The sequence below is a fragment of the Zingiber officinale genome, chromosome 7B (genome assembly GCF_018446385.1).
Source record: "Zingiber officinale cultivar Zhangliang chromosome 7B, Zo_v1.1, whole genome shotgun sequence".
Taxonomy (NCBI): domain Eukaryota; kingdom Viridiplantae; phylum Streptophyta; class Magnoliopsida; order Zingiberales; family Zingiberaceae; genus Zingiber; species Zingiber officinale.
Genome location: NC_055999.1, coordinates 29,868,842 through 29,996,298, shown reverse-complemented (window position 1 = coordinate 29,996,298; position 127,457 = coordinate 29,868,842). Strand labels below are relative to the sequence as shown.

At 36.3% G+C, this 127,457-nt stretch overlaps 2 protein-coding genes across 2 annotated transcripts; both read right to left on the bottom strand.

The window, feature by feature from the left end:
* Window positions 1–14,012: 14,012 nt before the first annotated feature.
* Window positions 14,013–17,572, bottom strand: LOC122004280. The gene is made up of 4 exons (XM_042559190.1): window positions 15,939–17,572; window positions 15,193–15,582; window positions 14,811–15,092; window positions 14,013–14,724 (listed from the first exon to the last, which is right to left on the bottom strand). Exons 1-4 carry the CDS (start codon window positions 17,570–17,572, stop codon window positions 14,013–14,015), a joined length of 3,018 nt encoding a protein of 1,005 aa, XP_042415124.1.
* Window positions 17,573–22,299: 4,727 nt separating this feature from the next.
* LOC122005628 (protein SABRE-like) lies at window positions 22,300–90,155 on the bottom strand. The gene is given in 24 exon segments (XM_042560739.1): window positions 22,300–22,960; window positions 24,028–24,400; window positions 24,735–24,902; window positions 25,002–25,352; window positions 25,552–25,737; window positions 25,834–25,935; window positions 30,867–30,939; window positions 46,779–46,918; window positions 48,717–48,941; window positions 49,320–49,566; window positions 53,085–53,203; window positions 53,325–53,678; window positions 60,259–60,359; window positions 60,675–61,917; window positions 61,920–62,312; window positions 63,582–65,696; window positions 67,050–67,301; window positions 72,795–72,872; window positions 72,955–73,128; window positions 78,473–78,686; window positions 79,095–79,351; window positions 83,554–83,823; window positions 87,555–87,666; window positions 89,723–90,155. Coding segments are annotated over 24 exon segments (7,722 nt in total). The 5' UTR covers window positions 89,794–90,155; the 3' UTR covers window positions 22,300–22,856.
* Window positions 90,156–127,457: the final 37,302 nt, after the last annotated feature.

Sequence of the window (127,457 nt, the reverse complement as noted above, 5' to 3'; positions counted from 1 at the left end):
CGCTGGCGACTATAAACCCTCCGGCCGGAAGAAGACAATAAAGAGGTCGACTCTTAAGTCGTTTGGCCGATCGTCCAATTAACCAAAAGTACTTCGTGAACATCTGGAGAAAATCTCGTTTACGAAACAAGATATATTCCTCCGAGCGGACTAGCTACGCAAAATACTTCGTAAAAACCCCTTTCGAGCACAAGAAAGGTGGGATAAGAGGCGAATAACGAGGAGAAGCAAAGGAACATGAACAACGGTAGTTGGCGAGCCGAGCGGACAACACTCATATTGATTAGCAAAGGAAAAAGAAAATGCAAATAAAAGGATAACATTCAAGAAATTAAAGCCAAGCGGCAGAATTACAAAAATAGATAAGTGTTTGGCCGAGCGACCGAGTTACATAAAAACTTCCTATTCAAGTAAATCATAAATGTCCTGGGGGATGGTGTTGAGAAGCGCCGCCTGGTCTTGGGCCGGGATGAGGACGGAGTCGGCAAGATAACCCTTGGACTTCAGATAAGTTGTGGTGGCAGTCATAGCGAGCTCGAAGGCAGTGTACATCCGTTCGCAGACTTTCTCCGAGAACACTTCCGAGCGGATGTAATTCAGCCTCAGGGCTGTGACTCGGCCAGGCTCAGCTTCTTGATACTCCTTGAAGGCCGCTTGGGAGGCTGCGAGGGACTCTTGCAGAGTTTTCAGCTCCTCCTTATGCTTATTTGCCTCCGCCGAGCGGGCCACCTTCTCGCCGGCCAGCTGGTCCATTAGCTCTTTAACTTTTTGCTCCAGACCCCGAGCTTCGACATTCTTCTTCTCCAGATCGGAGATAGCCGTCTTCTTCCTCTCGGTCGCCAGGCTTCTTTTGCGATCCAGTGATTTGTTCTGGCGATCAAGTTCGGTCAGAGTGTGAGCTTGGTCGGCCGTCTTCTTCCGTTCGGCCTCCAACAGATTTTGGGTCTTTTTAAGCTCCTTCTGCAACTCGGCATATGATGGGCCTTGGGAAGGAGCGCCGCTTGAACTCCGTAACCTCTTGAGCTCCTCGTCCACCATCGCCAGACGATTGGAGACTGCAATTTCCTCCACCCATCTCTGACAAAAGGAAGATTGTTAATAGCCGATCGGAAAGAATGCATAAAGGACAGAAAATAAACTTACCCCCGTGGCCTGCTGCATGTGGCTGTTGGCCAGATTGCTCAGGGGGATCATTGCGACGCGCGCCCGAGCGTCGGCCCACATCTCGGCTAAGGGCCCCTTCATTGTGATCATGTGCTCGGGCGCGGTGGGCCGATCGGCCTCGGGCATTAATTCCTCGGTGGGGAGATGCAAAGAGACCCGGATGGTACGGTGCCGACCGGGGGTCGTCTGGGTAGAGGCCGGGGAAGGATCGGAGGTCGGCGCAGACATCTGGGACAAAATTGCTGAACGTTGAACTCGGCGGGCAGCGGGCGGAAGGACGCTGACTGGAACGGCCTCGAGGGGGGTCCGCGGACGCGTCCAATTATGACGAGGTCCGATCGGACGAGATGGCCTCCACCGCTGGGGCTTTGCTGCGGGAATCAGCGGTGGTCCGCTCGGAAGGCTGGACCGCGGAAGTCGCCGATTGAAGTGGTGTCTCCACTCGACGCCTCTTTTGTCGAAGAGGGCGCTCGTCCTCCTGAGCCGAGCCTTCCTCCCGGACGGAAGGTTCTCGACTAGCAGTTGCACCAGCCGCCTGTTCCTGGAGGGAAGCCTGAGCGGCTGATTCCCCCGCGTTCGTGTCACTCTCCCCTTCATTAGAGCCGATCGGTTGAATGCCAAGCGTCTCCATCTCTTTGGCCGCCGCGGCCTCGAGAGTTGCCGCCTTCCTTTTCAAAATGCCTGCCATCACCGACTCCATGACAATGTTCGCTGCAAAGGAAAGAGGAGAAAATCAGTTAGCAATCAAGGCAAATGTACAAGTAAAATTCTTACCGAAGCCGCGCGGGAGGGGGGTTCTGATCGGACTCAGGCCGAATATGTACATCACCCCTTCAGGAAGGAACTTAGTGATGTCAAACTTCAGATCGGCTAACATGTTGGCGGCATATAGATAGTCCGATCGGGTCTTGAACCTTTTGAGCTCTGGTGAGATGGGTGGTCCGACCTGCCACTGGATCCGGAAGGGGGCCCGCTCAGGCATACGAAGGTAGAAGTAGAATTCTTTCCAATGCTTATTGGAAGAGGGCAGTTTATTGAAGAAAACTAAACCGGGCCGAGCCTAGAACATATATGTGCCCAGCTCGGACTGTTTAGGGTAATAAAAATAATAGCAAACCTCCGGTCAGAGGGGGATGTTGTGGATTTTGAACAAGACGACGACGCCGCATAAAAGGAGGAAAGTGTTGGGGACTAGGCTTCCGAGCGGAATGCCGAAAAAAGTGCAAACTTCAGCGATGAAGGGATGAATTGGAAATCGTAGACCAACTGTGAACTGGTCATGGAAAACACAAAAAGCTCCGCGCGGCGGTTTGTGTGGCCGAGCGGAGGGAGAAGGTAAGATAATTTCGAAGTTAGACGGGATGTCAAAAGTATCCATCAGAATATCGACATCGCGCCGATCGAAGCGCGACTCCATGGTAGTATACCATGGGCCGAGGGCTTGGTCTTGGGGCTGAGAGGAGCTAGCCGTTGTCCGAGCAGACGAAACCAAAAAAGACAAAAGGTAGAGGGTAAAAGGAAGAAGATGATAGATGAAACAGCGTGCAGAGGACGAAAACACGACAAGAAACACAAGGCTAACAAAGAAAGAAAGAAGAAGAACCTTACAGAGAAGAAGGAGGATCGACGAAGAACGCGGGATCGCCGAAAAAAGAGAACCGAAGCTGCCGGAGCACTGAAACGCCGAAGGAAGCTTCTGGGCACGCGAGAGCAGAAATGCGGTGAAGGCGGAGAAGGAGAAGGCTTTATAGGGTTGAGCCCGAGCGGCCTCCACCGTCAGATTCAGGTCGCGAGAATCGGAGCACGCATCGCGCCGTCCATTTCAAACCGCCTCGGTCTCATCACCCGCGGCGCCGCCGCCGTACAATGACGACAGCAATGCCACGTGGCATTCCACCACAGGATGACATTTAATAAGCGCCTTATCGAGGCACAGAGCGCGTGCTCGACCTTAATGATGGAGATTGGCGAAAACTTCGAAAAGATATCGAGGAATGTTGGCGTTGACTTGCGTTATAGCTACCCCCAGGGGGGCCGAGCGGAGGATAATTGCATATAGATGCCGCTCGGCGTGACTGATGGTCCAGTCAGTCGGACTAATCGCCTCCTTCGACTAGACTTGAAGGGGAGGCAAGTGATCCGGCGGTACGGACGCGGGACCCCCTTTGAGGGGAGTCAACGCCACGTGGAGGTCAAAGGTCAGACGACCGACCAGAAAGGGGGGACCGACCGGCCGAACGGAGTTTATGCGGAATCAGAGACAACCCGACGGGGAGTCGGGTCTCCGACGCTCATGGTGAATAGGGTCGCCGGGCCGAGCGGGTATCCTGCTCGGCCGAGGCGTAAAGCAGTAATGCTGTGAACAGTTTCATCCGAGCACACGACCTGAAATCTCCCTAGCGGATCAGTACCTACGTCCGGTCGGACGTGTTGGGACTGCCGAGCGGCCGGACGCTCGGCGCGGGAACAGAAGAGACAAAAGGACAAGGGAAACATAGAGAAACATCTTCTGACAACAGGCATGACCAACGATCAAGTCATACACTGAACCTTACGACAGAAGGTTCTGCCGTCCCATCAGAGAAGTACTCGGACTGTAGCAGTATGGTGTTAGGCAAGCTCCTCTGACAAGCCCATACTGAGGTATGGTGAGAGGACACGTATTCACCTCGGTATGTGTGCATAAGCTTCTTCACAGCTCTATATAAGGGCCCTCACACTTCGCCGGAGGTACGTAGTCTCTGATATTTGAAGCCACTTCCTAGTTTCCTCTTGCCTGACTTGAGCGTCGGAGGGTCGTCGCCGGGAACTCCTTCCCGACCCGACTTCCTTGCAGGTTCGTCGGAGACCCCTACGACCGGCCGGGGATCCACGTCATCAGTTCGGAGATCGCCACGTGCCCAGCGTCCGTTGATTCAACGTTCGGACAAGATCAACGTTCATTAAAAAAATGTTTGCTTGTTAGATCTAAAGCTAAACTTGAATATAACACAAGTTAAACCAAATCCTGAAATTCAAATTTAACTCATCTCATAAAATTATAGGATTCTCTAATTGAAAATATAGATCAGGTGAGATGAATAAAAAAAAAAGGGCAGCCCAGTGCACGAAACTCCCGCTATGCGGGGTCCCGGGGAAGGATCCATTGTATGCAGTCTTACTCTACTTTTTGCAAGAGGTTGTTTTCAGAATTTGAACTCATGACCTTTTGGCCATAAAGCAACAACTTTACCGTTACGCCAAGGTTCCCCTTCTATCAGGTGAGATGAATAACAATTAAAAATAAAATAAAATAAAATTATATTAAAATAAAATAAAATTATATTAAAATAAAATAAAATTATATTCTTAAAAAGTTAAATCAAAATTAAATTAAGTTAAAATTAAAATCAAAATAAATCAACTTAAACTAAGTTAAGTTAACACTTGAGCTAAACTTTTTTCTCCTACTCTTTGTAGGAATCTAAATGAATTTGGATAGTGGTTACATCCGACATATGATCGAGGATCAAACAATGTTCACAAAATTGACTTTCAAAAGACTAGGGACAGTTGCCTTTGAAAACAATGACAAACTTAACGTAATTGGAATAAGTAACATTAAACTAAAATCTAATTTTATTATTTATAAAGTACTACTTATTAAAAATTTCAAATTCAACTTACTCAGTGTTAGTTAATTGTGTGATTCAGAGTATAAGGTTAGATTTACAACCACTAAATATTTAATTAAACATATGAAAGATCCCATAATAAAATTAAAAGGATTTAGGAATAATAATATTTACACAATTAACCTAGCAAACTTCTCACTTAAGTGTCACTTAACACAAAAGAAGGAAATCTAGCTATGACATAAAAGACTATCCCACACTCACTTTAGAAATCTCACCAAACTAAATGACTTAGTTAGAGGACAACCAAAACTATCCAACTTAGACTCAATAATTTGAAATATTTGTCAATAAGAAAAACAAACAAAATTAACCCACAAGCCAACTAATCAAACTCAAACCAATTCAAGACTTGAATTATTACACTTAGATTTATTAGACTCACATGGAATTAAATCTATTAATAAAAATTTATATTATCTAGTAATAATTAATGATTACTCAAGATTCACTAGGGTAAAATTTTTAAAAAATAAAGATGAAATATTTAAATATTTAGTAATTTTTGTGAACAAATTGAAAGCAAAAAAGACATAAAAATCAAAAGAATTAGGAGTGATAACTATGGAAAATTTAAAAACCATGGGCTTACTAAATTCTGTATAGAAGATAGGTACCATCAAGAATTCTTGTGTTCTAATACACCTCAATAAAATGGAATAATCAATGCTTAATGAATATCAACTATCAAAATATTTCTAGGCAGAAGCTGTTAGTACAGCTTGCTATGTATAAAATAGAACAACAATAAATAAGAATCATAATAAAATCTCATTAAATCTACTATAATAAATTACCTAATATCAAATATTTTAAAGTATTTTGGGTGTTCAGTCTACATATTTAATACAAGAGAATGGTTAGAAAAATTTACATCAAAAGTTAAAAATAGAATTTTTGTAGGATATTCACTAAATAGTAGAGGATACCGAGTTTATAATAAAAATATCCTAAGAATTGAAGAAACAACAAACGTAAAATTTGATGAATCCAACTCTAAGGAAACTAACTTAAATCAAACTCAACCTCAACAAACTGACTTTGTTAAAGCTAGCACTGATCTAGGGGGAGCAAGTGAAAACCTAAATTAAATATATGAATACGAAGATGAACAAAATCAATCACAAGAAAATGAACAAACACAAACTGAATCTAGAACAATAAGAGTCAGCTCAGACCACCCAATTGAATAAATCATAGGTGATCCAGAACTAAGGTTCAAACTATATCATTATTTAGAAATCTAAGTCAAATATCTTTAAGTTCTAAGATTGAACTCAAAATAGTAGAAGAATCCCTGTTTGACCCAGACTGAATTATTGCCATGCAGGAAGAACTGACCTAATTTGAAAGACATGAAGTCTGGGACTTAGTTCCTTTACCCAAAAATAAAAAATTCATTGAAACAAAATGGATATTTAGGAATAAATTAAATGAAAAGGGGGAAATTGTTAGAAATAAAGCTAGACTGGTAGCCAAAGGGTTTAGTCAAGTAGAAGGACTTGACTATGATGAAACCTATGCTGCAGTGGCCAGATCTGAGTCTATTAGAATACTTCTAAGCTATGCAACTCATAAAGGGTTTAAGCTCTACCAAATGGACGTTAAGTCAACCTTCTTGAATGAATTAATAAAAGAAGAAGTATACATAGCACAACCACATGGATTTGAAAATCTAGAACACCCTGATTATGTATTCAAATTAAAAAGACTCTATATGGTCTAAAACAAGCACCTAGGGTTTGACATGAATGATTATCCACCCATCTGATTTCAAAAGGATTCAAACAAGGTCGAATTGACCCAACCCTATTTGTAAAAACCCTTAAATCCGATACTTTAATCGCCCAAGTTTACGTCGATTACATAATTTTTGGATCTATAAACTCAAATTTTCTACAAGAATTTATAAGCCTAATGGAACAAGAATTTGAAATGAGTCTAGTAGGTAAGTTAACCTTCTCATTAGGATTACAAATTAAACAAACTAATGAAGGTAATTATATCTATCAAGAAAAATATACAAAGGAATTACTTAGAAAATTTGGAATGGATACTTCTAAAGAAATAAAAATACCCATGACAATAAATAAAAATATACATAGTGATCCAAATAGAACACCTGTAGACTTTAAGAATTATTGAAGTGCCATAAGTAGTCTATTATACCTAATTGTAAGCTGACCTGATACACTATTTGTAGTTAATATGTGTACTAGATATCAAACATGTGCTACGGAATCCCATCTAAAAAATGTTAAAAGAATTTTTAGGTATCTAAAAGGTACAAAAAATATGGGAATGTGATACCCTAGAACAACTAATTTTGAACTTTCAGGATATTTTGACTCAAACTATGCTGACTGTAAGTTAGATAGAAAAAGTATAAATGGTGGATGCCAATTACTTGGACCATCATTTGTTAGCTAGTTTGGTAGAAAATAACATTGTGTTGTTTTATCTGCAACTAAGGTAGAATATATAATTATTGGTGAGTGTGTAGCCCAATTATTATGGATGATGCACACATTACAAGACTTTAACTTAGAATATAAAAATATAAAAATCTTTATTGATTACATAAGTTCAATCAATTTAACCAAAAATTCTCTATGATGCAAACATATAGAAATTAAACACAATTTTATAAGAGATCATGTAGCTAAAGGAAACATTAAACTTAACTATATTTAGTCAAAATCAAATTTGGCTGACATATTTACTAAACCATTATCAGAATTAGAATTTAGCTACTTAAGAGAAAAATTAGGAATGTGTATGATAGACTAGTAGTCTTATTATCAAATAAATTTTAAAGTGGTTTGCAAATTCTAGGAAAATTTATTACTTATGTTTTCTAAAAATTATCATTTTTCTAATTTTTCAAAACTTATTTTAGCCTTAATCTAGGACAAATCCCTAGAAAGTATGATCCTATAGTTCTAGGTAACGAGCATCTCACAAACAAACTAAGCTTACCTTGATTGTGTATTCAAAACCTTAGAATAGCGTAAGATGCATAGACTTTTTGTCTGGACTTCAGATGCTTTCATAAGTACATCAACATACGTCTAGGCGAAAAATATAGCAGTACATTGATCAAGTTAAGTAGTCATTTTTAGTAAATTTTTAACTGGACATTAATACTTAACTTGACTAACCAAGTGAACACTGCTATCTTTTGATAGTTAGTTAGTAACAAATGATTAAATAATTAAAGATATTTTTTATATGAATATTAATTTCCAAAGTAATATCAGGTTCAATGGGAGGATATTTGAAAACTACTTTCAAAAAGAGTTTTATTTTAAAATTTGTTTTTTTGTAAAGTGTTGGTTTAAAATTCTTTTGAAACCTTACTAAAACTTACTTTGCAATAGTTCAAAAATTACTTCTAAAATATTTCCAAACATGTTTTGTTTATTTTGCAAAATGCTTTCAATTTTTTTTTTTCAAAACTTACTTAGCAAACTACTCTTATACTTTTTCAAATGTTTGTTTTGAAAAATAAAATACAAGTGTTTAAAAATTGTATTGAAAAATTGCTTAAAAATACTTTGAAAATCACTTTAAATGATGTTTTCAAAGGCACTCTGAAAAGTTTTATAAAATTCTTGCAGAGGTTATCATTTCACTTTGAAAAATATCTTTGACAAACCTCTTTAAACTTTGTTTGATAACTATTTTTTTTTTTAAAATTATTTTACTTGGACAATTTTTTTTAAAAATACTTTACAAATATGTTGGAAAATTAATTTTCAAAACTTTTCAAAATTTGCCTTGAACAATGGAAACTCTAAAAATTACTTTGCGACAAGTTATTTTTGAAAAGCGTTTTAAAATCTATCTTGAAAAATAATTTATAAAATTCTTGTAAAATTCAGCTTTTCAAAATGGTTTGTTTTTCAAGTTTTAAAATTCTAAAAACCTTTTGTCAATTTTGAAATTTCCTTTCAAAATACTTTGGAAATTTTTCTTAACGCTCCCTACAAAAAGCTTGCAAGTTTTTATGCTTGCTTTGAAAAATTTATTACTTGCGCGTGTATTTACATAATCTGGTACACTTATCTGCACATTTTTTTATGAATACCAAAGGAGGAGGGTTAGAGTTTAAGTAAGAAAAACCAAAGAAAATATGAAAAACTTAACCTACAAATGATCAAGAGACTAAAACTTGTTTTATTTTAGTTTTCTCTTAAAATCATTATATATATATATATATATATATATATATATATATATATATATTACATATTTCTTTTCTAACTTTAACCTAGACTGCCATTACATCATAAAGGAAAAATTGTTGGTGCCATTGGCACTAATGGTCAAATATAAGTTTTCGTGAATGATAAGTGGATTAAAGTTAGATGTGTTTGTGATTTAACCTTGTTACTGAGTGTGCAGGGTTGACTAATTTGACAGCTCAAGAGGACCAGACACTAGGTAGGAAGTTTAGTCAGGATGTGTGATTCCCGATTAGTGAAATCCAAATGTGAGATTCTTTAAGGAGGCCAGGATGTTCAATTCCCGATTGGTTGAAGTCGGGATGTACAATTCTGGTAGGAGGTCGAGATGTTTGATTCCTGATAGGTGAAGTTTGGATGTGCGATTCTGACAGAAAGACCTGGGGGTCATATTGAATGTCAAGGAGATAACTTTACACTTGGTAAGTAGAGGTAAGTTACTGGAGGAGAGTGACTCAGTGAGGACACATCCCGGTTGAGGGGATAGTAGGCGTCGGTCCAATTTAGATCAATTTTAAAAACCTAAATTGAGACCTTGACTAGTTCTTAATCTTTGAAGGATAGAAACTAATTATAACTACTTATTTTTATTGTGCTAATTTTGTCTTGCAGGGTAGATATTTTTATATTGGACTAACATATTTTGTAGGGCAAAAGGAGTATAAAATACCTTAGGTGAACAACACCCGAGACACCTTGAGTACTATTCAAGGAAGACGTCTTCAGGAGCTTGAAAGGTGCCTTTAGTTGGATAACGCAGAAGACTTCGGTGACGATAAGGAGCTGAAGTTGTGGGAAAAACTTTTGGAGTTGAAGGTGCCTTCAGTGTTATGGAAGGCCCCTTCTATCCCCTATAAAAGAAGCATTCGAGAAAGGCTTTACATCACTTCAATTACAAGCTTCTATGCATCCGTTTGATGTTCCGACTACTTCAGCTTCGTGTTGCTACTCTGTTACGACACTACTGCGCCCGACTATAGCTAAGAAGCCGACCAACATCAAATCTCATCCAATCATCTTTAAGTGTTGGGTAACGAAAGTAAATTCCATACTTAATTTCTTTAGAAAAGGAAAGTGTAGCGTGTTACACTTGCCCTGGTTTTTATTGTACTCGATCCCCTCTTCTAACGGTTACGAAAGAGGTTATTAGTGAATTACCTATCGATAAGTTCGTGTAACTTGAGTCTTAGAGGACTCGCTGAAGGCTCTAAACCAAGTAAAATCGATCGAGTTTCTATTTTTCGTGTTTAATTTTTTGCTGCGCACTTTGTTTTCAAAACTAAAAATATAATAATTTAAAATCATGTAATTCACTCTCTCACGTGCATCTCGATCCAACAAGTGATATTAGAGTCACTACAACAAATATAGCTTTTTGCGGCGCGCAAATATGCTATCCATGGCGTGCATTGCGTCCTGTACAATGATAAGCTGTTGAAAGTCTAAAGATATCCACGGCGTGCAATACACGTTGCAATTGACATAATCGCGGCGTGCAATGTATGCCGTTGTTAGTGTCATCAATGGCGTACAATAAACGCTGCAATTGAAGAATTCGCGGCGGACAATGCATGCTGTTGTTAGGGTAATCAATGGCGTGCAATAAACGCTGCAATTTAATTATTCGCGGCGTGCAATTCATGCTGTCATTAGTGTTATCAATTTGCAATTGAAGTATTCACGGCATGCAATGCAAGCTGTTGTTAGGATTATCAACGACATGCAATGCACGCCGCAATAGATAGTATTCACGGCATGCAATGCATGCTGCCGTTAGAGTTATCAACAACATGCAATAATATACACAAAACGCAGAAACATAATGTGCAAAAAACATAAAATGTCGACACACAAAATGCAAAAACAAACACAACTTGCAGAAACATAAAATGCACCACACTTAACATAACATAGCAAGAGTTCACTTAGTAACATGATTTAGATCCAACAAAAATGTATGACTTTCAAATAAGTAGAATCTATCTCACTCACACAAAACTACAAGTTTAGATAGCCATGCTACTGTGCTTCCTAATGCATCGTCGAGATAAAACATTTCATCATTTGGTCGTATCAAGTCTACCTTCTCCACCAGAACTTTATCAACCCAAACCTTCCAACAAGATCCTCCAAGAGGAATGTGATGCACTTTTGCTTTTGGATCTATGGATGCAACTCGACCTTCTGCAACAACTCCCTCACCACACCAATGAAGTAACTTACATTTATGATTATCATGGACAACTTCACTATTCACATTCTTCAGCTTTGCCTGCATATAGTTAAACAATATAAAATTATTAATATGACATGATGCTTAAACAATGAACTTTTGGATTATAAGGCATACAATTTGAATATAATTACCTGAAATTGTTTTGCACCATTGATATCAATATCATTCCCAATACCGCTACTAATGCCACCACTAGCAACCTAATTTGACACACAAATTATGTCAAGTAATGTCATCATGTAATTAAATCCAATAATTTAACTATACATACTTAACTTATTTTATCTAATGATGGTTAATTTACTAACCTGTTCTTCATCATTTCGTTGCCTCATACTTTGGAGAAACATGGACCTCATTTCTTGCATTTCTTGTTGAAAGTTATTCATCATACTTTGAAGTTGCTTAATAGTTTCATTTTGTTGAATGCAAGCTCCAGTTTTTGATGGTGTAATTCCAAAGCCCAACCCACGCACTCTACCTCGAGCTTCCTTGCCAAATACAATGCTAATTGTGTCATCGGCAATGCTAGTTGTATTTAAAGATTCAGGTGGACATTCTTCTATTTTTCTCTATTAAATAGAACAAACAGATAATTTTTTAGTAAATAACAAAATTTTCTAACGTTTTACAAAATTCAAAGAGATAGTTTTATTACCATTTTCTCTCCAACAGCTTCACTACTAGGTTGCCCATTTTTTTTCTTGTGAGCCTCAATCCAAACTTTTGATCTTGTAATTGGTGTATCTGCAGGACTTTTTTTTCCTTAAGTATGGAACATATAGAATATATAAAAACTCATTAGAAAAGAAATTGAAAAGATGTATCATTGCTTAAATAAGAAAACTTTAAAACAAACTATCCATAAAGTTGTATAGATAAAATATTTACCATCATGTTGGCCAAACGGGCATAACCTCTCCGGCTCATTGTATGATTATGGTCTTGTTTTACCCTCATTTCTCTAAATTTGGCGCTCTTCTCCTGAGAATTAAAAGATAAGCAACAAGGAAAAATACAACCATGAGCAGTAACAATCTAAGAAAAAATTCATAGTAAGGATAACAATTCAAGATAAAATTGTGTAGGGCTGTAAGCTTGCTGAGTTGGTAGTTTTATATTGTTCAAGTTTATTTGCTAATACACCCGGACAAATATGCAAACTATAAACCATGCTTGCAGTAATGAATGGTGATTTGGTGGAAAACAACGTATAGATTAGATTGTCACACATATCATTCACATGTCTTATATATTCAAGTAAATGCACTGTGCACTAAAGATGGCCCTGCTCCCACTCACACCTTCCATGACAACTATAGTAAATTCCACTATGCTCACATTAATCTGCTCAAGTTAACAAGGTGGAAATGCAGTAATGAGACAGCATCCTTATATAGGCTTTAGATAAAAAGTGAATGGAAATGCACTCCAAAATTTGAGTCCTCACTAACGGATCAAAGAAACAATAATTTTTTAAAAACAAAAACTTACTGATGTGGTATGAGATAGCTTCTAAATGGGACAAAATCAACATTACTACAAATGGGAAAAAATCAAAATGGGGCTGATTTGGATTACAATACAGTAGTCAGGTATGAGATAGCTTCTAAATGGGGCAAAATCAAATTCATAACAGAATTACTACAAATGGAAGAGAGGTTAGAATATATAGTTAATCAACATTACTACAAATGATTAAAGTGAGTGAGCATATGATACTACTTACTGATTTTGGTCCATAACAGTGAATTAATACTTACTTGAAAGGAAAGTGACAGTGTCTTCTTTACAAAAATATCCCACTGATTTTGGTCCATAAATTCGGGCTTCAAAAGGCTAAGATCTCGTGAAGCTGCTTGGCCAGTATTAACTTCTCGTATAAGTATCTGCAGCCTGGACTTTCTATCACGCCACAACTTACCTAACTTTTGAAAAATTGTTTTCTTTTCCCACTCCTCAACATTAAAATGTAGCTGTAAAATATAAAGCATGAATATATGACTAAATTTTGTTATAGAATTGGAAAATAATAATTCAGTGATACATGACATTACCTGAAGACAACTCCACATTTTACTTTTCAAATCTTCATCTACGTCATTCCATCCATCCAATGTATATGGAACAAATTCTTTTACCATACAACCAAGAAAAGATGCATACTTCACCGAATTATCTCCAATTGGTTGTCCGAACTCATTACGCTCTAGCACTTTGGGATTTTGTTGGCCACTAGCCAACATCAACTTTGATGGACCTCGTCCCTTTTTCCCATCAATTTTACTGTCATCAACCGATTCTTTACCATGCAAAGGTTGTGAAGAATCAAAGGCAGTGTTAGAGTCCATTCTCGATAGTTGATTAACAATTTTTTCCTACAAAATAGCATAAAGAGATGTTGAAATGCATAAGTGTACTTATTAAAATAAACCAAGAATTAAAAAAGGATTACAATATATCACCTGAACTTCAACTATAGATTCTCTACTGCGTTTTTTGCCCATTTTTTTCATCATTTGAATGCTAAATAATGACCTGATAAAATATGTAATATGACGTGATGCACCACTGAAATATTGTAAACTAGAACAAAAATATATTGCAAAAGTAAATAAAGAGTAGTGGAGTTTGAAAAAAATATTTATTTGTTGAAATAAATAACTATAAATCTACATCTGAAAAGTTCAGTCATGGGATATCAATAACATCAATTCCCTCACACTCATTTCTGGAATATGGTTCTTTCTCAGTAATGTTAATCTCAAGTCTGGACACATCAAGAGGTTTTGATGATGTATATGCATCCTCTTCAAGCAAATCCATGTTATGAATACCTCGAGGTGGCGCTTTTAGCAACACATACCAATTTGATTCATCATTTTCCCAAGAATAGAAAACTTGCTTTGCTTGTGAGGCTAAAATGAAAGGATCATTTTCAAAAGTCCTTAGTCCTTGGTGTAAGTTGACAAGTGTAAAACCATCATCCATTTTGATACCAGTTCCAGGATTAGCCCAATCACACCTAAAAACAGGTACTTTGAAAAAATAATAGTCTAGTAACACAATATCTCGTATAACCCCATAGTACGATAGTCTTCCTACTGTATGTGAATCAGTAGAACTAGATTGCCAAATAGTATCAGCTTCAACTGAAACACCACTATCTTGTGTCGACCTTCCAACATCAATTGTGTGGAACCGATGTCCATTTATAATATAACCTGTATACGATATAACATGCTTTCTTGGACCATGTGCTAGCCATTGAATCCGATCTGAAGAGTTATCAAGAACATGTTTTGATAACCATTGAGCAAATGTTTCCATATGCCGTTTTTGTAACAGTGTTTCATTACTTGAGAAACGACGATCTGTTTGTTTAAGCTCCTCAATGTGCATCCTATTTAAAATCATTGAAAAATGATTGTTAAAATATATGAATCATGCAATACACCAAGAATATTAGGGTTGCAATTTAATACTCACTGTATGTAAGGATCAATTTCTGCAGTATTGAACAACACATATCGATGTGCTGCTTGTAACAAATGTTCTTCTAAAATAATTTCTTTTCCTTGAGAAATGGGGCGACCTTCCACTACTCCATTTTCCAAATCGTCATTCCGATTAGATCGGAGACCAATACAAGCAGCTTTTTTTATATAAGCACTACAAAATCGCATTCGTTCTTCTGCAAGGTAACACTCAGCTATGCAACCCTCTGGCCTTGCTCGGTTCTTCACATAGCCTTTAAGCATTTTCATAAATCTAAATAATGAAAAATCACATGAAATAAATGTTGATAGAAAAATCTAAGTTGTTGTATGATATTATTAAAGTAGTAAAAAGATAGATTATTATTTATTACCTTTCAAATGGATACATCCAGCGGAATTGAACTGGCCCACACAGGCGAGCCTCTCTTGCTAAATGAATTGTCAAATGAACAGAGATGGTAAAGAAAGCTGGTGGAAAGTACCTCTCCAACATGCATAAAGTTTCAGCAATATTCTCTTCGAGTTGTTCTAGACGGTTCCTATCTAACACTCTTTGACATAACTCATTGTAAAATGCACAAAGCAAAAATATAGCATTACGTGGACCTTTTGGTAAAAGACTTCTCAATGCTACTGAAAGCAATTGTTGCATAAGAACATGACAATCATGAGATTTCAACCCAATAAGCTTTCGTTCTTCTAAAGAAACACAGTTACCAATATTTGAGCTATAACCATCAGGCAACTTTATTTTCTTCAACCTAGAACAAAATACGTCCATTTCTTTTTTAGACAATGTGTAAGGTGCAGCCGGCAAGTGATACATGTTTTCTCCTTTTTCTTAAGGATGTAATTCTTTTCTAATATTTAAGTGCCTCAAATCTTTGCGAGCGTTAACACCATCTTTTGATTTTTTTCTTTAAGTTTAACATTGTACCTATGATATTCTCGCAAACATTCTTTTCAACATGCATAACATCTAAGTTATGACGTAGCAGGAGCCCCTACAAGTTTAACCATCAACACATTTCATATATTAGTTCAAGATTCAAAATAAATTGTGCATAAAATATAAAAAATTTATAAAATACAATTAATAGAGTGCAAAATAACTTACACTCCAGTATGGCAAATTGAAAAATATTGACTTCTTCTTCCACATTTGAACTGGTTTTTGAACTTTTTTTGAACCATCACGCTCCTTCCTCTTTTTCTTTGTATTATTGATATCTTTACCCAATTTTTTTTTACCCCGTCATTTTCAATGTCTTTCAATACATTAAGAATTTCTAATCCATTCAGAGGCCTAGGTTTTCCTTTTGTCTCTTTATTCCCATCAAACCACTTCTTCTTCTGACGGAATGGATGATTAGGAGCAAGAAATCTCCTATGCCCTAAATATGCAAACTTTCTACTATACTTAAGCCACATAGAAGATATGCCTTCACCACATATTGGGCAACCAAATTTCCCTTTTGTGGCACATCCAGCTAAGTTTCCATAAGATGGAAAATCATTGATTGTCCACATCAAAATAGCCTTCATATTGAACACTGACTTGCTAAATGCATCATACGTCTCCACACCAATGTCCCATAACTCCTTCAAATCCTCCACTAGGGGTTCCAAGTATACATCTATATCATTTCCTGGTTGCTTCGGGCCTGGAATCAATAATGTCAACATAAGATTTTCCTTCACCATGCACATCAACGGAGGAAGGTTGTAATTTACCAAAATAACTGGCCAACAACTATATCTAGAACTAAGATCACCAAAAGGGTTGAATCCATCTGTTGCAAGACCAAGCCGGAGATTTCTAGGATCTGATGCAAAAGCTGGCCACTTATGATTTATCGTATCCCAAGCTATTGAATCAACTGGATGACGCATCATATGATCATGACTTTTATGGTTGGAATGCCAAATCAAGTCTTCGGCCTTTTGTTCTAATTTAAACATCCTTTTCAATCTTGGTATCACAGGAAAATACCGTAGCACCTTTTCAGGAACTCCTTTACAAACTTTGGTGGTGACTTTGTCTACCTTCCATCTTGAAGAACCACACTTTGGACATGAGTCCAAATCTTTAAGCTCATTTCTAAATAGACAACAGTCATTTGGGCATGCATGAATCTTCTCATATCCTAAATCAAATGGTTTTAACAACTTTCTCATTGAGTAAACATCCTTTGGAAGTGTGTTTTTTTCTGGAAGCATGTCACCTAAGATCTTAAGGAGCTCATTGAAACTATTGTCTGTATGACCATTTGTAGACTTATAATTGTATAATGTAACGATTGCTGACAACTTCGTGTAAGTTGTACAACTAGGGAAAAGAGGAGTTTCTGCATCTACTAATAAATCAGCAAATTCATAATCTCTTGCCTCAGACATAGTGTGGTCAACCCTTTCATCAGAGGCAAAGACATCTTTATATAAGTTATATGCCTCTCTAGTTTCATCCTCCTCTTCCTGAATTCCTCTTGAACTACTTTGACCTTGAAAATTTGGAGTATAAGTTTCACCATGGAAGACCCAAATTGTGTAAGAAGGATTGAACCCGTTAATAATTAAGTGATCATACACTTGGTCAAATTTCATATACTTCTTATTTTTGCAATGTTTGCAAGGACATAAGATTACTTCACGTGTTTTGGCATAGTTCCTAGCTTGTGTAAGAAATTTTTGAACCCCTTCTTCATACTCGGGTACAAGCCTTGAAGGAAGATGGATCCATTCCTTATCCATTTTGAAAACAATGGTCCTTGATACTAATAAAATAATCTGAAAAAAAAATAAATAAAAGAAAATTATCCTATTTTTATAAATAATTTTAGTGTTACAATATTTAATCCATCAAATTTTAGGAAACGATGGACTTATAAAAAACAATGATATACAACAGAACAAAAAATTATATCTGAGTATTATCAGCTTACATATTTTGCTCAACTCAAAAATATAAATAAAAATATCAGCAACCTAGTAAATTCTACTGATGTCTTCGTTCTACATGTATGAAGTAAGGCGAACTAGAATTGACAATTCATGTTTAATAATCACAACCAAGCCTTATGAATATTAACTACTAGGCAATATGAGGGTATTACAATACCAATTCACGAATAGTAAGTAATATGCAACAAGTAGTATTTTTTTGTTGAATTATAGGTAGTCAGTAAATAGAAGTGAGGTAAAAAATTATAGTTTCCATGACTCCCTAGCACAAACCATCAAGTAACCAAAACCAAAACATCTCTAGAAGCAAAGAAACCTCAAACGCAGAGTTTCCGGAAGATTAGACTAAGATAACTAAATCAATAGGCTTTAACTGCATATAGAGATCAAAGGATTAGACTAAGATAACTAAATCAAAAAATGATGGTGAATATTAAAAATCCTAACAACATATCACTTCTTTGCATTCCTTTATCCTCCTCTGTAGGAGATTCCAAAAATGAATAAGAAACACAAACAAAAAATCAGAAATAGATCAATTTCAAGCCGCGTAGTGAATGAAAGAAGATTCATTGAATGAATTGACGGGGGCTGGAGGTTACGCGCTAACTCCTACACTACCATTACGCCCTTACTCTCTTAAAGGCTTCAGACGGCTCGGCTGGTCTACTTCCTGCTTGAAGTCAAGTGAAGATGTGGCATCAGAGTCCTCCTTCCTACCTATAGTGTGCGTGTGTGGGTCTATCTTCTACTAGTAGAAGCTTATTCAAGCTTGCTTGTAAGCCCTTCTAGAATAAGATTCATGTCCACATCTCTTCCTCCAAGATCCCCTAATGGAACACTGCCCTACTCTCGATGTACTGCTTATTCACCTTCTTGGGATCACAGCTTTTTTGACTTCTAAAAAAAACAAATATGATCTTTGGGTGGACACAGTGCCATTGGAAAAGTTGGTATCTTCATGGATTGAGGGGAGAAAACAGTAGCGATAGATCGAATAGTGGCAGAAACACAATTTGATAGATGAAGGTTCTGTGAGTTGCGTACCTGGAAGGAAGCAGAGGCTCGTCAACGACGGGGAGGAAGTAGGTGTTCGCTGAAGAGGGCTTCGACTGGACGAGCGAGTGGCTTAGCGAATAGGTTTGCGTGAGAGAGGTTCGCGTGATTTAGTGGAGGGCTTCGGCGGAGAGGGCTTCGCTGAAGAGGGCTCCGGCTAAGAGAGGATCGGAAGAGGGAGTTGTCGTGAGAAGCTTAGGGTTCGGCGGAGAAGCTTAGGGTTCGGCGGAGAAGCTTCGGTGGAGGGAGTTGTCGTGAGGAGAGGGCGCGAGTTAGGTTTTTGCGTGACAGAGGTTCGCGCGAGGGGTTTTTGGTGGAACTATGTTTGGCGGTTCGGGAGATTCGGGAGTGACCAAATTTTGGAAGAAAAATATTTGTGGAAGTATTATTTTTGTATAAAAAGTTTGCAAAAAATTAGGAAGGGGAGTTGTTAATTTCAATGGAAAGTGTTAAAAAAGTTTGAAGATTATTAACGGTGTATATTATATGCTATTAGAATTTTATAATATTTATTAGCAGCATGCAGTTTTACACGCTGTGATTTATATATGTATAATAATTATTAACAGTGCGCTACGTGCGCCGTTAATATTTGGTTTTAACATCGCACTTTGCACGCCGTAGAAAAGTTTATTAACAGCGTTCTATTTCTGCACGCCATCATTTATATAAATATTATATTATTGGCAGCGCACATAATTAGGTGCACCGTAAAAACTATTATTAATGGCGTGCTTTAACTGCACGCCGTTGATGAAGCGCCGCGGAAAGTCACTTTTGTTGTAGTGAGTGAGGTTTTGCTTTGAATTGGTGCAACCATCAATCAAGCAGGGGAACTATTTTATTTATTTTCTGATTTCAGTTTTTTATATTTTATTTGAATTGGTAAAGTTTACCTTTTTAGATAATTATTTATCATTCGATTTTAACTCGAAGTTAGTGTAACACCACTCAAGTTGTCGATATTTTTTTTTACCTCAAACTTTACTAATCTAAGGCCTAGTCTTGAAACATTTCTTCTCTTTTGTTCTTTTTTTTTACAAGATAATTCATATGAATATTGCAATTTATTACAATAATATTACAATTAAAATAATCTTTACTTCCCTCTAAACTTAATTCCTATTCTCCCCTTATGATCACAGCAAAAACTAGGGGTATATACCGAAAACAATTCCAAACTATTTCAATGGACGACCAAGTGCTGAGAATTTTTATCAGGAATTATTTTATGAATACCCAAATTTCTAAAAGTTGAAAACTAGTTTAGGAAAAACTAATTTGAAAATTATTGAAATTTTTTTTTGATGATCACACAGAGACATAAAGATTAGAGTAAAAATTTTGACTACAAATAAATATTTATTTTGACCCATACGAATTATTTAATTAGAAATAATAATTTTTGAAGTTTAAATACTTAAAAATAGAATCTAATATCTAAAAATCATGATAATTTTTATCAATATATAAAATTTAATGTTTATCTATAGAAAAATTAAAATTTTTATAAATGATGTCTTGATAAGTTTATATTATAAAAACATTATTTTTAGTAAATAATTCAAAATAAATCAAACAACGGTAAAAAAAAATATATAATTTTTTTAATAAAGAACATAATATTTCATCATAAAAAATGAAGACTTATAAAAATAGTTCAGTGAAATAATTTTTTATTTTTATAATATGATTTTCGTTAAAAAATTTATAAGAAATTATTTATAGTCAAAAATTTTTTGATTTTTTTTATTGATAGAAAATATTTTTTTTAAAAAAATAAAATCTAATTAATTTTTAACCGAAGGTATATGAAATAATTGATTTGATAAATTCTACTATAAGATAATTTAAACATGCAATTTTAAAAATTAAGGTAAATTAAAATTAAAATTAAAATTAAAGCATGTATAAAAATTTAAACTATGCATGATTTAAGAACCCAATATAAGTTTCTACTTATTGGATTGAATGTTAAAACACTTGAGAGAAAATTCTAACTAGTAATGGAAGACTGAATATTTGACACGTAAGAGAAAATCCTAATAGGCGTGGAGAATTAGATGTTAGACAATGACAAGATATAAGTCGTGAAAGACTAGATGTTAGAAAATGCAAGTCGTAAATGACTGAATGCTTGGTAGTGACAAGTTTAAACAAATTATCGAGGACTAAATATTTGACAATGGATGAAGTCTAGCAGTCCAAGAATTGGATACTAAGCAAGAGTGAAGTCCAAGAGGAATGAATTTTAGACGGTGGAAGTCTTTACAAGTCAAGATTGACTTAGGGCTTGACAAGTCAAAGTCTTAGTAGGTCGGAGTAGGTTGGATATTATGTAATGTGTGAAGCCCCAAAGACAAAAGGTCTCTAGGCATGGATGAAGTTTTTGTAGCATTACTAAGTTCTCACCTTGGTGTGACTGTTCGGTCAAGTGGTGAATTCAAAATCACGTAGTTATGGTTGGTAAAATTCATGGTTATATTAGCCAACTTGGATATAGAAATAGTCGACTAATAGAGGAGATAATTGATATCCTTAGAAAAGTCAACTGATGAATTTGAAAACCATAAAGTTAAGTTTTGGATGAATTCGAGTTTTGATCCGTTGATTGAGGTTGATATTAGTTGACTGATGGAGGAGTCAGCTCGACAATCGATTCAAGATTAAATGTAAACAAATAGAAGGTTTTGTAGCCGACTGAATCATTAAACCGTTGCATATTGGTCAATTGAAAATGATAATATCAACCAAAATAAGAATATGTTGATAATTGAAAATGATAATATCAATTAACTAGTGCCAAAATAAGATTATGTTGATGATTTGAGATGCAGATAAAGTTTCGACAATGGTCAGATTTTGGACATCTATAATGGAGCATTAGATTGTAAAGAAAATATCAATCGATTGATTGATAGAGTGGACAATCAACTAGACGATAACAAACAACTGACCAATTAGTGAGTTCAAATTGTGAATAGAACCCTATTCGATAGAATTGTTCTCAAATTTACTTGAAAGGATTTTTGAACTAATACTACTACATCTCAAAGCCTTTAGACAACAAACAAAAACAACCAAACTAGCAAGTTTTTACCGAGCCACATCTCTTTAGATAAAAGGGAACATTGGACACCTTACATATTTACTAGCGTTGTAGCTTTATGCAATCTATGACTGGGCTTATTATGATTGCGGATCCGTTTGTCATCTCAAGGCGTCATTTACCTACTTAAATCACTTAATTCCACATAAGATACCAATATCACAATTTCCATTTTTATCTAAATTACAGAATAAATAAGCCACCTTAAGCTCTAAGATTTCTCTACTGGTATGTATTCATTTCCTCGGCCTGAATCTTAATTTTGCAGTTTTCTGATGCAAAAACAATAGATATCGTGAATTTGACGCCAGATTGGAGGGAAATCACACTATTCCAATCCAATTTTGCAGTATAAACATAAGAATAAATATTTCCTTATAAATCATCAAGAATATATATATAAAAAAATTAGCGACTCCAGTTTCACAGTTTCATATCAGCAACACACCCACTCAACTCAACAGGCTCAACTGCATATCCGACCACCTTAATATTGTTTATTTGCCTTTTTTGGGGTACAATGTTCGAGGGGGGAAAACAATGAAGGCACAAGATATGCCGAGAAAATGTCTACAAATAAGGGGACCCGTTGATTCTACATAGCTTTCTATACAAGGATTGCCTGGAATTACAATTGGATATTAAAAGCACAGCAATGCATCTCAAAGATATATACAAGTTGAAGGCTGCCACATTTTGTCAAAGAAATTAGTGCCGTAAAGCTAATATCTCATCTCTGCTCAGCGCCACATTTTGATTCTGTACGAAAATTATCATTATTCATCATCTTCAATTGGCAGCCAAAGTTTATAACTCACAATCTTGATCATTTGACAATCATGGCAGTGATAGTGTTGTGGCTTTAGCGAACACCAGCAACAAGTAAAACAATGCATGCAGATGTTCACTCTACCCATGCAAGTCTTCATAGGAAGATTCTCCAGACGATTCACTTTGAAATGGTGTAGATTCTCTTGGGGTTGAAGGAACTGATTCACGTTGCAGCGTTAATCCTTCAGGAAAAAGAACAAATTTTTGAAGGATATTGAGATAAAGGAATTCTCAGTGTATTATATTGGACAAGTCCAGAGAAGGACAAAATTGTAACTATCACGCAAGCATGGAATATAAAACGTTGTATACTGATATCAGTCTAAGCCAAATATTGTAAAAAGCAAGAAAGCGAATCGTTAGATGGTGGATAAGGAGTACAATTCAGTATTAAATTCTGCATCATGAATCACTTAATAATGGGAACAGAAACATTTAGTAGGCCACTTGAGGTTCCACAAATTTTATCAGAAACATCTAGCATCTATGAATATTCACTAGGCGTTGGTAAACTGTCACCCAAGACTCGGGTATGAGTATCCAACACAAATGTGAATCCAAGTGTTTGGCACGGCTACTTTTAAATTTTTTTACACGTGATCAGAAAATATGAGTTGAACTAAGTATCAGTATCCTGAGTGTTGGTATCTGACATGTACATAGATGAAGAATCTGTATTAGAGTTTGCAAATGTGCATCTGAATAACAGTCGAACAATAATATTCCTAGATGAACAATATAAACTTTAGGTTGCATCATAAATAGGTGCAGTAAGAGGAAAATTGTAAAGGTGACAGTAGAGATATTGGAATTGTCAAAAAAGTATATTCCAAATTTCTAATCCTCCAGCAAAATTTAAAATCTAGGACTGGGGATAAAAGAACGCATCTCTCTCTCTCTAATTGGCAATTACATCATGTTGCATTAATACATCACAAGTGGAACATGTTAATCGTGCCAACAAAAAATCATAGGAAATAAATACAAAATTTCCAACAATTTCTATGATGAAAGATAATTTTTTCCCTCAAAATGAATTTATAAAATGTAAGATGCTATTACCTATTTTTAAAGAAGTTTTTTTTATTAAATGGGTCAAAGGTGGCCTATTTATTGTAGTGTAATATTAGTTTAATATTTCTCTCTTCTAACTGTTTTGTATCAAGTTGGTTGGCTGTATCATGTCAGACCCAATATTGCCAGCCCTACCTCTATGATAGCATGTGAACGTATTAAAGTATACAAGTACCTGAATTCTTCTGCCCTCTTGAGCGAAACTTTTTTGTATGCCGTCTTAGAAGCTTTTTAGTTGTGATCGTCAGTTGTCTGGCAAAGGGTGAGAACTCAGGATCACTTTCACTCCATTCACCATGATAATCATTTTCTGCATCACCTCTCATTCTAAGGACAAATGCTCTAGCTTTTCGTCTTTGGGAATTGAAAAGACCTTTGATGGAAGTGACAAACCCTTCATCAGCTGGCCGCTTCAACAAAGATGCAGGAAACTGATCTGATTTTCCAGTATGATCTCCATCACTGTCACTGAAATTAAGCTCAATATCAGGAACAGCATTGCCATGCACTTCTCGTTGGCTATGGGCCTTATCCTTAAATTTCTTACCCTGGAGAAAAGAAAATATTCCAACAAACATTGAATAAGGTGATATAAACTGTAATAAACAAACCAAAAAACTAATCCATCGTCAAAATAACAAATCATTTTACCAGTTTAACTAACTGAAGCTTATTAGTGACTAATATCTGGATCTTAAAAACCATTTAATGTCGAGTTTGCAATGTGAAAACCACTAATGCAGAAAAAGGAAGTCAATGATTTAGATAGTTCTGACCAAATATTCCAAAAAGATTTAAATTTTTTGTTGTTTTAATAGTTCTAATAAAGCATCTAAAAGTGATGCTATGCTGTGCACCAGTTATTGTAGTTAGAGAACTTGCCTGCATGCCAGTTACAGATTTTAAAACTCCCCAAATTATATGTTTCTTAACTCGTGAAAAGAGTCTCCTCCAAGTGCCAGTAAAATCAACACGGTGAAATGTGTCCATCAGCAGCCTCAAATCATTTACAGCAAATCGTGATCCTTCATATGTAACTTGTAACTCAACCTTTAATAAAAAGGTGAAAAAGAGATTAATGCAATCAACCATGACAAGAAACACCGTCAAATATTGTCTTATATCTCAAATGGAAGAAAATTAAAGAACCTGGCTTATCTTGATATTATGAAAGTCCATCATCTTTCGGGCTCTAGCTCTTTTCTCATCATGGGTTTTTCCAACCCTCTTTTCTTCATGAGGCAAACGGGCAGACTTAATAGCCTTACTGTCTTTTGGTCTATTTTTAGAAGCCTCGTTAGCTGTTTGCTGACTTTCTGGCACTGAGTTAATAGGACCACTCTTTGAAGAGCTATTCAGTGATTGAACTTGGAATTCAAGTTCATTAGCTCCAGATTCCAGTGTGTTTTCCTCCCAAGATTTATCAAATGAAGATGTTCGTTTAAGCTCTGGATTTGAACCACAGATCATATTTGCTTTCAAATTCTGCAACTTAGATACCTGCAAAAAGACCTCAATTTGAGAAATTAATATCTAAGCCTACTATTTTACAGTACATATACAAAGGTGAAGTTTCCAAAACCTCAACTGTGTCAATTGCTAATTGATTAGGCATACATACAATTCTAAGAGTTGATAACAAATGCGGGAGTACAATTCAGAGAAGATACACCTGGATAAAAAGTTCCAACAGAAATACCTGAGAAGTATCAGCATGAGAACCAGCAACAGAGGATCCAGTATTCCCTGATGTTAAAGTTGTTGCACTAAGTCTACCTGGTACCTCAGCTTCTCTTGTAGATTGACTAGTTGATGCTGCTTCAGGACCAGTAAAGTTTTTTCTTGGGCGCCTTGAACCAGCAGTGGTTGAAACTTTCCAAACTTCCTTTTTTCCCCATATTTTAAAAGAGAACAGTCACAAGTTATTTATGCTACTATCTTCCACGTCAAATAATGAATATTCTATTAACACAAAGCTAACCTGCCGTCTTTGTGAATCTTGTTCTTCTTCTGGGAAAAAGTAATCCCACATCATTCTGTACATTGTTTCTGTTAAATAAATCTTCAATGGATATATTTCCACCTAAAATTTGGAAATGTAAGGACAACCATATTCGATACTTGTGGTAAAGAAGAAAGTCAGCTTCTCATGTAAAGCAAGTAGAAACTAATCATAAAAGTGACCTGAACTATACAAAAAAAAAAAGAGAATATTCCCAGATCTATTTCACTATATAATGCTCCATTTTCAACAAAATTCAGAAGTTATGGTCAAAATGGACAGGAGAGAACAATGAATAAATAACAAAACTCATGACCAAAGGAACAAGGTGCTAGTCTAATTCTAGGATATACGTGTCCAAGGTGTACATACCATAGGAAGGTTTAGAGGTATAACTTGATTATCAAGACGATGGAGAAATAAAAGAGCGGTGGAAGAGGTATTTTCATCAACTTTTTAATGAAGGTTTAGGTGACCAACTTAACTTAAGTAATTTAAGTAGGTCAAATGAGCATAGAAATTTTAATTTTTATCGTAGAATTCAAGCTTCAGAAGTAAAACAAACTTTAAATGAGATGCACAATGGAAAAGCCGTCGGACCAGATGATATTCCGATAGAGGTATGGAAGTGCTTAGGAAAACAAGGTATTGAATGACTTACAAAATTATTTAACATGATATTGAAAACGAAAAAAATGCCTGATCAATGGAGGATAAGTACTCTAGTTCCCTTATATAAGAACAAGGAAGATGTACAAAATTGTGCAAACTAGTATTAGAGCTCTAGGTATTATGCCTTTGAGATTTTCCTTTTTTTGTCTTCATTGCCAAGTTTCTATTTGCTCCTTCTCGACTTTCATTGTCCATTTATTATTGGCCTTCATAGTTGGTATTTTTTCATATTCTTTAATGTTTCTAACATTGCAGAAAAACCAATCGCTCCCATTCCTTAACATTCTCTGGTATGTCTCTTTCTCATGGATTACATGCCTCAAGGACTCTAGGGTCATTGACTTAGGAACTACACTCTTGTTCTCAGCCTTATCTTCAAGGGTAATCTGACTCTATTAAGATAAGGCAGAAAATCTAGTCTTTCTTGACATATCCATCTTAGAGTCTTACTCATCTCAATTCACATCATCTTCACAAGAGCCATCCCTACGACCTGAAATGTCTCCATGAGAATCTGATCATGCACATGTCCAAAACTCAACTTCTACTCTTGAAAATGAGGTATGCACATATCCAATTTCCTCTCTCATTTCATCTAATTATGATTTACCTATTGCCTTAAGACAAGGGATAAGAGTGCACTAAATATCCAAGTTATTCATTGGCCAAATTAGTGTCCTTTCACATATTTTCATAGAAGGTTCATAGCAAATTTAAATGTCATCCCAATTCCCTATACCTTATCCAAGGCTTTATTTAATGAGAAGTGGAGAGAAGCTACGAGAATAGAGATGGAGACACTTAAGAAGAACAAAACGTGGAAAATTATAGAGTTGCCACAAAATAAAAGAGCAGTGGGATGTAAATGGGTGTTTCTTGTGAAATCCAGATCAAATGGGTCTATAGAAAGATACAAGGCAAGAAAGGTTACTAAGGGTTACACACAAACCCATGGAGTAGAGTATCAAGAAACATTTGCACCAGTGGCTAAAATGAATACAGTGAGGCTTCTATTATCCTTGGCCGCAAATTTCAATTGAGATTTACAATAGATGGTGACCTAAAGGAAGAGATATATATGGAGATTCCACCGGGCTTTGGAGGAGAGATCAAAGGGAGCAAAGTTTGCAAATTGAAAGAGGCATTATATGGACTCAAGAAACTTCAAGAGCTTGGTTAGGCAAGTTTACAAAGGTGATGCTCAATATCGGATATAAATAGAGTCAAGGTTATCATACATTATTCATCAAACACAGCTTCAGGAGGAGTTACTACTCTTCTAGTGTGTTGATGACATATTATTACCGGGAACAATGAGAAAGTAAAAGGAGGCCTTGGAAAACTATTTGGCAAAGGAATTTGAGACCAAAGACTTGGGGAGAACTTGAAATACTTCCTTGGGATAGAAGTTACTAGTCTCGGCAAGCTATCTTCATTTCCCAACAAAAGTATATGATTGATCTCTTAAAGGAAACTGATAAATTAGTGTGAAAACCTTCTTCAACTCTGATTAATCCCAATCACAAACTTGGAGAGGCGAATGATGATAGGATAGTAGACAAGGAAGGTTCCAGAAATTAGTTTGGAAGTTAATATATTTAACACACACTCGGTCGGAAGTGAGTGTGGTCAGTCAGTTTATGCATTAACCCTAAAGAAGTTCATCTATAAGCTGCAAAACGGATACTCCACTATCTGAAAGCTAATATAGAAAAAAAATATTCAAGAAAGGTGAGGAGTTTATTCTTGAAGCTTACATTGATGCAGATTATACAAGATCTCTGATTCATAGACATTCCACAAGAAGTTATTGCACGTTCCTAAGCGGTAATCTAGTCACATGGAGTTTAAAATGTGGTAGCTCAGTCAAGTGCAGAAGCAGAGTTCAAGGCTATGACTCAAGGTGTGTGTGAACTACCGCGGTTAAAGATCGCCCTTGAAGATCTTAAGATAAAGTGGATTCCAACAATAAATCGCCCATTGACATCACTCATAATCTAGGACAACATGACAAGACAAAGCACATTATGATCGATAAACACTTTAAAAAGAAATTGTACTCCCTATGTGCCTACAAAGGAGCAAATTGCAAATGTACTTACAAAAGGAATTAATGGACACAACTTCTCAACGATTATATCCAAGCTGGGAATGAATGATACATATTCATTAGCTTGAGGAGTGTTGGAAAGTTGACAACTATTTTAGGAATCCCTTGTTACGAGGAATCCTTTGATGGAAATCTCTTATCATGGAAATTCCTTGATATATGAAATCTCTTAATACGGGAACCAAATTTAAAAATAAAATATTTTAATTTATTCTTTACTAATTTTTTAGTTTTTATATATAATCAATGTACAATGTATATATATATCTACTCTTTATTATGTAATGAAAAAAAAAAGAGAATTTCATTTGACATTTCTTGACTTGGGGTTTCATTTTTTTTTCTTTTTTTTGTTATATAAGTCTCTGGTACCATATTCAAATTTTGACTTTTTTCTTCTTCCGATTAATTGCTATCATACTAGTTTACAATATAGCTAATTTAGTAATTTTCAATTATATTACCAATACATTTAATTAGAAAGAAGAAAGAGCTTCAATTGATTTGTTTCCCCTTTCTTTTTAACTATGAGTGTTGGTGTTGGTGCCAATGCCCCACAAAATTTAACCTAGAGTTTTTATGTATGACTAAGGTTAAAGTTAAGTTATTTGTGATCTAAAAAATTGTGTCATGTGTGCAGGTTACTTGACAAATGACACCTTTGGTTGGGAGCCAAGCAGTGACCAAGTCCTAGTGGAGTTAGGCAACTGAAGTCTTGATTAGGTGTTAGACATGAGCTAAGTCTTGGTTGGAACTAAGAAGATAGAAGTTCTAGCCGAAGGCTAGGTGAATTAAGTCCAAGTAGAGTCAGTTGGGAGCTGAATGATTACAGACAAAAGTCCTAGCTGGAGACTAGGTAAATCAAGTCCAAGTAGAGTCAGATGAGAGCTGAAGGCTTCGTAGACAAAAGTCTTAGCCGAAGGTTAGGTGAATCAAGTCCAGGTGCAGTTAGCTGGGAGTTGAAGGCTGGGGCAAAAAAAAGTCTAAGTGGAAGCAGCTGGAAGCTATGACTTGGCACCTCAATCTAGATGAGTTAGTGTGAGGCTGAACATCTAGACCCAAAGTACGAGTAACTTAACATTTTGTATCCTATTCATTGCATGTAAACACTCCAAGGAAGTAAAGTTCGACAGTTCTAGGCAACGGCCAGGGGCGACTGGCTCATGATAACTCTCGACGAATGAATTCAAAGGGTCCAGGAGACCGTATCGGGACAGGGTGACCATTTCCAAGCGACCGGGTGATGGCGTTATCAGCAATCCGAGCGAGTAGGGTTAAGATTAGGTTGACCCTTCTCTAGACAACTAGAGGGCTTATGAGCGATCGGAGAGCTTCGTTAACGTTATCTATAAAAGGTATAGCCACGTTAGCACTTTCCGAGCTGATCGAGTAGCCTAGGCGACCGAAGTACTATAAAGGGCTTCCAGGGAGATCTTGAAGAACACCAATTCACTATCAATCTCTTCATCTCTGCTCGTGCTCTAGTGTTCTTGTGCCTTCAGTGCTGTGAAGACAGCATGCTACCACTTGTGCTTCATTTCTGATCGGCAATACTAGAGTAACATTTTCATTTTTTTGTGTTGCCATATTGATTATATTTGTGTTTAATTTTTATATTCTTTTTCGATAAACTTTTTCCATCTTCAGAGGCTTTCTTTAAAAGGTAAATTAGAAATAAGAATTATATTTTATAATTGTCGTGTGTGTCTACACTTCTGATTGATTGATCAATTGCTTACATGCTTAACTGTTTATCTTGATTGAATCAGTCTTATTTCCACTGTGCTACTCTGTTGATTCAATTGTTTTTATTTACTATCTAATCATTAAAATTTGTAATATTATTCACCTCCCTCCTCCCTCTAGCGTCGAATTTGATCCTACAATGACAAATATTTCATTCTTACAATTGAAAATCTCTAAACATTTTATAATTTGTTGAGCTAGTAAATTCAAGAAAAACAAAAGTCAATTGTGATTCCATTGACTGTTGGGTCTAGTGGGTTTATATTACAAGCAAAGAAGCCATAAAGTAGCTAAGTGCCTAAGATAATTAACCTTGTGGAAACGAAGGTTAGGATGATAGGCAATATTAGTGTAGATGCTGATCAGCATACTTAGAAAACATGTCTCTGCGTAGTTATCTAATCAAACCAAGATGTGCAGCTTCGATGTCAAATAAAATATGGTATAACAATGGATACACTGAACACATTATGACAAGAGAAACCTGGAAAAGTTCAAGTGGTGCATTTCCATCCTTTGGAGCACCCTGCTTGGCATCCACACGAAGCATTACATTTCTGCATTGAAAATTTGGTTATTATCATTGGAAGCAAACATCAAAATATAAAAAGATAAAACAAACTTTTTATTTGCTTTTGATGATTTAATGACAATTATTTCATAAAAGAAAATACAGCTTAAAAAGTGGCAAACATCTGTAATATAGTAACTATAACAAAAACCACATACTAATGCAAAATGCAAATCTGAAAGACATGCTAGCAAGAATAGAATTTCTGGATAAATTAGTACTCTTTATTTTCACATCTAAGTCTAACAGAACACTAAGTTTGGGTTACAGTCTGAATTCCGGTCTATATCTGCTAGTTTATGTGGTCAAACATGAATCAATAATGAAGATGATCAGCTAGTGCTAGTATAGGCAGTATGAACCGTCCAATGAAGTATCAATAGGTGGGCCACCTGGTTTTTAGGCGATGACTTCTATTGTAGAATATATTATAAATATGGATAGTTTGATTAAATTTATTTGATTAAACATTATGAGCAGATTTTATTTGATTCCATAAATAAGTAGGGAAGAAGTGTATAAATAGCAATGATCCTCATGTACATAATTTAATCAAGAATTTAAGAAATACAATACTAGTTCTTCCTTTCTCTCTCCCTCAGCAAAAATTTTCATGGTATCAGAGCAGCAATCTGCCATTGAATCTATTATGTCACAAAGGCTATTTCCGGCACAATAAGCCACTGGCCATCTTTCTTCAAGTGCAGCAAATTCTCGGTGACCACAGTCTTATTCTCGCCCATTAACTACAACAAAAAACGAAAGTCATGTCAACCCCTAATTCTCTCATCGGAGTTGAAGGCTCGTATATCACTAGCCACAAACTCTACACTCTGAATTATCTTCGATGGTCGTAGTCCGTAAGGATGTATATCTCCAACATAGGGAGAGAGAATTTCCTCACCAGTAGCTCTGTCCCGCCCTCACCCATAGGCCCAAAATATAAAATCTAGAACGCTGAGAATCACATGGTGATGTCTTGGCTGATATATTCGATGACCAAAGAAGAGAAAAGTTTCTTCTCCGCCAATCTGCAAAGGATATATGGGAAGCTATGAAGGAAACGTACTCACATTCGGACAATACGTTGGATGTGAGATTCACGACCTTATACAAGGTGAGGTATCTGATACACAATATTTCAACACCCTTTCTCGCCATTGGCAACAAGTCAACATCTTTGATGTTCACCAATGGACCGGTAAAACTGACGCCGAACTCCATCAGAAAATCAATGAGAAGAGGAGGACCTTCAAGTTCTTGTATGGGTTAAACTCCTCACTGGAGAACATACGCTCAGCATTCTCAGCTTCAAACCACTGCCTAGCGTGCGTGAGGCGGTTGTTGAAGTCCGTCATGAGGAAAGCCGAAAAAAGATTATGCTGGAGCAACTACTGCTGTTGAAGCTTCTGCACTTGTGACTCATTGATTCCAGCCTGACTCAATGGTGACAGTCACGAGCCTCGACAAAATGGTGGAGACAGCCAACCGCGACATGGTTGTCCTTGGTGCGACCATTGTCACAAAGCTAAGCACACCAAAGATAAATGTTAGGTGATTCACGGGAAGCCACACAACTAGAAGCCCAAGTTGAAACGCCACCCGCGATCTCACATCACCCACAATCAGTCGTCGGAGCTCATGACAACCAACCCCTTCAGCGTTGAACAGATTGACTTACTGATGAAGATGTTGCGTGGCAGCGAGACATGGGAAGACTGAGAATCAAGTTGGGTTCTTTTCCTAGCACAGGCCCACTAAAAATCAAACCCAATTTGAAATTTCATCCCTTTGGCGAGAAAGTCCCACTACTGCCTCAGCTCATCTGGAGCCCACTGGCTATTAAACCCAAACCCATACCGAAGGTAGTTTCCCTAATACCTTAAATATAAACAGGTCTCTTAGATGAAGCAATATTGACTTAGGCGCATCGGATCACATGACGGGTGTATATCCCTCCATAATTATGTTTGATGTTGAAACAATTCCACTAGTCGTGTTGCAAATGGGCCTGTTGCAAAAATCATCGGCGTTGGTTTTGTAACGATAACACCAAATATATACTTGAAAACAATCCTTCACATTCCCACATTGAACTATAGTCTATTGTCCATAGGAAAGCTGACTTGATTGTTAAATTTTCTCCTCGAGATAAGAAAACAGGGAAGACAATTGGCAGTGTTGAATCATGCTCCAGACTCTACATTATTCATGAGACTTCACCTCATTGCGGAAATTAAACTAGCTACCACTCTACCTCTTCCAACAATAAATATGTCGAAATCATGTTATGGCACTACCGTCTTGGTCATCCAAACTTTATTTATGCTGTGAAAATGTTTCAAAACTTATTTCTTAATGAAAATGTTAGCTCTTTTCAATGTGAGTTATGTCAACTTGCTGCTCATGCCCAAGCTTAAGTTACAAACCATCTAAACTCTTTTCGCTCATTGACACTTGGGACCATCCCGTATTAAAACTCTTATGGGAAATTGTTGGTTAGTTTCATATCATACTCGCCTAACTTGGTTGTTTCTAATTAAGGATCAATCTGCAGTGAGTCACATATTTGAACAGTTCGATTCTATGATTCAAAATTAGTTTCAGACATCTATTCAGGTACACTCAAAATCGACAATGTCAAGGAATACTTTGCCTCGAATCTTGGCGCTTTTCTATCCTTAAGTGGCATCATTCACCTTAGTTCCTGCGTCGACACTCAAAAAATGGAATTGAAAGCATCTTCTCAAGATAGTTCGCTCACTCATGTTCTCTTCCAATGTACTAACAAAATTTTGGGATGATGCCGTCTCCATAGCCACCTATCATATTCTCCCTCTCGAATTCTCAATTTTCATAGTCTGGTTCAACTTCTCAAATCATACCTCCACACCAAGATAATCTCTCAAAACATTCATGCAAACGTATTTTGTTGTACATCATTCATCCACCATCCCATTCGTAGCAAACTTGATCCAAGATCCACCAAATACATTTTCCTTGGCTACTCACCATTCCAAAAAGTTACAAATGTTACTCACTTGTCACCAAGAAAACCTACAACACCATGGATGTTACTTTCTTTGAACAATAGTCATACTACTCCGGTTATGATATTCAAGAAGGGAATCTGAGTGAATATCATCATCCATCACACTATTCCGGAATCGACCATCATTCACTCTCTATCCAATCCCCTTATGTCACATCTCATTCCCTCGCATCAACTCCTCCCGCAGTGAAGCAATTTCGTGTATACACATGACAAAAGTCACATTCAACACCAATTCAAGAGTGAAAACCGGATCCAACTCCCATAGACATTCACTCAGATACGATACTCAATCATGAATCTACTTCACCCATGGATAATAACCTTGACACTCCAATTGCTTTGACAAAGGCAATTAGATCCTACACGATGCATCCCATCTCCAACTTTATTTCTTATGAAGAACTGTCCCCAAATTATCGGACGTGTGTCACCACCTTTTATAATATTTAGGTTCCAACCACCATTGATGAAGCTCTCAAACACCCTGGATAGAGAAAAAATGTTGATGAGGAAGTAAAAGTTCTACAAAAGAATGGTACATGATCTGTTTGTGAACTATCAAAGGGAAAAAAGCAATTGAATGCAAATGGATTTTTAAAGTCAAACACAAAGTTGATGGTACAATTGAAAGACTAAAAGGTACGTCTAATAGCCAAGGGATTCGCACAATCCTTTGGCATCAATTACCAAAAACCTTTGCTCCAGTGGCCAAGCTCAACACTATTAGAATCCTATTCTCTTTGGCTGCAAATAAGGACTGACATTTACACCAACTAGATGTCAAACGTCTTTTGAAATGGTGACTTGGAAGAAGTTCTCATGGAAATTGCTCCCAACCTTGGCACCCATAACAATGTATGTAAGCTTCACAAGTCATTATATGGTCTTAAGTAATCTCCCAAGGCATGGTTTCATAAGCTTGCTACATCTGTGACAAAGTATGGATATGCTCAATGTTAAGCAGATCATACCTTATTTGTGAAAATCTCTCGTGAAAGAAGATCAGCATTCTTATTATCTATATCAATGATATCATCATCACCGGTGATAATGAGAAAGAAATAGCAAATCTAAAAGCGCTTCTCACTCAAAAATTTGATATAAAAGATCTCAGGAATCCAAAATTATTCCTTGCCAGGGAAATGGCTTGATCTAACATGGAATATTTCTATCACAACAGAAATACACATTGGACCTACTAAAAGAAACAGACATGATTGGGTGAAAGCCTGATATTAGTTTCCCGTTAGTGTGGTACGTCAATTCATAAATAGTCCTCCAGAAGAACACATGAATGTTGTCTACAGAATCTTGAGATACCTCGAGTACCCCAGGCAAAGGGTTATTATTTCAAAAGAACAAAGATCAAGGTATACATGTGTACTCAGATGCAAACTGGGTTGGGATCTTCCAGAACGATTGACGTCGGGCAACTGTGCATATGTCTTGGGTAATTTAGTAACATGGAGAAGTAAAAAAGCAATCTGTGGTTGCAAGAAGCAGTGTTCAAGCGGAATTTAGAGCTCTTGCAATCAAAATTTGTGAAGGAATATGGATTGGTAGAATCCTAAAAGAACTCGGAATCATCACAGATAAAGCATTGCAAAGAATCTTGTTCACCATAGCTGAACGAGACACATAGAAATTGACAGACACTTCATTTCAGAAAACATGGCGAAAGGATCCGTGGATCTCTCATATATTCCTTCACCACATCAAATCACAAGCATACTTACAAAAGCTCTCCCAAGGATCAACTTCGAAGAACTGTGACAAGTTGGGCATGTACAATATGTACAACCCAACTTGAGGAGGAGTGTTATAGAATATATTGTAAATTTGGATAGTTTGATTTAGATTTATTTGATTATACATTATGGGCAGATTTTATTTGATTGAATTTCGTTCCATGAATAAGCAGAGAAGTGTATAAATAACAATAATCCTCATGTACATAATTTAATCAAGAATTTGAGAAATACAATACTAGTTCTTTCTCTCTTGACAAAATTCTTCAACTTCTAAGTTGTATGCATGTTCCAACAAAATATCAATAGGTTGACCACCCGATTTTAAGTAACTACTTTCGAACTTAATGTCGAACAGTACAGGCTTAATATAGTTTTGTGAATATGTGTTGCAAGTATAGGTGGTATGAACCGTCCAACGAAGTATCAATAGGTGGACCACCTGATTTTTAGGCGATAGCTTCTCAGTTGTATGCATGTTCTAACAAAATATCAATAGGTTGACCACCTGATTTTAGTTGACCACTTTGGAACTTAATATCAAACAGTACAGGCTTAATATAGTTTTGTAAATATGTATTGCATCAACTGGCGAAGGATACTTATTTAAAGCATTCCCACTTCTCATTCTCATACCTATCTTGCATACTCAAAAAATCCTTCTCTTTCAAGCTCTCATTATTTCATTATCATCCCACAGTTCCAAAACCTGATGTTGTTTAAACTACATGGCAACATGCTTGATGATTGGAGCAATACATCATGAGTCCATGAAAATGAGACCCCTATATATTATATTGCTAGAGGCATAATATGTCTCAAGCAGTGTATAAAGGTGCCACGAGATTCGACAGGCTCACTGGAAACTGAAAACTACCCAGCTATAATGAAACAAGCTAAGGGAGGACTTGTACGACCAATATGAAGGTTGCATAAATGATGTTGACAAGCTAGAAATGTCAAATAGTAGTCACCTTTTGGTGCTTCAAGAGGAGTGTTTAAGCACAGGCATGGATGGGTACAAGCTGAAATTGACATGACATTCCATCCAAGTATATGATTCCTGGTATGCATGTCTACAATAGCTTTCATGGCTATTCTTATACCAATACCCATCCTGATGAAATGTAAGGTAATTCAAATGGATTGCTTGTTTGCCACATAGTGATACAACTGCTTTAGATGCTTGGGACTGATTTCAAATTAGGCACATTGAACCTCCAAGTTATGAACTTATGATGGGCCTCAATTATTTTGGTATTTTTAATCACTCATTGTTCATATTAATATACTTGTAAAGAAACTACTATTAACTCGTAAATTATTTATGTAATTGATTTAGTACGAATATTTTGAACATGAAATTATAATTGATAGTGCCCGCATAGATAGCCTTGTGGTATGAATCAAATGGATGGGGCTACTTTAAAAAAATTTTATGCCACGTTTACTTCATTATCTGCTGTAGAGCAACTGAGAAAGGATCAAGATTGATGATGTCATGTTCTAGTTGATTTTGCTATTGTATCTCTCGTAAAAAACAAAGTATGTACAAAGTGATTATATACATAACAATCCTTATATTAGCTATGTTATCATAACCCATGAATATCCCATAATTTATGGAATCACATCCCATAATTTAAAGAATCGCTCCCATGATGTATGGAATAATGATCCCATAATTTATAAAATATTTTCAGACTATGTAGAGATATACATGGTTACAAAAATAATATTTCCCCACAACCCTATCAAAATTTGGTGAATAGGTGTTTATCATTTCCAGTTTGGATACAATACTTTGAAACACTGAGATCTAGTCAAAATCCATATGTTCCAGCTTGTTATTTCTTTCCTGTTTAAGCATTAGTCAGTTGCTTCATCAATTCTAGTCATTTGGTCAACAAAAACATTCTTATTGCTCACTTTTGCTTGAGCATCAGCTGATTGACCAATTGACTGATTCTTCATTCAATTAATCAACAATTTCCAATCAACTGTTCACGCCAACAAAACTTTATGTTTGTTGCCATTTTAGCATGAGTTGTTTGATCAATCGATTACGCCATCACTCAACCAGATATCCCATCAATCAATTGATGAAAACACAAACGTGGCAGAAACCAAAAACTTTGTATCAGTTGACTCATCCAAACCATCAGTTGATTGGTGCCCTGAATAGTGGCCTCCATTTAATTTCAACCATCAATCAACTATTGAGTTGATTGCCTAGTTGACTGATCTTCAGCCACTTCAAATCTTGCTTACAGACTTTCACGTTTCTAGCACTTCCTTGTGTGTCTAGTGTAGGTTGACCTCGATTCACCAAGGCTTTATCTTTGCCTAGTATCCCTACTAAGACTTCCCTTGCATAGAAACCCCATATATGTAGGACTTCATCCATTACCCAGTATCCAACCTATTAGAACTTCCATTTGTCCAGCCTCCAATGCCTAGAGTTCGCTCCTCTGGAACTTCATCCTTGCTTGAGATCCCGTTTGAACTTCATCTCTACCAAGCATCCAATTCTCTACGACTTGTTTGGACTTCCATCACCTGTTTAACAATACCTATCACGATTTCCTTCACTATCAAACATCCAATCCTCTATGTTAGAATATTGTAAACATAATAACTAAAGGTATTATTGTAATTATGTTGTATATCCTTTTCTATAGTCAATAACTCCGTGGTGTCTAATACACGATTTTCTCTTAACATGGTATCAGAGCCAAACCCTAATTTTTCCGCCACCGCCACAATTCCAACCGCCATTAGTCACGCTTGGACAGGAGAAAATCTCTCCCGATCCCTCTTCTCTCTCTCGCGTCGCCCGCTTCGGTTTCTCCGTGGTTGCCGTTGACGCTGACGTCGACCACCGCAACCAGGATCTGCTCCTCGGCCTCGAGAAAGCCGCTCCCTCTCGCATCGCCCGCAAGCACAAGCCGCTGCTTCTCCCTTGCGCGCCGCCTGCTTCTCCCTCTTGCGTCGCCCGCAAGCACAAACCGTCGCCTCCATTCCTTGCACGCTAGCAGAGGCATCTCTTTCCCGATCGTGAGCACAAGCCGCCACTGCTCTTCCTTCTGTGTGGAATATCCTTGCGCCGCAGCAACCCCTAAATTTTCTAGCGTCGATGCAGCAAACCCTAAATTTTTCAGCGCCACAGTAAACCTTAATTCTCCTGCAGTCCGACGACGGAGAGAAACTCCGTGCTTGTCTCCGAGGTGCTGCGACGTCGCCGAAGAGTCGGTCTACTGCCCTCTTTCACCGAGCTGATCAATGGCTACCTTTAGCACTCCAACGCCGGATATTTCGATCTTTACCAACCACATCACTGCACCACTCTCCTCCGAGCAGTTGGATGGTAAGAACTACTCCTCTTGGTCCTCTCTTATTGAGCTTTGGCTTGTTGGACAGGGTTATGAGACACATCTCTCTCAAACCAAAGAGGATGTCCAAGTCGTCGATCGTCCTCTGTGGAGAAAGGTTGACGCCCAGTTGTGTTGCATTATCTAAGCCACCATCCATCCATCTCTTAGGGATGCCTTCCGCACTCACAAAACCTGTAAAGATGTTTGGGCTCAACAACTCTTTACAAACAACTCTCGGCAACTATATCAAGTTTGTGAAGCTCTCACGACAATCATCAGTGCCCATCAAATTAAGGATTCAAAGCCAACTTATCTGGGTTCGATCTCTAACCTTCTTTGTGACTTTAATGAACTACTTCCACCTGCGGCCACTCCTGTTGCAGAGCTTGAAAATCGGAAGAAGTTTTTTATGTCTCTGGCTTTATATGGTCTGCCCTCAGATTATTCTCATGTTCGTAATCAGATCCTGGACAACTCCACAGAAGCTACCATAGATAGTACCTAGGTGGCTCTCCTCCATGTCCCTGCCAAAGTCTTGACATTGCCTCCTTCCGTTCCTAGTGACTCGTCAGCTTTGGTCTCTCGAAACAACAACAGACCTCCACCTCGTAAGGGTGGCAAAGGACGTCCTTGGTGTGATCATTGCTACTGAACAGGACACACAATTAATAAGTGGAGTCTACATGGTCGACCTCCTCGCGTTGCTCAGGTCGTTTAGAGTTCTATCGCTTCTTCAGCTTTCGCTGTGCAGCCGCCACTGGATCCGACCCCACAACCTTCCTATAATGACTTTCTGAAATGGTTTGAGGATCGTCAGGCTTCTGATTCCACTATTGTTGTCGCACAAGCTGTTAATTCCTTTGCTAGCATATCTTTCTCTTCAAGTCCTTGGGTTCTTGATTCTGGGACCACTGATCATGTCACTGGTAATAAATCTCTATTGTCTTCTCTCACTATTTCGGGTTATTTACCAATTATCACCATGGCCAATGGTTCCCAAATTGAGTCCAAGGGTATTGATATTGTTCATCCTTCTCCGTTTCTTTCTAATCATAATGTTTTTTTTTGTTCCCGGAGCTCCCTTTAATCTATTGTCAATAAATCAACTTACTCGGTCTCTTGATTGTGTTATTTATTTTACTAAAACGTCTATTTCCTTACAGGACCGGAGTACGGGGAGGATGATTAGCTTTGGATGTGTCTCATGGACTTTATCGGCTTCAACACCCCCTCTCTTGTTGGTTCAGCAGTGACATGCCCACTTCTAATTCATGCTCAGTTGGGACATCCAGGTATTAATAAGCTGAAACAATTACATCCTAGCCTTTCTCACTTAGAGTCTTTGTCTTGTGAGTCGTGCAGTTAGGTAAACATGTTTGTAGTTCTTTTTCTCCTCACACTGTGAGTCGGGCTACGCCCTCCTTTGCTTTGGTTCATTCTGATGTTTGAGGTCCGAGTCGTGTTTCTTCTATATTGTGATCACGATATTTTGTTACTTTTATAGACGATTTTTTCCGTTGTACATGGTTATATCTGATGAAAGAACGTTTAGAATTATTTTCTATTTTTCAATCTTTTTTTCATGAAATCAAAACTCAATTTGGTATTTCTCTTCGAACTTTGCAAAGTGATAATGCACGCGAGTATCTTTCTACTCAGTTTTGTTCCTTCTTGGCATCTCATGATGTACTGCATCGCACGTCTTGCCCTCATACCTCTCAACAGAATGAGGTTACAGAACGCAAGAATCGTCATCTCCTTGAGACTACTCGGACTTTTCTTCTCCATTCTCATGTTCCTCATCAATTTTGGGGTGATGCCATACTTATTGTGTGTTATCTCATTAATTGTATGCCTTCCTCCATTATCTAGGGTAAAATATCTCATCATATCCTCTACCCTCATCATCCTCTTCATCCTTTACCACCTTGGGTCTTTGGTTCTATATGTTTTGCTCATAATCTTGATCCTAGCATTGATAAACTCTCTCCCCGATCTCATAAGTGCGTTTTCCTTGGGTACCCACGATCTCAGAAAGGGTACAAGTGTTATTCCCCTGCTCTTCGTCTGTACATCTCTGCTGATATCATATTTTTTGATTCAGTTTCATTTTTTGGGCCTCCCGCTTCCCAGTCCGAGGTTTCTCCCTCTCCACCTGCACCAGTGACTATCTTTTGTCCTCCGGAGGCGCCACTATCATCCCCAACCTCGTCTCCTCCTTTACAGGTTTATCAACGTCGTCCTCATCCTGCTTTGCCGCCGATCGACCCTGACACTGCCGTGGACACATCTTTGGAGCCAAGTCCTTCGCCGTTTTCTCCGATCCCATCTCCTGACTCTGATATTCCTATTGCACTTCGAAAGGGTATGCGTTCCACTCGTAATCCTTCTCCTCACTAAGCTTTCTTTGAATTATCATCGTCTTTCTCTTTCCTCTTATTCTTGTCTTTCTTCCTTGTCGTCTGTTTCTCTTCCTAAGACTGCAGGTAATGTCTTTGCCCATCCAGGATAGAATCAGGCTATGCTTGATGAAATTTATGCTTTACAAAGTAGTGGGACTTGGAACCTCGTTCCTCTACCACCTAGGAAGTCAGCTGTTGGTTGTCGATGGGTGTATACGGTGAAGGTTGGTCCAGACGGTATGGTTGATAGACTTAAGGCGCGTCTCGTCGCTAAAGGCTATAGTCAGATCTTCAGATTGGATTATGAGAATACTTTTTCTCCTGTTACCAAGATGTCTTTTGTATGTCTATTCCTGTCAATTGTTGCGATTCGTCATTGGCCTCTTTATCAGTTGGACATCAAAAATGCATTCTTACATGGTGATCTGCTCGAGGAAGTCTACATGGAGCAACCTTCGTGTTTTGTTGCTCAGAGGGAGTCTTCTGGTCTTATATGTCGCATGCGAAAATCTTTATATGGCCTCAAGCAATCACCCAGAGCATGGTTCGGTAGATTTAGTACTGTAATTCAACAGTTTGGCATGACTCAGAGCAAGACTGACCATTCTGTCTTTTATCGCCACTTATCCACTTATCTACTGGTTGCATCTACGTAATGGTTTATGTTGATGATATTGCCATCACAGGTAGTGATCATCTTGGGATTTCACAGGTGAAACATCTTTTTAAACATTTCCAGACAAAGGACTTCGGCAAAGTCAAATATTTCTTGGGGATAGAAGTAGCACAGTCTAAACAGGGGATCGTCATATCCCAAAGGAAGTATGCAATGTATATTTTGGAAGAAACAAGAATGTTAAACTCAAAGACAGTCGATAACCCTATAGATCCTAATGTCAAGCTCCTGCCAAATCAGGGGGAGTCTCTTCCAGATCCTGAACGGTACAGGCGATTAATGGGAAACTAAGCTACCTTACTGTTACTCGTCCGGATATCTCATTTACGGTAAGTGTAGTAAGTCAATTTCTCAACTCTCCATGCAAAGAACATTGGGATGTTGTGACTCGCATTATTCGATATATCAGAGGCGCACCAGGAAAGGGTCTTTTGTATGCAGACAAAGGGCATACTCGAGTCATAGGGTACTCTGATGCAGATTGGGAAGAATTTCCCACTGATAGAAGATCCACTTCTGGGTTTTGTATATTTGTCGGAGGTAATCTTGTTTCTTGGAAAAGCAAAAAGCAGAATATTGTGGGAAGATTCAGTACAGAGGCATTGAGCAATAGTCATAACTAGTCAAGAGCTTATATGGCTAAAACGATTGCTTCAGGAACTTAGGTTTGGGGAGGTTACACAAATGTCACTTATATGTGACAACCAGGCTGCTGTGCATATTGCCTCAAACCTAATTTTTCATGAGGACAAAGCATATTGAAGTTGACTGTCACTTTGTTAGAGAGAAAGTCATATCAAGAGAAATATCTACTAGTTTTGTTAACTCACATGATCAACTAGCAGATATATTCACTAAGTCACTGAGTGGTTCCTGAATTGACTACATATGTAACAAGCTGGGTACATATGATCTATATTCTCCAACTTGAGGGGGAGTGTTAGAATATTGTAAACATAATAACTAGGGGTATTATTGTAATTATGTTGTATATCCTTCTCTATATAAGTTAATAACTCCGTGGTGTCTAATACACGATTTTCTCTTAACACTCTACAACCTGCCTAACATCTTATCCTCTTTGACCCATTAGGACTTCCTTCACTTGTCAAATGTCTAGTCTAACTTGACCCATTTGGACTTCGTGAATGTATCCGATCGACTTGACACATCATCTCCAACCATCAAACATGTTGCACAAATATAATGCTCTAACAATGAAACCTCAATTCATACCATAGTCAACTTTGACCAATAGTCGATTACACCAACAAAAGTTAACTTTGACTTGTTGCCATCGAAATTTCTCCCATAGTCATTGACAATTGTTTGCTAACACACCAAGACTAGGTTTCAATGTGGAACAATGTGTCTTGAATTTAGCTGAGACGACATTGAAATGTGCTGCAGAATAGAGAATCTTAATTTCTTAAAAGATATGCATGGTCCACTTGTTAATCTTAGTAGTATTTATCCAATGAATTTTGTTCATATATCATAACACGATAGGATTGCCAAATGCAACAATCAACATCTGGTTTGTTGCTTGTGCCATGATGTTCCCTATCAGATGCTTCAAACATGATTGGGACAATGTTCTTATCGCTTATTTGATTTCTCATTAATGAAGCTCCATTGTCCACTCTAGATGAGCACTCTTTCTTTTACTTTGCCATATCTCATTAGATTTTCATTGAGGATATTTTGTTCTCTGATATCAACTCAATAGGTTAAGCACTCCTTGGGGTGTTGAACTCAAAAGAGAGATCTTCATCATGACCTTCCACATCCAAATGTCTATGATACCACCTTCTTTTACTGTGCGACATATGGCCTTCAGATCAACAGACTAAAGTCTTGTATCTATTTGGCTAGGGTTGATAACACAACACTATGCAGTTGTTTTCCATTACGGGCTTTCGGGAGGGTTCCATGTTCAGGTATCTCGGGATTCCTTTGGCTGCAGAGTGGCTATGGATTTCTGATTACAGCTCACCGCTAGATTCACTAGTCCGACGGATCAATGTTTGGCCTCATAAAACACTATCTTATGCGGGCAAGGTGCAACTCATTACCTATATACTCAAGGGAGTGGAGTGTTTTTGGTTATCTATTTTACCACTTCCTATGGGTATTATTGATCGTATTTACAACATATACAGATCTTTCATGTGGACATCTAAATATCCACCAGTCTCTTGGGCAGATGTGTGTAGACCCAAGGATGAAGGCGGTTTGGGGTTTCAAGACTTACGTGCTTAGAACTTAGCTCTCTTGGCTAAAGTGTGATGGCAGATACATGCCAAGGAGGATGCGCTTTGAATAAAGTGGGTTCATCCCATTTACCTAAGGCACACGGATGTATGGTCTTGGGAGGTCATCCACACAATCCCTACTGATTAAGCAGTTGCTTCAGATACGGGACCTTGTCCTATTGGCAGCTGGGACATCGAGGGCTAGCAGATCGGTTTACTCGAGATGATGGAGTGGCTTGAGCTTATGATTTCTTTAGGCACCCTAGCACTAAGAAACCATGGGTCCGGACAATGTGAAAGCCATATTCAGTAGAGCCATGCAATTACATTTTGGATGTTGGCGCAGTGACATCTCCCCACTAGAGATAGATAAGAGTACTTGGAGGATCGGTAGTGCATCTTCTACCATCAGGTGCTAAGAGTCCCAAGAGCATCTTTTCTTTGGGTGTCCCCCTATTGCGGAGCTTTGGAGGAGGATTAAAGAATGACTTCATATGCAATAGGAGATGTCCACGTACAGACGGATGATGCGTCTTTAGGAAATACTATCAAGGGAGTAGGGTGTCAACAAAGGCCTATCACCTGGCCTTGTTTTCAATGATTTATTATGTTTGGCGAGCGAGGAAGTTTATTTAGAGAAGGGCAATTAGATATTCAGATCTCAGAAGTGTGCAAACTCATGTGTACCAATCTTTGGGAGTATACTCTGATTTGACATTACGTCAGACATAAGTAACTCGCAGGGACTAGTGGTTTGGTTGGGGTGAGTGTCATTAGATATATGAGATGGTTGATGTTGGTGATTGGGCTTGTCTAATCAAGTTTGTACCTCTTTTCTCTTTGGATTCAATATATTTTTATTTATCCCAAAAAAAAATATAACATTCCGTGTGGGAATAGGTATGCAGTTATATTCTCTTCCTTTTTTTTTCATCTTCTTTCTTCTTTCCCATCCAATTCTCTCCACCCTCACCAAACTATGAAACACGAAAACATTCAAGTCAAAGTTGAGATATTTGGCATGGCTCAAGATTTTGAACCTTAATCTGACTATCTCCTACCAAATACAATTGATTTTTATCACTATTACTGTCCTATTTTTTATCTTAAACATTTACGAGTCAACTAACCATTGATGGTTGTTTTTGGGATCCTCAACAAGTGATTTCCTTCTTCCATTTCATCACTTCACCTATGATGCCAATGCTGCCACAAGAAGTCCACTAGAGAGATTATCTCCTAAGATGTCATCTCATTTACTGATTTTTAGTTTACATCAAGATCATGCCTTAATTTTTATAAAGTCTTTCCTAGTTTATATAACAAGCTGAAAATAGTTAATATCTCTCACGTAGCTTAAATGGGAATTTTAAGAATCATTAGTTATGTGTAGTGGTCTCATAATGGGTGTTTTAACTTAATTAGGATTTAAAGATTTAGAGCAAGTTTCCTACAAAGGGAAGGATAATAACTGCCCAAACATAATTTTTTTTTCCAACTGCACTTTACCTTTGATTGGCCAGAAATCTCCTTTTTCACATAGAATAGTCAACATACCCAATAAAATCTACTTTCCCTCTTCTTGCAACAGTTATCAACATTATCAACCATTACGGCCCTAGCAGACTACTTTAATGTCCTTTTGCTACAGTACTCAATCAGGACAGAATTCGTCAATAGGTATTCATGTTCATATGATCTCACCATGTATATATGCTTCGTTGTTATCAGACTAGCAATTTATGAAAAAAAAAAAACAGCAGTGCTATTGGGATGGGATGATGCGTGCATTTTTTTCATTATCTCAACGATGCTCTGGGCGAGGGATTGTTTTCAAAAAAGAAAAATACACCTAGATAATTTGTCATATTCATATGCTGGTGGGAAGAAAACAAGAAATAGAGTATTGAAGCTCGTTCAATAGAAACAATATAGTACTATGAGGAATGAACTACAACTCAAATAGCTTGTGAGAGAATGTGACTATGTTTGCTCTCGGATGAGCACGAATTATCATGTACAGTGACAATCAAGATAATGTATTGATTCATGAACAAATATAGAAAATTGAAGCTAAGTATCAACTCATTAGAGGTGTTGCTACAATGACTAAGATCACTCCTCAACCATGAAAAAAAAACTTGCTAATTTCATTACACCACCATAGCATCTCTTATAGGTCAAATAAAACTATTCCCTTCACTTTTAACTCTAACTGAAATATCATGAGCTAAGTACAATCTATGTAATAAATAATGAAATGATATAAGATACTTTCAACCAGCATAACATAAGTGAAGCAACTAAATACTTACTTTCCCCATTCAGGAGGAGCATTCCATGCTGACAATAGCATGTTTGACTTTGCATTAGGTAGGCAATTTCTAACAACAAAGGACTTAGTAGTAAATTGAGCAACACCAATGTCCTTGTAATCCCGATCAAAATCATACATCTGATGTAACATAAAAGGAAATGGGATGTTACGATATGATAACAAAAAGTCATTGGGATATTACTATAAGGCAATAAAAGATCACCATGTTTAACTATATAACAAGTAATGCCAAATTCTATTGTTCAAAATAAGACAATAGAAAAATAAAAACAAAATCTGAACATGATTGGAAACTACACAGAACCAAACAACATTGACAATCTTAATACAAAGATGTAAACAAACTTTTAACGAAAATTGCTTGAACAATGGTTTTTCATATTACTGGGGCATCACAATGAGAAATTCATTTGAAACACATAGCAACAAGCGCTTTAGTTTGAAGATTCCACTTCACTCAAGTTACTCCTCATCAATAGATTGATTATGTGCAGTCGTCTCATAAAGAAATTAAGGATCTTTAAGTTAGATAAGGAACAGCATTAAACATCAAAGAGAAAAATGATAGGGTAGAGTTGGAATAACTTGCCATAGAAAATCACATGGTGACACACACACTCCAGCCGCTTAAGTTCAAAAAATAATAATAATAATAACAATAACTCCCATCAAGCATCAAGGCTAACATGATTTACATACCTAATTCAAGCACCTGAGTAATTAATATCTCAGAAAAAGAGTTTGCAACATTTGCATAACCAGAGCATGCCATACCCATTTTATTAATATTGGAAATCTCTAAAGCTACGGAAGTCTGCAAATACTTTTCAACCATGTTTCTTTTTCACAATTATCTCTATCACTACAGTCAGAAGGACAACTGCTCCTAACGTAATGCAGTATCAAATATGAAAACTACTTATAATACTTATCTTCCTAAAGAGAAGACAATGAACACAAACGCTGAGATTCTTTCTTCTTTGGATTGCATCGATGTTATCAAAGAGAACAGTGTAATTGATTGTAGCTAAAGAGAACTAGCAGCCTCTGATGATTTAAAATTTAAACTACTAATAATTCAGTAATTGTATTAAGAGGCAAAAATATTATAAATGTAAGGACAAACAGAATGCTTTTAACCAACAAAACCAACAGTAAAGAAAGTTGCATCATATAAAGAATTCTCCACCTTAGCAATTCAAGAGAAAACAAATGTCTGTGCGGATTAAAGTGTTTGATATAATCAAGAACAATAAAAATAACAACAAATTACTTTTGAAAATTAAACAAGATATATTTTACTCACCATTTCATCTCCTAGGATTACCAATATTCTCAAATGCATCCTTAAATTCTATAAAAGGTTTTAATGTATAAAGGGAAATAGGAGAAAAAAATTAGCAACCGTGGGATTGTAACACATAATCAGCCTCTTGCATCATTGTTATCAAAGAGGCGAACGCTGTAACTGGTTGTAACTAAAAAGAACTAGCAGCCTTGGATCATTTAAAATTTAAACCACTAATAATTAAGCTATTGGAATAAGAGGAGAACATACTACAAAGGTAAGAACAAACAGATTGCCTTTTACCAACAAAACCAATTGTAGAGGACAGTTACGTCATATAAAGCATTCTTCAGCTTAGCAACTCACAAGAAAAAAAATGTGTTGACTAAAGTGCTTGATATAGCTAGGAACAATGAAAATAACAAACAAATTACTTTTGGAAAACAAACAAAATGTTTTACTCAGCATTTTCCTAGGACTACCAATATTCTCAAATGCATCCTATAATTCTTTAACAGGTTTTAATGTATACAGAGAGAAAAGGAGAAGAAATTTAAGCAACCATGAAATTATAAAAAATAATCACCCTCTTTAATAGTTTCAGGAAAAAAATCTCTAAATACACACCATCTCATTTATCTCTGCTTCAGCAAAAGATTTTCCATCAGCAAGCATAGTCCAAACGACTTTATTGATTCTCATGGAAATCCGCATAGCACAAGATGGACTTTTGTTCTTTTCTTTCTCCATTAGACGTAGCTGTGCAGCTTTTTGCAAAGCCCTCCGCAATGCAGAAGATGCCTCTTTCCTGGACTTCTGAATACTTACCAGATCTTTGTTTAGACCTTGCACCTAATTAAATAACATATCTAAGTGACATGAAAAGGAAAATTCAGTTTCTAAATGCTAAAAACATGCTGAATCACATTTTAATCTGTTGTTGTTGTTGTTGTTATTCATCAATCAGAAGGTTGATCAGTCCACCTAAAGTTTGTATATACATACAGGACTGACAATATCATTTAGAACACAAAACACTGGTGAAATTCTTTTAGTGATATTGTTAAGTAAATTTTGGAGAACGGTATTGGATAGCATAAGGAACTACATCATTCTAATGATTGTAAAACATGTTGATTAAGATTTACCTTGAACTGAAGCCTAAAATAGTAAGATATAATAGAAATTACATTAAAGTTCTAGTTAAAGTGTTTTGAGCAGAAAATTTACCAGAATAGACTTCCCACCGGTAATCATCCACAAGTCACCACTCTTTTCTTGTGAACACAAATCAGAGTGGGAATCACCCGATAAGGTCCTAATGTCATCTAGGAGCAGCTTCCTCTCTCTTTCTGTTTTCTCAAGGTTAATTTTTGCCAATTCAACCTCTTCAACACCATCAGGAACTACCTCGTCGGCTTCTTCCTCAACATCTTCATCGTCTTCAGATGGATAGGAAAGGCTACTTCTACGAGGCCTGGTAACAACTCATGTAATTCCACTACTTTGAAGTTGAACAATGATAGTCATGTGCGACAACAAATTTTAAAGTAAAGCAATAGGAGAAAACAAAAGGCAGAAAGACAGCTAAAAACAATTTCAAGACCTTTACAAAACACATTCATTTGACTGCTAATCTCAGAAGTAAAATCAAAATAACAGCATCTTAAAACAAATAATGATTGTCATTCTAAATGAATCAGATGCAACCATAATTATTAAAATAAAAAAACGTGCATATGAAAAATAAATAAAAGTAGACAAATGGCTTCTTGAAGAAAGACAAAAAGATGATGGGTGAAGCATAATCTATGGTTCAGTCATGAATGATGTAACTGTAACAACAAAAAGAATGCACCTAAAGAAATCAAAGAAAACAATAGACCTTAAAAATCAAGACCATCAGCTTGCGATTGTGAGTGTTTAAAGGTAGTAGTCATAACAAGGTATGAATCAATGCTCATGCCACTAAGCCATGTAAGGGTGGGCAAAAAACCTGACATACTCAACCCAACAGCATCTAAATTAGCCATACAATTTGCGTGTTTTCAGTATTAGACTATTGAATATGTCAGATTTTGGTTAGGGTAGAGTTTCAGGTTTTGATATAAAATCTGGAAAACCCTAAAATTGCTTTTGATAGTTAATAACAAATAATAGCCAAATGTATGCAATATAGTAGAAATCAAAAGTTAGTAATCAATTATCTAAGGTTTAATTGCATATTTGATACTTGAAAGGACCAATAACTCAAAACAATGATAACCAAGTCTTTATCCTATTAAGTGGGATTGACTATATGGATCTTCCTACATCATTGGGTTCAATTTCCTACTATATCTTCTATATTTAAATAAAGTTTATCTTATTTTATCATTCCTAACCAAGTCTTTTTCGATATCTCTCTTCCTTGATTAATGTGTGTATTTGTCATATTTTTACATCACCTAATTGAGGCATTTATTGGTCGCATAAATATATATCCAAACCAAGGTTTAAAATTTAGACATGTGCTGAGGTTTCGGTCCCAGACAGGAACGATACAATTTTGGTATCGTATTGTGCCGTGCCGATACAGTTTTGGTATTTTTATAAAGTAAACTTGAAATAATCTCTTAAGAATATTAATTTAACTTTCTCAATTTAGAATGATCAAAAGTACACAAGATTATAAGTGTTTTATTAGAAATCATAAACTTGACAGCATACCTTTATCAAAATTTCTAAAATAAAGGACAAATATTATTTCTTAGATAGATCAAATAGAAACATTCTAAGACAAAAATATATATTTCATATGTTTAGAAAGTAAAAATCTTAAAAGTAAAAAAGACAAATATGTAATATTCATGGATCAAATTTTCAAATTAATTCTAAAATAAAAATATATTATCTATAATAAATATATAAATTAACACAAAGATGTTATTTTATATATAATAATTATATAAAATAATTATTTATTCATTTAATTAATTTAAATAGTAAAAAAATATCAATTAAACAGAATATAAATTTAATTTATTAGAATTTTTTAGAATATTAGAATATAAATCTGAATTATAAGTTTTTTAAAATTTTAAATGAAATTTTAAATAATAAAAAATATTAAAATATAAGTCAGAGTTATTATATATTTTTTAGAATTTTTAAATGAAATTTAAAATAATAAAAAATATTAAAATATAAATCAGAATTATTCTAAATTTTTAAAAAATAATTTTTTAGAATATTAATTTAAAAAAAATAATTTTAAATATATTTGTGAATAGGGGAAAATTATACCTCGCCGCTCTTCTATCGCGAACATGCGTGATGCACGCTGAAATCATTGCACGCGGTCTGCCGGTTTCGTCCGCGCGACAAAATGGTAAAAATCGTCCGTACCTAGTGGCACAGCACGACATTTCATTCCTTGGTCTAGACCATCTTAAACGTGTCGCTCAAAATTTCCTTCAATAGGTGCAACTCTCATTTTCTCTCTAATGTTCTCATTTCGTATACTATCCATACTCGTATGTCTGCATATCTATCTTAACATTCTCATCTTTGCAATTTTCATCTTTGCAACTCTCATCTCATGCTAATGTGCTTCATGGCACAACATTCATATAGCATAACAAATCTAACCATCATTTTATAAAACTTTCCTTTAAACTTTTTAGAGGTATCTTATGATCACACAGAAGAGCTGACGACCTCCTCCATTTCAATTATCCTAATTGTATCCTATATAAAACATCTCTATCAACCCCTCTATCCTCTTGCAAAAACCGCTCGTAAATGCTTTTAGCTTTAATGAAAGGAAACTTATCATCTCTCCTCTTAACAATTGTCTTGCTACATCTACTACTATTAAACTTAAATTTTATATATTTTGTCATTACTCTATTACTCTACTAATCCTAAAATGTCTAAATTGTAATGTTTTTCGCTAAGAGTCAAGCCATCACATATCTCATCAACTAAAACAATATCATTTGCAAACATGCACCCTTGTAATTATTCTTGGATGTGTCCAGGGAGTTCATCACTTGATTTAGTTTGGATGGTTAAAATATTTAACTCACTTGTAGCAAATTCTCCATCATGGTCAGTCCCAAGCCCAGATAAAGGAGGGGGTTACATTAAGTTGTCGGCCAATATTAAAACCTACACAAATATTATGTATGGATCCATCGCTTTTAAGTTTGTAATTCTGTTTATTTTCCAGTTTGATTTAGTCCTTTTAGGTGTAGGAATCTTTCTTAGCATATTTTAGTGTCTTCGACACCAACTTCCCTCATGTTAATTAACTTTTGCATAATAAAATACCACTTCATGAATTCACATTCTATGTGTCATGATTTATTTCACTTTTTAAAAGTGTTTACCACTCATGTTACTATAAAAGTGAGTTCAAACTTCTATGCGAGTTTTGATTCATTAATGTTGCATTAGGAATTAGGAGAGAAAATCATGACTAAATATAACAGCAACAGATTCAATCTCGATGTAGACACTTCAGAGAAGAAAAATTACATAGGAATATATTGGAAAACAGAAGCATAAGAGAAATGGCTACACAAAGGAAGAGTTTATTGTGTTAGTGAAAAGAATGTCCATCTTATAATGGTTCACAAGGAATCAATTTGTTTGTCATTTTCTAACATGTATTATGACCAAATAATTATGTTTAGAAACACAAGTAAATATATAATTTGTTTCAGCTGGAACAATTTCTTGTGGATGTAAGTTTTGATTTTCGTTTTTCTAAAAGATGCTTACTTATGCAACACAATCAAATGTCTTGTGGAAAGATTTAAGGCATTCAAGAGAAACTTTGTGTGGTTTTTAGTGAATAGGTGCTTGCCCAAGCACCTTTCAGTAATGATCAGTTGAATAAAGTCAATAAGCTTCATTGATGGATAAAATGAGCAGGCAAAATAACCAAAGAGAAACAATTATCTGATGAATCAAAGCATTGCACTGACAAAACAAAGTTAAGAACCTCACTTTGGAAGCCTGGCAAACAGGAGATTGCTGAGAACATCCAGCATCACCTGAAACTGACGTGATGTCATAGTTGCAGTGATATTAGGAGAATTAAAGGATAGCTCTTTTAGAGGCTTCACCTGGATTCCCAACAAGAATGGACATTTATCATATATTCACCAAAAAAGAATTGAAGACGAACTATTTTGATTCTCAAATATAACTATTTTGAAGGTAGTGTTGGATGCACTCAAATCTTACTTTCAAATCTGCAGTTCCACCCTTATGCCTAGTGTACCTGAAGTACATTTCACATGGCATAAATACCCTTTCCAGCAAAGCACCCGTCCTTTTTACTTTCAGTGAGCTTCGGAGAATCTTCGGTAGCCATTGAAGTCCAGCACCAGGATCAACATCAGTAGGTGCAACATGCGCTTGAACATGTTCCAGCATCACTGAAAGCTCTGCTCGCTTCCAAGTCATTTCAGGTTGGAATTCTGGAATTTTAATATTGCTAGTTCCAAGAGCTTGCTTTATCATCTCATACCCATGGAGAACTGAATGAAATGAACGAGCTAAAACACGGCCACTGGCAGCAGCAAGAAGAAATCTACCCTGAAGATAAAGAAACAATGAGCTATTGCTATAGGATACATAATTATCATCTTGGTTAATAAATATCTAATTGGTGTAGATATGAGATAATTTTTAATTATAGATTACATATGCTGAGCCTATTCTATAGTTAGTGAACTGAACTGGCATGACAAAACTTGTTATATTTTACTCTAGCATCTAAAACTATAACTATAAAAAAATATCACCAATATTAACTCCTCAATGGTTTTTAATTTTTTAATTCCATTGTAGTAATAATCTCTGCTAAGTCATAATTATTCCTATATTCACTGACTAATATGCAGATTAGTAGTAGAATCAAAAACTCAAAAAAATCACATTCTTTTTTACTGTAAGACAAAGGAATATTTATAGATAAAGTGATAGAAGATCCTTATATTTTAAGTAGGCTTTCAACCTTAAATATGTTAAGTTTCACCTATGAGCTATATCACAAGGAAGATGCCATATCCATATATTGCACTAAATATTAACCAAACGAACCATTTAAGTATTAGGATTATTTTTGCATGGAGGGATTGAGAAATGTCTTAAATAGAATCAAATAGGATGGTTGAAATAGAGGAAATCATCTAGTGTTCTTTATGGTCGTAAAGTACCTTTATGACATAAAAAAAAGTTTTGCAAAAAGACGATCGATGAGAGTTGCAGAGAAGAAAATGTTAAAGTGGATATGCGGAAAAACAAGAATGGGTAGGATAAGAAATGAAAACATTAGAAATAAAAGTCAAGATTGCAACTATTGAGAAAAAACTGGGAGACACCTTTAATATGGAATGGACATATACTTAAACGACCAATAAATATTACAGTTAAACAATATAAAATTATGACAAATATGTAGATCAAACGAGATAGAGGAAGACCAAACAAAATTTGATGCAACAATACCAATAAAATAAGATAACATTTATTTAAATATAAATTATGATATAGGAAGGGATAAAATCCAATGGCATAGAATGATTCATATAGCCGACCCCACCTAGTGAGATAAGGTTGAGTTGTTGTATTGACGAAGCATTGTAGAGTAATAGTAAACACTTAAAACTACTATTTTTTTTACTAAAAACCCATCACTTAGTCAATGTGATGTGTAACAAATATAAGAAAAAGAATTATGACTACTAATCCAATCAAATGTCAATGCAATTCTAAATAAAAAATTATGCAAAAAAAAGAGATTTATTTTAAAATCTTAAAAAAAATAATAATGGGGGAAAATCATGGTTTAAAATCTCATACCATGTCGAGTGGCATAGTCAAAATGTATTATTTTGATAAATTACCGAAACTCCATACCACTCGACATAGGTGATCTCTCTGTGTCATTGTGTAACAAATGTCGTTTAAGCATTGTCTCATACCAACATTTGACACCCCTTAGCATACTACAACAAGCATTAAAATGAATTGAAATAATATTAACTATTTTTTTAAAGCTTATGGCATGCAATATAATGTCAATTATATAGTTTTTTCTTCTCATCTTTTTTTTTCTTGGTTTCCTTCTTCTTTCATCTCAATTTGCAATTGGTATCATATATCATAACACTATCATTGCAGTCAAAGACGGATATTCCATGGCAAGAGATTTTAAGCCTTAGGCCAAATTGCATTGTGTCTATAAATCGTGAATATGTCCTCATAAATATTTAAAATTTGATACTCAACTAAAAAAACATTATTTAGACTTCACTATATATTTAACAAATCATTTTTTGGCACCACTTCAGTTTGAAAAAACAAATATATTAAGATTGTCACAATTATGAGAAAATCTAGATTAAGCAACAATAATTATATTTGGAGTGGTAAAAAAGGTGGTATGTTCCCCTCAAAGATTTGCAATATAAACCTTCTTTTATATCTAATATTGGGCTCTTTTTTAATCATTCTGAAAATGATGTTGAATGATTCTCAAAGAGGGCTTATTCACTTCCGTGTCACTTAAGGAAGTACTATTATCTCAAGGATCAACAGCCCTCCTACTATTTCGTCATTTTTAAGTTAGTTAACAGCCTGCTGAGCAGGTTGATCATCCCTGAATATTCAGGATCTCTTGGATTTGATTTATTTGCTCTTAGGATAAATTTAAATCGTTAAAATTCCATAATGCAGACGTTCCAACCATTCTTTCAAAAAGATGAAGACGAAACTAAATTAAATCCAAAAATGCAATTATGAATAAAAATGAAATATTGAAAACTAAAAAAATACACCAAAAGAAGAGTGAATCATGTTTATGATAGTTAGGGCACACTACTGATAATGATAGGTATATAATATATCAAAATAATATTTAGAATGAAATTACAAGACATTAAGGGAAAATAAAATATCAGAGAAATAGTTTCTGAATTTTGAGAGAATAAGAAATGAACATAACGAGTACGAGTGAGAATTTATGTTTGGATGAGAGATGAAAGGTAAAGGAGGGTATTTAAAGGAAATTTTCAAGAATTTTTTTTATAATTTTTTTATTTTTATGGATAATTTCGTAAAATTCTAGCCAAATAACCATAATGCCATAAAATTTTTAATTTTGTTTTACTGTTATATTGGTATACTAGTAGTTTGGCTCCATGATTATGGGTCAGATACAAGCATGTGTCATGCCTAATTGACTATGAATCAGTCGTGTCAAGCCCAACACACCATCCAAGGCACTGCCATCAGGCTCCAACTTGGACTACCATCATGTTCATCCAGTTTAGGGTTAAGTTATTCTAATCCATGACTATTTTATGCAAAACCATGAGATTCCCAACCTGGCTGTCATGCCAAGCTATAATTTACTATACTTATCAAATAGCCAATTGCTGTTACAACATTATTAAAATCGCCAATATGGGTCCCAAGCCAGAATGAAAATGGTTGAGTTAAGTTAGGTAGCCAACAACATCAAATTAAAGCAAATGTTCTAATAATAGATCCATCAAACTATTATGCTAATACTAGATTATTTTCCGGAATAAACACATTGTAGGGTTTGACTGCAATGTCTCGGACTACTACATCTACATGAGAACTTCAGTATAATATTAAATATACAAAAATTCTCACACTATAGATTGGATATGAACAAACATTACAAAAATATTGATTGTCTTATATTTGGAACATGGAATATATGACCACTCATTGGAAAAGCAATAGAAATAGAATTAATATTTTGCATTTATGAGAGACAATGAATAGGAGAGAAAACAAAGATGATAGAGAACTCAGATTTTAAGTTATAGTATAGATAAAAGAGTAAAATAAGAAATAGAATAGTTATTGTTGTGGATAGTTTGTTAAAATATGTAGTAATAATAGTTAGAAAGGGGGATAGAATTATAACTCTCAAAATAATAGTGACGAAAGAAACTATTAATATAATTAGCAAATATGCACCTTAAATAGGATTAGATGCAAACACCAAATATTGATTTTAAGAAGACCTAGATGAGGTAGTACAAAAAATATTCCATCAAACAAGATAATTTCAATAGGAGAAGATTTAAATAAGCACGCAAGAGTAAGAAGGAATATGATAGGGTGCATAGGGTTATGATTTTGGAACAAGAAATGAAGAAAAAACTATATTAGATTTTATGATAGCATATAAACTTATAATAGTGAATACATTTTTTAAGAAAAGAGAACACTTAGTTACATTAAAAAGGGAAACAAAAAGTCAGAAATTGACTTTCTTATGGTTGGAAAAAAGTATAAAAAGATATGTAAAGATTGCAAGGTTAATAGTTTAAATATGCGCTTCAAGCATAGTATCAATAGAAGAAAGATGTCCACGACTCCTAAAATTAAATGGTAGAAGTTAAAGGATGGGAAACAAAATATATTTAAGGAGTAGAAGCATAACTATTAGGAGAAATACATGACAACTTGAATACAATATGAGATAGGATGACATTAAATGGGAAAATGGTGAGTCGAAAGGGCGTGCACTATTAAGTAAAGAATCTTAATGGCAGAATAAGAAAATACAAAAGAAAGTGAAGAAAAAAAGAGACATCATAACTAAAGCAAGAAAAAGGAAGACAGATTTTACCCAAATAAGATTCATTAAAGATGAATACAATATGGTACTAGTGAATGATGAAGTAAAATAAAAGAGCAAAGAAAAAAGTATTTTCATCAACTTTTTAATGAAATTTGGTTGATGAACTTAACTTGCAAATTTTAAGTAGGCAAAGGAGTATAAAAATTTAATTTTTACGGTAAATTCAAACTTCAAAAGTAGAAGTTTTAAATGAAATGCAAAATAAAAAAGTGGTTGGATTGAAAAGTATAAAAGTACTTAGGGAAGCAAGGTATTGAATGACTTATGAAGTTATTTAACCTAATATTGAAAAAAAAGTGTCTAATCAGAGGAGGATAAGTACTCTAGTCCACTATAAAAAATCGACGAAAATTTACAAAATTGTGTGAATTATAGGGCATTAAACTAATGAGTCGTTCCATGAAACTTAAAAAAAAAATGATTGAAAAAATTAAAGAATGAGATCACAGTGATGAAAAATCAATTTAAAAATTATCAATAATAGAAGTTATACATCTTCAGACAATTAATTAAAAAATATCGAGAAAAAAACTTGTACATGGTATTCATAGACTAAGAAAAAACTCTATTATGTGGAGAATTCTATAAAAGAAAGGTGTTAGCATAACGTATGTTGAAATAATTAAGGATATGTATGAGAATATAATACAAGAGTGAAAACTTTAGGCGGATTAACCGAAGTGTTTCCTATAAAGATAGGGTTGGATAAAGGATCAGCTTTAAATCTCTATCTTTTTATATTAATCAGGAATGAACTCACTAAGACATTACCATGTTACATGTTATTTGCAAATAATATTGTTTTGATAGATGAGACAAGTGAAAAAGTCAAAACTAAGCTCGAATCTGAACGAAAGATTTTAGGCTTAATAAAGTAAAGACAAAATATATAGAATTTAAGTTTAGTAATATTAGATATAGCAAGGCAATAATTAAGATAAAAAATAACAAGTTCTATGTAATTGTGAGCTTTAAGTATTTAAAATCATTCTGCAAAAGGATGGAGGAGATGAGAGATGTCTTATATAAAATATAAACAGGACGATTGAAATGGAGAGCATCAAGTATTCTTTGTGATCGTAAAATTCCTCTAAAACTTCAAGAAGTTCTACAAAACGACAATTAGACCTGCTATGTTATATGAAGCGGAATGTTAGGTTATGCACACAAGTAGAAGATAAGAGTCGCAAAAATGAGGATGTTAAAATAGATGTATGGGCATACGAGGGTGAATAGGATAAGAAATGAGAATATTAGATAGAAAATCAGAGTTGTTTTGAGAGACACATTTAAGATGATACGAACATATACTTAGACAAACAATAAATTCTCCAATTAAGCGATGTGAAACTATAATAAATATGCACATTTAACGAGAAAGAGGAAGATTAAAAAAGGCTTAGTTAGCAACGATAAAATAAGATAAAATTTATTTAAATATAGATTGTGATATAGTAGGGGACAGAATCTAATAGCATATGAGCATCCATATAGTCGACCCCACCTATTCGGATAAAACTTGATTGTTGTTGCAATATGCTATAAAATCACTATTTAGGTATTAGTAATTATTCGTATCATATTATATAATGGTGTTGTATAATTTATATAGGGAGTCTACATCACAGTTCACAAATGAACAAAGCAGATTGGGATCTCCTTTATCTCTACTTTCTCTTTTACCCAATTTACATCTTCCTCCACTCATATAAAACCAACGGAATTCTCTTTGCAAAGAACATCAACTCCATCAAGGAAGCGGCAAATGAAGAGAGGAACTATATAAAGGGGTTTAGAGGATTAAGAATAGTAGGGGTGAGATGTGAACCAGTGATTGAGTGGGGAGGGGATTACTTTTTTTATTCTTCTCCAAATTCATAAGTTTGACTAAGTTTCTCTTTCGCCAAATTTTATACTACCCTTTTATTGTTGGGTGTTTTGTGCATGGGACACAGGGAGAGAGGAGAGAGGAGAGAGGAGAGAGGAGAGAGGAAAGAGGAAAGAGGAATTTAAAGATGAGTCTTGGGTCGAACTTTGACTTAAACTCAATTAGTTTTAGTCATGAGTCACATCTTATTTGAATTTGATCTCGATGAGAAATCAGCCAATTTTGAAAACCATCAATTCCTCCCAACCATCACTCATTCGATCAATTTACCACAAGAACCCTACTAAATCAGAGAATATATTCAGTTTTCCAACAAGCTCTGAAAACTAATCCTTGATTAAGTCGGAACGGGGTTGAATCATTAAGATTCTGATCCAACTCTGAGCAATCAGTACAGGAATCAGCCAACTTTTAAAACCATTACTATAACTGTTTCCTACTGACCCATTTGACAGGAAATAATATAGAAGAAAACTAATATTAAAAAAATAATTGAATCAATGCTTGAAATAAAGGAAGTAAAGAGATCTGATGCATTTCCCATCCTACACAGGACTTTTGGAATGTTGATTTAAACAAACAAAGTCAAATCTGCTTACATTAGCTTCCTCAGAATGAAGATTGAATTGAGGCTGAATGACATTAACCATAAAATGGCGTGTCCCTTCCTCCTCTGGATCATCAATCTGCCCAGGCTTTACTGGTGGTGGATAGTAATACCAAATGGTTAGAGAAACATAAACGTGTATGTAATAGCAAAGGCTTTCAAAACATAGAGATGATTTTTTTTGAGAAACAGGGTCAATGTTTCTTCTCAAAACTAGTATTTCTAAAGATACAGAAATAGCTCCAAATGAATTGAAATAATAATTTTTCATGTAAAGTTTTGAGATAAGAAAAGAGCGCAAATGTGCATAGTTAAACAATAAATGAATCAATTACCAATTCTTGGAGTGCCAAGTTATGCAGTTACTCAAGCATATCTACAACAAGAGATTAGCTCTTTTGAACTCACCATTTACATCAGATTGTATGCATTCAGCTTTGGCTGAAGAAGAACCTAATGAATTTGATTCAGATGTTTCAGCTTGTTTAGAAGCAGAACTGCCAGCATGTATTGCAGAAGTAGAGGAGACTAAGATGTCACCACGAGGATCTTCAGGTTCATCTCTCTTCTGTTGTTCCTCAATTAATTTCCTCTGTGCATATTGACGAGAGGGAGAAGGCTTGGGAGCTTCAAAGACTTTAGATATTCCACCTACCCAGGACCAGACAGCATCTCGGTTTTCAAGTGTCCAAAGGAGCTTGAGGCCGTATACAAATATCCGTTGGCAATTGTCAGCTATTACAACGTTAAACCCATCATCATCACTTGGATCTGATTGTGTGTGATCACTCTCACTACCATTTTCGAACTCCGACCTAACATAGGTCATCTCAAGATTTTTTCTTCCAGCTTCTTGCCATGCCAATAATCTTTCAGGATCAGCCTTAGGTGCTTGCCTTCTTATTGTGAAATAATCAGAATACAAAAGAAAACCATCATCCCTACTTCTTTCCGTAAAATTATGTGGCTGGCTGCATTTATCATTGACTTTACCTGTCATTGAAGCTCTCTTAGTTGCTTGAATCTCATGAACTGCAGATGAACTACAATCTCTATCTAAGTAGGCTTTCAGCATGTGAAGGTCAAGTCCTCGGTAGACAAGATCAAGAGGATCACGCTTGCATTCAAAGGTGTATAGCTGCTTTCCACGACTGTAGCATAATTCGTATTTCAATTTTGACATTTTAAAAGTTAAACCAATTGCAGGATCATCATCGCCTAAAGGCATATGCTTGATGCAAGAAGGTGTGGAATCAAGACGAAGACATAATTCGGTCATAACCTTGTCTAGAGACAAGTTACCAGATCTGGAAGCTCTTGGGATTCCAAATCGAGGCCATCTGGAGAAAGAACGTAGCTTATATGGGGGGTTATAATTTAGGCTCCACCATTTAAATACCCATGCTAAGTCATGGGCTCCTAGATTCATAAGCGGGGAGTCAATGTTCTCCAACTGTTGTGAAGTCTCATAGATGGCCTGATCTAGCATCATGTTGTCTCCAGGATTTCCATCCTGCAGCAAAGGTCTTAGAGAGAAATTCCATCTTAACGAAAGAGAAGTTGACCGGAATGGATCAAATACTTTTTCACGTGGGTTCATCTCCTTAGGTAGTGCATGTAAATAATGATTCAGGGGAGTTCCAGACTTGCAGTAGTCTTGTTAAAATACAACACAATCTTTCCATGGATATAGTATCTCATATCATCCCACCATGGTAAACTACGTTCCTTTTTAGGCAGTTGACTCTCTAGAACTAAATTTGTAGCAGTTGAATCATTTGAGGAATTATGATAATTTAAATGAGAATTCTGGCTTCTGGTGCTTAGATTAGCCCTCCTTAGAGCTACTGTAAATGCATAGCTTATATCAGCAAATACTGGCTCATATCCCACTCCAAAAGATACTTCACCTTTCTGAAAGTATATAGGCAAGTTAGAGTACATTTTCATTGGTGGAGTTGTTCCACTAGCTGAGCGGAGCATGCGCACTCTTCTCCATCTCCCAATGAATACATCTTGATGTCTTTGGGGTTGGAAACAAGTTGCCTGTGACCCAAAGGAAAAGAGAACAATTCTATCAAGTTCAGCATTGTACATAAAGAGATGTAGAGCAATAGCTACTCCATGAATGAGAGCATTAATAAATAATTCAAGTTCAGCATTCTTCTTAATCAAACTTTCATCAACCAAAAGTGTCCATTTATAAATAGTGCACGTTGTAAAGTTATAACAAGTAAGCTCATACATCACTAATGACAAAAGATGATGCATTGGAGATGCTGCTTGGTATAGGTTTAAGTTATAGAAAGCACACTAGACACACTAATCTATAGTCCAAACATAACTACACTAAGATGGATCTTTTTATCACAGGGACATAATTACTATATCCTATTTTTAAAAACTCATCATAATCAATCTTCCTATGCTTCATTATCGGTTAGTTCCAAACTCAACAGAACAATCATTCACAAAGTTTTACTTTTCCTGCTCTCCCTATTCACAACTAATTGTTCACCCAATAAATGTAGAAATACCCCAACATCATTGATATTTAGTCATAAAAATGCATTGAATGTCCAGGTGGGTTCTCCAGTCTATCTCGTCATCTTTCAAGACAAGTTCCAACAAAATCACATATCATCATGCAATATGTGGGACTAGTACCTATCTATCTTGTCATCTTTCAGGCGACTTCCAAAAAAATCACTTGTCATTTCAATAAGTGGGGACTATACAATGCTAATGATGAGTGTTTTATGCCATAACTTTTCATTTAAAGTTCAACTGTCATTTAATTAACATTAACTACTGCCTCCAGCTTCCGCGAAGTACGTAGGAGTACACAAGGCTAATTATATATACATCCATATTCTGAACCAATTCATTTTAACAGAATTCTTTTACCAGAAAAACTTAGTTAAATGAATATAGAGTATAAACCAGTAAACAACTACAAGTTAAGAGAATAACAACAAAAGAGAAGTGCTGCCACATTGGACATGGATCATGGCACTGCTTATTATTTTTTTAAAAAATATGGTTTTAATAAAAGACTGGATTGTAAAACCTAAATATAAGAAAAGAACCTTCAGAGAAACTACAGAAATATACTTGCAAACAGATGGCACTTCAATGAAACCATGTTAATTATCATCAAATGAAACACAGGAAAAGAGAGATCATTAATTCAATCAAACAGAACAATCCAAACAATAAAAATAAAATGAATTGAAAGACCTGAAAAGAGAGATCAACTATGCAATTAAACAGATTGATTTAATCAATAAATAGAAAAATGACTTGAAATGCAACCTGTTGAGCAAGCACAACACGCCCCTTACATTTGCCCAAACTTCCAGAAAATAGAGGATATGTATAGTCTCTAAGCTGAGCAATCAAAGTACCAGCATGTACATCAATATCTCTTCCATAGAGCCTGGAGAATGGTATATCATTAGACAAGCAGACTGGATCAATATCTTTTATGAACTCAACCATTCCAGCATCACCTCCTTCAATTCTGGTCAAAGTTACATCCAACTCAGTAGCACAAAGTGATAGAAGTGAAGATCTACGACTACTCATTTGGAAACCAGATTGTAAATCTCTTGAGCATGCACCAGATCCTTCTGCATGGACAATCTTCTGACATGCCTGGTAGTAAGATTTGAATGTTTGCCTGTGTATGTCATCCTTCAACCTCTTAATAGCTGAAAAATCATTCAAATCAAACTCAATTCCATTATGGATAGCTTTTTGGAATTTGAAATCACTTTTGTCCCCATTCCCCATAACCCTGTTGCAAGAAGACAGAATCTCATCAAGAAACTTCATGCGCACAGCTTCCTCGCACACTTCATTTCTCAACAAGAAGTAATGCTCATCAAGCCAGCCCTGAATTGGTTCTTCTTCAATTTCTGCTGAGAATTTCCGTATGACAAATCGAACAGAACCAAATTTTGTTGATTTGAATTTTGTAGTCTTTGAACTATCCTTCTTAGTAGGAAAAATCTTACTTGTTTTAGCTGTACTAATAAGCTTCAAACCCCGAAACATATCCTCAATAGAATCCTCTATAGCACGTAACTGTAGCCGGTAGGGCATACAAATATGCACATCTAGTCCTTGAATGACCCAATCCCTTGTCACACTATATTGTGCCTTAGCATCATGTGTGTTACCTGGTGGAACTGGAATACATGAAATCTGCATTCGGCTGCTTTTCAACACCCTGGCGCCATTGAAACTAAGCATAAAGCCTTCAAGTAATACACCTATCCTAGCATTCTCTGAAAAGATAGACTGTACCTGAATTTCTGTTTCCACACCATCTGCAACTTCAGCAGATACTCTTAACATCTCCACATCAACAGCAAAAATTGACTCTTGTTTACCAAGTAGCTTTTCAGCTCGAATTTTATCTTTCATAGAAACCTTTTCAAATTCCAATTCTTTCACTCTATCAGCCAACACCTTTACCTCATTGTCAGAGTGTTGGATCTTGCTATTATTTAATAAAAGCTTAACGCGAGCAAAAATTTCGTATACTGCCAAATGAGCATCAGGTTCCCATCTAGTAGTAATATCAGTTGCACTAAATAGGGAGCAAACAGAAACATCAGTAAGACCACCAGAACGACGCACAAACTTTGCATTTTGCATATCAAACAAAGTCACTTTACTACCAGGTTTATGGCCTTCAGTAAATTCCATATAAAAAGATCTAGCTCTCTCTAATTCCATCTGTGTTGATTCCTTTTCTTTGTTTACACATAAACTAAACTGCAAGATATCAAGAGATGTTGAGAATTTGAGGATCTTACTGTTATTTGGGAATGTTGAAATAATATTTGCTACACGTGGCATCCCACCTTCTGATGTACTAATTACTACATGGCCGCCATGTGAACCAAAATTCACACGTTTTGGATCTGCTACAACAGCATCTTCAATAGCCATTTCACCATGATAGCATATTGAGCATTTTTCAAGATTCAGTTTCATTATTCGTGTTCCTTTTGCTGACTTTTTGCTAGAGTATGCAACCTTAAAGTCTGTAGCCCTTTTATTAGAAGATGATAAGGTTTTGATCAGTGTTCTATATGACATTAAGTTGTATACAAGAGACTCAATATGCTGAAAGCCAAAGTTTATTCCCATACCACTTATATCAGCTGAAAATACCAACATCCACCTAGTTAGACCTTGTTGTTCTTTGGATTCAATTTCCTTTTGACCCCAATCTAGACTTAGTCGTGCAATGTGCATTAAAGAACCTGAATTAGTTTCTACTCCAAACAAGTTCTCCTTCAAACACTCCTGGTATTCATCTTCCATGTGCAATTGTAGCTCACCGAGTTCCATGTGGACTTGTATCCCCTTACATGCTATGTTGTTCGCAAATAAATGTGAAGACTGTGAACAACCCTGCATAGAGTACAAATGGTTTGAAAGAGAACAAGTTTGATATAAATATGCCCCTGTCAGGCACACCAGCACTAGGAAAAAAGGCCTAGGCAATCCTAGGTTCTCATAGTCAGTCATGTAGTTATACAAAGATGAAAGATAGAAAAAATAACATATTCTCATAATCAATGAGATAATTATCCAAACATACAAAATAGCAAACTAAAATTGACTAACTAAAACATCATGCTGAAAGATGTTCTATTTGTGAAGAAATTGAAAATTAACAGCATTACAAAATTTATATAAAAGAAAAAAGTATGACAAGAATTTTAGAAATTCAAACAAAAGGATAAATTACTATAAGTGCGAAAATATTAGTGGCCTGAACAACAAACAAAGAAAACAAAAAAAAAAAAAAATTCCGATGCCTAAAAAATAAGACATTGAGAAGAAGAAAGTTAATTTAGCATTCTGGAAAACTGTCTGACCACAGTAAATCAACGCATAATAGACTTGAACAATGCAATTATGTGGTCCCTATCAGGAGTACTTGTATCATGGAGACCCAGTCAAGGAAAATTATATCTTATTTTAATTAAGAGAGAATATGTGATTGCATCATTTACTAGTGATCACAAAATAAATCCTCAGCCTCCAAGCCAATAAAATACTTTTAGGTTAGCCGATATCAGTAGAAAACAAGTCCCAACCAGAACTTTAAGAAGCAAGCTATTTGGACAAGATATTCTACTTTAGAAAGAAAAAGAAAAAACTAAGGACCTGAATAAGTAGCATGCAACAACAGACTCACTTTTCTGCAGGAAGGAAATAGTTTAGAAACAACATAAAAATAAAGCAGACAACCAAAATGGTAGATATGCAATTTCAGAAACAGAAAGCAAAAGTTTCATGTGGAGAACTAAAAACAATGCATGATCAGGAACCATCAGACATGCATTCATACTTATCTGAGCTAGAAGTATTTCTGTCAAAGTTAACGGAACATAAAATTAGCAGCTGGTCCTCATGTTTTTCAGGCTAATTTGTGTGCAACAAAATGAACGGAAGGGCGAGAGTTGTTTTTCTCAAATTATCTCCAAAAAAATTGAACAAAATCAATACCCACCTTTATATCCCTAGGTGTTCATAAGAAACACAACATTGAGGATAAGCAGAGCCTATACACATAATCAGGAGAAAATATATCATATTAGGAACTTAGTATTAAGGATAAGCAGAAAAAGATATATTGATGGAGTAATATCATTGATAAAAATGAAATAGTCTTACTAATACCTTATACTAATAATATTCAGCAATCTTTCTAACAAAAGCAGCTTTCACATTTTCTTCTTATTATGGCCAACTTACATGATATAGCGGCAGTCCTGTAACACTATAAAGGGCAATAGTCATCTCTGGGGCTGAAACAGTACATGTCCACATGATTGATTTAACATGATTTGTTTGAGAGTTTTCATGTCGAGAATTATCCTTCCCAAGGCTAAAACTTTTCTTTTTGGACATTAGGAGTTGCAACCATGGTTTTAATCTGCTAATAATGAGATTGCACTGGGTACCACCAAGTTTCACATCAATCTCAACTCTGATAGGTAGAAGCCGCTGAGACCAGAAACAAACTTCCACGTTATGCTCCGTGTTAAAAGAATAAACAAAGGCATATAGCATATATATCCAGTTGTACAAGTTAAATTTGCAACAGATAAAAAGAGAGAAAATTTACCTTGACATCAAAACACAAAAAACAGCAAAGAAAAGAATTCTATATGCAGGTATTGTGGTAGTGAAAATAAAAAAGAATAAAGCAGATAAAGGTCTACTCATAAGTTTACTTGGCCTTTATACAAAATGTAAAGAAAAAGGGGCTACCAAGCACAATAGGTTCATGAATGTGGTACAAGATGATATAAGCAACACTAGAGAAGCCAGATAAACTTTAAATTTCAAAGTGAGAATACAAAAAAACATGGAGAATTGAAATGAAAATGGTACCAACTCATCATTCAGCTTTCAACTCAATGGATCTCATTTTCCTTTAATTACTGATGTGATGACTTAAGTTTAAGTATCATATCATAATCCTGATGGCGATCTTTCCAACAGTCATCCCATCTGTACCTTATGGCAGGATAAATGAGCATGTTTACCATCTAATATTGAAAAATATATAAGCAACCCCTCTCCATTGTTTAAAATAGGTTAATATCTAAATATAGATTTGAGGTTGTTTCAAATACAATCACTTTTTTCGATTTTGCTCGATTCTGTACTCACAAATCTGTTTCAAGTGTACCATGAATCAATTTACAAAAACTGTATGGTTCCGCCCAGTATGGTCAGTTTTTATAGATTTGTGTAGGGACTAGCAGGGAGTAACTGGATCACCTAGATTTGAGTGGTCCACCAGAATTGGATGTACTGAGGGTGATACGCTGCCCATTTGGCTCATAAACCCCACCCAGACGATCCCTCATTCTCACTAACACTTATTTTTAGACTGAATTATCTCCATAAATCTCTTCCATGACATTCAAGCTTATATTGTCAATCACGCATGGCAACATGCCATTCAACTAGATAGCCACTATAATTGAAAGTAGAAACACTTAAGATATGTATCATTTTGTAGGCCACTAAGCTAATCAGACAAGACCCTGTTGATAACCACTTAGGCTTCAACAAATGTCATAAAATATTGCAACAAGTTTGCTATCCTTGACCAAATTCCAACTCAACATTTGAATCAATTTTAGAATAGGTGAAACAAAAAGTGCAAAGATAAGCAACTGGCATGTATATTTAAATTCTTCAGTTGTAACATTCTTGATTTTAAACAGACTGATATTTTTCAAAAACAAAAAATAGCATTATATTTTAATCATGCTTATCAATATCTTTACCACCTTGTTGAGAATGAGAAAATGCTATATTCTATATGATAGCAACAATTGAGCGAGACTAAATTCAACAACAAAAAACATAAATGAAGAATGTTTGTTATGTGAGGCTTCTGATAGTTCCAAATTGATGGTAATATCTTTACATCATGATACAAAACCAGATATATATTCAAAAAAAAAATCATCATTTATGCCTAACAGTAATTTGTTAGTCTAAATTATTAGCTAAAGCATAATCTTCCAATGAATGGTGGCCGAAGTTTTGGAATCATGTTGAACTTCAGATCAACGTGAGAAAGTTGGTCACAAAAATAATCTCTTAGGAGCAGTAGCTAAAGCATAATCAAATTTTTTTTGTACAGGAGCTTAGCCGAAGATGGTTTATGTCAAGCTACCACAAGGAAATCAACTTGTGTTTCTTTTTTTCAAGTAGACAGAAGATAAAAACAGGACTAGTGCTACATCCAAATGGAGGGAGGGAGGTTGGAGAGAAAGGAGTGCAAGAAAAAGAGGGAGGGGAAGAAAAGATGAAAATTTTCATCTTTACCCTCATGTTCCCTCTGTTTAGACAAAGACGGTCAACATCTGACGGTAGTCTGACCATGGGTCAGCAATGGTTGGCAGTGGTTCAACGATTGGATCCAATGGTGATTGAAGTCCAGCCATGACCCGTTAACAATGTGTGATGATCTTGGTGGTCAAATTTGACAATCAGCAGTGGTTTGATGGTTAATCTGGTGGCAAAATGATGGTTTGTCAGCAATTGACCATGACTGGCAATGGTTTGACGGAGGTTGTTGATGGCTGATGATGATGATCAATTGTCTTCTGTCAATGATAGTCTAACGGTGGCTTGGCATATGTTGGTGATTAGTGGTCGGTGATGAAGAAAGGATATATATTGCTCTTTTAGCATTTTTTTCTTACTCTTCTTCCAATCCGCCCATACTTAGGCAGGAGAGGTCAAAGGATCCTTCCTTAGTTCCATCCAAATAGATAGATGCTCTTCATTCCTAACCCTCTCCCCCTCCATTTTCATTTCGGCTCCCTTCGCTGCCTAAATAATAAATTGGTATTCCATATATTGATAGCACATAAATCATGAAGCTAAACGAACCTCGGAGAAAGGTGGTGGTAAATGGATCTAAGAAGAAACACTAGATAGTCTTATTTATTAAATATCAGGATCAAACTAGGCCTTAGTACTTCTTTATGTGTCCCTTTATATCAATGTCAATCATTGACACTCCAACATCAACACTTTGAGTGAATACTTGACACTCTTATTAATCACTCGTAAGAATTTTGCAGAACAATTATGTCACACTTAGATCCACAATCATGTCGGACATTTGTACTATAGTTTGAGTGCCATGGGGACCAGGATATTCTTGCACTGTTAACATCAACCTTATGCATCCTATTCCAATGCTCTTCATGACTCTATCTCAGTTGCAATGCTCTTAAGTCTCAACATCCATCCTAACCAAATGATCAACCAACATCTTGGCCAAAGCAACGAAAAGGCCAGCTATTAAAGAGGGTGATAGACCCTTGAAAGATATTATGTGAAAGATTGCATGGAAATAGAGATACATAGCCCTTTAAATGGTACAATATGATGGATGAGACACAAAGGTGATAGTGACATCCATAGCAGTGCTAGCGCAAAAGGTAGAAAAGATGATATAGATGATGTGAAAGGTCACAAAGAACATATAAGTTATTTCAATCAACCATCCTCACAGCCCAAACCAATGATCATTGAGCAAAACTTCACCATGTTGCAAGCAAGGCTAACTAAGAAAAGGATTGAAAATAAATTTATATGAATAAGATGGGATGAATGCACCATGTGAATATCAAGCCAAAGTTTAAGTGAGTATGGAACTACCTTATGAGATCAATCACACCAGATATGATTTCTCATATGCAGATCTAGTTGCATACCTAATGCATGTTGTAATCTTAAACATGGTTTAAAATTGACCCGTATTGGAGCTTCAATCTCGGATCAGAACGATACGGTTTCCGTACCATATCATACCGTACCGATATGATTTCGGTAATTTTTAAATATAAAATATATTAACTAATAATAAAAAAAATTAACCTAAATATTTTAAAAAATAAAAAAAGCATATAATAATAATAATAATTTTTTTAAAATATGAAAACTCAACGACTCCGCGACACACCAGCACCTCCGCAACCTTGTGGCGCCACGATGTCAGTGTAGATAGAACGACAAATTTCATCTGTTTCACCCCGCACAATACGAAATTTTCAACCATGGTTCTAAATGGATTATACCAATTCGAGTAATTTAGTTAGATAGAGATAATTTGTCCATTCAAATGGGTATAGTTGGTTTGCAACAAATGTTGATGGACTCCTTTGTGCTGGACAGATCTACCAAAATTCATATTATGCATAACCTCCATTAAATGTTTAATACTTGGGCTTCTACAATTTTTCCATTATAAAGTATGAGTTATTGTAGTTCAATCCCTACTTCTGTTAAACTGGACATCTAAACATTTATTTCTAACATTGTAAGGTTTAGAGGATGTTTTGAATAAAAAAATATAGACAAATACAAGTTGGCAAAAGGCGACTGCGCTCACCGAGCGCCCCTGCAAATCTGTCCCAGGTCAACATGGAGGAGGTACATCACGGGTGGCTACTAGCCCTTGGAATAGTGACTGGCACATGAGGGAGACATTTACCTCAGCTATACTGAGATTCAAACCTCAGGCATTAAGTTGGCAGCACCTCATGCGCTAGCCATTAAACCATCCTGAGGGGACAATAGAGGCAAATACAAGATGTTATAGCTGATTGATAGAATCTACCAAAATTCATATTATCCATAACCTCCATTAAATGTATACTTGGGCTTCTACAATCATCTAAACATTTATTTCTAACGTTGTAAGGTTTAGAGAATGTTTTGAATAAAACATAAAGGCAAATACAAGATGTTATAGCTGATTGATTGGCCTCTTAAGGATTAATATTTTTAACATAAAATCACCCGTAGTCTAATGGACATTGAAATTGAAATCATCAATTACCATCAATCATCAAACATTAACAAATTGAAATTAAACTCGTTGATGACCATCAATCATAAAATGTTTGTGAATCAATATGAACTATGTTTTGTTCCAAAGATTGATCTGTTATTGCTCTTGATGATTTGTCAAACGAGCACATATCCTGTAGCGCACAACACCATACCATATTGTTAACTGTGAGCTGATCCAAATTGGATGTCTAATTGGCCTAGTCAAAAACTCTCAATTTTGGACGTACAAATTATTAAATATTGTTGGTAATTTTATGTCCATATGATTTGTATTAGCAATTTTGGATGATATCTGGCTACAATTAACACAAATTTGAATGTTTGTGCAGGGAATTGAGGTAAAATCAAGGGGAAAATATATCATATTTGAAAAAATCCAATAGTTATGATGCAATTTTGGATATTAACCATACTAACTTCAAGAATCAGGCAGAAGGCAAGTGCCTTACCTCAAGAAGCCTTCCCAAATTTGTTCAACAAGTTTTCAACCCACTTTTAAGGGAAAAGTTGTTTTCATTTCTTTCAGAATAAGCATAAACAGTGAAGGGAATTAAATTATCTAAATTCAGATGATGGCAAAAGTTCTGTTAATATGTAAGTGACCACAATAGGAAGCCCAAGATTTTATATGTAGGAAAATTTTAATTTTACTAAAAATTACCAATGCAGAATGCTCCTCAAGTTTTGAGAGATTCTATATCACCATCCCAGAGGTTATAAAAATATTGCATTTAACACTTTCTGACCTCTGCACCTTACTATGACTAATCAAACAAATTGTCAAAGGCAAAACTTAACCTCGTGTGGCTTTAAATGGTCCATTTGGCATGAATTGATTGTTGACCAGAGCCAATAGACTTAGGAGTGAAGGAGTGGTCAAATGCAATGGCTATTAAGCATTGGGGATAAAAGGGAATCTCATGAAGTTTGAGTGGCTTCTTTAAAAAAATGGTAAAACCATTGGTTAATAAAAAATTTCACTTATATGTATGCCTGAAAGAATCACACTTAGGAAGAGAGCTTCATAGAAAAGCAGGTTAAGATCACATCACTGAGCAAGCAATGAAAATAAGTAGAATATGGAATCAAATGTCAGGGGCTTACTTCATCCGGAACATCCAAAGATGTGACAATAGCAACTTTCATAATCTCCATGATTGAACTAGTCCCTTCATTTAATAACTGAAATAATAGTAGTCTTAATTACTTGAACAATTTGAATAAAGATGGAATGCATATTACCAAAATTACAACTCATGAGTACATGAATTTCGCTGAAAACCACTTGAACATCAAAATGTGATGTAGTCTCCCCTGATTCCTCATGTAGCTGTGATTTACTGCTGCTCAGATGTATGCCCCTTACATTATTCTCAATCATGATATCTTTTCCTCTGTGCATAAACTTCACATCAAGTTTTGGCATACTGAAGCTAACCTTCCAAAATGCAAATAGGTCTTGTTAAGAGTCAAGTTGATCCTAATCTACACTAGGCATTATTACAATAGAATCAATTGTAATAAAATAATTCACAACTTCCTCTACCACAGGAAACTTAATCTCGTCCAATCTTTCCAAAGGAAATATTGAAAGGAACCAACAGAGTTTATCCAGGTCAGAGGATCAAAGAAAAAAAAATCACATCGGTATAAAGTTCAAAAGCATGTAAAGCGATGGTAGCTGAAACAGAAAAACAATAGCAAGCATCAACTATATGTTATCATTAACTTACAACCTGTCTATTTCAATTGAAAATGTAAAACAAATTATCATCTATGTTCGGCTAAAAGTAGTACTTCTCATTTGAAAGAGAAAAAAACAATTAAATCAAATCACCCACCTGATATGAGTGGTAATATTAATTGGTACAAGATTCTTAAACCCGGAGCATCCAGCATTATATGGTCATCAAATGTACCAACCAATCAGAAAGTAAATGTTGACATACCACATGGCATGAACTACAAATTTAATCTGGCCATGCCGACATAATAAAAAAAGGTTTAATTTTGTTGAATGTCCTTAGTTGTGCTGTATGGAAGCATGTCGCAAGATAATTGATGACCACTCAAAAACTAAAAGATAATAATAAATACCAAGATATCAAGGCAATGACTTAAGGGATCTGCTGAAGAATTGTGTCAGACAACTTTCCTGCACTAGCACATCAGAAAAAAGCCTCTTCCTAATATGAACTGGATTAATCATGGGAATGGCTGGCTTCTCCCTTTGACCTATACCGGTGTAAAAACTGATCTTCAAGCAAAAGGATAATTGTGAAACACAAAATTAAGAGCTAAAACATGCCCCTATTGAGAGAAATATGCATCTCATCTCTATTCTGTGCATTACATGCTCCCACTACTCTATTACTAACAGCTACACACAACAGTTATATAGGGAAAAAAACATATCTACTCTATTACTAACAGCTACATACAACAGTTAATATAGAAAAAAAAAACATATAAGAGCATCACTGACCACTACTTTTGTGCAACTACTTCACACAACCAAATAGTAGACTACAACAATGCATACTAGATATAAAGTGACTGACTAGTGTTTTAATGCAACTACACAGCCATCCCCTCCTTTCTTTGGCTTTTCTACTACAATGTTGACAGCATTTCCACATCAACATTGTGCTTATCCCCACATGAAAGAAACCACTCCTTAAATTGAATGGTGTAAAATATATAAAATAATGAAAAGATAGAGAGGAAGGACGGCAATAAAATTATCCTTTAAGTAATCTCCTTGAATGGATTTAAATGAAGAGGAAATATATCATTTTTTTATAATAAACAATTATCAATTAGCTTTTGGCACAAATTTGGGCGGATAAATTATGAAGGGCGGATACTTAAATTTACCTCTTTAAACTTCTATCCTCCATCTTTTCGTTACAAAGGAAACAAAGAAATAGAGGATCCATCCTTTGACTTATCTCTTGTTTTGAATCAATCCACTGACCTATCATTTCAAGGAGATAGATCAGTAAGACTCATTTTGGGAATTGCACACACATGGTCGTGCTGGGCATTTTAAGAAAGGGTCAAGCCCTCGTTTTAAATAAAAGTTTATTGGTCATCCTTGAGATGTGACATTGTTAGAATTACATGTGTAATCAGCCACAGGAACCAAATAGAATTTGGGTATGCAAGGTGGTTATTATAAATGGACATCATGACCAGAGTCAACTGTTTTGAATTGTTTTGGATCAAAATGTGAAACAGCTTATTCGACGTCTGATTCAAAATGAGATATAAGAACAGTGTTGCAGGTATCATTTTATAAATCCATTTTAAACTCTCATCAATGACTAAAAAGGCGCTTGCATAGTAATTTGGGGTCAAAAATAACCTCCTAACCACCACTCTTCATCTTCTGTAGCTCCTACACCTCGGTTCCAACCTTTCCCAACCTAGCTACCTTTCCCATTTGAGGAATTTGAGTCTATGTCTGGAGATCCTCTGGTTCCTTATGTGAATCATGAAAATGAGAAGAGAAGAAAAAGGAGAATAGTGAAGAAATGTTATAAATTGTTGTTGAGAAGCTAGCATACTGATGAGGAAACGAGGCAGAATCAAGGTAGCAACAACAAGGTCGAAGGCACAACTCGTTGAAGTAATCAAAAATCACAATAGACCGATCAGGCGAGGAAAATCTTGAAAGGGGAAGGGGATAGGAGCAACAGCAATTGCCACACACTCAGGGATAGGAGAACACATTTGCTGCAAGATGGGGAAGGGGCAGAGGTAAAAGCTGATTAAAATAAATTATATAACTAATATTAATCAATTTTATAACTCAAAAATTAAAATATTGTAAATACAGTTTAAAAAATTTTGTAGTCATATGGAATTAATTCTGTATCAGCATCAATAATTATGTCTTAATCTGCAATAAACTAATATTTATTACATCCTGTTGATTATTAAATACTATTTTTTCAATAAAAACTATATTCTTTACAAATACTCTAATTTAATAATATTAATTTGTAATTACTCTATTAATCAACACTGTATTTTAATAAATAATAATAAAAACTACTATATTGAATCAATGAATAATTTTAAATAATTAATGTATTAATTGATCAAAATTATAAGCAATATTGTTTAATCCTCTAAATTAGGAAAAATGCTAGTGTGTAGATTTATAATAGATAGAGTTGGAGTTAATGTATGAATTTTATTTTCTAAATTATTTAACTTTTTAAAATAATATTTTGATATTTGTGCAAAGAGGTTTTGATGTTTATACAGAGGGTTTAAGTTATCTTTGCATTGTATATTTGTTATGTGCTTGAGTGTGCAGGCTTTATAGGACACACATGGAGCCCGCAGGACTTGTAACTCAACAAGGTTAAGGTCATGTTAGATGATGACTTAGTGTGGCCAAGGCGATACATTAAAGGGCTTGGAGGTCAGTGGAGATTGAAGAAAGTTACACGAAGCCATTGAGGGACTGCAAAATAAAAGCACTAAGGTGTGTCGGAGAGGCTCTAGAGTATAACTTAACATGGCCAAGTTAGTAGCTTAGTAGCTCGAAGTTCGTAGAGATCAAAGAAGGGCGAAGAAGGAAAGAATGAGACATCTGAGGGACTGCATGATCAGGAGTAATGGTAGTGTCGATATCAGTCGGCGGAGGCACAGTACGCAGGTGAGGCATGAAAAATGACACATCCGAGGGGCAAGTACCCTGATGGGAGATGGTTGTGGTGGCGAAGTTAAGCTGCAAAGGTAAAATCTGATGAGTTGTGAGAGTTGAGTGGCTTGTACACAGAGTGAGGGTAAAATCTCAATTTAGGCATAAGACTCGATCATATTCAGGCGGTTCCAGTTGACTAAAGTTGACTTTAATGAATAAGAGGATTGAATTGACTAAGGAGACAACTAGTGTGGTCGGCAAACAACTCATAGCTTAGTTGACTAGGCAGTCGACTCAACTAAGCTACGATCAGTTGACTAATGCTACATAAGGAAAGCTTGAAGGAGTCATTGATTACACTACAATAGGTGGATTATCACAAGGCTATTGTGATCAAGTCGGCTGATGGTAAAATCTAATTGGCCTAAGTAGTCATTGGCAGACTCAAGCTAAATTGATTAAGGAACTAGTTGACTGATAGGTGGATCCAATTGACTGACTGGCGACAAATTAGCTTAGAGCAAATGAAATAAAAAGTGGTTGAAGACAATAAAAGGGAGCTCAATGGAAGCTTCAAGGTTGGCAAAATAGAGTTAGTCAAATTTTATTAGAGTTTCTCCATGATCTTTAGCCTTCCCTCTTGTATTTTCTTGTAAACCTTGTATGTTGTAAGAGGGTTGTAAGAGGTTTCTCCAAGAGAAGGAGAAAGATAGTGGCTTCTTGAGAATGACTCACTAATGAATCATAAGTCGTGCAATAGAAAGAAGGGTTCCGAACTACATAAATGAAGGTGTTAGCAATTGTGATGTGCTTGTTTTAATGTTTCTTTTTTTTCAACTGCACTAATCTTGTATGATCTTGCTAAATTTGTATCAAGAGGAGATTAGGATTGCAATTGCAAGTATAATTGCTGCTTACTCACCCACATCTAGCTTCTGGTCATCTCACATCTAGGTATCAACAATGTGTACATATGCAACTAGCAACAAAATAACAAGCAGTATGATTCAGAATAGAAACACGTGTGTAGCTTAAGGAATTGATTCCACTAACATTATTTTATATTGTGATATTATTGAACATGAAGATGGGATCACACATCTCAAACAACAACTTGCTAACGGATACTCGCATGTCCCAGAGTGTTCAAAATTTCATCAAGAAATTCCACATAGAATGAAAGAGAAACTTTGATGCCAAAAAGAATGTCAAATACCAACAGAAACAACATAAGAGTTTGGTAGGAAAGCTTCTAAGGATCCTATCTATTCAAAGTCATGGCAATCATATCGCACATGACCCAACTGCTCTTGTGCCACCTGAAAAAAATATGATTATGAGCAACAAATGTGTACAATTGTTGCTACTAGAAAAATCTCAATTAGTGCTAGTGGAAGTGATTCAAACTGTTGAACCAATATTAAGGAGGACAAATATTCGTATTTCCTCATCATGAGGTGGTATTGGTAATTTCTTTCCTTCTACTCCATAAAGGCATACGGTAAATATTAGCAATATTGATCTAATGGCCTTCCCAAACCATGCTAACAAGTAGACCAGAATTAATATGCCAACGCAAAGGAGAAGAAATCCATCTATCATTAAAAAAAAATCATTTCAATCAAATACCACCAAATGCAACAAATAATAAGTATGACATCTAACTATGATTGCATATAAAATTGTTAGTATTTACTTAGATGAATAAGTAGAGGAAACCAAGACGTAACTCATCAGCCAAAAAACAATGAAACCTCTGTGGAGTTATGTTGATGTGTGATAGCTAGAAATATAATATTTCACAAATTTGTTAATGCAATTAAAGAATCCCATGAGACATCTTATACATATAGCCTAAGGAATAGTATCGCTCAAGAGATAGGTGCCAAACATATAATGCAAGTAGTCACAAACAACAGTGTTAACTTTAAAAAGATAAAAGTTGTTGGAGCAAGATCATCTGACAATGTTTTGAATATCAAGAGCAACATTCTGTATTGATTTGATGATAACGGAGATAGGTAAACATTGATATAGTAAAAAAGGTACTTAAAAGAAAATAATCCCTTCAGAGGCATATTACACAAAAGTAAAAATGATAATCCCTTCAGAAGATGCAAACCTTTTCAGGAAAAGCAAAAATATGCCTCTTTGTGGAAGGGGTGGACTTGTGTTTTTCAGATATTTCGGAAATCATAGCTGATGTAGCACCCTCAGTTGCAGTGTCATATGGCAGTTCCAGATTTTTATCTTTCCTTTTAAAGAGATCTTCATTAACATTAACTGAAACATCTCCACATACCATGTCCAGATCGCTGACTTTGATACCTTTCTCCCTATGTCAAACACACAAATATGAGTCCTGTGTTTATCACACGATTGAGTGTTGGTTTTCATTATAGAATGTTAATATTCACAAATATTTTGAAGAACAAGTGTACGATATTTGGTATCTTCAAAATATCCTAGGTAAACTTTGTAACATAGTTATATAACAACTTATTTTGGAACTGGCATATGTTAATGTAATGTTTTTTAAGTCGCATGTTTAGCCTAGAAATCTAAAGTTCACAGCAAGCAGCTCTACAACTCATGAAACATAAAAGAATAGGAATTGGACTGTAACAGTGTGTTTATTTATCATAGACTGTCAGTGTTAAAATCAAGTTAATATTGAGTAACCTATATACCAGATAAATTAGGTAACTGACAAAGGCGAATAACTTGCTTAAAGTAGGACATACCTGTCGTGACCAAAATCACAAGCCACTGACAAGTCCTCACATACAAAAGAGTTCTTCTCCATAACAGAAGAAAATGATTGTTCATCTTGCAAACATTCCTTTTGATTAGAAGTTAAAGTATTATCAACACTGAGAAATGGATCACCTAAATGAATCATAAATGGTACAAGGTGCAATTTCACACGAAGAATCTGATTTGGTTCTTCTCTAGAAATGTCCAACTTAAGTTCTTTGACTTCAATGATTGCTTTTGGCACCTATACCATTTGAAAATCAGAACCACAAAACCATATTAGCCCCCCTATATGGACAAAAATAAATAAAAATTTTAAGAAAAAAATAAGAAACCTGTTTGTATCAACGAAATATATAAATTCTAGCAAAACTTTACCATTAGTTTCTAGTAAGTAACTTCATGTAGGACACAAAGTCAATGAAAAATCATCTTCATGATTGAACAGCAATATAAATTCAATTGGTGAATGTGGTAGATTCAATTGAGGGATATGATTAATGAAAGCGATCTGACCCTAAATAGTTGTAATTAACAAGGCTGGTTAATGTTGATGTCAATGTTGTGCATGCAGAAGCATTTCCAGTAATGAAGCAATGTATTCAACTTCTAAGCTGAACTATCTTATGATGAAACTGCTACTTACTCTAATAATAGTTAAATGAATAATCTAATACACCTAAATTTAGACAAAATTAGATCTTCCAACAAAGAGGGACAGCTACACTCATTTGTCACCTAAAGACTATATTATCCATACAAGACTAAACTTAGATATTCTAAGTTTCTAAGGCCCGTATAAATATTTAATCTAAAGATCATGATGAAACTGGAACATCCTACAAATAGAAAACAAGACTGGTAAAGGGTCCATTTGTTTCTCGAAAAATCTTTTTCTGGAAAACTTTTTCTTCATTTTCCACTGTTTGGAGCACCATAAATTCATAGCCAACTGTCAATGGACAAGAAGAGGGTTTTCTCTGTGTGTAACTTTAGCTCAAAATGAATGGAATCACTTTGCCAAAACCTACTTGATCTCTCTCATTTCCTTTCTCCCTCTATTTTACTTCCCTCTTGCCTGTCTACCTCATGCCACAAGCCGTCAGTGCCAGATACTTTCCGCCATTCACATCTTCTCCCATGAACACTCATCAACCAAATGCAACAACTCCCATTGAGCATTGGTGCCATGACAACACCTCCTAGCTCCCACGGATGTCAGCAACATCTCCAGCATCAGTTCCTCAACTCGTGGAGCATTGATGGTACATCTGTTGATCGGTCATAACTCCCATGGGGGATTGGTGACACCTAAAGAGTTGGTGGCATCTCCCACAGAGGAATGGCAACACCCCAAAAAGGATGGCATCTACGACATCATTTCCTTAACGATCAACACTAGGAATTGCTTCAACAACGAGGGATAGTTGTTCTTGCTCAAGACACCCATAGTGTTGGTTGCCTGAGTGCATTTAAGGGCCAAAATAAGCACATTTAAGATGGGAGGCTCAGCAGTCGCATTATGACCAAGATTGGCAGCAAGGAAGCATTCTAGGGTGACAAAGAAAAGTTTGAGGTTGTGGCACTGCAAGGATGGGACAACTTTATGGGTTTAAGAGGCTAGAATGTTTTGTCATGTACCACCAAACAAGGGGAAAAATGGTTCCCAATAAAAGTTTCCTTTGTGAAAATTTTCCTAGGAAAACATGTTACCCATAGAAATTATTTTCTGCAAAACAAACAAACCCTACATCACTCGATAAAAACACAATATTATTGCAGCATCTGGTAGTTAAACACTTCATCTACCCCTATCCATGTTGAATACCGACAGTCAAGCAACAACACTCCAAGGGACACTCAATATCCTATTCACCTTTTGTACAAAATTTTAAAAATAATTGTGACAAATATTTACATCCACACTTGTGTCAAAACACTCATATCCAAGTCAAAGTAATAAAGGTTAAGTATAATCTTCATTCATAAATACCCCTCCAACCACAAATTTTATGGAAAACTAAAGTTTGAGAATATGGAGAAATCGTGAATTAAAAAAAAACAAAAGACAGATTACAGTTAGGATTTTAATATCTAGTCTTCGACATAAAAATATGTTGAAATCACATGGCAAAATATGATATTAATTTAAGATACAAGGAGAAAATGTTAAAAGGAGAGCAGATTAAATCTTGACCTTTACTTTAGATAAGGCAAAAAAGAAGATACTAGAAGGGAACAATGACTAATATATCTATTGAGATTGCACTATCAAGAGTGATGATATTAGAATTCCAGCATTTACTTTCAAAGAGGAGAAGTGCAAATTAAATTTTTGGTTATCTTATTTTACCCCAAGAAAAAGAGATGTCAGAAGAAAGGGAAAAACAACATCTGATACTGACTTCAAGAAAATAGAGAAGATGGAAGAGAAAACTGAAATAATCTCACCTTAAATCAAGCACACAATGTATCAAAAGTTAATGGAGGATGAAAATTGAGGGTGAAACAATGAATCAGCAATGTGTAAACTTGAGATGTAAATGGTGAATTATAATACTTCAGGTCTATATTTATTCCTTTTAAACCGTAGCCACCCCCATTTTTCTAGAATCTGTAATTTTCTTTTCTCAAATTTGGCTTATCTTTTCAAATGTTGTAACTTTTTTTTTTCCCAATCCAACCTTTTCTAGTCTCTCCATTTTTATACTAAACCTACTTTTTTTCCAAAATGTATAGATGTCCCTTGTTAAAATGGGCTTGGTCTTGGTTTTCCAGGTTGACACTTGAGCTTGGCAGTCATGAGCATAGGGGACCATGGGTGGCACTCAAAAAAAAAACCCCCTCTCATGTGTTGGTTCTCGCTGGTTTCCTACCGCCTCTCTCCTTTTTGTGCTTTAACGTATTGAAATCTTACAGCCAAAGAAGTGACTTCTTGGGCGCAATGATAACCTTTAGTCACCAGAAAGGAAAGGAAGTAGTGGAGTTTGGCCTGCTATGGGAAAGATCATTTTACCGCTTGAAGCAAATGGACAAGGTGAAGAAGGTACCAATCAAGAGTCCGATCACAGCATCCCTTACATGTTGCCACATATGCCAAATCTAAGGGGCGGAAGAATCTAATAACTGGAGGCTAAGATGAAAAATCTCACACCAATGTTTGTTGTTGTGGAGTGGCTTATTCCAACTAGCTAGTGAATGAACGGTTTGTGACTAGCATGAAGCATCTACAACAAAGGGATTGTAGTGGAAGATACCCATAAAGAGTGGTACAGATATTGATGGTGTGGAGGGGATGAAGGGAAAGAGAAAGTCCAACAGTAAAATCTAGTGAATTTGCTTCTGGAAAATTTACTCTGGAAAATGGAAAGAACAGTAAGAAAATCATTTGCTACCATTTTTTTTACTCCACTCTCCATATATATACTACATATTTTTGAAAATTTACTATCAAACACATCTTGATGAGCATTTCTCCTTTTTATGAAAAGGAAAATTAAAACTAGAAAGATTTCCTCCAAAAAAAAAACTAAAGAGCCTACATTATCAGCTTTAGCACCTAGTTGAGAAGCATGAAGCATCTACAACAAAGGGATTGTAGTGGAAGATACTGATAAAGAGTGGTACAGGAAATGCTGAGGATATTCATGGTGTGGAGAGGATGAAGTGAAAGAGAAAGTCTAACAGTAAAATCTAGTGAATTTGCTACCTGGAAAATTTAATCTGGAAAATGAAAAGAACAGTACGAAAATCATTTGCCGCCATTCTTTTTACTCCATTCTCCATATATATATTGCATATTTTTGAAAATTTACTATGAAACACATTTTGACGAACATCTCTCCCTTTTTATGAAAAGGAAAATTAAAACTAGAAAGATTTTCCAAAAAATATAAAAGAGCCTACATTATCTGCTTTGACACCTAGTTGAGAATGGAAAAAAAACAAATTGTTGACTTAAAATAAAGAAACAGAAAATGAAGGAAACAACAGGAAAATAACAAGTCCGGTTGTTTACTTGGACAGAGAGAATAACAAAAAAAAAGACTACTTATTATCAGCTTTTGTTGCCCAAAAATAGGGCACAAAGAATAGATAAATATGCAAAAAATGGGAGAGTAAAGGGACACCAACCAATCACCAACACAGGATTGGTATGTTTCCTGCATTACATCATTTCCATAGCATAATGTGATTTATTTTCCCCTTTCTTTCTTTTCCCTCTATTTTCAGACCCCTCTTTCTCCATCTCTCTAAGTAAATACAGCGTAAAAGGAAAATAATGCTCTTTTCCAGGAGAATTTCACTCAAGTCCTAGAAGCAATTAAACCTTTATGGCTTCATTAATTCCTATTAACAGAAAGTTATTTAAAATAGTTTGTGACATTGTGAATAAACATCAATTCTACAGTACAACTAGACATTCATTTTCCAAAAAACACATACCTTCACAATGAAATCTGTCACTGAAACCGAAAGAAATCTAGCAATGCTACTTAGCAACATCCACTTCCCTCTTCCAGCAGATCGAGGTTTCTCCACCCTGCTAGCATTATTTACCTTTTTGCTTTGCAGTGAAGGTCTTATTACAACTTCAATATCAGATATCAACAATTGAAGTTTGGGATCCCTAGAGATAAAACCAAATCCCAGCTTGACAAGTGATTTGCGAAAACTGAGTTTAATTTCTCCAATAGATAATGATTCAATGGAACCCTGAAAAAAAATAACTGAGTTAATTATAGATTGCAAATAATGCATAAAAACTGACTGACAAACAGAAGTTCACAAATAACTGACAACAAATGAATGAGCCAATAGCATAAAGAAAACTTGCATTAAACATAGAGTTGTAAGCACCAACTATTTAGAAACTCCACTGCGAATAGTATTAGACTAAAGCCTGTTTCAGCATTGCCATGGGCATCTTTCCCTAAAAAATAAGCTTAGCATAGACAGTGTGACTAATCAAAAGGAAATAGACACAGAACAATCTGTTTTTCTATTGTAAACCTTTTTATGAATTTTGCATCATGCAAAATCCTTAAATCTTTTCATTTAATTTTCATGGCTTATCATATGGATCAACTCTTTTGTCCATAAAGTATGCACAAATTTTATAAAAAAATAAATATGCAGTGCCATTAGTTTGAACATGGCCTGATATTTAGTATGAACACATATCTCCAGAAAGATTGCCTCCATAAACCATAAAAATTATAACAAAAATATGACTGATAACATAAGAAAAAAAAACTAATTATATTATGATGACAACTAAAACAATCAATAAAACTAACATAAAGTAACAAAAAAAAAAAAATGTCCCCTCGGAGGGTCTAGTGGCTAGCGCATGAGGTGTTGCCACAATGAGGTATGGGGTTCGAATCTCGGCAAAGCCGAGGTAATACCTCCCTTATGTGTTAGTCACTATTCCAAAATGCAAAAACAAGTAATTATTTTCACAAAATAATAAATTTCAATCAAATTATGATATTTTACTTGAACTTTCCTTTACATTTATATTTCATCAAGAAACTATGAAAATAAAGGGAGACCTAAAGATATCAAATTAGTGAAGAAACATTAGCAGATTCAAATTGGATTTCAGAATTAGAAGACAGCAGTGCTCAATGAAATTGGAAGAATTGAAGGGTATAGATCATCACATGTTAGCAATATGAACCTAAATTAGTGGTGTCAGATTCAAGATTGAAACAGTAGAAGTTTGCCGCTCATGGCCTATTACACGTCACTTGTGGCTCATCGTTCCCCCTCACCAATGAGCAGTATGAACAGACAGATTAGTGACAACAGATTCAAAAGATCTGAGAGAAATAATTGGAGAAAAATTTCTCCTCTCGTCAAGAGATATTAGATGTAAATTATGAATTATAAGAGTTGTGATTAGATAGGGAGCCTTAGCACAACAATAAGGTTGTTGTCGTGTGGTTCGAATCGCAGACACGGTCTCTTACAATCAAGGGTATAGTTGCATACAATAGATTATTCCCCAAGATCCGCATTGGCAGAAGCTTTGTGCGCCGGACTGCTCTTTTTTTTTTTAGAGATGTGGTTGTTGATCAAACTAAAATAACCCAGTTAATTTTTCATTAATTGAGGCAAAGATGCATAAATCTGCTTTTTTTAATTACTATTCTCATTTTTATTTGAAGTCAAGACCCATTAGGTTATTTAAATCCATGAAAAATAAATTAATAATGGCTCAGATATTTTATTTGATCAAGACTTGAGAGATTTGATACATCTGGTAGAATACGTAATGTTTGTTTCCATTGCCTATGGTCCTTAAAAATATGTTGAGGGCTGTGATATATCTATGAGTTTGTATCAATATGATCTTGGGCCAAGACTAGACCAAGAACATTCCTGTGTTGAGACTTTAAGATCATAAATAATATGGTTTAAACTTTAGGATCGGCAAATATATTAAATTCAAAAATTACAACAGTTATATGTTAGATTACGATATTGCAACCTAGTGTAAGACCTAACTTTTCTTATGCTTAGATTCAGATAGAATTAGTTGTATCTAAAAACTACAACTACACAATTTCTTATCCTTCTCAACTTAGTATTGCAGTGTGCTCCACTCTTAGAATCAGGTTTTCCTTCTTCAATGACCAAAGGGGAAGGCCGCAAAGTTAGTATGACAACATGGCCATCCTCTGTTGCTGACAAAGTCATAGTTCTTTTTTCCTCCTCATCTCCCTGTCCTCTATAAACCTTAATTTTCTTTCCTCTTCAACCTTTCACTATTGTCCACCATCATAATCCTTATTTTCTTCTATGTTTTTTCCTTTTTTCCCTTCTAGTAGTAGCACTCGTCTCTATTGTAGAGCCATGAGTACATCACAAATTACCGTTACAATGACAAAGCACTCAGAATTCTAGGAAGCAACATTCCTTCCTACACCACAATATCTCTGTAGGTTGGAAACAGAGAGAAGCCGGCTTCCACATTGGATTATCTTCCTCCTTTCTGAATTTCAATATAGCTATCTTCAATGCATGGAGGGTCTGCTGTCTATACATGATGCAAAATGGCTCCCCTCTCTCAGCCCATTTACCTATCTCCTCTCCTCTTTTCCTGACAAGCACCATTTAGGAGTCCCATGCTTTCTCTTTAGTCATGCCTCCATCTCCCTGCAGAGCACTGTTCCTATCCTCAACATCTCAAATCCCAAGCCTTATCCTCTTAAGTGTCCAGTTTGGTATTTGTTATATTTCCTCTTCCTTATAAGGTTTGTAGGATTCTGGAACCCCTTCAATTCCTCAAGTTCTCACCCTCTACCCTCATATCCTTGCTACAAACCCTTTGCTCAAGCTTCTCCTTCATGCCTAAGGTTTCAAAAATGTCTAATATTCTCTTATAGCCCCTAAAATCTTATAATAGAAATCTTGACTCCATCCATGATTGGAAACAGGAGAGACAGAATGCATATGAATGGAAACAGAAGTAACCAAATCCTATTATGCCTGGTTCAAACAGGCCTAACTAAAAGTATATTTCTTTCTTTAAAAAAGAGCATGTATGGATTAAAAGAAATAAAAGTTTACAAAAAAAAGAAAAAGAAAGAAAGAAATTCCAAGAGAAAAGAAATGGGCAATCTTGATCTTCATGCCTAAGGCTTCAAAAATGTTTAATATTCTCTTATATCCCCTAAAATCTTATAATAGAAATCTTGACTCCATCCATGATTGGAAATAGGAGAGACAGAATGCATATGAATGGAAACAGAAGTAACCAAATCCCATTAGGCCTGGTTCAAACAGGCCTAACTAAAAGTATATTTCTTTCTTTAAAAAAAAGCATGGATGGATTGAAAGAAATAAAAGTTTGCAAAAAAAAAAAGAAAAAGAAAGAAATTCCAAGAGAAAAGAAATGGGCAATCTTGATTTTTTTTAAAAAAAAAGGAGGGAGAAGTCCATTCCTAAAAAAGCAGTTGATTTAAAAAAAAACAGAAAGAAAGGAAGAAAGGGAATGCCAATGATGAGACAAGAGAGAAGCATTCAGAAAATGATGAGATGCTGAAGCATTTAACAATCTTCATCTTCAGTTTCACTTTCTTTCTCTTTTTTTTTGTCTAAAGAACCACTAGTTTGTCTCTCATCTTCTTTGTTTGCGCACAAGATTTAAGATAAGATTAGTTATAATTTGTAGTTTCCAATAGTTACCCAAGTTGAATTGATTAGCATCAAAAGTATAAGCGTAGAGGGTGCCTAAAGAAAATTTCTTGTCAACATAATTATAACTTGAATATTACTAGTGAAATAACTTGGAACAGAGACATAAGTTTCATGTGGGCAACCCCAATAATTAGAACTAACGTGGCTTCATAATGGTGATGATTCAAAGAGCATAGGCCAAAAATTAAGTTATTAGCATAACTTAACAACAAGTTTTGATATTGAGAGAAGAATACCTTTTGGAATTTCATGGTAACATCCCTTAGACAATTGCACCCAGCAACCCGTAAGCCAACAGATGCCTTCAAAATCCGACTCAAAAACCAAGCCAGCAATCTGGAAGCAAATCTGAAAGAACATAGGTGCAGTGGTGCTATTATCATATAAAGAAATTAGGAAAAATACAATGACAATCATGCAAGTAGTGACTTAATAAATAAGTAGAATATTCTGGCTATTAAGTGCTAAAATCACATAAATGAAAACTAAAAATTATAAAAATCATCATTGGTCAACCAAAATATAAAATAAATTCAATAAAATGAGTATGTTTAACGCCCAATCAAGACATGCCACATGTATGGTGGTCAAGTGTCGGTTGCCAAATGTTAGAATACTCTAGTTTTAAAGGAGCAGATATCATGATGTGCAGATATTGGAGATAACTGTTACAGCTTTTGCGATCAAGAAGGTAGGCATTGCCACCTGGTTTAGCCTACATATGCAGTCATGCCTGCATCAATTTATGTGCTGATAATTTAGTCCCAGTCAGAGAAAACTTAGTCCTAGTCAGACAAAACCTTTGCAAAAGTAAACAACCCCTCCATTACAGTAGAATAAGATTAAAAATCCTTCTTCAAAGATTGATATTTCATATATAAAATAAACAAACACATCTTTATCTTATGTTTTGGGATTAAAAATATCTCAAGGTAAATAAACAAATTTTTAAAAAAATATCACAAGTTAGAATACCTAAAGACTTGCAATGAAGAATGCATAAGAAAGTAAAGAAAATGAAAAGAAAAGAAAAGGACGAGACTATCTTGGAGAACCGAATGATATTCCTTTGAAAGATTCTTGTTCAGCACAAATATCTCTCCTTGATTGACAAGTACATACTCTCTAAGGAAGGGAGGAGGTCTATCCATCCCCATAATGATAACTTTTGAGATGGGTGCATCCAAACACCTGTCCATGTTGGATTATAGGTATGAAGAGCTCTATCTTAACCATGCCCCCTTAGACCATCATAATTTGAAAATATCGATCTAGCTGTTGGATTTTCATCACTCCTAAAATGCCTAGCCTGTTGGTAGAGGAGGTCCCTCAATATAAGCACATGGACTATGGTATCTCCCCATGGGATTAAGGGCATGAGTCCTTGCCTTCAACAAAAATGCTTCCGAGAAATAGTTTGTGCATTTTCTAGTGTTTGATAAGCTAGAAAGCTTTGGTCTATAGATTTTTTTTCCATAGCTTAAACTTGGGAAACATGACTTTCCTACTTCCCTTTTGAAGAGAAGAAAGAAAGAGGATGACTGAGAGAAGGTGGAAAGAGTTGGCTCTAAGGTGGGGAAGGCTGGATCATCAAATGATAGTTCAACAAAGCAGCATTAGCATTATCAAAGGAGAAGTGAGGATTGGAATGTAGGAAGGGTAAATAGGTTACAATTAGGTTTCCTTTATATGCTTATTTTAAATTTAAAATAAAATTAAAACATTAACAGAATGGAAACATTATAAAATAGTGATAGGTTTCATTAGAGAAGAGATGATTGGCTCTGGAACACTCGGAGGTATTAAGTGTATTTTTGAAACCTTCAAGAGTATAGAGAACAAAGTTGAAATTCTTAGCATCTAGTTAGTGCTACTTAACATAAAACTTTAGCCCATTTGATCTTTGTTTTTTTTATTTACTCTGTTCAATTTGTTTGACTACATTATGGTAATTATATCATCAATATAGTAGTCTAAATATATTTTGTTAAACTATAATTTAATATTAAGGTTATGCTATAAAAAAAAATAAATTGATTTATATTACATAACAAAATTAAGTCACAAATTTTATTTACAATATATTAATAGAGCTACTATTATTCGGTAACACATCATTACTTTGGATGCTTTATCAGAATTTTTCAGCTTATCTCTGTAAAATTTTAATTCAATTCACCATTTAGCTGATATAGTCCTATTTTTACTAGTAGCAAGCCAAATGAAAAAGGCTTCAAGAAGTCAAAAAAAAAAAAACACACATCGAAATTCACACTTGGATGCATGGTGATACATTGATGGCGGAAAACCAATCCACGTGCTTAACTATCAAGAAAGACAACTAACTTTAAAAAAAAACAGAGAAAAATCCCTCAAGTATCCAAGGAATTTCTCAGTAACTTACACAAAAATGACCCATCCAACCGAAGAAACGACCAGAAGAGCGCTGAAGAACTTCACTGGCGACGATGCCATCGCACGAAAGGAGCCCCAGGACCGAAGAAAGAATTCTTAAGCTAGAGTTCTTGATACCTAAGCTTCATTGAGACTGACAGACAAAGAATCCCTCGTCGTAGGCCCCCGACCCGACTCCAGGGACCAAAGATCCCATCTTTTTGGAGACGCGCCGGGATGCGACAGGGGCGGACAGGACCGCCCGGTAAGTAAACGACGCGGAACGGATCAGTGCTCGGGACAGAATTCCATGGTCGCAAAGCTTCGGAATCGGTTATTGTCGGGCCGATCTGGTGGAAGGAAGCGCGGAGCAAGGCGGAGATGCGTCGAGGAGACCAGAGCAAAGGGAAGACGAAAAGGACGACTACAAAGATGAATTTGGGGAAAAGGCAGTATGAGTATGACTACAGTCCTCTGTTCAAGCAAGCCTGTTCTGGGCCGAATCATGGGATAGTTTCCGAGCCGGTTTAGTCGGCCCATTAAAAATATTGTTATATACTAACCTAAATAGACTATAATTATAGTCATTAATTTTGATTTGTCAAGTCATATTACCCAAATAATGTATAGGTATTGGATTAAAATTTTGTTAATTTATTTAAAAATATACCTAAACAGATCAACCTATTCAAGTTGCAGATCTAGATAGATTGGTCCACAGCAGACTCTAGTATCATTTAGATATTTATAATGACATGGTAGAATATTCAAATTGTCATCCAGACATTCATAGTTTGATCCCTAACTATAACGTATTTATAAGAATTTTTCCTCTAAATAGGAGTTGTAATCAAAGAATACTGGGCTATTGGGTTGTCCGATGTACGCGCTTCCTAATTTACCTTAATGATCAATGAAAAACTTCTATAAAGTCGAACTGATTATCTCAGGAATACTCAATCAAATTAACTAGAATATATATATATATATAGTTTGTTCATTCAGCAATATAATTTTTAATTCTTAATAAAATTATTAGAATTTAGGATTTGTGTTAACTAATTAATTAAAAAAACATAAAAATATATTATATTAATTTTAGCATACTGTTTTTATTTTACAATTATTTTAGACTTCACGAAAACTTGAAATAATATAGAAACTATAGTAGATAAATATGAACTTATCCACCGATTAAAAAAAAAGGATGATTTGAATAAATATATCTTATATATTATATGAAAATTTATGAGAGCAAACTTTTTATTATTAGAAATTATAAATGAAAAAGTAAAAGATTTAAGTATTTTTGAATAGATAAAGGGTGGCATCTTATTATGAAAAGATAGTGTATCTTTTAAGAAAGAATGTGATCTAATTGAACCAAGATGTTCTTATACCCCTTCATTTAGTATAAATAAAGTCCCTCATATCTTCATTTCACTTACTCAATTCCTTCTAAGCAAAGCAAGCATTACATTCCATACTTGTATTGGAGAGTTCGAGAAGTCTTCTTTGGTTCGGATGTCTTGCGATTTGTAGTGCTGCTATCGCAAGATAAAGTCGTTGTATCTTGGGAGACGATTGTTGTGTTCCATAAGTACCGTGTGCGGGGCAAATTCATCTTAAAAAGATAGAGTCTAACTCTAACCTCAACTCAACCAAAACGATGGTATACCGTCATTCTGTCCGCGCTCAGATTGCACCAAAACAAAGATCTCAACAATTTTAAGACGAATTTTTTTTTAATCGTGCAAACTGATGGTTGGGATCAACGATGATTCAACCGTCATTCCACACGGAGAAAAATCGGAGAAGTTCAATGGAACCGACTTCAAACGATGGCAATAAAAGATGTTGTTCTACCTGACAATGCTAAACCTCGTACGTTTTTTACATGAAGACCCACCGGCTACTACAGAAGGCAAGTCTGATAATAAGGTTGCATGCGATACGTGAACGCACAGAGATTTCCTATGTTGCAACTACGTTCTCAACGTATTGGATAACACGTTGTATAACGTGTATTGTTCGATGGAAACGGCAAAATCTCTGTGGGAATCACTTGAAAAGAAATACAAAACCAAAAATGCTGGATTGAAGAAATTCATCGTCGGACGATTTTTAGATTTCAAGATGATTGATTCCAAGAGCGTGACATCTCAAGTCCAAGACATGCAACTGATAATGCATGATCTGGATGCCGAAGGCATGAAGCTGAACGAGTTGTTCAAAGTACCCGCGGTAATTGAGAAACTCCCTCCGTTATGGAAGGATTTCAAAAATTACCTGAAGCACAAGAAAAAGGAGATGAGACTTGAAGACCTAATCTTAAAGCTACGAATTAAGGAAGATAATCGAAAGATGTCCGACTCTAGAGGAACAAAGCGAGCAGTCGACAAGATGTCGAACCTGGCTGGGCCAAAAGCCAAAAAGTCGAACCAATACAAAAAGAAGACTCGAGGTAAGAAATTCAAGGGCACATGTTATAACTGTGGAAAGCCAGGACACATGTCCAAAGACTGCAGGCACCCGAAGAAACCAACCAAGAGTCAAAAGGATGCTGCGAACTAGGTCGTAACTTCTGACAACATGGAATTGGATCTCACTGCAATCGTATTTAAAGACAACACGATGATGGATAACCCGAAGCAGTGGTGGATCAATACTGGAGCAACACATCATATCTGTTTTGATAATGCGATATTCTCCAAGTATACTCTGATAAATGGAAGAAAACTCTATATGGGCAATTGCATGACATCCTCGATTGTCAGACTCGAGAAGATTGTTCTGAAAATGACGTCTGGGAAAGAGCTAACGCTCATTGATGTGCTCCATGTTCCCGACATCAGGAAGAACCTAGTTTTTAGATCGTCACTTGTTAAAGTTGGTTTCAGACTAGTGTTCCAGTTAAATAACTTTGTACTGACGAAGAATGGTATATTTGTAGGTAAGGGGTACTTAGAATAGAGTTTGTTCAAAATGATTGTAATGATTGTACACCGTGATTTTGATGGTAATAAAATAAAAACTTCCAGCTACGTTGTTGAGTGTTTTAATTTATGGCATGATTGACTTGGGTATGTCAATAATAATACTCTTAAATGTCTCGTCAAGTTAAATTTATTTCCAAATGTCAATATGGATAAAACACACAAATGTGAAGTGTGCGTGGAAGCAAAAATGATGAGACTACCTTTTTATTCAGTGAAAAGGTCAATGACTCCTCTAAAGTTAATATAGTGATCTATGTGACTTAAAATTCATGCAAAACTAGAGGAGGTAAAAGTATTTTATTACTTTTATCAATGACTGCATGAGGTTCTCTTATGTCTTTCTTTTAAGTAAAGATGAAGCCTTAGAAGCTTTCAGAACCTATAAAATAGAAGTTGAGAATCAACTTGATAAACGAATTAAAATAATTTGTAGCGATAGAGATGGAGAATATGGTGCAACATTTGATGAGTTTTGTTTAGAATCTACTATTATCCATCAGACAACGACGCCTTACTTGCCTCAATCAAATGGTGTTGGCGAATGTAAAAATTGACATTAAAGGAAATGATAAATGTCTTGTTGATAAATTTAGGCTACCCCAAAACTTATTGGGGGAAGCTGTTGGATCATGAAAGCACTATAGGGGGGTGAATAGCGATCGTTTAAGAATTCGAAAATCGAGTAAACAACAGAAAAAGAAAATTTAAACACAACGATAACACAAACCAATTTTACTTGGTTCGGAGCCTTCGACGACTCCTACTTCAAGGTCCGCACGTGAGAGTACTTTTGTTGGATAATCACTAATAAATCGTAATAAGTACAAGAATTTATGAAAATACCGACAAGAATAAAATAAAAAACTTAATCACTTAGTTGTCGGAGAGGCTTCGCAGCGTAGTAAGAGCGTCTTAGAAGCAGCGCGCACGAGAGCAGTCGTAGTAGAAGTTGTTGTTCTTTACTCCAGGTGTTAGCCTCCTTATATAGGAAGCTCCAGGCGCACGAATCCCTTTCGAGCGCCTGGAGCATGATGTCGGCTCAAACAATCAGCGCACTCCACGTTGTGTCGGAATAGAATTTGTTGGACCGCGACGACCAGCTAGAAAGAGAGTTGAATAGCCTAAAAAATAATAAAACGAAACCTTTCTCGACTTTTCTTAAACTAACACTTCCAAAATAAATGAAGGCAATAAACAGAAAGAAGAGGCAAAGGATGTTTTACTTGGTTACAACCGGAGAGATTGTTAATCCAAGGAATATGTCGCACTAACTGTCTTCTTTAGACGGAAAAGCCTCTTAGAGCAGTGAAGTGCAAAAAGAAAGAAGTTAACTAAAAATGAGGCGCACAAGTGTTGGATTACACAGTTTCTGAGTTGATACCAAGCTTCTGGACCAATGATGTATTTATAGCCTTGGTCGGGGTGCTTCGATGTGTTACGGGCGCCCTGGGGAGATAAAACTTTATCCCCAACACACAGATCTTGGTTTGACCGAGATCTGGATATTTTTTCGATCTGAGCGCCCCGGACGCCCTCGACTGTTCCGGGCGCCCTCGACAGTTCCGGGCGCCCCGGATGGGGAAAGTCAATATTATTGACTTTTTCAGTCCGGGTCTTCTGCTCCGGCTTCATTCGCTCACTTGGGTGATCTTGGCCATCCGGAATAGGGCTCACCCGAACCCAACTTCCGATCTTCTTGAGCAGGCTTCCGCTACAGCTTCTTGTTCCTCGGAATCATCGCGTGCTTCCTTCTCGTCCGCCAGCGTACTCATCCGCAGTCTTCGTCCCTCGGTCGCACCCCGTGACGACCTTCTCACTAGCTGCGTCTCTTGCTCCCCGAGCAGTCTTCCGCTCCGGCTTCTCATCCCTCGGAACCACCACACGCTTCCTTCTTGTCCGCCGGTGTACTCTTCCGCAACGCCTCATCTCTCGGACGCACCGCGTACTGTCCTTCTCGCTAGTTGCGTCTTCTGCTCGACTACCTGTGCTCCCAAGCTCCTGCACACTTAGACACAAGGTTAAAAACACACAGGACCTAACTTAACTTGTTGATCACACCAAAACAACCTTGGGGTTCCAACAATCTCTCCCTTTTTGATGTAAGCAACCCAAGTTAAGATAAGATAAATAGACATAAAAGTAAATTAACTAATATAGCAATAAAGTGCAAAAAAAAAGAGAAAAAATTGGTCTACCTCCCCCTAAACTTATACTTTTTCTTCTCCCCCTTTGATCACATAAAAATTGGGGTTCTAGAAAAAACTCTAAGGGTAAAAATTTTGAAAACTTTGAAAAATTTTGCAATAATTTTCACATAAAGAGTCTCTAAAAAATTTCTAAGTAAACTTTAAGTAAAAAAATTTTTCTAAGAAAACTCTAAGTAAGAAAATTTTAAATTTTTTAAGTGAAACTTTAAGTAAGAGAATTTTTAAAAAAATTTGACTTAGGCAACTTTGCAAAAATATTTTTGAAAATTTTCCTAAGTAACAAAAACTAAGCAGAAATTTCTAATTTCAGAAGAAATTTTAACTTATGCAAAAAATAATTTAATTTTTTTTAAAAAAAAAAATGTTAAAAAAACTTTTTAAAGCATTATTAAATTTCAACCTTAATGCTTTATCAGGAAGTTAATTAAACATTTTATTTCAATATTTTAGCTTCCAGGTCGTGGCAAGACACTAGACTTTCTTGGTTATTGGAGCAACAACCACTTCCTTAGACAAAGGCTCATAAAGAAACTCACTGTTTAATTTTCTCACTGAGAGTGCTAAATCTGATTAAAATTTAGATTAAGCAGGACTTCGAAACCCAATATAGGTTCCAGCCAACTAGATTAACTAAGAATTTCTTAGGGACATATCTTTTTGAAATGTTCCTAATTTGTCCCTTATGATACCTAAAATACCAATTTACATTGTTAAATTTTCTAACATTGGTATTAGATGAGCATGCATGGTTTTTCAAGTTATTTACTTGTACTTTTAAATTATCATTTTCTACTTTTAATTTTTTAATTTCTAATTTAATTCTATCGAATTCTTCTATTGTGCAAGATTTAGCTAATATTATTTTTAAATTCTTAATTTCTTTTTCTAATTTACAGCAATCCTTAGTTAATAATTTAATAAACTTAAATAGTTTGTCGGGAGGAAGATATCGTACCTGACTTACCTTATAGATCTAGTTATTCGTTTCTCCCCCTGAACTGCTGCTATCTTCTGACGTGGCTCCCCCTTTATCGATGCTCTCGATGCTCATTTCGGAAGAGCTTGACTCGCAGTCGTCGTCTTGATGACTTGCCATTAATGCAAGTTCGGAGAAAGCCTCGATTTCCAATTCGGATGACGTATCACCCCACGTCGCCTTTAGGACCTTGCGTCTTTGGACAGGTTTCTTACCTTTATCTTTGTCCTTGTTCTTTAGCTTAGGGAAGTTGTCCTTGACGTTCCCTTCTTCATCGCAGTGGTAGCAGTGGATGGTCTTTTTCTTTATACTTTGCGGATGGTTAGTTTTTTCTAGACTTACAAAGATTCTTGAATCATCTTACCATCATTACCATTTCTTTATCATCGAGAGAAGACTCTGACTTAGGTTCATCTCTCGATGCTTTGAGGATGACGTTGTTCTTGGGCTCCTTCGTACCTGCACATCTTGATTCGTGCACTTCAAATGTCGAGAATAATTCTTCCAAAGTAATTTTTTCTAAATCTTTAGAAATATAAAAGGCATATACTAGTGATGCCCATTTCGTATTTCTAGGAAAAGAGTTTAGTGCATACCTGAGCGAATCTTGGTTACTTACTTTTTCTCCGAGATTCGAAATTCCGGTGATGATTTCTTTAATTCTCGAGTGCAGATGCGCAACTGTCTCGTCTTCCCCAAGTCGTAAGCTGGTGAGCTGATTGCGAAGTAGATCTCGTCTAGCGAGCTTGGCTTCGGACGTTCTTTCGTGCAACTCAAGGAACTTCTCCCAAAGTTCATTTGTGGAGTCGTAGTTACTGATTCGGTTGACTTCTTTTGGCGGGAGAACACTTAGCAGATGGTACTCTGCTTTTCCGTTTGCCACGTAATCGGCCTGCTCCTTTTTCGTCTAGTGGTATTTCTCCTTACCTTCCGGTGTTGCAAAATTGAATTCCATAATTAACATTGAATCAAAATCGGTTTTAAAAAATACCTGCATTCACTTTTTCTAGCAAGCGAATTCCCCTTCGAACTTCGGCGGGTAGATACTTGGTCCGATCATTATTTCGTTGCTTCGTTCAGCGGTTAGTCCTTCTGAAGCGCCTTGGCTCTGATATCACTTGTTGGACCGCGGCGGCCGACTAGAAGGGGGGTTGAATAGCCTAAAAAATAATAAAATGAAACATTTCTCAACTTTTCTTAAACTAACACTTGCAAAATAAATGAAGGTAATAAACAGAAAGAAGAGGCAAATGATGTTTTACTTGGTTACTGTTAGGATCTAGCGCGCCCAAAGACGCAGAAACGCAGGGGAAAAGTTCTAGATCCTCTTCCAGCAGATCCATGCGAAGGGAAGAAACATTTTTTGAAAACTATACTAAGCTACATGATAGGATTATACCTTTGTTGCGTCCCTTCGCAATCCCGACAGCAACCTTTTTCTCTGGATCTAGATCTCAGCGCGTTCAAGCGTCCGCGCCTCTATGGTATCCTCACGAACATATCCTTCATTCGTTGCATGAACGAAGCCTTCAGAGAAGAACCATCTTCTTGTGCTAGCAAGAAGTATGATTCGGCCAAACATTAAGAATCGACCATGGAAGGAGGAGGAAGAAGATGGAATCTCGAGAGACATCTTTTTCTCATCTAATTCATCTTTTTTTTAAAAAAAATAAATAAATGACAAAAACCTATTTATATTCATGCCATGAATACCAAGGGTCTTTTGTCTCTTTGTATTTCTCTTAATGGGTTGGATTTATTATATTGGATTAACCATTAATCCAATAACCCAATAAGTCGAACCCATTGAGTCTAACCCATTAATCCAATGTATCTAATTCAGATTGGACTTAATCTAATGAGTAGGTTCATTTGAGTCTAACTCAATTAGTAACCAAAAGGCCTAATCATCTCATGATTGGCTCTTAGGGCTAATTACTAACAATCTCCCACTAGTTCTAGTGCCAATCACCACTAAGATGACACAAACACTTTAGATTTACCCATTATTCTTAAAATCCTTAGTATTTTAGTCAAGCTAAAATACCCATCTCCAAACTAATATGTTCTTTGTATGTGACCCAATAGGCTCTCGTAACGTTGGCAATGTATCCAAATCAACATTTGCGATACATAAACAATGAGTGACATCTAGCAATGCATCATTACTACCTAAGTGACGAGAAAGTCGAGATCCAACCTAAACTGTCTATGGCTATTATCTTGTATGACTCAGTCCCTCTATCCTTGATATCTAGATTGATCAATGAGGCATAGACTGTGTCATCCTCTTATCAATCTTTATGTTTCTTGATCTCTAAGTAGACACACTTACCAAATAAGCTCAATATCTCATATTGACTCATTTATGCATGACCATGCTTTCTTGTGTCCTACTAATCAAGGGGCCCACAGATATCGCTTCCGTCATATGGAAGGGATAGATCCCATCTACATCACTCACATCCCTCCGCATAATTTATTACATACCCAGTGATCGACTTTATAGTCCACCCTGTTACGAGTGACGTTTGACGATACCAAAGTATACAACTCCTTATGTAGGGAACCGTAGTGACTTCAGGTCTAAGGACTATTCATACCAAAAGTCACATGAGAATGTCTATGACACTCATACGACGATCCATGAAATATTCTCATGGCGGGTCATTCAGTACATATTCTCTAATATATACTCATGTGTCAACCTGATATCTCATATCCATGACTTGTGAGATCAAGTCATCTATTGACCTACATACTAGTCTCAACGCATTAATATTATCCTTGTATATTAATGCTCGACTAGGAATAATTAAGAGTAGTGCTCTCTACAATATCTCATTATCAATTCAACCAATTGATATATTGTAGATAAGAACCTACTACCCAAGTGTTAGTATTAGCCCTAGTACCAATTATGAGATAATTGTAAAGGACACATTATTGTATCATATATCATTATTAATAAAAGGTAAAGTTGGTTATTATATTTATTTCAGTTCAGTGCCAATTGAATAAGTATAATAATATCCTTGGGTAGTAGGTTATTATCTACAATATATCAATTGGTTGAATTGATAGTGAGATATTGTAGAGAACACTACTCTTAACTATTCCTAGTCAAGCATTAATATACAAGGACAATATTAATGCGTTGAGACTAGTAGTCGACGGATGACTGATCTCACAAGTCACGGATATGAGATATCGTCGGGGTATATATTGAGAATATATGAATGACCCGCCGAGAATATTTCATAGATCGTTATATGAGTGTTATAAACATTCTCATGTAACTATTAGTATGAATATCCTTAGACCAAGTCACTCACATAACGAGTCAGATACTTCGTATCGAAACGTCACAAGGTGGACAATAAAGTTGATCACCGGGTATGCAATGATTATGCGGAGAGATATGAGTGATGTAGATGAGATATATCCCTTCCATACGGAAGCGATATATGTGGGCCCTGATTAGTAGGACAGCACGTGACCGCAAATAAGTCAATATGAGATATTGAGTTGTTGATTGAGTGTGTCACTTGAGATAAAGAAACACAAAAGTTGATAAGAGGATGACATACTGCCTACGTTATCGATCAACCTAGATATCAAGGATAGAGGGACAAAGTTATACAAGATAATAGCCACAGACAGGTTAGGTCGGATCTTGGCCTTCTCGTCACTTGGGTAGCAATGATGTCTTGCTAGATGCCACTCATTGCTTATGTATCAAAATGTTGATTTGGGTACATTGCTAACGTTACGAGAACCTATTGGGTCACACACAAAGAACAAGTAGATTTGGAGATGGTTCATATGATGAATCATTGGATTAGGTCTAATCCGAATTTGACTTATTGAGTTGGACTCAAGTGGATCTAATTGTTGGATTAAGTCCAATTCAAACTAGACTCAAGGAGTCAATTTGAATTAATGAAATAGTGATTCATTGAATTTGAATTGCATGAGATCAATTGAGTAAAACTCGATTGAATTAGACTTGAGTTCGACTCGAATGAATTAGACTTGAGTTAAACTCAAGTGAGGAGACTTGAGTTAGACTTAAGTGAAGATTAATGGAAATAATCATTGAATTTCAAAATTTAATGATTATTTATCCCATTCAATTTTTGAAATTGAAATGAGGAGTTACACTCATTCAAAATGAAGAGTTACAAGTTTGGTCCTTAATGGAGTGTAAATGCTCATTAAGACCATTAATGCTAATTAAGTGTTTCATTTTTTGCTCTTCATTTTGGACTTAATCTTCATTCTTCTTGCTCCTCTTCTCCTTGGCCGAAATCCACCTTCAAGGTTGTTAGTACAACCTTTCTCCTTTTATGAGTTTGTGAGACAAACGAACACTTGTTCATGTGGATACCGTAGAGGCGCGAACGCGAGATCGTGCTGTGATCCGAGCGATCAGGAGTCCGTGAGCATGCACTAAAGGTATACTTCATCATGTTTTAGATCTAACTTAGTATAAAGTTTTGTTTCCCTTTGCATGGGTCTTCTAGGGTAATAGGTTTTTCCGTTGCGCGTTTGCGTGTTTAGCAACCTATTACCTTACACCAAGGGCATTATTATATTTATTCATTTGACACTGAACTGAAGTAAATATAATAACCATAACATTTACCTTCTAATGAAATAATGAAATATGATATAAAATGTCCTAAGTTAATCAACTCTTGATTACCTCGTAGGGCTTACACTAACAATCTCCTTATGTCACTAGTGTCAATCACTAAGAAATCTAATATCCATTGACCTAGTGTGACCATCATCCTTTCTTGGTGCCAAGGCCTTGGTCAAAGGATCCGTAATGTTAGTATTGTTTGGTTCTCTGCATATCCTCATATCTCATATATCGATGATCCCTCGAATGAGATGGAATCGTTGTAGTATCCAATACCAAAGACTACCATTTATGTAAAATACATGCCCTAACTGCGATCTAGAATCATCCTTGTTAATTTAGAAGCTTGCACCACTGTAACCCTTTACAACAACAGCTGTAACCCTTTACATCAAGCTCTTCATTGCCTCCAAAGATCAAGAAATAATCTTGAGTCATTCTCAGGTACTTCAGAATATTCTTGACTGCTATCCAGTGATCTTCACCTGGATCTGACTGATATTTGCTCGTCATGCTTAACGCATACGAGACATCTGGGCGAGTACAAAGCATGACATACATGATCGACCCTATAGCAGATGCATAGGGGATCTGATCCATGCGATCCCTTTCTGCCTTAGAAGAAGGACATTGAGTCTTCGAAAGACTCACACTATGTGACATAGGCAGGAATCCCTTCTTGAAATTCTCTATGGTAAAACGTTTAAGCACCTTGTCAATGTACGTACTCTGGCTTAGGCCAAGCAATCTTTTAGATCTATCTCTATAGATCTTAAGGCCTAAAATATAGGCTGCTTCACCTAGGTCTTTCATTGAAAAATAATTCCCAAGCCAAGTCTTCACTGACTAAAGAGTAGGGATATCATTTCCAATGAGAAGTATATCATCTATATATAATATGAGAAAGATGACTATACTCCCACTAACCTTCTTGTAGACACAAGGTTCATCTTCATTCATAATGAAACCAAACATTTTGATCACATCATCAAATCAAAGATTCCAGCTTCTAGAAGCTTGCTTCAATCCATAAATGGATTTTTGCAACTTACAATCATTTCCAACATGCTCTGGATATACAAAACCCTCAGGTTGTATCATGTACACATCCTCGAGTAGATTTCCATTAAGAAATATGGTTTTGACATCCATATGCCAAATCTCATAATCATAATAGATAGCAACAGCAAGCATGATCCGAATGGACTTGAACATTACAACTGGTGAAAAGGTTTTATCATAGTCTATACCATGAATATGCTTGAATCCTTTAGCCACCAATCTACCTTTATAAGTATGCATATTTCCATCCATGTCAGTCTTCACCTTGAATACCCACTTACACCCAATGAGTTTGATCCCTTCAGGTGGATCAACCAAAGTCCACACTTGGTTAGTGTACATGGATTCCATCTCGGATCTTATGGTCTTTAGCCATTTCTCAGAATCTGGGCCCTGTACAGCTTCCTAATAAGATGTAGGCTCATTGAGACCAATAAGCTCTACATCACCGTGGTCAGACAAGAGAAATGAATATCTCTCAGGTTGACGATGAATCCTATCAGATCTGCGTAGAGCATGTGCTACTTAAACAGGTTGTTGTTCCACAACTTCTTGTGGTGTAACAAGATCTCGATCCACAACATCTTGTGGTACCTATTCAATTTTCATCACGACGTCAGTGCTAGTATCTTGAACTTCTTCAAGATCGATTTCACTCCCACTAGTTTTTCTAGAAATCAATTCTCTTTCTAGAAATACACCAATTTTGGCAACAAACACCTTGCCATGTGTGAGATTATAGAAGTAATATCCCTTTGTTTCCTTGGGATATCTAAAAAAGTAGCACTTATCCGATTTGGGCCCTAGTTTATCTGAGACTTGTCGTCGAACGTAAGCCTCACAACCCCAAATCTACATAAAAGATATATTGGGATTCTTCCCTGTTCATATCGTATATGGTGTCTTTATGATGACCTTAGATGGAACTCGATTAAGTGTGAAAGCGGCTGTCTCTAGAGCATGTCCCCAGAAGGAAGTAGGAAGATCTGTATGACTCATCATCGATTGTATCATATCTAATAAGGTACGGTTCCTCCTTTCTGATACACCATTCTATTGTGGTGTTCCAGGTGGAGTGAGTTGAGATATGATCCCACACTCAATAAGATGGTCATGAAACTCTTGGCTAAGGTATTCCCCACCTCGATCTGATCGAAGCATCTTAATACTCTTACCAAGTTGGTTTTGTACTTTATTCTTGAATTCTTTGAACTTTTCAAAGAATTCTGACTTATGTCTCATCAGATACACATAGTCGTATCTACTGAAATCATCAGTGAAGGTAATGAAGTAATGATAGCCTCCTCTAGCTACTATTCTGAAAGGGCCACATACATTAGTATGTATGAGTTTTAACAGATCATTAGCCCTTTTGCCATGTCTATTAAATGGAGTCTTTGTTATCTTGCCTCGAAGATAAGATTCTCATACCTCATATGATTCAAAATTAAAGGAGTCCAAAAGTCCATCCTTATGGAGTTGGGATATGCGACTCTCATTTATGTGACCTAAGCGACAATGTCAGAGATATGTTTGGTTCAGATCATTAAATTTGAACCGCTTGGTATTTATGTTATAGATTGAGTTTTCAAAGTCTAGAACATATAGTCCAGTAGGTAAAGATAAGGAATAGGTCCCTACAGCGACGACAACAACTCTTGCACCATTGCCTACTCGTAGGTCCACTTCGCCCTTTGTCAATAATCTACTATTTCTCAGTGCCTGCACATTAGTACAAATGTGAGATGCACATCTAGTATCTAATACCCATGAAGAAGAAATAGATAGATTAACTTCTATAACATATATACCTGAGGCAGAAGTCTCACTTCTCTTCCTTTTCAATTCCTCTAGGTACACCCTGCAGTTCCTCTTCCAGTGGTCGGTCTCACCGCATTGGAAGCAGGTTCCTTCCTTAGCAACCCCACCTTTGGGTTTCAGTGCATGAGCCTTGCCCTTGCCTTAGGCTTGGGTTCTACCCTTACCTTTAGGCTTCCACTTGCCTTTGCCCTTAGACACCATCAAAATGGAACTAGGCTTTGCCTTCGTAAGGTTGAGTTCAGCAGTTCTCAACATGCTCAACATCTCAAGCAGCGGTTTGTCAATTTCATTCATGTTGTAGTTCATGATAAATTGACTATAACTATCAGGCAATGACTGCAAGATAAGATTAGTGGCCAATTCTTGGCCAAGTGGAAATCCCAACCTTTGTAAATTCTCCACATTCCCGATCATTTTGAGCACATATGGCCCTACGGGACTTCCTTCTTACATTCTGCATTGAAACAGTGCTTTAGAAATCTTAAATTTCTCATGCCTTGCTTGTCCTTGATATAGTTTTCTAAGGTGTTCAACCATATTATAAGCATCCATGTTTTCATGTTGCTTCTAAAGCTCAGAGTTCATGGTGGCGAGCATAAGACATGATACATCTAATGCATCATCTTGATGCTTCTTGTAAGCATCCCTATCAGCTCTAGTGGCAGTAGCATAGGGCACTTAAGGAATAGGCTGCTTTAGGACGTACAATTTTCTTTCTCTCTTGAGAACTATTCTTATGTTTCTATACCAGTCTAGAAATTAGCTCCATTGAACTTATTCTTATCAAGGATAAATCGTAGAGATAGTGTCTTCTACTTACTAGACGACATGGTGGTCTACAACAATAAAATGCAGAGAAGTATCATACTTAGATCATTTAATTAGGCCTTTAATTAAATGATTCTCCCACTGAATTCTAAAGCTTGATAGAAGCAAGTCACTACTAGCTCTAAGCTCAAAAGCAAAGACATTCTAGTGAGACAAGATCCACATTATACCTCATCTCGAGTTAGCTTTGGCTAATCACCCAAGACTTGTATAAATTAGGTAGGCAACGTGTACCAATTGGACAAGATCCATATTATACTTTTCTTGAGTTAGCTTTGGCTAATCGCCCAAGACTTGTATAAATTAGGTAGATAATGTTTACCAATTACATCCTATGTAACTCTTGTATCCTTAGGTGAACAACACTGTTTGTTCATTTTCCCATCTTATGAAATCCATATTATAATTCATCTTGAGTTAGCTTTGGCTAATCGCCCAAGACTAGTATAATATGATTTACATCTTATGGGATATGCCTTCAAGTTCTCAATCCAATTGAGGTAACTTAATTAAGTCATACCCAAAGTTCAATAGTTGGACATCACAATTGTCCAATCGCACTCTACCAAGATAAAATGAGCCACTTTGCTTTGACAAACCTGACTACAGATGATCGAGGTAGTAGTGAGTACTAAACTTTGGTAGGCATATGTAAATGACCTAATTACGATATATAGCTACACATGCATCACATACATCATGACATATTATAGCATATATCAACATATACACAAGTTTAAACGTGACATGGTTATGACCCCTATAAACTACGATCTTCTCAAGCCAATGAGAAGAGCGATAAGTCAACCTAGGTCTAAGCCGCTTCTCCAAGCGCTTCCTTGGTTGTCATGCGTTGTTGTCCTTCCTTCCTTTTCACTCGTCTTCCAAAAGACTAACTCTTTCTAATTTTGTAAATTACAAAATCTAAAGAAACTCGAGTTACATTCGAGTGTAATCTAATTACAACAAGAATAAAAGGGATGAAGGCACGACATGCAGGCCGTATTATGAATTACAACATTACACACATCCAATCATATTTGGGTCAAAGGGTTATAACCATGCACCATGTCATACATATTCATAATATTCTTATGACATAAATTTACTATAATTTCAACAAATAAATTATGAGTCGCAACGCCACGGCGGTCCCGCTAGCTGGTTAGCGGGCGGGGTTAAGGGGCAGCGCCCCCGAAGCAAAATTTATTTTGCATACTCATTGTATGAGTTGCTGCTTTACCCGAGACCCTACTACCCACAATACCAACTACGTTTTATTCTAAACAAAACATCTTTAGCCGAGACCTTGTTGGTTACACACCAACTATGTTTTGTTCCCAACAAAACACCCCTGGCCGAGACCTTGCTGGTCACACACCAACTATGATTTGTTCCCAACAAAACACCCATTTTGGTCAAGGCTTAGGATTTGGCCGAGACACAAAATCTAGCCAAGACTCATAGTCTGGCTGAGATTTACTCTCTTGGCTGAAACCTTGTTTGGTCGAGACTCATAAATTTTTGTAAATCACAATAAACCCTATCAAGTAATTTCTATATCATATATAAAAATTCTAACTTAGCATAGCCCTTCGCAAGTGGCTCTGATACCACTGTTGGGATCTAGCGCTCATAAAGATGCAGAAACGCAGCGGAAAAGTTCTAGATCCTCTTCTAGTAAATCCATGCGAAGGGAAGAAACATTTTCTGAAAACTATACTAAGCTACATGATAGAATTATACCTATGTTGTGTGCCCTTCGCAATCCCAACAGCAACCTTTTTCTCTGGATCCAGATCTCAGCGCGTTCAAGCATCCGCGCCTCTATGGTATCCACATGAACATATCCTTCGTTCGTCGCACGAACGAAGCCTTCGGAGAAGAACCATCTTCTTGTGCTAGCAAGAAGTATGATTCAGCCAAACATCAAGAATCGGCCATGGAAGGAGGAGGAAGAAGATGGAATCTCAAGAGACACCTTTTTCTCATCTAATTCATCTTTTTTTTTAAAAAAAAATAAATGACAAAAACCTATTTATATTCATGCCATGAATACCAAGGGTCTTTTGTCTCTTTGTATTCCTCTTAATGGGTTGGATTTATTATATTGGATTAACCATTAAACCAATAATCCAATAAGTCTAACCCATTGAGTATAACTCATTAATCCAATGTGTCTAATTCGGATTGGACTCAATCCAACGAGTGGGTTCATTTGAGTCTAACTCAATTAGTAACCAAAAGACCTAATCATCTCATGATTGACTCTTAGGGTTAATTACTAACAGTTACAACCGGGGAGGTTGTTAATCCAAGGAATATGTCACACTAACTCTATTCTTCAGGCAGAGAAGCCTCTTACAGTAGTGAAGTGTAAAAAGAAAGAAGCTAACTAAAAATGAGGCGCACAAGTGTTGGATTACACAGTTTCTGAGTTGATAGCAAGCTTCTGGACCAAGGCTGTATTTATAGCCTTGATCGAGGCGCCCTAAAGTGTTCCGACAGCCCTGGGGGGATAAAACTTTATCCCCAATGCACAAATCTCGATTTGATTGAGATTTGGATATTTTTCGGTCCGGGCACCCTGGACTGTTCTGGGCGCCCCGGACAGTTCCGGGTGCCCTGGATGGGGAAAGTCAACATTGTTGACTTTTTCAGCCCGGGTCTTCTGCTCTGGCTCTGTTCGCTCGCTTGGATGATCTTGGCCATCTGGAATAAAGCTCACCCGAACCCAACTTCCGATCTTCTTGAGCAGGCTTCCGCTCCGGCTTCTCGTTCCTCGGAATCATCGCGTGCTTCATTCTCATTCGCCAGCGTACTCATCCACAGTCTTCATCCCTCGGTCGCACCCCGTGCCGACCTTCTCGCTAGCTGCGTCTCTTACTCCCCGAGCAGTCTTCCGCTCCGGCTTCTCGTCCCTCAGAAACACCGCATGCTTCCTTCTCATCCGCCGGTGTACTCTTCCACAGCGCCTCCACTACAAGAAAAAAGCCTAACAACAACGATTTTTCACCGTTGTCGTAGCCCATTTTGAACTGTTGTTAAAGGTCGTGTTGTTAAAAGGGGTGCCCAAAGACAACATTTTTACAACGGTGAAAAACTGTTGTCTTTTCCTTCAAAGACAACAGTTTTTCACCGTTGTCTTTGAGCGTCTACCTTTAACAACAGGGTCTTCAACAACAGTTTTAAACTATCTATGACAACGGTGAAAAACCGTTGTCTTTTTTAGATAAAAAATAAAAAAAATTAATACACAATTTTTCTAATATTATAAATCATTCAAAATATTAAATTTCAAAATAAAATTTAATATACAATTTTCTAACATTCAAAAATAATATCTATAACATTCTGAAGAAATTTCATAAGCAACCAACAAAATGATAACACTATTAAAACAAAGGTAGAACAATATAACACGAGATTTTCTACTTAGATGTCGGTGAAGAGGAGGAACTGCAGCTCCTAGTGCTCCTTAATTTGTTAAAGTCTCTTCATTTTTTTAGTTTGTCGGCATTCTTCCCAGTACTCTTGAGGGCACCTATTCGAATAAAGATATATATTACAAATTAGAAAATAAACTGTACGCGTGATTCTAATTGCACTGCATAAATGTTACATAACCATAAAAATCATTTGATCTAGCCATCTAACAGAAGTGCAAAAAACGTTATCTATGTAACATAAATGGTAACCTCTTGAAACAATATGGTGGCTCTTAAATTTCTTATTAAGCAGAATTTTCATTTTATGTCACTGCATACAAAGCTTCTATTATAAACCATGCAAACATTATTTTTCCCAGTGATCAAGCAGCATTAATTCTAAAAGGTACAATCTAATGCAAACGTTCTCACACACTCCATATGATGCTAAGGAGTAAGTCATACATTCTGAATAGGGTATGCTTCCACCAAATTGATTATTGCTAAGATCTCTGCAGACAGGATTACCATTAGATGGGCACCTATAAAACTAAATGATAGTTGGAAGCATATTCAAACAACTCACAATCTAAGAAGGTTTGGCGGGAGGTTATAAGGTATCAAATTACCATTTCCTAGATTATTTTGGTTCATATCCCTGTAACAAACTAGCATTGTGAGAATATTGAATTCCAAGAGGAATCTCTAAAAATTTTGCTAACTTACAGCTCCTCCAGCGAAGCCATTTGGTTCATATTATAGCCCAGTGTTCCAGATAGACCCAAACTTGACAATTTTCTACTAGCACAAAAGGAAAGAGTGCATCAATCAGATAAGAAGCAAGCAAAACATACTAAGATTAAAATCACAAGTTATCACTCTCACATAGCTGTCACTGATGAGCCAGAGCATGTAATTCCCTGCCATGATTCCCCGCATGGATCACCACTTTGCTTCCAGCCTGATAGCTGTGGTGCTGAATTCAAACTCCCGAACAGAACATAGAGAACAGAAGCTGCGCAAGGAGCATGAAAACTAAGTACAAGAATCAAGTTGAATTGGATAAAACAACAATTTCTCTAGGCGTATTAGGTAAAACTCAGACCACGCAGTTCTTGTGGGATAACTGCAGAAATTTAAAACATTTCTTTTCCTGTTTTCTACTTATTGGATGAATACCTAGAATAATAAATCTGCTAAACAAGAGTCACAAGAAGAATAGGAAGCCTTAAAAAAAAATCTCTTTCGGCAACTAAATGAAGCAAACTAATCGATCAGCATCATAATTTGCAGAAGGAAAAAAAATAAATCAACCTTTTGCAAACATGTGAATTTGGCACTTATCAACCAAAACACCAAGTCAGAAAAGCAATTCAAGAGCGCCAAGAAATTGTTCAAGCCCTTTCCAGGAGAAAGCACACATCAAACCCTCAACGAGACTATCAACTCACTCACCGTCGTTGGGATTGGTAGCGCCAAAAGCGAAGCTCGGATTCGGATCGCAAGTCCAGATGCAAACCAAAATGACCCAAATCGCGACGGCCCCTTCCGCCTTCCCCCGCGCCATTCTCCCAGCCATCAGAGAGCGAAAGCTCGCCTCCCCGCCGCATTGTATTATAAGAGAGTATCATCTCCGTATCCTCTCCCCCTTGATCTTCCTTTACTGAAACCAATATCTTTCCCTCTACTTATATCCTGCATCACATAAATAAATAAAAAATGCTTACCCCTTGTCATAAATACAAAAAAAATAAATGTAACTTACAAAAATTTTAATAACCAATAATGCATTCACCCCTTATCATACTTAATGCGACCTATATGGCAGGTTCATCATGTTGCAAAATTTTTTATTTAAAGTAAAAATATATATGCATGGCAGATTCATCATGCACCCTGTATAATGCATACCTCTACTTACCTGCAACTGGATCATAGTAACAAAATTAACATTGAAGATGTAGTCTCTTCTTCAGTCACAGTAAAACCTATAACTCCTGATACAGTTAAATCAGATGTGAGAATTGAGATGAGTTTAAAGGAAAAATGATGTTTGACTCTTCAACATTAGAAACTTATGAACTCATATAGTTTTAGCAAACTAAAACTAACAACACAGATCAATAAGAACATAAAATTCATAATCAACATCAAAGACTTTAAAATTCCTAACCAACAGAACTCAAATTATTGATACTCATACAATCTGAAAAGTATTTGTCAGAAGTAATTGAAATTGAAATCACTATATAGGAATCTGAAACATACTGAAGCTAATAGGACTGATCAACATTAGAAACTTATAAACTCATATAGTTTCAGCAAACTGAAACTATATAACACAGATCTACAGAATCAACATTGAAGACTTTAGAATTCTTAGCCGGAAAAACTCAAATTGCTGATACTCATACAATATAAAATATATTTGTCAGAAGTAACTGAAACTAAAATCACTATATTGGAATCTGAAACAAACTAAACAGCATCTTAAACTTATAAAGTCATGTAATTTCAGATAACTAAAACTATATATCATAGATCTATAACAACTCAAAATTCAATATTAACATTGTAGAATTTAGAATTCCTAGCCAACATCACAGATTTGTTACTAATTGAGGAGACTAAGAAATGAAATGTGATGGGGTTTTTAGTTGAGTTGCTAGGACTATAAATGAAAGACAATATAAGTAATGAAAACTAATCTAATTAAGTACAATTGCGGAGAATTAGAGACAACATAAAGTAAGCGTCTAACGAAACTAACATACAACGAATCCTAATCTAATCTAACATAATTGCATTCAAATAAAGAACACAAATTTAAATATTCAAACGAAATAACCATTGCAAGAAATTGAACAACTTAAATGCATCAACTAGAGTCCAACTAATGGAAGAAACATTTCATCAAACACCATGTGAGCATTAATCAAGTTAAACCAAAGGGCATGCAATCTTAACATGGGAAGCTAATGTCATTACCATTCAACAATCAAACTAGACAACCCAACACACACACACAAAAAAATCAACCAAGACGACAGTTGTGGATGAAGTTTCAACCTCGAGCGGAATGGATGGCGTGTGACGAGCAGCGGAAATGAATCATGCTACCACCTACGGATTCGGAAGGGTGTATAGTGCAGAAGAGCTTGGAATCCTGAAGCTCACTGATGTAAACTTGCCGGTGGATGAAGGTGGGCTGTCAAAATCTCTCCCAATTGAATAGAGAGCTGTGGATGAGGATGGATGAATGGAAGAGCCTCGGATTGGAGAGTTCCCAAGGTGGCGCTTCTGCTTCCAATCGGGAGAGGAAGAAGGTGGAGATGGTCAGTGCCTCCTCTCCCGATTGGGTGAGGAAGAAGATAGAATGGTGGCCGCCGGTGAGGAAGGATGTGGTGGTGGCGCCGGGGATGAGTATTGGAGAGGACGAGATGGCTCCTCCTTTTTCAATTGGGAGAGGTAGAGGAGATGAAGAAGGGCTGTCGGCGGTAGGAGCTTCTCCCGATCGAGAGAGGGTAAGGTGAGATGGGATGTTGTGAAGGCCGACTGTGATGAGGGCGGCGACCGCCAACCTTGGTGGACTGTGGTTGGAGGAGGAAGAAGGGAGGTTCGGGTGTGGGCTTGAGGTGTGCGATCAGGAGATAGAGAATGAAATGTCGGGATGAAAAAGAAAGCGATAAAAATTACGGCTAATTTTTAACCCTCAGATCATTTGGATTTGAATCATAAAGATTCATCTGGATGAAGAGATCCGAGCACTCTAAATCTAGATGAATGGTTAGGATGACAGGATCTGAGTGGATAGATCGAATTGTTTCATAACTGTATTAATGAATTTTTTAAATTAAAAAAATTTGAAATAGAATTTTTTCCCTTTCATTTTTATAAATATATTTTTTTTTGGCAAATATAATTTGTTTAGATTTCATTTTTAATATGTATTTTTTTTATAAAATTTTATTTGTAAATTTGTTTCTAATTTATTTAAATTTAGTCTCAATTTGTTTTAATATTATATTTTATTAAAGTTAAATGGATTAGTAATTTCATAGAAAATGTTTGCTTAATTTATATAAATATGAAATAGATTTCTTTTCTATTTAAAATTTATATTATTATTTATATAAAATTGAAAAGAATTATTTTCTTAATTTTATTAAATTTTAAACAAATTTTGTGACCAAAATTATACGATTTCAAATTCTATTTGTAATATGTATTTATGTTTGTTTATAGAAATTTAGTTACAACTTCATTTCAAATCGTTTTTAATTTATCTAAACCTGAAACATATTTTAATTATGTTTAAAATTGTTTATCAATATTTATATAAATTTAAAACTGGTTATTTTTTTGTCTCAATTTTTTATTAAATTTTAAACAAATTTGTGACAAAAATTATATAATTTCACATTATTTTTATAATATGTATTTTTTTTTTGTTTGTAAAAATTTATTTATAATTTCGTTTCAAATTCGGTTTCAATTTTTTTCCAAAGGAGTTGGAGATAGGTCTTTATTCGTTGAAGAGTTACGGAGAAGTGGGTTTTAGGTTTTTTTTTTCATGAAGTTAAAAAAACTGCTGTGTTTTCAAGATTCAACAACATTCAATAGACAACAGTTTAATAAAACTGTTATGTTTTTAAGATTCAACAACATTCAATAGACAACAGTTTAATAAAACTGTTGTATATTATCATATAAGCAACACTAAAAGACAATAGTTTTTTTAAAACCGTTGTCTTTGACATACATTAGACAACAGTTTTTTGAAAAACTGTTGTTATTTAAAAAATATTATGGTGAACAACAACAGTTTTCAATAAAACTGTTGTTAAATGGAAAAAAGACAACAATTTCTTGAAAAATCGTTGTCTATTAGGTGTGGTTAAATCCAAAATTTCTTGTAGTGCTCGTCCCTCGAACGCACCGTGTGCCATCCTTCTCACTAGCTGCGTCTTCCACTCGACTACCTGTGCTCCTAAGCTCCTGCACACTTAGACCCAAGGTTAAAAACACATAGGACCTAACTTAACTTGTTGATAACACCAAAACAACCTTGGGGTTCCAACAGAATTTGCATTCTAGGCGCCCGGATCCCTTCCGGGTACCTGGACCATCATTTTCCAACAACTCAATTTTCTACAAGAAAATGTTAGTCCGAGGCAAATGCAAATTATACTACCCTAAAAAACAAAGTGTTAGCACAATTATAGAGTAGTAATTAGATTTTGTCTCACCGAGACCGGAATCTAGTCACGATCTCAACTTAGATTCCCGAAATGGTTCTAAGTTGGATCAACGCCTAAGTTCCCTAACTGGGAATGCGCCCTCACCAAGTCACTCCCATCCAGTGACTTACCTTGACTTATCTGCTAGACATCCGGTCAGCCCATCGACATGTCTGGACTTCGTGCCAGCTATCTGGTCAGCCCATTGACCTAGCTGGATTTTGTGCCAGACATTCGGTCAGCCTATCGTCCTATCTAGACTTCGTGCCTGGTCAACCCGTCGACCTAGATGGACTTCATGCCAAATATCAGGTCAACCCGTCGACCTATCTGGACTTCTCCTATACACTAAGTCAAAGTGTTAGATCACAACGAAACTAACTTAACTTACTTTGCCATTCATCAAAACCTGAGTTAGACTGTTAGTGCTAACCGCACCAACAGAAGCTATATTATCAGCAAACCACATTCTCAACAAAATCCCTCACAAGAAAACTGATAAAACACCATATGAACTATAGAAAGGTCGATGCAAGTAAAAATCGGGCCTAAAATGTTTGATGCAATATTTATCGGATATGCCTATAATAGTAGTGCATATCGTTTCATAGTTCACAAGTCAGACATTCCTGATATTTATGTGGGAACAACTATAGAATCTCGGAATGTGATATTCTTTGAAAATATATTCCTGAATAAGAAGGGAAACATTCAATGTGATAATAACGGAAGTTCTAACGAAAATGATGTTTCTGAACTTAGTTGTTATAAAAGGATTATTGACAATCAAAGTGAAGAGCCACGTCGGAGTAAACGGGCTAGAGTTAAGAAATCATTCGGGCCAGACTTCATGACTTTTATGTCAAAAATGGACCTAAGAACATTAAGTGAAGCTCTCTCTAGTCCCGATGCCCGATTATGGAAAGAAGCTGTCAATAATGAAATCGAGTCCATCATGAATAACCATACTTAAGAATTAGTGGACCTTCCTTCTAGTACTAAACCATTAGGTTGTAAGTGGATACTAAAACACAAGTATAAAGCTAATGGATCGATTGACAAATATAAAGACAAACTTGTAGCCAAAGGATATAAGCAAAAGGAAGACATTGTTTATTTCGATACCTACTCACCGGTGACACGGATTACGTTTATACGAGTGATGATAGCCATTGCAGCACTGTTTAACCTTGAAATACACTAAATGGATGTTAAGACTGCGTTGTTAAATGGTGAGTTGGAAGAAGAAATCAATATGGAGCAACTTGAGGGGGTAGTAGCTCCAGGAAAAGAAGAAAAGGTGTGTCGACTTGTTAAGTCATTGTATGGACTTAAACAAGCACCTAAATAATGGCACGAAAAATTTGACAAAATAATGCTGTCAAACGAATTCAAAATAAATGAATGTGACAAATATATTTATGTCAAATACACACCTAAATGTCATGTAATTGTTTGTCTATATATAGATGACATGCTTATAATGGGCAGTAATCATGAAGTAATCATGAGTACAAAGAAAATGTTGACCAAGAATTTTGATATGAAAAACAAAACAATGCAGATGTTATATTGGGAATTAAAATTCTCAGGACATCCGATGGGATAGTTTTGACACAATCCCATTATGTAGAGTCAGCATTGAAAAGGTTTAATGCGTACGATCTCTCTATAATAAAAATGTTGGAGCAATCCCAATGGTCCGTGCGACCATGTATTTTGGTGTTTGGGCAAAGGGTTTAAGTTAGGTTCACCCTTGTATTTGATATGTGTATTTGAGTTGTGCAGGTTTGCAGGATACACATTTGACTCAGGTTGATGGCTTTGAGTCCGGTGAAGGATGGAGTATCCGAGGGACCGTGAACAAGGCAGCGAGGACAAGGATCGAGGGAAGTGACTTCGAGGCATACACAAAGGATGACATTGGGATGAGCCGTGGGCTTGGGTGCATCCGAGGGACGAGAGCCAAAAGGAAGTAGGCTTGAAGGCTAGGAGGTTAAGGCTGTAAAGAAGCGTCAAGTGAGTCGTAAGGGTGAGGGTCCGAGTACTGAGTGATTATACTCGGGTACCAGTCGACTGGTGGTTTCATCAGTCAACTGGTGTAGTCGATTGGGAGTGAACAGAATGTTTTTGTTTGCTTGGCCAGTATGGAGCAATCGATTGGTACTTTTTACTAGTCGACTGGTATCGAGCCGTTGGGATGTAACGGTCGAATTTCCGCAGAGGGTAGTCGACTGATGATTTTAGCAGTCGACTGGTAGGCGGGGTTTTCAACCCGCGACCTATATAAGCAAAGCTTGGAAGCTTTGTTATAGTTGATGAAATTGGACTTGGTTAAAGTCTAATTAGTAATCTACCAGTGCTCAAGGTTTCCCTTGTGTCCAAGAGGTCTTGGTGAGTTTTTGGCGAGGTTTCTCCATGCACAAGGAGATTTGAGCTAGCCAGAGTTTCCGGGGAGTCATTCACCGATGGATCAGGATCGTCCACCTTACGGACAGCCATGGAGGCGGAGCTTTATCTCTGAACCACGTTAAATCAGCGTGTATTGATTTGCATTCTTTTCTTTAGTCTTTAGCTTTTATATTTGTATAGTTTGTATTTCCACTGCGTAAACTAACTAGTGTAGGAAGCTATCGAATTGGGGGCATCATCTATCCAACCCTCCTTCTAGTCGGCCATCGATCCCCTACAAAAAACACCAATGGATCTAAGTCAACACTTAACGAAAAACCATGGTAAGCCCATATCACAATTGGAATAGTTTCGGTTAATAGGCAGTTTGATATATCTCGCAAACTGCACACGTCCTGATATTGCTTATGTGGTAAATAAGTTGAGTCGTTTTACGAGTAATCCAAACGACACCCATTGAAAAGTACTCATATGAGTTCTTAGATATTTGAAATATACTATGAACTACGGATTACATTACGGAATATATCTTGCTGTCTTAGAGGGATATTGTGATGCTAATTGGATATCAGATACAAAAGATTCCAAATCTATTAGTGAGTATGTATTCACAATCGGTGGAGGAGCAGTATCTTGGAAATCTACAAAGCAGACATATATTGCTCAGTTAACTATGGAATCCAAGTTTATAGCACTACACAAAGCAACAAAAGAAGTTAAATAGCCGAGGAATTTCTTAGAAGATATTATGAACTGGACGAAATCGGTGTCCGCCGTACTTATATATTGTGATAGTCAATCGGTGATTGTAAGGGCACAGAGTAGTATGTATAATGGTAAGTGTCGACATATACATCACAGATACAATACCATTAGGCAGTTGATCTTGAACAGAGTGATTACAATCAACTATGTCAAGTCAAAAGATATCTTCGCAGACCCCTTACGAAGGGGCTAAGTTGAGATCAAGTATACTGCTCATCGAGATGAATGAGATTAAAAATCTATAACTAAAATGTCTGTAGCGATAACCCAACTAGAGCTGTCAGAGGGGCCAACCCGTGGCGGGGCGGGTCGGCCCGTGGTGGGCTAACCATTTGGCGGGGCGGGGCAGGCCAACCCACCAACTTGACGGGTTGGGAAATTTCCAACCCAACCCATTCTAAGGCGGGTTGCGGGTTTGGCTGGTCAACCCGCGGACCCATCAATTTTTTTTTAAAAAATTAAAAAATATTACATATCTTCAACATTTTACTTCGAAAAAGTTTTCTACAATTAAATGTATACATAAACATGTATTTTAAATATAAATGAATACAAATGAGTACTTATGTTGGATGAAAAGTACTATTTTTATTTCAAAATTATAACAAAGAAAGATAATAAATTGGCCTAAAACTTAGCTTACATGTGTTTTTCATCCCGCGGGCCAACCCAAGCCCTAGCGGGCCGACCCGCGTAGGTCGCGGGCCTAGGCGGATCGACCCATGGCGAATTTTGGGTTGGTAAAATTTTAACCCAACCCGCTTAAATTATTTGGCGGAGCGGGCCAACCTGACGGGCCTAACCCAAATTGACGGCTCTAAACCCAACCTTGTTGACTAGAGATCCCAAGATCTTAGTTCAATGGGACAACGAAGTTACAGAAGTTGTGTTATAGCACATGAGATTTATTATCTCTATCCCAATCCTAGGATAAACTTCTTCTATCCTACCACATGTAGTGAGGTTAAGCATATGCTTTTAATAACTTCTATACCTTTATAAGGTGAAGTATGGTAGGAAACTCTTGATAGAAGTGTCACCTATATGAGTGTGAAGACTGACCGCTTCAATGAAACACTCATGAATCCAAGATGATGTCCATGGCCAAAACGGAACCAACCATGAGAACCAAAAGTAAGTGAGATAAGTTTCTGTGTGGGTGTTATTGTCTTAGTATACACAAACGGCTGAGCAGTTCAAGACATCATGTTCACTGCGCAGCCTAATATGTTCGATAGCATTCCACTATGGAAGGTTCAAAGTCACAAACTACCTCTCCCGATGTATTAACTTATCGATTGAACTCTCCTTAGGTGATAACATGCATGCATTAAATTTCATTTATGTGGGGGATTGTTAGAAATTATAAATGAGAAATTAAAAGGTTTAAGTACCTTTTGGATAGTTAAAGGGTGACATCTTATGAAGAGGTAGTGTGCGTCTTAAGAAAGGATGTGATCTACATCATCCAACTCAAAATGGATGAATGAGATCTAATTGAACCAAGAGGTTCTTATACCCCTTCATTTAGTATAAATAAAGTCTCTCATATCTCCATTTCACTCACTCAATTCCTTCCAAGCAAAGCAAGCATTGCATCTCAGACTTGCATTGGAGAGTTTGAGAAACCTTCTTCGATTTGGAGGTCTTGCGATTTGCAGTGCTGCTATCGCAAGATAAAGTCATTATATCTTGGGAGATGATTGTCGTGTTCCGTGAGCACCGTGTGTGGGACAAATTCATCTTAAAGAGATAGAGTCTAACTCTAGTCTCGACTCAACCAAAATGGTGATATACCGTCATTCTGCCCGCGCTCAGATTGCACCAAAACAAAAATCCCAACATTTATAAAATATTTTGAAAATTTAATACTCTAAAACTTTATTTAAATATTGATTTCATATTATTTTATAATTTGACATAAATTGTTGCATTAAAAATATGGAACTTCCATATCAGCGATCCCCCTAAAGCTGATTTTTACGGATATAAAGGAAGGTAAATACAAGTACATAGCTGAAAGCGTATGACCATAAATTATCATATTAAGACATATCATATAGTTTAAGTTCATCACTAACGTCGGATGTTAAGTTGCTAACTTAAACGATGATGAAGCACTAGTTGGATGACGTGGAGATTGTTAAAATAAGAGTCCTTCCACCATGAATATGTCCTTAGTCTTTATAAATAAAAATAATTTAGGAGTTGTTCGATAAGATATATTAAAATTTAAATTCTATATTTCATATTGTATCAAAAAAATTTGGTATAATAAAAATGCATACAGATACTATACTAAATTTTCGATATGATATAAATTTTATACTGTTAAATTTTGATATCAGTATGGTATTAAAATTTCTATATAAATCTTATATTGATACTATACTAAAATTTCAATACAATATTACACTATATCAAAATGTTGAATGTATCGTTAAATCGGTATGATTTAATATATTTTAGTATGATAGATATGATATATTAAAATTTTAATATTTTTTCCAGTCCTAAAATAGCTAAGAAATTATATACGAGGTTGATCTATAATTGAGAGAGGTCATGTATACATTAAACTAGAACTATTGTGACAAATGACATAAGAAGTCATTTTCTAGGCACCTCCATACCAGAAGGTGAACACAATTTGTTGTTGGAGATTTACGGGTATTAGCTGAATTTAAATTCATCGAATTCAATTCACTTATCTGTTGAAATGACCTGAGCTGATAATCTCAGGCTGGCAACAGTGGGCTGATTTTTGCCAAGTGCTATTCACGGAGTGGCTGAGCGAGCAAAGCGTCCACGTAGCAAAGTTAGAGCGGCAATCTTGAAACAGATTTGCTCACCTCTGGCTATGCTTCGAGGCTTCTACGGGTTGTCTGTTTCCCAGGATACAATGGTTAACCGTGATTCCCGCCAAGCACTGGTGGTCACGATGAACTAAATGGTACTCGAACTATCACGGGCACCGCCGAGCAAAAGTTTCACGGTAGAGGAGGAGAGAACGTAAGTAGAGAGCTTCTGCTGCTTTTCGCTGTGGCTCTCTTTACCTATGATCGTAATCTCCTTATATAGGAGATAAGATCAATGGCAATGTTAATGATTGATTAATGATCATTACTCACCAAGCTGTGAAATGCCAGTGTTTAACTCAGCCATTTTGATTCTGCATTAATCTTACTTTAATGCATCCATTACACAAGTAGCAAAAAGGTCTAACTGGTTCGACATTCGGTGCGCACAGGTCGTGCCCACACATGAGTCAACATGATTTAGTGTAATCTAGGTCCTAGATTTGCACCCCCTTGTGCACCCATGCGTGAGAGAGAGATTCTCCTTATGCATTTATTCACATCATCAGTGCATGTGAATCAATATAAACCAACCAACATGTCAAGAAACTCCCAATGTGGGACTAAAGTCCCATTCACAATGGAGCATCTTTCCTCTTCCACCTCTTCTCCATTCACATCACTTATATTCAACAATCCCTCACATGAATAGAGATAGGGTATGTGATAGCATTCAACAATTGAGTCTAGTATAGGACAGGTAGGTTTTACCCTTTGAACCTGTTGATGTGGGAAGCATCCGACGATCGAACTCGTGTTTTGATAATGGAAAAGGATTCAAAGTTAAGGTACCTTGTGATCTAACAAGTCTGCTTGAGTATTTCAGGAAAGTCCTAGCTGCGGTTAGGCAAAGGGAAAAACCCTAGAGGGTGGTAACCCTAGGTCATAGGGGGAGGTAACCCTATGCGAAAAGTCTTGGCAAGTCGATGGCTTCAGGCAAAAGTCCTAGGGGGTGGTAACCCTAGGTGGAAAGTCCTGGTGTCGCGAACTAGGTGAAAGACTGGACTAGCTGGGAAGCGGATGTCCAGCAGAAAGTCCAGAAGCATCGAGTGCTAAGCAAAAGTCCAGTCGATCTGGAGGATCGCACTGGCAACAGGTAAATCTCCTGAGTGAAGTAGGTGAGGACGTGTTCCCCGTATAGGGAACAGTAGGCGTCGGGTCGACCTAAGATTTCCGGTCGAAAATCCGAAGTCAGACTCAGACAGTCCGAAGACTGTCATTATCATATTTATACTGTTGTTTTATGCTAAACTTTGTGCTGCAGGGTATTTTTGGGATTAACATATCTAGTAGGGACCAAAATGCATAATTAGCCTCGGATGAACAGTACCGAGGCTCCTCCATGGAGCTTGGAGGCGCCTCGGGTGCAAGGCTGGAGCTGGCTGTGAAGCAAGCTTGGAGGCGCCTTGGTGAACAGTGGAAGGCGCCTTGGACAGCTTGATGAAGGGGCCTTGGAGTGGTTGGAGGCGCCTTGAACCTGATAAGGTTCGACCAGTTCAGCACTTATCTTCGCGGCTGACTCTGCTCTTTCAAGGCGCCTTGGTGAACAGTAGAAGGCGCCTTGAACACCCTTTATAAGGGGTTTCGACCAGCAGCTCTCAATAACAATTTCCAAGTCTTCTGTCTCCAACGTGCTGCTCTGAAAGACGCCCGAAAGTGCTGCTACAAGTTTACGACGACCCGAAGATCCGAGATTCTATTCTTGTCGTCGGTATAATTAGTTTTTGCATTTATTTGTACGTCATCTTGTAATCATTTTATCGAGCTTATAGTTGTTGCCCACGCAAAGCGATCAAGGATCGCGGGCCTTCGAGTAGGAGTCGATCAAGGCTCCGAACGAAGTAAAATTCTCTGTGTCCTTCTGTTTATGTTTCTTTACTTTATTCCGCTGCGTTTTAATTACTCCGATAGTTTTCGCGATTCGAAAAACGAAATAGCCGCGAGCGCTATTCACCCCCCCTCTAGCGCGTCTTGATCCAATAGAACCTTCCCTTGTAAAGATCTGTTTGTTTATTAGCTAATAGTAGACATGATATCCTTGAACTATTCTACCGTCTGTGTAAGCATTGACATATCTCACCCAAGATTCTTCCTGATACAACTCAGTTCTCATGAGTATGTTCATTCTTAGCCATGAACACGCCTAGTTCTGTGATAAGCCCTAAAAATTGTTCCTCTAATTCTCGTCGAAGCAACCTCACTTCTTTCTCACATAGGTGATCCCTCGAGAGTAGCCATTTACTCTTCTTGATCATTAAAAGTCCATCAACTTACACTGATCCAGTCACTGTTTTATTGGGCTACCCCCACAGTGTGTCTAGTCAGTGCAAATTAGTTGTCCCTTTGAACCTAGTTCTTGGGATCTCCAATCAGCATAAGTTGGGTGTCCTCTGCATTGATCCTTGACAACAGCATCAAACTCATTCCACATGATGAACTTGCAACTAACTCTCTATTTAACCCTTTGGTTAGCAGATTCGCTAGGTTATCCTTTGACTTTACATAGTAAACAGTGATAACTCTCATTGAGAGTAATTGTCTAATGGTATTATGTCTATGACGTATATGTCTAGACTTACATTATGCATATGGCTCTATGCTCGACCAATTACTGATTGACTATTGCAATGTATGCAAATTATCGACATAGGTTTCGACCATCTCGAAATATCTTCGAAGAATTACCGTAGTCATTCAACCTCTTCACCACATTTATCTGTTGGTGCGGGAAGCATCCGACGATCGAACCCAAGTTTTGATAATGGCAAAGGGTTCAAAGTTAAGTCTTGTTGTTATCTAACATGTTGAATGAGTGTTTCAGGAAAGTCCTAACTGCGGTTAGGCAGGTGAAAACCCTAGGGGGTGGTAACCCTAGGTCCTAGGGGGCGGTAACCCTAGGTGGAGAAAAGTCCTAGCTGTGGTTAGGCAAAGAGAAAACCCTAGGGGGCGGTAACCCTAGGTCATAGGGGGTGGTAACCCTATGTGGAAAGTCTTGGCAGGTCGATGGCTTCAGGCAAAAGTCCTAGGGGGTGGTAACCCTAGGTGGAAAGTCCTGGTGTCGCGAACCAGATGAAAGACTGGACTAGCCGGGAAGCGGATGTTTAGCAGAAAGTCCGGAAGCGTCGAGTGCTGAGCAAAAGTCCAGTCGATCTGAAGGATCACACTGGCAACAGGTAAATCTCCTAAGTGGAGTAGGTGAGGACGCATTCCCCGTAGAGGGAACAGTAGGCGTCGGGTCGACCTAGGGTTTCCGGTTGGAAACTCGAAGTCAGGCTTGGATAGTCCGGAGACTATCATTATCACTTCTATTATGCTTTATGTGCTAACTTTGTGCTGCAGGGTATAGTTGGGATTAATGTATCTTGCAGGGACCAAAGTGCAAAGATTAACCTCGGATAAACAGTGTCCGAGGCGCCTCCATGGAGCTTGGAGGCGCCTCGGGTGCAAAAGCTGACTTGGCCGTGAAACAGGGTTGAAGGCGCCTCAGCTGGCTCTGGAGGCGCCTTGGAAGGTGCCTTGAAGACCCTTGAAGGCGCCCTCAAAGGTGATAAGTGCAAACTGGTCAGCGCTCATCTGCACGGTGGACTCGGAGCTATGAAGGCGCCTTCGGAGGCTTCCAAGGTGCCTTGGATACCCTTTATAAGGGGACTTCGAGCAACATTGAAGAACAACAACTTCCAAGCTTCCATTCTGCTGTGTTCTGCTCAAGTACTACTTCCGAAGTGCTGCTGCAACATTCCGACGACCCGGAGCTCAGATTTCTTCTCTACTACTGTTGTCGGTATAATTTTAATTGCAGTTAAATTGTAATTAGTTTGTAATATTCATACGAGCTTATAGTTGTTGCCCACGGAAAGCGATCAAGGATCGCGGGCCTTCGAGTAGGAGTCGACCTAGGCTTCGAACGAAGTAAACGACCGTGTTCTTGTGTTTGTTTCCTTTATTCCGCTGCTTTAATTACTCGACGAACATTTTACGATTCTGATAATCGAACGATTTAGCCGCGAGCGCTATTCACCCCTCTAGCACGGTCTCGATCCAACAATATCAAGAACTACAAACTTAGATTCCATCATGGATCTGGTTATTACCATTTTCTTAGAAGATTTACAGGAAATGGTTGCACCTCCCAGAGTGAATACATGTCTATCCACTCGTTGACTTAGAGTCTTTTATGTCAGATATTCAACTAGTATCATTGTATCCTTTAATCACAATAGGATATCTTGTATAGTACAATCCATATGCATAAGTATAACTCAAGTACCTCAGAACTCTTGTTATCCCTTTCCAATGCTCAATACTTGGATTACTCGTGTATCTACTTAGTTTACTTACTGCGTAGACCAAATATGGTCGTGTACAACTCATCAGATACATCAGACTTCCAATCACTTGAGAGTACTTTATCTGAGAGATACTTTCACCTTGATTTTTTGATAGATGTTGACTCATATCTATTGACGTTTGTGCCAACACATTATCACCCTTGGTGAATTTTTTAAGAATTTTATCCACGTAATGGGACTGACTAAGAACAAGTCCTTCTGTTATTCTAAGAATTTTGATTCCTAGAATCATATCAGCTAGGCTCATGCCTTCCATGTCAAATCTTGAGTTCAACATATCTTTAGTGGATTTGATTATCTTATCATTACTCCCAATGATAAGTATGTCATCTACATATAGGCATAAGATGAAGTAGTCATTCTCTGTGACTTTCATGTAGACACATTTATCATATTCATTAATCTTGAATCCACATTCCTTCATAACATTATCATAATTTTCATGCCACTACTTTGGTGCTTATTTCAAGTCATATAATGACTTCACCAATCTACAAACCTTGTTTTTCTATCCTGGCACAGAAAACCCTTCCGGTTGCTCCATGTAGATTTCTTCTTCTAAATCCCCATTTAGAAAAGCTATATTTATATCTATTTAATGTATTTCGAAATTCCATAGAGCGACAATAGCCAACAATACTCTAATGGAAGTTATTCTTGATACCGGAGAATACATATCAAAGTAATCGATGCCTTCTTATTGTTGGTATCCTTTGATTTCCAATCTGGTCTTATACTTATCAATTGCAATCTAGCAGTTTACTTCCAGGAGGAAGATCTATAAGTTTCCAAGTGTGATTTTGCAAAATAGAGTCTATCTCAGATGTAATTGACTCTCTCCAGTGAGGTACATTAGAAGAGCCTATAACTTCTGAGTAATTTCGGGACTCACTTTCCAACATGAAAGTGATAAAATCTGATCCATAAGATTTTTCTACCTAAGCTCTTTTGCTCCGTCTAAGCTTAACCTCCACTGGTTCCTCATCATCATCTTCATCTTGTGTTTCATATATCTGCTTTGAGGAGCTAGCATCCCCTCGAGTCTTATACGGGAACTCATGCTCGAAGAACAAGGTATTTCTCGATTCTATTATAGAGTTCTTGTGTAACTCCGGTATTTGTGACTCATACACAAAAAAATTAATACGCACTGCTATTCTGTGCATATCTAATAAATATACAATCAATATTTTTTGGTCCTATCTTAATCCTTTTCTGATCAGGCACCAACACTTTGACAAGACACCCCTACATTCGTAAATATTTATAGGATGATTGTCTTCCATTCCATAACTCATAAGGGTTCTTATCTATCTTCTTTTGAGACATCTTATTTAAAAGATAATTAGCTATTAATACAGCTTCCCCCACATGAACTTTGGCAGTCTAGAGCTCGATAAAAGAGCATTCATCATCTCTTTTAGAGTTCGGTTCTTTCGCTCAACAACTCCATTTTGTTAAGGAATATAAGGAGCGGTTGTTTCTTATCTGATCCCATGTTCAACACACAACTCAGCAAACGATGATATATATTCACTGCATCGGTCACTTCAAACCACCTTAATCTTTCTATTAAGCTAGTTTTCAACCTTTTTTTTATGGAGTGTAAATTTTTCTATAGCTTCATCTTTACTTTTGAGAAGATACACATAATAGTATTTTTTATTATCATTGATAACTAGCATTTTTATCTATTATTTTGGTTCTTAGACTTGGTATTTTTACCTTTTCACATGCTTAATTTTATGGTTATATTATATTTTGTGAGTAGAATCTATTTGGACTTAATTGTAAATTTTTTACAAATTATGGAATTTAATTTCATGTTTTTATGTGATTTTGTAGGAAATTCAAAGAGTCATAGATTAGGATCAAGCCGGATCAAATTTGGCTTAATTTAGAGGTAAAATGGAGGAGATCAAGCTGAATTAGTATGAATCGTTTATCAAGATCTAGTGAGATCCTGCCCTTTCAGTCAGATCAAGTGATCCAACCCTTCATCCTGATTTAAAGCGATCTGGACCATTCATGAAGATCCAAAGAAGTAGAGCTCCAATTCAAACCCAATCCAAAAGCCCACCTTCAAGCCCAATTCCAAAAACCCAATTTCAATTTCTTATTAGATTCAGATCTTTTCCCTTAACCCAAAACCTCAACCCCACAACCTGATCCACTAAGAAACCCTCCCCTTCATCTCACATGCGATGACACAGTAAATCTGATTTCTTATCTTCTTCTCGCGTTTTTCCTCTTCTGCTAGGGCTCGCGACTATCGACGGTGTCCTCTTCTTCCTTTCTTCTCCTCACCACCGATCGATGGCATCTTTTCTTTCCTTGCCATCGGCCGGCCAACCCTTTCTACTTTCTTTTCTTCTCGTATTGTCAGCGTCTCTTCCCCACACGCCCGACACCCCAATCCTCTTCTGCGATCTTCTCCGGTCCGGTGACGACGATAACTCCGGAGACTCTTGTGAGCGGCGATGACTTCTACTAGGGCTCTTCTTCTCCAGCGGAGCGTTTTGCATTGGCGAGGGGTGAGTGCCTTTTCATTTGGTTCTTTGAGCTGTTAGTGGAGTGGATCTAGGGTTGTCTTGACGACGGAGCATTCTCCTCCAGCAAGGTATTCCTTCTACATCCCTACCTCAGTGGACATCTACCTGTGGATGGTGTTCCGAAAGCAGAGGAATTCGACTGTGCCTTCTTCTCCGGCGAGTTTCATCTCTCTAATCCATCACTGTGCTACTGTGGAGCCTTCACCTATGGACAACGTTCTGAAAGCAGTGACCCTCCATCTCAGATGCAGTGATCATCTAATTCCGACAGAAGCAAGCTCACTCTCAATTTATGTGTTAATTTCCAGCCAATCAGAGATCAGTCATTGAGTTGCTGTTCACCAGTGATGGTGTTCCGGATCTAGCCCTCCGTGTGACGACGGAGGTAGTTGAATTGGTGTATGATTGTGGAGGAGTGGATTTGGTTGGTTAACTTAGTTTGTTTCCATGTTTGATTTGCTTTATCTTTCTTCTTATGCATTTTGGATATTGTAGTTTCTGTTTTGATTCATGTTTGAATTTCTTAGTTGTTAGTTTACCATCATGTTATTTGTTTGTGGTTAATTTAGTTTACTTTCTTGCTTAATTAGGTTGTTATGTTTTTCAGTGCTTCTTAGATTGATAGTATGCAATTTGTTTAGTTCATTAATGCATGTTAGCTTGATTTATGTATGATTGTTGATCTTGTATGATAGGGTGACAATGTGGTACAGGTTTAGCTTTTATGCATAATTAGGTTTTGTTTAATTGTTGTTAAGTTTGTTTAGTCAATTGCTTTTGTTTAACTATTGCTTTCTTTATGCATGTTTCTCCTGTAAAAAGGATCCTCGTAGCGTAGAGTGACACTACGTTGTAAGTTCATATTTGCTAGTTAGTTAGGATTTCCTTATTTACATTAGGTGTAGAAATTCTAAAACAAAACCTCCATTATTCGATTTCGTCTAAGAGCAAACGTCCTATCACTGGTTCCATGTGAGAATGACCCGATCCTCTACTATACTACCTTAGTGTAGGTTAAGAGATTCAGTTGAATATAAATGAATTAATTTGATCCTGCGCAAGTGACAGTTGCGTGCTTATCAAATTTTGGCGTCGTTGCCAGGGAACTAGTGATGTTCATTTGCTTTTAGACTGTATATAGTTTTATCTTTATCTTGTTTTTGCTTTTCTACTTTATTATTTTATTTTTCTTTAGACTTACTGTTAGTATCTCCTTTTGCTATGGAGCTTTGCAGGTTGAAGGAAAGGAGTGAGATGAGTAATACTATAGTATGTCGTGAATAAAGACTTATTTTGGTCAATTTCATCATTTAGACCACCGTTTCAGTTTTTCTATATTTTACATTTCATTTTTTTTTCGATTTTTTTCTCTCTTATTTCTATTTCTTTGGTGGTTGTAAAAATTCAAAACATGTTGTTCATTGCTTGTATGTATGCATGCTATCTTGTATATTTTTCTGTATCTTTTAATTGTATTTGCATGAGTGTTTTAGGTTAGACCAGAAAATCTCTTTTGTGTCATAAGTTCCAGAGTTTCAGTGTGATCAAGACCTCACCTTTGATAAGCAAAATGGAGAACACTAAAAAGACTCTCAGAGAG

Excerpts from the sequence above, each read along its gene's own strand:
- LOC122004280 (XM_042559190.1), bottom strand. The coding sequence starts at position 17,572 with ATGGATAAGGAATGGATCCATCTTCCTTCAAGGCTTGTACCCGAGTAT. Across the intron at positions 15,583-15,938 it reads TCAATTTGCCATACTGGAGT|GTTGAAGAAAATAAAGTTGC; the intron begins GTAAGTTATTTT and ends ATTTTGTTCTAG. Across the intron at positions 15,093-15,192 it reads TGGATGTATCCATTTGAAAG|ATTTATGAAAATGCTTAAAG; the intron begins GTAATAAATAAT and ends TTCATTATTTAG.